Below are 144,179 nucleotides of genomic sequence, written 5' to 3'. Positions count from 1 at the left end.
AAAAGCATCTACTTTCAGAGAGTCACAGATCACAGCAGCGTCAATCAATAAGGCAGAAAATAACGATAGGCTGCTACGCCTTTTATGGGCCGATCAAATCATAAGACGATGATCAGCCCGGCCCAAAAAGTACGTCGACCCACCGGGAAAGTGCCCGGTTTGCCAGATGGCCAGCCCGCCCCTGCGAGTGAGGATTATAGCGCGGTGGCAGCGGCGGCGCGCACTGCCTGCACACAAGGCTTCTACATGTGGGGATTGTTTACATCAAAGTGCGCATCAATTCTGCGCAGCATATACGCAGTGTTTCTTCAAGCGGTTGATGGAAAATAAGCTAAGGCGCGTTCTAAGAATATAAATTCGGATCTATTATTTTTCACGGTATTTTGAAGTGCCCGCGATAACAATATCGTGCATATTCATTACCGTGATTTATCGCATTACCGAATACCGGCACAAGCCTAATATATATATATATATATATATACATATACACATACATACATACATACATACACACAATATACTAATATATATATAGATTTGAATTTAATAAACGACGATTGACTGATTTTAATAAAACATAATTAGCTAATTCCAGGACAGGTTTGAATAAACAACTATTAAATGTTTTTAGTAAGTTACTATTGATTCAAGCTGATTTCAATGAACAACTATTGGCCAATAGTTATTTAAATAAAATATCTACTGACTTATGTCAATAAACGAATACTGGCTTATTTACATTTACCAACTACATGCCAACACAGATTTTAATTAACTATTGGTCAATTTTAATACGCAACTGCTGGCTGCTTTCAATATCAATTTTGATAAACAACAACTGAATGGTCTTAATATGCCAGTAACCCAACACAGATTTTAATTAACATCTATTGTCTGATTTCACCATACAGTTTTTTCCTGATTTTAATAAAGCAATACTGCCAAAGTTTGATACTGATTTTAATAAACAACTATTGGCTGATTCATTAAGCAATTTTAATGAAGAACTTTTGCCAAATACCAATATTCACCACTTGCCTAAATGCAGCTGAACCAGGCCAACAAAGTATTTAATTATCGAAGAAAAACAATGGAATATGTAAAAGACGTTACAATGAATTAATTACATAAATAATTAGTAAGACCAGAGTTTTGCCATGAGTATTTCGTAAAAAAAAAAATCTGCGGATTTATGTGGAATGAATTTGGGAGTATCATAATTCATACCTAAAAACATAATCCATGAAATAAAAAAAATTATTTCTTTTTAACTTTTATTTAATGTTTACAATGCAAATCCCACATTTGTTTACAATGCAAATCCCACTAAATTCCACTTATTTGGTAAACAAAGAAAGTCTCTCATATAATAATATATCTCTATATCTATACTGTATTGTAAATAAATGATATGCACATTTTCATATTAGTCAATAATATTACTGTAATTATTTTCAATACTGAATAATACAAATGTATACACATTTACACAAGTAAATAAATGGACTCAATGATGGGTTAAAAATTTGGGGATTTCTGCACGCTCAGATTCTGTGTGGGTCAACTAAATAGTTCATGAATAACCTATCGGTTTGTTTTAGCCCACATTGCCTGCTATATCTGATATGCTTCAAGGGCATAGAATTGGTGTGAACGGAGGGGATGTGTCCCCACCAATATCCACCGATTACTGAAATGTCCCCACCAATAATTTAATCACCTTCAAAATAAAATAATGCTCCATTAACCCTTTCTAAACACACCAGGACAGTGTAATTGGATGGGCCTTTTTCTGCTGTCAAGTGTCTGACAACTGTAGCTCCGTTAGGATCGAAATTTAGTTTCCATTTTGGTCTCCATGATTATAAAAAACAAAAATCAGGATAAAACTGTTAAATTGTGTCACATGCCTCTCTAAGGCTGCATTTACACTGCATAGTTCAATTGACTCAATTCCGTTTTTTTTCTCCCATGTGGCACAGATGGGATATGGCCCATGCACATGGAATAAAAAATTACATGGATTCTGATTTACTCAAATCAGATTCAGGCATTGTTTATATGTGGAAATGTATCAAATATGAATCATATATGTGCCCTCGTGTCTGCAGTGTAAGCAGGTAAATCAGATTTTCACCTGTCAATGGGAGTCGCGCGGCATTAAAAACCATAGCGAATGACGTCAACTCTGACGCTTTCATTTCAGAACAAACTTCAGCAGAGTCGCAAACCTTAAATCTCATACACAAAAACTAAAAAAGCTGTTATATTGTCATGTAGAACTAATATTTAAGCATGTTAATGAGGGAGAGAGAGAGCAAGAGAGACCAATATCTGCCACACAACCAACCAATATAAACTAATATAAAACTATTGTATACATCACGTGCATAAATCACGCCATGGACATTACATTAAAATTCCTACTGGATTAAAAAGGTCTGGCTTAAAAGAAGATGGCCATATGAGAACTTTTCTGTCATAACTATAGTAAAAGAATTGTAAAAAATGAAACCCTGTGAACAGATTAAATACAGGAATGGAGAAAAGAGCACTCTTATTATCAGCTGTCAGTGTGCGCCTGCTCTTTTTTTCCTGGTCACTGCGCCTTTGCAGTGTACTGTGTAAATGCAGAAAATCAGATATGAGTCAATTTTAAAAGATGATGTAAGCCGGTCATAAAAAAAAAAAATCAGATACAGTCACAAACTCGGAATTGGCCATCAAGATCTGCAGTGTAAATGCAGCCTAAATGTCTCTGCATTCATGCCTCCTCAAAGCCCGATTGCAGTAAAATCATGTAAATTGACTTTTGCAGCATGAGACATGCTTCATTAAAAGTTATTTTGATTATTAAGTGTTTAAAACCTTATATGTATGCGCTCTAGGGATGTATGTCCCCACAAATATCAAGAGCAAATCTATGCCCTATGCTTATGGATTTAACTTCATCAATAATCTCTTCATTATCAATATTGACAGCTGATACATCAGTGAATTTCTAGTTTCTATTGTTTTATTTTAACATTATTCAAGCTAAACCAAGTATTTAGTACTGGCTGCTTATTAGTAAGAATATAATTATCAGCTTATCAGTACCTGTCAGAAATATCAGCACATCCTTAAGCACGGTATGTCCCATTATTAGCAATACTGATTGTTAATTGCATAATTGTTATATTGTACCTTTCATTTATACAATACCATAAACATACAGCTTTTATGATTCAATCTTTTAAAATCATTTCCACACACACACACACACCAAAAAAAATAAACCCGCAAGTACCTCAGACTTTATCTACAACTGGCTTCAGTTTATAACGTTGCAAAACAAGACAGTCAAAATATTTCAGTTCTGCCTTGACAAGGTATCGCATCGCATCCGTGTGTCAGATAAACCCCAGCACTCACATATATCAGGAGATTCATCAGAGCCGTCTGGACAGTCTTTCTCCCCATCACAGCGCCACCCTTTGGAGATGCAGGTTACCTGGTCTTTGCATACAAACTGCTTTGGACTGCACGTCTTCGGGGCTGAAAGAAACAAATGAAAAGAGTGACTTACAGTTCTCAGACCTAACAATCAAGCGATATTCAGTCATTTTGGGGTTTTTATTTACCACATGGATTGGTAATGAATTGAAATTGTATGTAAAATGCCATACCATTGAAGAGTTGAGATTAAAATTTAATTTAAGCACAGATAATAAAACTAGAGTAAAAGTAGAGTAAAAATGCACTTTGAGAAAAGTGCAATAAACTTACCAATAATAATAATAATAATAATTATTATTATTATTATTGTTATTATTATTATTATTATTATTATTATTATTTAGGGCGATTTGGGGAAAATTTCTAATTGCGATTTGTTTGACAGATATTGTGATTTCGATTTGATTTGCGATTTAATTTTGTAGTCAAGCTTTAGCTCATTAATCTGTATTCTAGCTTCTTCCTGTGAAAATGCAGTGAGTGTTATTTAAAAAAAGAACTGAAAATATTTACTTAAACATTTATTCAAATTTGTTTTAAAATATAATTTTTTCTAGAGAAAGCAGTAAACAAGAATAAAATGACCTTGCCTTATGTTCCGCATAGTTCGGTTGCGCAATTCTGATTGGGCAGAACAAAAGTGTGCTCACTCAATTGGCTAGTAAGACTATCACACACAGACGACAGTTACGCATTTGCTCTGCACGGGGGAAATGAAATAATACATTTAGATTTCATATCGCAGCCTCTTGCGATTACCTAATCGCAACGTTTCAAATCGCGATGGCGATTCAATTAATCGCACAGCCCTATTATTATTATTCAAAATTCAGATGCAAAAACCTCTCAGTTCCATCTGAAACTTTCTTCCAAAATTAACATTATTCTCAGGCTCCTATGTCTTGATCCAGTAATTTCACTTTTATGGCAAAGAATAGGTCATTTTCATGGCTTTTAATATGAAATAACTGAGCATAAAATAACAAACATAAGAGGCTAAGGAAAATGCTCATTAGCTATGTTTCCATCCAAAGATGCGAAGTAAATTTATGCGCAAAACTTGAATATTGCATACAAGATTATATTTATTTTCGATACCAATAAAGCAGGGTTTCCATCCAAGTAGTCAAAGAGAACAAAATCGTCACTCCCTGATTAACTGGGGCCAAATATCAAAAGTAAACACGGAATTTACTGTGGTAGGGGAAGCTGCGTCAATCTTATCTTTATTTAATAAATCACTTGCACCTCAGAAGACAAATGCCGACATCCAATGAACAAGTGGTGGCGTCTGAAGGCATCAGACATGGAGCACAGGGGTTTTAGAATGACCAAAACAACATTTCAGATGTTTTAGTGTGCTCAGCCTGCTGGTTTGTCTATTCACACACGTCATCATCACATGATATCTCATAACAAAATCACAAGACTTTTTTTAATGCGCATACTGGAATTTGTTCGGTAAAAATGTTTACATCGTCGTTTATTCGCATCTTTTCTTATCAAATAAAAAGTTTATCCTACTCCGTTATCAAAACCATTTCCAAAATTTATGCGCTTCTTGGCGTTTCCATTAGCAGTTCCAAAATGCGCATAAAAATAGGTGAATGGAAACGGAGCTAATGCAGAAGAAAATTCCAGATGGCACTTAAAGGTTTTTGCATCAGAACTCTTCCTGTTTTCAAAGATCTGAAAGAAAGAAACTATTAGTGTTGCGATATACTGGTAATAGAAAATCTGGTCATTTTTTAAACCTGAACAGAAAAAAAAACTACAACCTACTATCAACGTTTTGAAAATGCTGTTATAAAGAAATGTTACAACAAAAAGTGAAAAAAGTAGATGTTATTTCAAGCATAACTCTAGACCCTACTATATATAAAATGAGCAAAAAAATCTGTCATCGTCCAGTCTCCTGTCTACATATCTGCCACTGAACAACCGACATTGGTCAACCACTAAATGCTTCAGCAATACTAAGTCATATTTTTGTTGAGGAGAACATCTAGATTTATGAAATACGCAAATACCTCAATTATTTAGACACCTCGACTCTGACAGCACAAAACTTTTAGAAGAAAACCCTTGTGGATGCGGTCGCAAGCTTTTCTGAATCTATCATTCCTCGTGCCAACGATAGCTGGTTTTCAACACAGCTGGGTCATACAAAGTTCACAGAAAACTCATTTTGCTGTAATATTAACCCAGCATAGGTGCTTTTATGTTTGTTTATTTCCCAAGTGCTGCCCGCAAACAGTGGTTTTCTTTTGCCCTCTATAACCTGTGAGATGTTTTCTCTCAATGTACGGACAGAGGTCTTTTCATTACCGGCGGCAGGGTAAAGTAAGTGTCAGTTTCTGTGTAACCTCGGCAATCTGAAGGGTATTTTTGCTCAGTCAGTTTGATGAGATTGTTGAGGTAAACCGCAGAAGTGCCTCAGGACTCTGGGTAATGTGGCCCTGCCCCACTGCTGACACTGGTCCGCTCAGCCAGAAGTCAGAAATCCTCGGTGAAACCGCTGCTGTAATTAAACCATTCTGAGTCTGTCCATCCCTGCAGTAAAACACACATGCAGCTCCAATACCTCCTGTGGGTGCGGCTCAAGAACATATACAACTGACTACAGGCCTGTCCAAATACAATACACTAACTGCACTGACAAATCCAAAGTTTGCAGCCTATCATTTATTCATTCATTCATTCATTCATTTATTCATTCATTCATTCATTTTCCTTCGGCTAAGTCCCTTTATTCATCAGAGGTCGCCACAGCGGATTGAACCGCCAACTTATCCAGCATGTTTTACACAGCGGATGCAATTTTAGTTTATTCAATTCATCTATAGCATATGTCTTCGGACTGTTAGGGAAATCAGAGCACCCGGAGGAAACTCACACGAACACAGGGAAAACATACAAACAGAAATGCCAACTGACCCAGTGACCTTCTTGCAGTGATGCGACAGTGCTAACCACTGAGCCACCGTGATGCCCACGCAGACTATCATATGATTTTATAAAAGATGGATTTAAGAAAAACAGCAGCTATATAAAAGAATAAAACAGGAAATGTAGGGAATATTTTGTTTCCATAAAGATTCTCTTATAATGTCTAAGACAGTTTGTGCAAAGATTAAAATTTCCTCACCATTTACTCACACTAAAGTGGTTCTAAACTTATTCGTTTCTTTCTTTTCTTGAAAACACAACAAGATATTCTGAAGAATGTTGGAAAAAGCAGCCATTGGCATCCATACTACTAATACTAGGAAAAAAAATACTGCAGTAGTGTTATCCCATTCCAAATGTCATTCCAAATCTCATTACAAAGTACAATGGTGAACTATTGATCTAGGTTAAAATATTAGTTGTGTGTAAAATAAAAAGTTATATTCCAGATCGGAAAAGATGTAGGAAAATAGCAATAGATATTGCATCTTTTCCGATCTGGAATATTACTTTTTCTATTACTTTATATTAATATGACTTTTTTTACTTCCCTAAATTAATGTTGTAAATCTCAATACATTTGTTTGAAATTAAAAATTGAGAATCCAATTAACATTTTACATATAAATAACATTAGCCACACATAGCCTTAAATAGTAAACTCACACAGTAAAATCCAACAGTCAACTTTAATCAAATAAAATGAGTGAAGTTAACAATTTACTGAAATTATTCTACTCATTTGAAGAGTGTTGAACTCTAATGCGTTAATTAAATACTTCATTACTTCAACTTAAATGGAGTAAGTTTACAGTACTCATATAGATTCGTTTTTAACTCAAAATGTTTGTAGCAATCAGCTTCCTCAAACAGTTTGAGTTGCCTTAACTTATTGGGTTTTACAATATTTAGTTGGTTTGAGTTCTTCTCAATTATTGGGATTTACTGTGCTCAAATTGCTTCTTTTACTCAAATGGCTTAAGTTCACAGAATTCATTACGGTTAGTTTTTGAGCTTAAATGGTTTGTTGTAATCGGTTTCCTCAAATGGTTTGAGTTACCTTAACTTTTTGGGTTTTACAGAGCAGGGATTTTTGACAGTGGTCTATTAAGTTTTTTTCGTTGGCAACCTCCTTTGCATGATTGATCATGATTAATTGAAGTTGCTGTCAAATTAAGCACACACCATTAATCTTGTTTAACACTTTTTGTCATCAATTGCTATACCCACTAAAGTCAACCATCAGACAGAAAGATGATTCTCACAAAACCGTATTTCTTTTCATTGATGGTAAGTTTAGGTATGTGCTTCCAAAAATAAATAAATACATAAATCAAAAGCTAAACTTCTCAGAACTCATTGAATATAGTGTACATTTCAATAGCAAACAGCTTTTACAGTTTGTTTTCATTCCAGACAAGTTAAGTTACAATAGAGAACAGAACAACATATATGATCACAAAATACATTAAGGTACAAGACTTTTCAAACTTATAGATACCACAGACCCTCAAAATCCCACTATATAGAGGGATATCATGACTTATGGGGACATACTTTTCTACTGTAATTGATCAATGCATTACCAAAACCCTACAGTGTCCACTGTATCTGAAGTATCAGTTAAGTAGAGAAGAGCCCAGCGGTAAGCATCTGATTGTGATTCTCTGCAGGACTTCTCCTCTTCGACACGTACCTCTCTCCACATTTGGCAGGAGGAGAGGTGTTTTGGGAAAAAGAGAACCAGGGGAAAAGCTGCGAGGGGGAGAGGATGTGACTGCAATCACAAGAGAGAAGGGAGTAGTGCACAGCTTCAGGCACGTTTCTGTACATTATCAAAATGCTGAGAAAGCTAAACCTTCGCCTCCATTCTCAGACTGTCACTTCTCGAGCTGTCTGTGTGGAGAACGACGATCTCCTCATGGAGACCACCGAGAATAATGAAGACAAAGTGGATGAAATTATGAAGGGCATTTAGTTAACTAGTGAAATGAAGAGCCTTGACTTTGCTTCCATAAATGCTTAGCTATCTTGTAAGAGTGTTTTCTAATGTAGAAATGTCTGATTAAACTAAGAAAATTCTAAATGAATTTGAGACTCACTCGTGTCTTTCCAAATTAAACTTTTTTTTTCACAAACCAGAAATTCAAATCGTTTCCTAGTCGACAGTTAAAGGTTGCCTAATTTTGAAAAATTACCAAACTACCAGTACCAGGTAATACTGGTCATAAATACAACTGCATTGACCATCAGGTGGTGTCATAATTCTTTACAAAGAACAATTGTGCGATTTACATAGCACAATTCAAAATAAAGTAATCCAAAGTTGGTGCCTGATAGCTCCTACCCTTTTGTCTGCTCCACAATAAGAAGCTAGCATTTTGCCATACTAACAAAATGGCACTGTAACATGCTACCAAATTTGACTTGCTTTGTACATTAGGATGTACAGAAAAATATGCTTAAACATGGCATGTACATACATACTTCCGAACACACATATTTACATGTGCACATACATATATATACACATATATGTATAAAAACCTGTACACATAAGAAAATACAAACACATTCTACAATATATGATGATAATCTGTAAAGCATCTATTGAAAAACTGTTTTATTAATAATTTTTAATAATTTGTTAAATTATTTGAGTGTTGTTGAGATGTTTTAATGAGTCATGTGACCGTAGTACTCAAGAGAGACTCTAGATGCACCTGATCGCTGTTACCCTGATGAAGGCAGATCCTTGCTGAACCGCGTAGGTTTTTGAAGATTTAGCCATGTGAATAAAGGCTTTTTAAATTTTCCACATTTTCCGAGTGCCTTGGACTAATTTCTGTTGTTGTTTTGATGAATCCCTTACACAAAGAGCACCGACCAAATATTTGAGTTACCCCTGAGTGCTTTTTGTTTGTCTTTCTCAAATAATTCTTTATATTTGTAACCAATACATAAAATAATCAATATAAAACAATTCATACAAATCTTGATATGATTTTTCTGAGTCTCATTACAAAAACATAAGAAAAATAGAACTAATATCTAACATAATGGACGAAAACACGAAATATCTAAATCTTTTACACAAATTCATTTACAAACTGCAATTCTGAAGTCATGGTCAAAAACTCACACCTAGTCTTTTAGAAGAAGCAAAAACTTTTCTAAAATGCACATCTGCTGCCACATAATGAGCAAAGAACAAACAAAAACTCACGACAAACAGGACATTTCTAAAGTAAATCCATAATTTATATACACTCAAATCTTTAGCACATATTTTAATTATAACATTGAAAACTATTTATTGGCCAATACAGATTTTGCAACTGATATACCAGGCATTCCATTAAAAAAAAAGGATAAAAAAGGGCCTAAAGAAGAGTTCCAACACAAGGGGACCTTCAATTTAACTATACTAACAACCACATACAGGAAAGTCCTCAAAACCCTTTGATACTTTCTTCAGGACTTCTCTTGGGATCATATAAACACAATGCGTGTCAACATCTAGGACATTTATCTCTTCCCAAACAAGCTCACAGAACCAGGCTTTGTTCCAGTGCGCCAGATGAGTTCTCAGAGATCAGGTCAGCAGCATTAGGAGGAGGATGGATACAAAGTGGAAAGTGCATAAAACTTTATAAGCCACAAACAGAGGCTGTAGGGTGGAGGAGGACTGTAAAAGAGATAGTTTCAAGTATGCAAAACAGCTGGTGATGAGACCAGCAATTCCAGCATATGTACTTACTTTCATCATTGCCAAATATTTACAAGCAGTGTTACTGTTGTTAATGAAAAAACATGTGCTGAGTTACCTTTACATTACATTGTTTGTCACTTTGACACTTCTGTACACAAAACTGAGTTCTCAAATACTTGTTATCCCATTGAAAATTTCTTGAACTCTTCTGACATTCTGGGCATTGTGAATGTGTGTAAAACAGAGGTGTGAACCTACACTGGTCTCACGGTTCAGTTACAATTATCATGCCATCGATTCAGTTCAATTCGATTTCTTTGTGCAGCACGGTGCATTCACCTTGCTTTCCATACACAATTTTATATTTTACTTCACAGCATATGAAAAATTTATAAATTTATTTACTATTTGGAATACAATTTTGTCCTTTAATACAAGCAGTCTTATATATATATAACTGTATATAAGGTACAGGTATAACTGTACCTTTAAAAACTCAAGTACATGCACAGAACAACATGAGCATTTATAGCAAATAAACAAATGTAAATATCCTGCTCGCTTTCTGAGCCTTGTCAAGCGAGTTCTTACATTCCTATGATTGGTCACGCACTCAGCAGAAAGGGCTGCGATTGGCTCTAACGCTGTTCACCGATGATAAACACTGATAAACGGGTGATCACATTAGATACATGATAGACGCCATGGAGAAAACTCGCTCTGCAGACACGCTCGTGTCTGTATCCAAAAGTATTGCTGTAACAGCCTAGAGGAGAGGAAAAACCACGCCAACAGGTCAGAGGTCAACAGTAAGAGAGAGAGAGACAGAGAGAGAGAGAGAGAGAGAGAGAGAAATGGAGTTTACTTTCATTTTCTCAGTCGCAGTGAAATAGGGGCTTCTGCTGTAAGTGCACAGAAGTAACAATTAATTTTGACACCCCCAGTGTAAAGTAATTCTGTTATGTTATGCTTTTGGTTCAGGTCAGCAGTCGACATTCAATTTCTTGGTTAACAGCTGCTGAAACTTCTTATATAAGGAGCTCAGTTATTCTGAAAGGTATTATCTCTTATTATAAAAGTTAGAGTTTAGCCCAATATTGCTGTTATCTGCAAAAAAATAAAATCTAACCGATTTTTTGGTTAACTGCACTGATTCTCAACAAGGTCAAAGTGACCTAATATTCATGACACAAAATTTTTGTTTAAGCTTATTCCTTTGGTAAATTGTTAAGGCATCGGCTAATAAAACAGCTTCACCCCTATTTAATCCTGATGATAGGTTCTATTTCTTGAACACACTAAATGCGATCACGGTATAAACAGTATTATATAATCCTACACACATTTAAAAATATATTTGTAGAAATACACCGACATACCGACCAACCCTTTATTTCAATATCAGCCAATATCACTTCTAATAATACAAAAAAGACCATTTTTAAAATGGTACAAATTCAAAATAAATCTAACCCTAAATGTCTTGTAGGGCTGGGTGATATGGCAAAAATGCAATCTCGATAATTATTTTCCACATTTAATGATACATATACATTAATGAAACAAATTTTATGATGATATAATATCCTTTATCAGCCTAGCACTAATGGCTTGTCTATAACACTGTTACTAACTTTGCATTCCTAAGGTCTTTATCTCTCAACCAGACTACTGCATTCTCAACTCTCAGGCCACCAATTGCACATAAAAAGCAACAATAAAAAACGTTCAGCATCTAAATTTAACGCATGATCACATAGAAGCAGCAGCATAGAGGAGAGCCTGCGACTCTAATTGGAGGTTTTGGGGATGATGAGGGGAACCAAATACACAAGCAACATTTCCCACAGAGCTTGCCTTCATTCAAAGTGCACAAATATTTCAGACAGAGATGTGGATTGTTAATTCAGAGCCTTTTTTTCCAAATGCACAGCCAAACTACTGACAGGTTTTTGAAGGTGCAAATCAAGAGGGACTGTTAATCATTTCAGAGCTTCTGAGTCTATGGTGGTGGTGAATGAAGAAGGCCTTTATTTGTCCCTCTGGGCCTGCACCCAACTGCAAAACATCAGGAGCATCACAAAAAGGTGCACCAGCCAGGACTCCCAACATCCCACTCCAGTCCTTCTAAATACCACAGTCCCATTATAGCCAATGCGGTTTCCACACAAGGTGGCCAATGCTGAGGAAACTTCCGTCTCATTCATTTACGCTTTGTCTTTGTTTTACATCCAGTCATCAGGTTAAAAAACATTGGTCTTTTCTCTGAATTCTGGCTGAGGATTTACAAGTTTGTCCTCTGATGTTAATTTTCTAGGACAACTCTTGGTTGCAGAATGAGGCCAGTTTCTAATGAGGTGAAATTCCAAAAGACATGAGCCTAAAACCAATCATTCATACATTGATGATGTCATTAAATGTTCACTAAAACTAACAGTCATTTTTCATAACACCTACAGACTGCATTGATAGCAAAAAAATTAATGACTGGAAAAAGAAGAGCTTAATCAACTGGCAGCATGTTGCTGGTTGAGGGTTGTGATAAGGATTTCAGCCTGTTTTATCCCAAAACAACACTGACATTTAAGACCTAAAGCGAAATTCATATCATTGTTTATCTCTTGTTGTGTCCATATAGGCTTGCGCCTAGTTAAGAGATCATGTGATATCGAAAACAAACAAATATTGCCTTGATAAATGTCAATTTTTGTCCAATTACCTAGATGCATGAAATATGGGAGCACCTTCACTTGTTTGCTGGAAAGTATTTTCAGATTGTGAAAAGAAAACGTCCTACAATTTCAGCAACATCAAAAAAAAAAGACCTTTGCTCTTTATGGTTTGTTTGGAAATCTCAAGCTGACTTTCTTGTGCCAAATCAACAGCAGCAATTACAGTGCATTTTTGCCATGACAAGGCAACAAGAGTGCAATGATTTAAAGAAAAATGTGTGAAATAAAGTGCTCATTTAAAAAAAAAAATAATAATTGACTAAATGATAATCCACCTCAATTTACAGAAAAATCCCTTGGTGATTAGTATAAATGATTACATTTGTTCAAAATCTGAGATACCGAAATCATAAGTGCAAAGGGAAATTTACTATCTCATGACAATTTGTAACTGTTTTACACTGTGGCAAATTAGTGGCCAATTATAAATGTGTAAAATCTCATCCATATTTCGCTCATGCCCAAGTGACTAATATTCCAAGGCAGGCATTCAAAAATAGTATATTTTTGTATAAATGAGAACATACAAGTTCATAACATTTAACAACTCTTTGAATTTACTTAAATTTTCATAAATATTGCTGCACCTTTTTTGACATGGAATCCTTATTCTTGCAAATAGCATTTTACAGCAACCCACACACCATATACAATCTTATCTAGCTCCTACAAAACAATGCCCTAATAGTCAGAGGGGTCCAATGGACGGAGTGGACCAATTTCACTGCATGTAACAGTGTTCGACAAATAAAATGTTTTCATCATCATAAAACAAACTTTATCTGAAAAAAAGAAATAAATAAAATAAAAAGGGACAAATAATAACTATGCCTTCACTCAATCCACATCTAAGGTTTTTAAATCAATAAAAAAATGCAATAAATTTAATTTGAAAAATTTAAATAAAACATTCTAATTTTCAAAAAACTAATTTTGCAACTTTTATTTATATATATATATATACCCAGGCCACTATAATTTTACTACAATTCTGCTACAAATACTGTGATATACTGTACAAAACAAATAAATTCACTCATTTCATTCTTTTTCTTTTCGGCTTATCCCTTTATTGATTCAGCGGAATGAGCCGCCAAATTATCCAGAACGTTTTTACGCATGCAGCAGATGCCCTTCCATCTAACACAGGGAAACACCCATACACTCTTGCCATCACACTCATACAATACAGGCAATTTAGCTTATTCAATTGACCTATACCACATGCCTTGGGACTCTGCGGGGAAACTGGAGCACCCGGAGGAAACCCACGCCAACTCAGGGAGAACATGCAAACTCCACAAAGAAATGCCAACTGACCCAGCCAAAGCTCGAAACAGCGACGTTTTTGCAGTGAGGCAATTGTGCTACCCACTGCGCCACCAGGACACCCCAAAATAAGTAAATTGTAAATTAAACACATATGTAAAAATATGCTTTATCTAGCCTGTTTTTTTAATTATGTGACCAAAAAGTGGTTGCATAATCCAAAAACCAGCCTAGAAACACAGACTTTCTTGAACATTAAAATTAAATCAAATTTTGCTCTTCCGCTTGGCGGACAAAGTGAGGCACACACCATCACAGGCAGTCTACACTGTAAAAAAATGCTGGGTTACACACAATTGATTTGTGTTGAGACATCATGTAGGAATTAAGTTAACTTAATAGATTTTACAAAAATTCAAGTGGATTGAACATAAAACAATTAAGTTGTCCCCCAAAAAACTCAAGAATTGTGTTGTTTCAGCTTATTTTAAATAAGCAGTTTGCAGTTATGTAGTTACTCATGCACAATTATAGGTTTTATTACAAAAACATTATTGTATTTTTAGGATAATGACTTTAAAACATTTGACAACAGATATTCAAAGCTTAATTCAAAAATCTCAATAGAAGCTTCGAGTGTACATTTGAATTGATAAAAAGTCAATTCAGTAGTCTTATATGAATGGTCAGAATCACCACTATGGCCATTCTATTAGTTATGGACTTTTACACATTCGCAGTCAGAAGTTTGCTAATCGAAAATCTGGAAGAAAGACAACACTGAGTTGTGGGTGGCGAGTGATACAAAGGGCAGGAAACTACAGTAGACACAGACAGGAAAAGGCAGAAGGACCTTCTGGGCTCGTCTCATCTGGAGTTCCCTATTCTCAACAGCTGCTGTAACCTTTCTATGTGGTGGCAGCAGTGAGGCCAGCTGTGAGAAGGGTGACCCACTTTCAGCCCCTCAGTCTCAGCTTCCCCCCATACAGCGCACCGCCCATCCAAATCAGATCCAGGCCTCGGCCACACATTCCAGCACCTTTTAATTGATTTCATCTGCACATTCGTCCTCAGTGAGGATATGGGCTTGTAAAAGACGGGTTCTTGGGTTTAACTTGGGTCTTTGGAGCCCACAATGGAATTTTGGAACAGAAAGTTGAGATTTCTGAGTTCTTAATGACAAGTACATCACGGTTGTTTCTATTACAGTGTAGAAAATTTCTGGAGGTTTCTCCAAAGACTGCTACATAACTCTTTAAACTCTTGTGTTTTCTACATTCTCAGGGACATTCCAGAAGGTCCTGTTTGTAATTAGAAGCTGTAGCCTAAAATACAGAGAAAACATGCAAAGAGTGAGAGGGGGGGGGGGAGAATGACAAAGACCAAAAGAAAAGGAGAGATCAGAAGCAAGGCTGGTTCTCATCAAGCTTTCACTGCTCTCCTCCCTTTAGGAATGTCCGCCTGCCTCACAGACCTGCAGGTGACAGTGGAAGCTAAACACACAGTGTAAATCACACCATCCGAGCCCAATATTAGAGTAAAATCAAGCTCAGCTATTTTTTAGAAGAATCATTCGTCATCTTAATTCAACAATTTAACAAGTTACCTTTAGACTTTCTGCAAACAACTGTAAGGCTTTTTTGCATTTTGCTAGTTCATTTACAAGACAATGTCATTTTTGAGACTGAAAATGTCTACATTTGTTTCGAAGAGGATTTTTTTTTTTTAAATGATGCCATGTCGCTTCTAACAAACATTCTCAACAATATCGGAGTACGTGGTTGTTTTTTTTTGCTCTGGTATTTTCTAACACTTCATCATCAAAGTCTGGATTCACTTCACATAACAACGTATGGCAAATTACACACAGACATAAGCGTCGTCGACACCTTCAATGGCCAAAAAAACCGAGCACTTGGAACAAAGAAAAAAAAGATACTCCAATGCGAAAGGTTTAAAAAAAGCCCGCTATGACGGGATATGGGTTAGCCCGAGGGTGAAGGGAAGTGCAGTTAGGTTATATTCTGTGTTCAGAGAGCTGGATTTCTGTGTCCAGTGCCAAACTTAGTCCAGTCACCTATTTAAGGCACATCACACTGAGCAGGTTGAGGGTCCACCTCTTTTGAAACAGAGAAAATAACCTTGAAAAACACACTAGTGTCCATACAAACTCAAACATGTGAGCACACACAACAGCACGATGAGGCGAGGAAACATAACTATTGTACATTTAGTCAGTTTAGTGGTTAATTCATACAAGTTCAGTAATAATTGTGCAAATTTTAAAAGGAGGCATGGCGCAAAACCCCAGCCCTAAACCCAAACATCATTGTGATGAAAGGCAAATCAAACTAAAGTGTGTGAATTCATATGAATTAGCCACTAAATCAAAATGTTACAAATTGCCATGAAATAGTGTTGAGACCATGTACTGGATTGCTGCTCACACATAATGTCACCAGATCTTCTGAACAGTTATTCTGAATGTTTAGTGAATTCAAACAGCTCATAAAATGCCTATGAAGTGGAACGATACGTATTAAAATATTTCTTCAAAAGCAGATTGTGAAACATTGTAATCAGACACGATCATAAATAATCTGAGTAATATCACACATAAACATTTATCGCTTATCTTGGGATGCACAGAAATGAAAATTATTGTCTGAAACCAAAAATTCTGAATACACAAGGCAGAAAACCAAAACAATCCAATAAAATAACCACATTTGTGACCCTGGAGCACAGCAGCTATAAACACAATGTGTGGGTCAAAATGATCGATTCTTCGTTTATGCAAAGCAGCATTTGAATTTTAAAGTAAAGAAGATAATTTTCCATGAAGATACTGTAATTTTTTTTTTTACAAAAATATATCAAAACTCAATCTTCGATTGGTAATATGCATTGCTAAACATTTCATTTAGACAGCTTTGTCTTCAGATTTTTTTTTAACTGATTGCAGATGTTCAGATCGTTTTTTCCCGACCAAATATTGTACAAATTGTTGCCTTTGCGCAGTTCTTTCTGTGTCCGCAGTATCTACAGCTGGAAGGAGAGTAAAACCAGTGCTCCGGACAGTGCAGCACAGCATATCCATAAACATAAACAGACAAAATTGTGATGCACCACTAATCTATCATTTTTAAAATTATTATTATTGTTTGTTTGTTTGTTTGTTTGAGACAACATTGCACAACATTCCCTTAATATCGTGCATATTTGTGCATCTTTTTTGCAAAGACATTTAACAAATCAATCACTTTAACGGGTAAACGTTCATTAACCCGATGGTTTTAATAACCATTCAAGAATGTAACAACAATCATGTTGTAGTTAGGCTTCAAGTCCACTAATTAAATATAAAAGACATAGTAATAATTATATTGTAATGTTCAATGGAAAAGAGATTATTGGCCTATTGCCCAACCCTTCTGCTTATATTCATTTTAAAATAAAAATAAAAACTTAGTAAAATATAAATGAAAGGTCACTGAAATATAAGCGAAGGACCTCTTTTGCTTGGGGTATGTATAATATCTTGGGGGCGATGGACTGTTATTTATAACCTCTTAATTTAAACAAACACACAAAGCAAATTTTGTGTACGTTTGCAAAGTTAAAGGTAAAGAGCATGCATATCCATTGCTATCCTTGTCTACCCAGTGCCATTTGAGTTTCAGAAAACTATATTATACTTTTTTTTTTACTCCTTTGTACTCAAATAATCCATTCATAAAAGGTCTCTCCCTGTTCCTCGTTGTGTTGATCAACTGATTTCCCTTATTATTATTATTATTATAACATGTTATTACTATTTGCCTAGACTTCCTTTCAGTTAATATCCGTTATACTTCATTTATGCCTATTCACTAAACACACAAAAGTCACAAAGTGCTTCTAGCCATAATACATTTATATGCAACACGCAGAGCTACAAACAGGATTTACAGAGATTGGAGGAGCTGCCCAAGCATGTTCCCACATGTAAAGCACCCATAGAACTATTAAAGGGCAGCTATGATGTTCACGCAACACCTGTTTCTTTCCTAATACCGGTCATTTCATATAAACAACACAATGGCTGATTACAAGTCAGCCCAGAGCACAATAAAGGCCCGAGACACTTTCATGACCATCAAATGCATTGCTGGTAAACTGCCGTTCTCCTCCAGGATGAGTAACTGCACTGAATTCTTCACAGCTCTGGGTGTGCTGCAGACCGGCTTTTAGCACCAAAGATTTGGATAGAAATGGCTTTGAGAAGTTTCTGTGATGTCCTGATGCTAGAGCAATAATGTTAAAACAATTGACAGAAGTTTCAGCAGGTTGAGTTCATCTGGGTTATTATAGAAAGAATACAGGAGAATTGACTATTGAAAAAAAAGGTCACCCGAAAATAGGCTTGGGCGGTAATTCAATTATATTGTATACTGCGGTACCTAAAAATAACAACAGTATCAGTTTCAATACCATTTTGCAGTCATAATACATTGCACTTATATAGGAGACAAGGATAAAATATAATTTATTTAATGTCTGAAAATGCGCATGCATGGTTGACATCACGAGACAGTGTAGAGGAGAAAGAAATCACAACTTTGCAGTTTGGCAGTATTACAGGTTTCAACCGAACGAGAAGGGAGAGGTGGTAAACAAAAAGATGACAGCGACAGATGAAAATATCTTGAACCTAAGGTTGCATATACGAAACTACTATCCACTAACTGCTGCGAGGAAGGACCCGAGTTTGATTGACTAAACATCTAGGTCCAACTGCAAGGACACAGCCAATAATAATAAGGGCCTTCGGTAAAACAACAAAATACAAAAGGGACAGTCTGCATTGGAAATCCTGTACTGTTGCAGTGACAAAATACTTGTGGAAATGGTCTCTTTTCACACATTGTAAAAAAAAAAAAAAGTCCTTTAAGGATGTGGTACATTAATTGATTTGTGTGCGAGCCTCAGTGCAAAAACTGTTCACAAACAACGACAATAACTCGCAGCTGAACTATCATAGTACGACGCGTCAGTTGGGAAAAGAACAATGTAGTGACGAGTCTTTCCCAAAACCCGTAGTTTCTCTGTTGCAGATCCATAATGTGAAGCCCGTTAGTTATAATGTAAAATGCCCACAATGATGCTCTAAACGGGGTGGTAACAACTTCTTCAGCGAAAAAAAACATCATTTTATGTGCAAATTATATTGTTTGACACGAACACACATTTAAATAAAAAAATCCAATATAAGTTTTAGAAAAAACAGGCACTCGTTTCCAATATTAATTGAAATATATTTATAAACGGCACATATAGGACCTATTTATGTTTCCTTTACAAATATTATTAAGAATAGACCTATTTCATATAAAACCACTAAGCTAACACGTATTCTAATCTCATATATAAATCATATAAATTGTTAATGGTTGTTGACCTAATTTACAGTAGGCTATTTATTAAGAAATGGGAAAAAAATCCTACTTAATATCATTACTATTAATAATATTATTATTTAGATAGGATATTGTTTATATATTTTTTTATTTATTTTATTTTTTTGAAAAGTCTTTTACAATTGACACATTCAAACCACTGCAGAAATGTTCAAAACAACAGGCCCATGTCCTATACAGTACAGATATTCAATAAATAACCTACTATAAATTTAAATGAGTAACGTATGCTGTGTTTTTTGTTTAGACAAGCTTTGGAGACCGACGTAATGTAAATTCCACTTTTAAAATAACAGGTCACCTATATAGCTTTCATCATGAGCCATGGCTGTGTTCAAAATGACATCAATGTTTTGAAAGTGCACTGTGAAGGGAGTGCAATTGTAAGCATGAAGATCGCTAAAACTGAACTGTAAAAATACTTGGAAAGCAAATTACACCTAAGAGTGATGATTTTAACGCTTTTTTTTTTTAATCATTTAATCCACCAATTTTAAATGTTAGAATTTTCTAAACGAATAGGGCATAGGGGGATAACTGAGAATAGAACACAGCCAGGAACTTTGTTTCTAACTACAGCTCCAGAGGTGTAGTTGCAAGCATAGACGTTTGCGACGCAGTTTGCGAATGTTTGTTGGAACAATGGATTTGGGAAATGCCAAATCAACAACTATGTTTGTAACAACACAGCTTACAACCTTAGTTGGCAAACGATTGTTTTCAGAAACGCACCCCTGGATGTTTACGTTAATCTAATTCAGTTTGATTGTTATGTTTGCTCTTTTTTTATAAACTGCTATTTATTGCTAATAAAAGTTGTTAATACTGTTGTGCATGTTATTTTGTTATTGTTTCAGTATTAGTGTTTGGTATTCAGTTTCTGAACAGTTTAGGCACAAGCCAATGGTTTGGTGAAGCTGTCACATCATAATTTTTTTTATTATTCACGATAATACCGTACCGAGGTAAAATAAGGAGGGGGTTTGACGGTATAAAAATTTGCATACCGCCCAAGCCTACCTGAAAAAACAATTTCTGTTAATAAATTTATATTTATTTATTTAGATGAATCTTTTATCGAAAACCATTCACAAGTGAGCCAAATAAAGCGACATTTTTACTAAACCCCTACACATATATAAACATTTATCATTTTTGTTCACGGAGCACTTTTTAAAGGTTTTATTAGTAGTTTGCATTTGTTTTTCCTATTTATCTTGTGCTTTCGTTTTAATTTTAAGTAACATTTTGGTAATGTTGTTGTGCTTTTTTACATTTGTGTATGCATGTTTGTGTGTGTGTGTGTGTGTGTGTGTGTGTGTGTGTGTGTGTGTGTGTGTGTTTGTGTGTGTGTGTGTGTTTATGTAGTTTTTAATCAAATAAATTTCAAATAATTGAAAATTAAAAATATTTACTTGGCATCAAACAGAAATACCTCAAGTTTCTTGAAGTTTACCTCAAATTATTTAGTTTTATTTTTTTGTTGACACTTATTTTAATTCCGAAAAATTGTTTTAGTTTTAGTCAAGTAAAACAACACAGTGAATATAAAATGAGTTAATTTGAAGAATGTTCTCCCTAATTTTAGTTTTATTCAATTCACTTAATAAATGGGTCGAGGAATTAAACCAAACAAATATTAATAATAATAGCTTATCAGTTTAAAAACATCAAAATTCTCAGATCTGCATACAAGTTATTTGCTTTTCTTATAAAATAATTTGATGGTGATTTCTGTCATTTCTTTTTACTTTCTAAAGAGTATGTCCCAGCAGCTGAAAGAAGAACTTGCTAACCGCTCGCTGATGTTAGCTGTCACTGGCACTTCAACAGCAGCGTCTTCTTCTGTTTTGCTACATGCAGTCTCTTTCTCTTGGGTGCAGCAGTGGTAGACATTAATGCCCAAGCCCAAAACACCAATTACAACACACTCAACTCACTACCATCAACAATGTCCTTTCATCCATAGCTTCCAACCACTCACACAAGGAGGAGCATCCTAGTCGGTTATGCAAATCCGGATTTATCCTTCAGTCGCAGAGGAGTCTACAGTGCTTCCCGGGCAGAGGGAAGGTCAAAAGACAGAGATTAGAGCCTCCACAGGCCCTGGGTGGTAAGACTCCAGCTGAGCAATCTAATGCTATTACATTGTGCTTTTCTGATTTCAGGAGGCAATTCTTATATGGCGACAAATAATTCAGATTTTTATTTTGTCAAAGCTGTGAAGAATCAATAAAAGGAACAATAGGGATATAATAAATGTAGAGGACAACATCTTTATTTCAAGCATCTAAAAGATGAAACGTGAAGATTATTTTTTGTCATTAGAAGTTTTTAGAGCCCTAAAATTACTGTAATCCTGAAAGCCCAAACAAAATTATGGAATCACCTAATAAAGATTATATTTACAATTTTTCAAGCACGTGGTAAATTTTGAAAGGATAAATCAATGATTGTACACAATCAAGTCAGTGTAGGCTGAATATTTTCAAGAAAGAAAAGTCACTTCACAAGCATTTTATTTTGAATCATATTAGCAAAAAAATTGAAAGCAACCTTTTTTAAACCACACGGAAACTGGAAAGATCTGATGAGCAGAATCTGAATTGCATTATTTTAAATGGAGTTAAAGGAGTTCGCCCAAAAATTCAAAATATACTACTCACTTACTAACCCTCAAAATTGTACCACACTATTATATGTTTTTTATTCTGCTGAACACAAAAGAATTTTAAAGTTTAAAGTTAAAAACAATGGCTGTTGACATCAATTTGAGGGGAAAATATGGCTAGTATACACTGAAAAAAGTGTTGCATGCAAAACTGTTGAAAACAATTTATTTGTGTTGAATTTCAACAAACAAATAAAATTTAATACTGTTCAACCTAATTTGTTTGTTTAAATTCAGCCCAAATAAATTGTTCACAACCACTTAACGTAAAAAAATTTAGTAAATCCAAGTAATCATCTTTGAATAATTTTTTAAGTGTATGTTAATATTATTCAATGTATATTTCTGTTCAACAAAAGAAAGAGGTTCAAATATATTTGGAACAAGTGGAGGAGTAGATAATAATCTAGAGAATGATGACAGAATTTTCCGTTTCGTGCTTCTACCATGACGTCACACAGCTTTTTTTGAGTTTCGTTTTACCTGGTTTCTGGAATCGTCCTTCACCGGACTCGAACGATGCTCCGCTTCACATCCCAAGTCTGAAACTATTCGTGGTGAACTACCGAGGAAATCTGTCAGGACTACAAATGTCCAGGTTATCCATACCTCCATACTGTACCTCTCCGTAGAATTTGTTTTACACAAAAAACTCAGCCATATATATATATATATATATACCCACAAACACATTTTTCTCGGTTCTCAAAAATGTATCCCAGAGCACATCAATGAGCCTGTGTTGGATGAATGCAATTTTTAATGTTTTCCTTTTAGGTCCGATAACAAACATATCTTTAAGCTGCTAAATTAGGTCGTATTTCTGTATTTTATGGTGTATTTCACTGGTATTTTGATTTTGGTTAATATTCAGTGAGTTGGTTGCTTTATATTTTTGTTTATTTTTGCCGGGCAAAAAAACAAACCAATATCTGTTATATAAAAGAAAGTTGGCCATAAAAATTTATAATTGATTAATAAAGTTCATAAAGATCAGTTAAAACTTTTCTAAAGTTAAGCTTTAAAATAAAATCTGTTGTTCACTGTGAGTGTTTGGATTGTGTTTCTCAGAAATCAAGCAGAAAATACGTATATTTACAAAAAGACTGGATATCGGCCTCCAAATTTATAGCGCTATTGGTCAAAAATTCTATGTTGGTTTCAGCAATTAGGTGAAGTAATTTGTCTAGGTTGATCAAATGTCTTTTTCCAGTATATAAAAAAACAGATATGCAATCAAGCATTTCATGATATCACAATCATCACCTCTCGGCATGGGACGATAACTGTGTTCAAGGTATACCGCGGTTTGGAAAAGTCAAGGTATTAAAACAGTCAAAATTTTCTGCTATACCGTTCGTAACATAGGAGTAAGATTTTTTATTTACATTTTTTTTGTTTTTGTTTTTTAGGACAACAGTGTCTCCAGAAGAAAAGATATCCAAAGATGTTGTTTTAAATTGTACAATAAACTGTGCTTTTGAAATAAATGAAGACAGCAGAAGTCAATAATTCATTTGAACAATTTAGCTTGACACGTTTACTGTTCCAAAATATTTAAAATGTTTGCCAAAATAAAATATATTGTGTTCAAAGGGGAAAGTTTTTTAACCCAGACATTTAAAAAGAATATATTTTATAGCAGTGATCACAATACCGTGATATTTATTTGCAAGGTTATCATACCGTCAAAATCTTATTTCGCCCCATGCCTAATCACCTCAGACGGTTGAGGAAACCAATAGGGTATAATGTTTTCTTTTAGTTTTTTAACATTGAGTATTACTTTAAGTGGTCACAACTGAATATCTGCTGAGCAGCATTTACACAAAATAAAGATTACATAAGAGACTTTGCCATTGCGAAGCTCTTCAACGAACAACAACAAAAGAAATCCCAGCCTGAATGAGACTGTCAGAGAGAGGGTTATAATGTAGCTCTATTCATTCATCAAACGGAGTGGGAGAAACCAATGGCTGAATGAACACTGAATGTATGAACACATGTATTAATGTATGAATGTGGGAGGATTCGTGGACTTATTCAGATTAGAAGAGGATTGAAGAAACCTCCGGAGTATCTGAGCCTCAAAGACAGATGTGGACATCAGATGCTGCGTTGATCAAGCCGAAGACAAAAAGACTGGTTGGTTACGATCAGTGTTAATGCTGCGAAAAATTTACAGCGGAAACTAGATGAAGATTACAATGGAAATTAATTTAAATGATTTCAAATCTGATAAACATTAAACAACAGAAAATACTTTTTAAAAAAGATTTTTAATGTATACCGTCTTTGTTAAATACATAAATGCTTTTTACCTCCTTAACTGTCACCACACTTTTTGAGTACAGACTTGAAAGATACAATATATACAATGTGATGTAGTATCGCTTCAAGTTCAAGTTTAGACCAAAACCTTAAATATGTACTGAAGAATTTACCACCTACAAATCAAGGGGTTAAGTAACTTGATGTACAATTTGTTGATCTGTATTGTTTGTGTTCTTTGCATGCCTTTAAAAAAAACACAGTTAAGATAAACTGATTTGTATGAGTAGCGTTATTTGTTTTTGCTATTCTCTCTGTGTTCAATTATAGATGGCAGGAGTAGCTTGGTGTTTTAAGGCAATTGGTTTGCATATATTTATAATGAGCAAATCAGTTGAAGCTCATACAATTGAGATATGTTAAGTTTAAATGTACAGTAAAGGTTACATTAGCTTAACTGTGTCGTTTGGGATATACAAATACAAGTATGGTTAACTTGTGAATTAGTTGTGAAAACTATAAAGTAAAGTTTCAGTAGTGTGAAAGTTTTTAAAATATCCACATTGTGAAGGTTTCCACATTAACTTCAGCAATCCTAAAATCAGTTTTGCTAACTAAAATGAAGCTGAAGGTACCCTACAAAAGACTCTAGGTATACCTAGGCAGTAATAAGAGTTTGTATAGGTCTGCACTGGAAATATTTAACTTTGTGATATTTTTTTATTTTGCGATATACAATGTGATACAAATACAATTTCACCAGATGACTTATCTCTATTCAGAAAGAAAATATAATGTTAGATGGATTGGGATAATTCTGCAGTGGGAGTGCATCTCCATAAAATCTAATAAACAGTCTTTTAAATTTTTGGGTTCTCCGACACATTTTGTTGTGGTCTGTGCTATTTGCAATGCATTTGTGTATTTGCATGTGTTTTGAGTATTTTAATGCAAAACTATCTGTTAAAACAATTAAGAAAAAGAAAAGAAAACAATTTAAATAAAGTGTTTTATCTTTTCCCGAGTGTATTCAAAGTCATTTTCGAAGAATGGAAAATATAGATGTTGCAAAATGAAGCCAACTTGTTAATTCGAGGCCTAGAAGTCCTGGTGCTGTCATAAAAAAATCACGGAGGCCATACAAACTAGATAAAGTAGTTTTTGATGTGGGGTATACTCATTTTTGCATCACCCTTATTTAAGTAAAACTAAAAAAAATCTTAATTTATTTTGTTAACCTTACTTTCATATTATAAGTTAAACAGATAATATATTAAAATTAGACTTGTTAACATTTTAGAAATTGTTTTCTTTTCATTGAAATGTTTTTTTTTATGTTTTCTTTAGTGGGGGTGTATCAATATATAATATTTTAACTCATATTTAACTTAATATTTTAATTAATTCTGTCTAGAGTTAGTTGTCCGTGCTGTTGTTCTACGGGAATTTTCATTCCAAAATGGCTGCTGAGTGACACTAGCGGCATCCGCGTGACACTAGTGGCTGTTTACTAAACAGCAACAGAGTGTCAACACTTGGTGATTCTATGCTCTTTGATATGTCGAATGAAGTCCCACCTTCTAGTACAGGAGCCAATCAGCAATCGCTTTAGACTGATGAGTCTCCTGGGGCGGAGATGGAACTGGACTTAAATTTCTGCCGATTTTGTCTGATTCAAACGTTCGGAAATAAAACTAAAGAGACAGTTGTTGTTTAATGTTATTGTTGATTCCTAATATGAACTTTAGCTTGGCAAGCAATTTTGGAGAACTTGATGTTTCACCATTCAAACAGAATGCCAGAGCATAGACTAAAGAGGTGTTTCAAAGATGGCCGCCGCCAAGTGAAATGACTTGCCTCAAAGGGACTTTGATGAATCAGCTGGTTTACAACTGGTCAGATCACAAAATGTACGATTTACATACATTTATTCAGCGCCACCCTGAAGAGAAGCTACTAAAATTCAGTTCAGTCTTTAATGAAATCTACTCAACCCCATAAAGAAAGATTGATCTTCGAAAATAAAAACAGATATTTTTAATGAAATCTGAGAGTTTTTGGTCTCTCCATTGAAGGTCTGTTCACTTTCATTCACAAATAAGCATATGTTAATTTGTAAAAGTTAGTATATAAAAGCATCAAATTAAATCTGTCCGTCTTGTTAAGCAATCCTGTCTTTTCAGAAGACTTGGATTAAACCCATCGATTCGCATGGATATATTTTATGATCTCTGCATGAATGTTTTGATTGTTTGAGTGTTTTGGGCAAATAAGAAATCTCTCAGATTTGATTTTAAACATCTTCACTTGTGTTCATTAGATAAACAAATTTCGTATCGAATTTGCAACAACATAATAGTGAGTAAATGATGAGAGAAACAAACAAATCCTCTAAACAGTGATAGAAAAAATATTACACACAAACAAAAAAAAATAATACACATTCCTGCCTGGTCCAAAGCAGAAAAACATCTGCTAAGCTCTACTCGGACAAAGAAATAGCAAGAGTTTCCCTGCTCCAATAATGATCCACATGAAGCCACAAAGTTTCTGCTGAAGTCACTGACAGTAAGTGCAGCATTTCCAGCTCAGGCCCACTCACTCACCCACCTACGCCTGAACTACTGCAAGGGTCACTCCACAATCTATGAAGCCAATGCAAGCATGTACATTAAACATCAACACTCAGCTTTACATGTGATAAAACAGTGAAGCAATGCCTCTGTAGACATACTTTGGATCCTATAGGGCTGTCTCAAAAGGTCTGCTTTCCCAATCCTCCCCTCAACTTATAAACATAATGTCTAGGCTGATGGCTCTCCTTTATCCAAATGTTCCAGAAAAGGCGAAGATGGAGCAAGATAACAACGCAAGAACCTCCAGATCATTTCCATACAAATTTCCAGATCAGCCGTCTATCAGAAAACCTACATCACTCCCATTACACTCCAAGAAATTCTTGTCTCCTTACTTACGAAAGTGTGCAATGATGAGTTGTGTTCAAATACAGAGTATTTGTTTATGATGGCTATCTTTATTTTCCAGTATAATAAAAATACCCACATCCCTAAGGCACCAAATCCTGTCTAGACAAGATAAAGGTTCATTTGAGGTCTGCCGAGGTTCGCTTGCTTCTTTTTTTGTGGCCTGAACTAAACGTATTATCAGAGCTCGGCAGAGGTGACTCATTTGCGACAGTCAAAATCATCTGACAGGCCGTCTGAAGAAAGACATGTGGGTCAAATATGCAAAACCATTCAAACATATGGTTGACAACATAACTGTTCAGAACTCACTGTTCATCTTGGAAGCTGAAAAGACTCAAAAGTGTCTTAAAAGTTATAGATTAGGGCTGCACAATATAGCATTTCAGCATCGAATCGCAATGTGCACATCCGAAATAGTCACATTGTAGATATGCAGCAATGTTAAGTCTGAATTATAGTTGACCAGAAGCTATAGGAATGTATTTAATCACTGTATTTATACAGAATTTATACAATTAATGCAAAAAAATCTTGTCTTTGTTTCTAGTCCAAATATCTACATTTCAAAGTGAACTTACTCCATTGGCAGACAATTTTGCTTGTCCTAAGGAAAAACTCTTAATTTTGACTTATTTCATCAGAATTTTAAAACAAAACAATATTTTTACTGGATCTAGGCAAGGATGCACTGATATGGATTTTTTTGGCCGATATCTATAACCAATAACTCTTAAGATTTGGAAGTAGATAACCGATATATTAGCCAATAAATATAAATATTTTTAAATGTTGTATTTTTATACAGTAATAAACTGATTTTATTTTAAAAACTTCATAAAATTTTTTAAATGATCTTATGGACCTAATAGCCTACTCCAAGCAAAAAAGCAATCATTTCAAAATTGCTAGATGATTATATAGACATATTCACGATTTCACATAAATGCAAAAAAATTAATTATTTCCTTTTCTTCATAGCAAATTAACATGCAACTTGACAGCCATTTAAAGCAAAATACAAAATGACACTCTATCAAACATGTCTACAATGATAAGGAACATGGTTACTTAATTGTATGGTTATTAACGCACAGCAATACGACAAAGAAAGGACAGACTTTGAAGAAATAAACAGTGACAACGTTTACATGGACATCAGTAATCGAATTATTTGCCTTAATCTGAATAAGACAATAATATGATTAAGGTGTTTACATGAGATCCTTTTTGAATGTTCCTTTCATGATCCCGTTTTAAATGTTATAGCACATAATTCGTTTGACGTCATTGTGTCACCGTGCTATCTGCATTTTCTCCTAAGTTTCATGTAATTTTGGGTGTTTCATTTTTAATTTGTTGTTTTTACTTTAACTGCGGTTTGGCACTTTCCCTTTCATTCGGGAACATTTCATGCATGCCCCCATGACAAACGAGATATTGGATGCAACTATGAACTGCTGGAAGAGTGTACTTTTAATGGAACTTCATACTGCATGCTGAATGGAAGAAAACAAAAACCTCCGCACTTCACGATGCAGGTGTCTGTGGTCTTCACTGACTCTGTAGGTGCAAAGAGTGCGTGGGTGTGTGTGTGTGTGTGGACTCATCCTGTCCCAAAACGCGTCCCAAAACATGACGGTAATAGTTCGATTCAGGTGTTTACATGTCTGTACTGTGCTTCAATACTGCGACTAAGAATCGGCATACTCCACATGTCCTAAATCGATTTCTCTTTAGTTCGATTATGACCTTAATCGGAATAAATTAATCTAAAATCGCTGTTTACATGGTAGACTCTTAATCAGAGTATTGTCTTAATCACATTAAAATCCAATTATTGGTGTCCATGTAAGCGTAATCAATGTGAGGAAGACTCTGTTAGAAGACTCCGCTATCAAGCAGCAAGTTAATAGTGAGAATTGATACCTAAAGTGTTACCTAATGTATTTATTTTTGATTGATTGGGATGGTCAAGTAGGGGAGTGAATCATGCATAAAGTTTAATAAATTACAAGTATAATTAAATACAAATATAAATATAAATACTTTGTGATTATTCTTTATTAAACTTGCAAAAAACATGCAAATTATACAATTCAACTCCATTAAGGTTAAACTCTGCAATAACTCCACAAATCTTGTAACTCTGTATGATAAACACATATCTCATGCAACTAATGCTAATGCATACATTGCGATATCAAGGCGGAAACTATATAAATGCAGCACTAATGTGAATGGCTTCAAAATAACATATTTGTTGTTCAACATAAAAAAGAAATAAAAAAGATTTGAGAGGTTGAGTAAATGGTATGCAGGTTTTCAGTATTGGATTCATTATTGGATATACTTTTAAACTATCAATTTAAAAGTGAAAGTCAAGACTTTAAATGGATATTTTCTTTCGTTTAAATAGTGTTTGTCAGCAAAAATAAAGACAAGATTTTATTATTTAGATATCTACCATAGATATTTCACAGAAGACATGAAATTGGAATGACATGATGGCAGAATGTTCCATTTTATGTCTGAAGTGACTTAAAAATTCACCAAAGTCTTATAATCAGGCCTAAATTATGCACTTATTTCTCTGGCATGAGCATTACATTTAGATCTGCATAATTCAAAATGTGGGCCATTTGTAGTTCAGTTTTCTAAGCCATACTCAAAGGACTGTTGTATAATTTATTCATATGTCACAGAAAACTATGTGGATTATTCATTTAAAAGGCATTTGGGCTGCTTTGTAGGCACAATTTTCCTGTCATATATTTGGATTTTTAACATCACATATTACAAAACAACTCCAATAATATTAACACCTGGGTTAGTTATTTGTGCTTTATTTATCACACGTGTCGTGAATACTTAAAAAATACCTTTGGAAGAATCTAATGCATCAAGACTGTACTATGATCTACCCTAATGGCTTCTCGATTGATCACAATCCAAAATGAGTGACAGATCACTTGAATACGGGACAGGTAAAACAGAATGCTGAATGCTAAGATTAAACTGAAGCTAAACTTAAAAATGTTTTTGGTACACTTTTCTTCAGAAGGTCTTGATAGTCAATATACTAAATGTCATTGATGTACACGTAAGTAATAGCGGCAAAATGACAAATTTTCACCTGATATTTTGAGCCAAATTACCAAAGGATAAAAATGACTTCAGAAAGATGGCAGCAGAATCATGTTATTTTTACAAAGAGACTGGAAGCTCTGTTAGTAAAATCTGCTGACTTCAGCAATCTTTGCTGTTTTTAACATCAATCTTGACAGCTAAAAATAAACTTTTTATTTTCACCCTCGAAAGTTTCACCATGACACTCAGGAAGAATTTAGGATATCATAATATTTTTACTTTTTTGTATTTATACATTTTACTTTTCTAATTTGGCTCCAAATTTCCATCATTAATTTTGATCAGTAAATAAAAGAGCCACAAACCAAACATTAAAGGAAAGCTTACTTAATCAGCGTTCAGGTGATGTATAAACCTCAATTAAAAAACAAAAACGGACTCTTATGACTGTTTTTGTGGTCTAGGATTACAGATGCTTGAGCCTGAGATGTGTCAAACAACACTATGATCTTCTTTAGTGGCTCTCAATTTGTTGATCACAAACCAAAAATGGATCACACACACACGTATGTCCTGATCATGAACAGGGAAAACATATTTCTAAAATTATAAACCATAAGTACAGTGAAGTAGAGGTTTGACAATTTGTAAAAATGGAGGAAAAAATGTTTCCTGTAAGTTTTGTTTGGCATTAAAATCTGGAGAAAAAGATTCAGATGTGTCAAACGTCTACGGCCCCGTTAACACTGTCAGTTAAAATATCACCCAATTCTGATTTTTTGCTCATATGTGACACAAAACGGATCTGTTCTATGACCATGTAAACACAAAAAAAAACGCATGAATTCGGATATTCAGACATCGGTTTCAGGCCTTCTTTATAAATCAGAAATAAATCAGATAAGTGACAATGCGACTATCATGTAAACAGGCAGATCAGATTTATTGAGGCATTCGATTTTGTATGTTAAACTTGTGACAATGTGGTACTTCTCTGTGGTTTAATGACGTAGAAGGAGGAACGTGTGTGTGCTCATCCTAAAATTTCGGACCCACCGCTCCTCTTTAAAGCCCGCCACAATTTGCTCCCACCAGACCTCTCTCATATCCACAAATTCCTCTGAATGGTGGAGGACACCATATATAAACCATTGGCGCAAGCTGCGACGACGGCCCTTACCCTCCACCTCAAAATCATTTTAAAGTTGGGCAAACTTCACATATTTCGCAGAGCTAAAAGCAAGACAATTTCTTCCATCATGGCTAGTGTGGCGCATATTCTAGAACCCGCCTTTACACATGCGCAACTTTGTAAATTGTATGGCAAGTGCAAACACATGAATCGGATATGGGTCACAAATAAAAGAACGTGTAAACGGACAAGCAAAAAAAATCAGATATAGACCATTTCAGTGTGGTGATGTTGTTGGTCTATGAACATTTCCTGCTTGTAATCAAACTACTTCATTAATGTAACAAGAGGCAATTCAATCATATCTTAATGTTAAAACAGCTATCATAACATTATTTATCAATATGTGGCTCTTTTTGGATTCTTAGAAGCTATAGAAATTTAAAAATGTAAAACAGAAAATGCGTTAGGGCCGTTGTTTTTGTTTACATACCTCCAAATAGTCTATAGGCAACAAATCGGAATTGGGCATCAAGACCTCACAGTGTAAACGTGGCCTATAATAACCCTTAAAAGGGATACTTCAACAACAAATAAAAATTGACTCAAAAATTACACACCCTACTGGTTTCAAACCTTGTTTTTTTCTGCTGAACACAAAAGAAAAAGAGAAAAAATGTTGTAAACCAATAACCACTGACAACCATAGCAGTCAACAACATTCTTCAAAATATCTTTTCTAGTGTTCAACAGAAACAACCTCAAGCTGATTTGTGACAAGTAATGAATGAGTACTTGACGATTTTCATTTTTGGGTGAACTGTCCCTTTAATTGCTCTCAATTGGTGGGTTGCAATGCAAAAATGGGTCACAGATCTGTTCTGATTATGAGACAGGGGAAAACAATGATGAATCCATATATTCCGAAACAACTAAAGTGTGGGGCCTTGACAGCTTCTCAAAAACCATTGTATGACATCAAAATTTGTATCATTACCAAATAAATTGTACTAAGAAATAGTAAAGGCTACTATTTAAAGAGGAAGTCTGGCTACATTAAATGCAGCTTCGTTCGCTGGCACATTATGGCACATTTGCTGTGACATTAATTATTTTCTACTAACCTAAATACATAAGACAATTCTCCTTTTTTTGTTCTATAAACAAAGAAGCCTCTTTGAATTTAAATATAAAAACTAAACTATTTGAGCAAACTTAATTACTGAATTCTGAGTAAAATAACCTCAAATAAGAATGTTTATTGGTACATGTCAAGCAATACCATAATCTACTTCTCAATTTTGTAAATCACCACACAAAAATGGGTCACAAATTTGTCTTGATCATTATATAGGGGGAAAACCAAATCGCTTATAGAAATGTTACAATGTAACTAAAATGCTTGACAACTTGTAAAAGGGAGGAAAATGCTTCCCGTAAATTTTGTTTGTAATCTAAATTTGAAGAAAATTGTACAATCTTGCCAGATTAATTTGTGCAATTCAGAATTTCCTTAGAAAATAAATACAGCAGTCAACATTTGAAGTGGATCGAAAAAAGTTTTTTTTTTTTAATTGGCCTAAGACAAGTATGGGTGGGCCGGCGCGTAGCAACTGGGGGGGAAGGGGGGGATCAGTCCCCCTCACTTTTAGAGATGGACCATTTAGAAACAGGTGATTAATAATTATATTAACATATGATCTCATACAGCCCCTGTGGGTGGGTGATGTTCAACAGATATAGGACAACTTTAATTATAGTCTCAGACCCACTTCAAATGTTGATTACTGTAACAATGCTTAATTTTGTTAAATACTCAGAAGTGCCACCTGATTTTCAATGTATAAATCAGGCTCCTGAAGCAAAGCTAATTAAGAAACACGAACATAGTATGAGAGCTCAGGTAACTTCTACCCAAACTATTTAAACAAACTTGTGCCAAGTAATGGATCTGATTCAAGATTACTGGATTTGGAGTAAAACAACCTCAAATAAGGATGTTTACTGGTACGTGTCAGGCAATGCTATAATCTACTTCTCAGATTGTGAATCACAAGCCATAATGTGTGAATCACATGTTTGTAACATATCGCTTATACAAATATTGAAATGTAACTAAGAGGCTTGACAACTTGTAAAAGGGGGGGAAAATGGTTCCCATAAGTTTTGTTTGTCATCAAAATCTGAAGAAAATATACTTACTTGTAGGACAAACAATTTGTGCAATTTGTAATATTTGTAGAAACTAAATTATATTTAAAAATTTAAGAATAAAATGCCTAATTTTGTTAAATAAACAGAAATGTCACTTGATTTTTCAATGACTAAATCAGGCTCCTGAAGCAAAGCTATTTAAGAAACATAAACATCGAGAGCTCAGGTCACTTCAACTCAAACTATTTGAGCAAACTTGTGCCAAGTAATGGAACTGATTCAGGATTACTCAAATAAGGACGTTTACCGGAACGTCAAGCAAAACAAAAACTAAAGAACCGACAAGACATGTTTTGTGGGCGAGCATGAAGCGCCAGCAGAGGATGTGCTTCCCTCTCCGTGCACTTGAATAGACCGCCGAGAATATGCGGGAATATGGAGCATGTCCACCGCATGCAAAACAGACCTGCGGCGAGCTCGGCTTCCACTCACACCGAAACAATTCATTCACGCAGCAGAACATCATCTGACAGACGTTTGCCTCCATAAACGACTCAGGCGAGCACACAGACAGGCCTGCAAAGCTGTTATGAAATAACTCAACTCCCACATTACCAATCTGACCCCACAAAAACAAACGCGTCGTTTAAAACGCGGCTTCAACGCACAAGCGCCGAAAACGCGAATGATTCATGATCATAAATAAACAGCGCGATTCTGGATGAGGACAGCGAACACAGGTGATAACAAAACTGCGCAAATGCCCTTTTCGGCGTGCTTCTTTATACAAAATCGATCCTGCAAACCTGAAACAATCATATATCGAGCGGGTGTCGAGAGTAGGAGCCCACAAGTGCGTTACTGTAAGCTTTGGCTACTATTACCAGGCCATGTCTGAAAACTTTACGCACTGTCTCTTCAATGCATGCATGGAGAAAATAACACGTTTGATCGCGGTTACTCACCTTCAATGGCTCTGGTGGGATCCACAACCTCCAGTGCAAGAACTAATCCCAGGTAGAGCAATCCAACAGCCAGCATGTTTGCATTGCAAGATGGCATTGCCTATGGAAATCTCAACAATTGTTCACGTAAGGCTGGATTCAAACACCTCATCCAAACCCCACGATTGTCCGCCGTGGTCTGTTGTTTCTTGCGCCCCCCGACACACGCTAGCAAATGTAGCTGAGCAGTAGAGAATGTGTCATTAAAAAAATAGATGTAAAAAAAGAGGCTTCTCCAGCCTAAACAGGCGAGGTGTTGTAAAATGGCACGCTCATGTATATTGCTTACTGAACACCAGCATGCAAACAGGGGTTGGTTAAAAATGCACTAAAAATCAAAGCGGTTTCTTCTGTGACCAAATTATTCCTTTTGTGAGATCTGGATGCTAAAAGAAGATCGTTTAATTGGCGGTCCCCGCTGCAAATAAACAAAACAATATAAATCTTTTAGAAAGTGTCCTCTGTTGTGTGCCCCACCGCTTCTGATCTTCTGATGCTGGTGGTTACAATTTGAGTGAGGGGGGAAAAGTGGAGCCTCTGCTGGACTGCTGCATGACGTCACCCCGCCTCGACAGGAGTCCAAAAAACCGAAAGCTCTACGCGGCACTGCGTTTCTGCGCATGTTCCTCTCAGCTTACGGTTGACCGTTTGTTTTCCCATCATTCGGAGGAAACTGAACCCGCTAGGCAGCCATCTTGGCTCTTTCGTAGTAAGTGTGTGCAGTGACTAGCCTTTATTTTATAAAGTAGTGGTTTCTGTTACATAACGGAACAGACGAGGTTTTCAATTTAAATTGTGTTTTGTGTTTTTTGTTTTGTATAGATGTGTTTTGTTAGAATCAGTATAATAGCATGATAGATAAAGCTGACGAATGTGGACAAAATTAACTAATTATAATATGGTAAATTAGTTTTATAATCATTAAACATAATAATAATAATATAAATAATACATTTCTGTGTTTATAATTTTTTAATAAAATACTTTATTGTTATCATCATTTTATTATATTACATTATTATTGTTATTTTTAGTATCCTCAATATTATTGTCGTGATGTATTAATACCAGCTTTAGAAATAGGTTTATGTGGCTGAGCCTGTCCATACGATGTTTTAATGCATATAAAACAAAATAAAACATGGTTGTTGTAGTTAAATCAAAGTAACCGCACATTTTTGAGCTTTGCTTCACTAACCATAGTTTAATCATTGCATTTGTAGTACATTTGTGATCATAACTAATCAATTGGCCAAAAAAAGGGGTTATTGGCTACCCTTTTGCTATAATAAAGACGTCCTTAATCTTCGCAAGTCTTCTTGCAATAATTGTCTTTATGCATATTATATAATATATACTTTTTGGATGCTGATAGTAGCGTATTAAAGCATAAACTGTAATTGAATCCATAGAGTAAATATGGTTTGTTAGGGATTTCTTTGTTCATCTTCAGGTACCATTTCTTTTGTCTCTTTTCTTGCACAAATTGAATGGCTCTATCTAGTGGTCGGAAAAGGTCATTGCAAAACTGTCAAGGCGTCAAAAACAATCGTTACTAAGACAAATAAAAAAATCACAAATAATGATTATAATAAAGATCTTTGCCTTAATGCGTCATTTGTATTTGTTTGCAGTCTTAAATCCACATTTTTTTCATCCAGGAAGAAGCATATTGGAGTACAGAGTGTAGATAAATAAATCTCTGCACAACCTGGAATGATCTGAAGCTGAGAAAATTCAGGAAAGAGTGATGTTGAACACAGTGCAGATAATACATCTCTTCTGTACAATTTATATGTGATTATATTCTTAAAGATGCCTGTTCTTTTATACACTTAGTGACTTAGTAGGTGACACAGTGGCTCAGTGGTTAGCACTGTCGCCTCACAGCAAGAAGGTCGCTGGGTCGAGTCCCGGCTGGGTCAGTTGGCATTTCTGTGTGGAGTTTGCATGTTCTCCCTGTGTTCGCGTGGGTTTTCTCCGGGTGCTCTGGTTTCCCCTACAGTCCAAAGATATGCGCTATAGGTGAATTGAATAAGCTAAATTGGCCGTAGTGTATGTGCGTGATTGAGTGTGTATGGATGTTTCCCAGTACTGGGTTGCAGCTGGAACGGCCTCCACTGTGTAAAACATAAGCTGGATAAGTTGGCGGTTCATTCCACTGTGGCGACCCCTGATGAATAAAGGGACTAAACTAAAGTGGTTTGTTCAAACCGTGTTACAGAAATGTTATTATTAATGTTATTATTTGATAAAATCGTGTTACAAAAATTAAAATATCTGTTATTGAGAGAGGCACAGAGAGAATCACCTGCAAGCTCATGGATCAGTTCATACAGGGTTTAAACCAAACTACTATATTATATACCACATTAAAGGGTTCACCAAAACAATTCCTCAGCATTTATTCACACTCAAGTGGTTTTAAACAAGTGGTACGCAGTTATTTCTTCTGTTGAACACTAAAGAAGATATTCAGAAAAATGTTGGGTCACTGATATCCAAAGAAGGAACAAAAATACTATAAAAGTCAATGGCTGCATTCGTCAAAGTATCTTCTTTTGTGTTCAGCAGGAAAAAAAAGCTCACACATGTTTGTAACATGTAAGGAAAGAGTAAATAATGACAGACTATTCAGATTGGGTGAACTATGCTTTTGATCTACAAAGCAGTTGCATAATAATACATTTTGAAATGGCTATGTATGTAAATAGGTGATACAAAGTGTGCATTAATATATGTGTGTGCATATATTTAAATAAATAAATTATATATTTATATAATTAGACATTTTCTGTGACATTAAATTGTATTAATTTAACATGTTCTTTAACTAAATTAGGTAAATTCCTTTTTACAACAATGATGTAAAATTATTAAACTTCACTTTTAATAAAAAATAATAATAAACTAACAGATAGATGAATATATCATTGAATGATTTATTATGTTTAATCCAGTAAATCTTTCATTAAGAGCGTCCCTTCCCTCCTATCTTGCAAAAATATTTTCCGCTTTATTTGCCCATGTTGCTCCCAAGTTAGTGTTGTTATTATATAAAACTAAAACTATTTAAAAACAATTTATAAAGCTGATATCTGATCAAATGTATATTAAATTGAAAATATAAAAATGTAAAAAATAATATATTGTTATTATTATTATTATTATTATTATTATTATTATTATTATTATTATTATTATTATTATTATTATTATTATTATATACTGGTACAAGAAGCAAGACCAAGAATATCAAATCATTACATTTAAATTAAAATAAACGTTGGATTAATTCTGTAAGTATTCTGTCCTCTGGGGGGCACTAAACACTAGCCTAAAAACTCTTCTCTACAGCATCCTCAAGAAAGAAGTGCACGTTTTCTACTTCTCATTCAGTGCGTTTTGATCCACCGCTCTCTCTAATAAATCCCACGGTTGTAGTAAATTAAACAAAACACCACACAGTTCTTGAAGATTTGACAGCTTCCACCCAAGCGAAGTCCAAGCCCCTGTAAGTGTGTCCACTGTTAGTTATAAAGTTCACATTCACAGCCAAGAAAGTATGAGGCATCTAATACCGCCCGGACTTATTTTAAAATGATCTAATAGATCAGATGAGTCAGCGTTTAATGAACATGCCAGTGACATTTGATAGCTAGTTTAGAACAGAATTTGCGAGACCCCGATAGCAAAATACATTCTTTTCCCATGCATTGTTAATATTTTGGTAGTTGGGGCTTTTAAAAAATAGTTTTTAGTCTATTATAAATGTGTTATAGCTTTGGTATGGAAAAATACCAAATGACCCGTTTTTTTCACAATACATAAAAAGAGCGATAATAAAAATAAACATACCAGAGGTAATAAATAAATAAACAAATAAATAAATAAATAAAAAGTGTGGTCCCTTTACAGGCGATCTGTAAACAGATGGAATACTTTGGAAATTCGACGTGGCCTAATATTTATACACACACATTTGTGAATTAAAATGTATTTGCCTTTTTTATTATTTTCCTTTTAATTTTTGTACAGTATTTTATTTTAGAACTTATTTAAAATGTTTCGTTTTCTGTTTAAAAAATGTTGGGGTGGGAAACTATATTCTGAAATAGCATAGAATTTAATAATCTGTACTGTTTTTAAAACAAACTCTAAATTAATATATATCTTATTTTTATCTATGTAGCAGTTTTCTGAGCGACAGTATAAATGTTCAAAACCAATTTTATAGTTTTATTCATATCCTGTAGAATTTACAGAGAGATCCGTTCATACATAATTTGTCTGATTAAACAACATTTTATTCAGCAAAATATATACAGTGCTCAGCATAAATGAGTACACCTCATTTTGAAAATGAACATTTATTTATATTTCTCAGTGAATATGGGTAATATATATTGGTGTATTTGAACAAAACAGATATATTAAATAGATATATTTATTAAAAATAATATTTTGGTCACATAACATCTTTAGAAATGGAAAGAAACTACATTTAAATTCATGAAAAAATATTGCAATAAAAAATTAATATATTTTAAGTTTCTCTAGATTTTTGCCATTTTTTAAATTTGTATTTAATATTTTTCTATAACATTAATTGGGCTACTAATTTTTGAACCATTATTGTAAGTTATTTTGTTAGATTAGCTCCAGATTTGGCTTTAGTACTGACTAATCTAATGTATATGCACAAATATAATATTGTAAAGCATCCTATAGAAAATATACATTTAAATGAGAGAGTCAGGGATGTACTTATATATGCCGATCAAAAGTTTAGGGTCAGTTTTTTTTTTTAAAGAAAATTATTATGTTCATCAAGCTGGCATTTTTAAAATGTAAATAATTGTTAAATATTTATTAAAAATGCATCTTAACATCACTGTAATAAATTATTACATTAAAGGATAAACTACCTTTGAACAGTTATTTTATTGTGCAATAACATTTGACAATTTTATAGTGCAATACCATTTGACAATTTTACAATTTTTACTGTATTTTTGATGAATAAATGCAACCTTGGTGAGTAGGAGAAGCTTATTTTAAACCATTTATAAATCATATTGACTTCAAACTTTTGACCAGTAGTATATATATATATATATATATATATATATATATATATATGGAGTCGCCACAGCGGAATGAACCGCCAATTTATCCAGCACATGTTTAACGCAGTGGATGCCCTTCCAGCTGCAACTAAACACCTGAGAAGCAACCATACATACTCAATCACACATACACTATGGCCAATTTAGCTTACCAAATTCACCTGTATCACACAGAAATGCCAATTGACCCAGGCAAGGATCAAACCAGCGACCTTCGTGGTGTGAGGCGATTGTGCTACCCACTGCATCAATGATGTTTAACAGAGCAGGGAAATTTTCACAGTATGTCTGAATATTTTTTTTCTGGAGAAAGTCTCATTTGTTTTATTTTGGCTAAAGTAAAAGCAATTTAAATTTTTTTTAAAACCATCTAAGGTCAAAATTATTAGCTATATATATATATATGTAAAAATCTTTCTTTTCCCTGGTTATTCACAGTATTGAATTATGGACTGATTGCAAATAAAAGGAAACTAACTTCATCCAGAGTTCAGATTTTGTGCTTTAAATATATGCAAATTAGCTCATATTTAATTATAAAGAGCCTCTTTTGTGCATTTTAACAACGTTTTAGAAAACTTAAACTTTTTAAATATATATTGATGAATATTGCTTGTTTTTTTACCCTAATCACCTACAGTGTCTTAAACTGCTGCTTTAAGGTTTGATTAAACATCAGCTGCTTTCATCACTGGAGTAACAACTAAATAGAAAGGATTCTTGATCTGAATGACATCTGCAACCCATAGAGAGGTCAAGACGAGTCAGTGTGTGATGTGGGGACATCCATTCCTGTCAAGCCTTTTGGGAATCAGTGCAGCCGGCAGATGTTGCAGACGGAGAACAGTATTCCGGCTATGTGGAGCATCTGGGAGCAGCATAGCAGGGATGTCTGTCCGTCCACGTGCCTCGACATGTATCTTCCCTCATTCCCCCATGCTTCACTGGGAGAAAAGGCTTGGGGGTGGTGATAAAGCTCATTGTACATTGGGGTATAAATCCAACAAGCTCTTCTTCTGACACAGCATGACAACCATGCATGCTTAATGACCTCCTTCCCCCCCAGGCATCTGTGACAATCTGTGCATTCGACTGTCTCCGTCTGAAACCCACCCCGCGCAAAAAGCTTTGGCCGCCAATTTGGGTAAAGCAGACTCCTTTCTTTTTTTCAGTTCCATTAGATTTGTCATCTCGAATCTGTGGGTTATTATGCCATCCTACATCAAAACATGTGATCTCATCCAAGAGTTGCACTGAAGGGAAGGTTTATGCAAAAAGAAAAATCTGCCTTCGTTTAGCCATCATCATCATCATCATCATCATCATCATCTTTTTATAAACTTGATTTTCATCCATATAGAGAGAAAAAGATATTAAGTAGACTGTTCATGCTGCTTTTTTTTCTACATCAGTCATTAAATGAGGACCAGACTGATTCAGATCTGAAACAAAATTCATTATTTCTTTCTTCTCACATTAAGGCAAAGGGTTGTCAGAAATTGAAGTAGTTTTTCTCTATATTGTAACTCTGAAAACACAGTTGTGAGATTTGAATATGCAGATTTGAATATTAAAATGTGACAAAGTAATTCAATCATGCCACATAGTCATTTGATGTTACACATTTTGATGTGGCATATTTGAATATATGTAGGATTGTCTTTCTGTAAATGAAAACAAAAGTGAAAGTCACTATCAAGTTTCATAGAAGGAAAAGTGCAGGGTGAACATGCTGCTGAATGTCTCTTTCTGAGTATCATATAGAAGATAATAAATCTAAGGAGCTTTTCAGTAGATTATACCAGTATTTCAATATTATACATTTAAATTTCAAATCTTTCATGCAAAATTTAAAATTATGTTATTAATTACTCACCCTCATGTCCTTCTAACCTTCCTGCTGTTCGTAAATCCACCAGAGGCCGCTGTCGACTGACTGACCGATCGACTGACCCATCCTCCTCCTTCTCTAAACCCATGGCCTAATTTGTGCCGGAACAAGCCATGTCCGGATCTGGCACCTCTGAAGTATGACCCGGCACCTTATTTTACCAATCCCTCTCCTCCACCTTCTTCACTTTGTTCCGCGACGCCCCAACCCTCTCCATTTTCGTCCGCAACACCCAAACCAGCCAACCCCCACCCCCCCACACCAAACCCTGCTCTTCACTTTCGTCCGCGACAACCCCAACCTCCTCTGGTAACATGCAGGATCTGTTAACGCAATCTGTTCTGAGACCTCGCAATTTACAGATTAAGCACTGCCTAAACCCAACTAATAATGTTTTCAAAAGCACTGATTGACTCGGCCAATCCCCTAAACCCATCCGACAGTTTTAAAAAGCATTCCAGAAAAAGAAAAGCCCTCGTCTGATTTTTATCACGTTTTCAGATTTTACCACATTCTCACCCTGTTATTTACTTGTTTATTTTATTTTTTGGCTTGTCTTACCCGCTTTCTGGAACTGTTCTTCACCAAACTCGAACCCCGTCTTCGTGGTCAACTCCTCTCTGCGTCTCAAGTCCGCCAACGTACATGGCGAGCTACTGGACAAACTGGTAACAGCGGTAAAGCCGTTCATATGGAGGTAAGTAGTCAGCTGGTAAGTGCGAAAAGGAACGCCGTCATACCGCTCTGTAGCGTGCGTTTTAAAGACAAAATGCAGACAGACGTACTTCTGGCTACATAATTCGTGACCTCCAGAAACGTATATAGGGCTACATTTTCAAAATGAGTCTGTGTTGGTTTCTTCTGTTCAGTGTCAGTATAGGACGCATGTTCACGAGAGCACTGAGCACTTTATCTTTACCGCGGATGCGCCTGTGCTTTATTTCAGGCAGAGGAAATCAAGCACAGGCATCTGGGGTAAACAGCAGTGCACTCATAAACGATCAGCCTATTTTCATTTTTGGGTGTACTAACCTTTTAATATTAAAGAGTGTAAAAATGATGGTTCATGGAGACACTCTTTAAAAGTAAAACTTCCTAAAGCTTGTATTGTTCAGTGATGCCATAGAGGAACAATTTTCCAGTGTAAAAGAATAGATGTTCAGAACTGGTCACTGAAAGAAAACAAAAAAAGGCTCTTCTATAACACTGCTGCGAAAGCCCCCATCTGGAACGATCATTTATTACAATTAAGTCTAAAATTATTCATACCCCTAGCCAATTCTGACATAAAGTTACTTTAATTCAACCAGCAAGTTTTGTTTTAGTTTCAAATGAATCCAAATGAATTATGTATGGATATGAATTATCTCGTAACCTTTTCTTACTTTCAAAAGCTTGACGCAGACCGTGATGATTTCTTAAAAGAACCACAGTGTGAAAACATTCTAAGAATGAAAAGAATCCATTTTTCTCTCTCTAAAGAATCTTTTTGCGCAATCAAAAAGTTCCATGAATGTTAAAGCTTCTTTATTGAATCAAAGATGCCAATAAAGAAACTTTATGTTTAAGAGTGTTAAAGGCTCTGGTCTCAATTCTCACTTTTAATAAACCATTAATTAATAAACTCTTAATTTACTGCTTGTTAATAGTTATTAAAGGGCACCCATTTTACAGCTTTTTCAAGATTTAAGATTAGTCTGTTGTGTCTCTAGAATGTGTCTGTAAAGTTTCCGCTCAAAACACTCATCAGATAATTTATTATACCTTTCAAAACATTAGAATCCTCTGCTTTGAACACAATGTAGCAGTTTTTGTGGCCTGTGCCTTTAATGCTGGTTCTCTTCGCCCACGGTTCCCACGTACCTGTCAGTGTGTGTCTCAATCTCCGCCTCGGCTGCGTCAGATAAACAGCACAGTGACAGACATGAAGGAAGCAGATCTCATGTAATGCTTCTGAGAAATACAACATAACTTTATTTCAGGATACATGTTAATATCCACTGCTGTAGGGATATTTGTTATGTTAATGCACAAAATAAACGTGATTTAACGTCCACAAACTGGGATTGAAGCGTCTTCTTTTATAATTGTGCTGACACGCGACTGTGGTAATAAAGGCAGTAAAATCGCTGTACTTCATTACACACATGCACTGTTTTAAAATCGTCTTAAACTTGTAAAACTCATTCTTGATCATATATGATGATAATGGATGATCACAGCGAGCTGAACAGATCTTTTAATCCCAGTTGCTTTTCGCACGTCCTGGCTTGTTGATACATGATAATACGCGGCTGTCAATCAATTCGGTAGGTAGCAAAACCGAACTCTTACGTCACGTTGCGGTGGGCCTCAAAATGGGAGGGATTTAGATCCTATTTTAACGTCAGGAAATTTAAAAAAGAGACTTATTGTGTTTCTATCACCCCAATATGACTGTGGACACTCTATACCTACACACAGTTCTTTCCAAACAGCTTATAAAAGATGATTTTCATCATAGGTGCCCTTTAAGGTAATAGTTGGGTTTAGGTATTTGGCAGGATTAGTGATGTAGAATAAAATCATGCAAAATATGTGCTTTATGAGTACTTATAAACAGCCAATACCTTAATAATAGGAAGGTAATAAGCCACTAGTTAATTGTGAGAACTGGTACGCATAAACTAAAGTGTTACCCAGATTCTTTAGTTAGATTTTTGAAACATTCTTCATATTCTTCAGTGTTTTCCTTTTTTACCATTTACCCACAATAAATAAAGTTTCCAAACAGTGCTTTTTTTTGGAAATCCCATGTTTGGGGTTCCACTCAGAGATCCTTTCAACAAACAAAGAGCAAAAAAGAGCAATTAACCTATGTAGACTAAAAGCTTTTGTTGCATCTGAATGGTTTATGCACGTTAAAGCTCTTTCATTGAACCACAGATGCCAATAAAAGAGTCAGCAACAACACCTCGATGAATAATTACCGATGAGATTTGTAGCACACATATACACAAAATAGATTTTTACGCCAACTTTGGCCAAATTAGGTCATCGCTTAAATTCGTTTGGTTTATTTCAGGCATTGGATGCTCCTCACGCTCAACAATCGACATGAAGATTGATGTGGATCAGTTAGCAGAATGGCTCCTGAGCAGCAGCAGGGGGGAAAAAGATCTGTGTGTGTGTGTGTGTGTGTGGTGTCCTGTGAGGCCTAGCATGTTGTGTGGGGGTTGATTTGAGACAGTGCCAGCGTAAACAGTCCCAGACCACATGTTCTCTCAGGGCAAAGCGCCTGGCCAGTCTCCAAGCACATCTGCACACAATCCCCCGCTTCACCATCCACAGAGCCGGAGACCCAGCCGCTTATAATGGAGGAGGGGAGAGAGAGAGAGAGGGGACTGGACTGCGTTCCCAGACTCCACCAACCTGCCGCAGACAGTCACGAGCACGAGAGGCCAAATTACAAAAACTAATGATATACCGAATCAATTCACTCCCTCGTGTTTTTATTTTTTTCCCATGCATGCATCGTTTTATGTACAGTGGCCAGCATTATTGAGAACACCCTAACATATTACTCAGAAAAAAAACTTGCTTTTAAATTATACTCTTTCTTACGATGGGATGTTTGTGCAAATCTGGTTTGTTTGTTTATAAGATTAGGCTGAAATTGAATCACTCACTCATTTACGATCGGCTTAGTCCTTTATTTATCAGTGGTAGCCACAGAGGAATGAACCGTCAATTACTCTGGCATATGTTTTATGCAGTGGATGCCCTTCCAGCCAGAAAATTTAAACTGTTTATACCAAATTATTATGTTACACTGTAATTTCTTTTTTTTTTTGTTGAACACAAAAGAGGTTATTTTGAAAAAAGCTGAAAATCTGTAATCATTGACCTTCATATTAGTTTTTCCTACTATGGAAGTAAATGGTTTCAGATTTTTCTAAATAAAAATTTTTTCTAAATAAAATCTTTTGTGTTCAATACAAAAAAAGAAACTCATAAAGCTTGAAACAACTTGATGGTACGTTAGTAAATTGGACTTTAAACTAACTTTGATTTTTAAACAAGTTGATTTTACTTTAAAAAAGTGAGTAAACCCATTGTAACTCGGAACTGTTAAGTTATTTTAACTTTTTATAATTATGCACACAGTTAATTTACTTAATAATTTTAAGGCAATGGGTTTACTCATTTTTTAAAAGTAAAGTCAACTAATCACTCTTTTACACCGTAAGAAATAAACAGAAAAGAAATCAAGGAGGTAATCTAAAATATTAAATTTGGTTTATTTATTTATTGTGTAGGCTGCCGTTATTTTTACAGCTCATCATTTGAATTAAAACATATTATTTTAAAAAGATGTTAGATTCTAGACTCTTATGTTATAACAGTATGAATCTGTATCTGTTAAAACTGTATAAACTGTAAAAATGAATCAATATTGCGGTGACCGAGGGAGCTTTACGTGCTGCAATTTAAGAAAACGCATGCAATTACAAAAAATGCCAGAAACTTAAGAAAAGATCTTTATATATTTGACTGCACACATGCTCCAAATCCTCACAACACAAACACATTTTTAAAAATTGCATTGCAGAAAATACCGTGCAGTTTATTAATTAGTTTTGGTTGTGTGAAAAAAAACGCGCTGCATTTTCTAACAACACAAACAAATTTACGAAAACACACTCCATTTTCTTACAACGCAAACAATTTACGAAAACACACTCCATTTTTTTTACAACACAAACAGTTTACTAAAACACACTACATTTTCTTACAACGCAATTTACGAAAACACACTGCATTTTCTTACAATGCAAACAGTTTACGAAAACACACTGCATTTTCTTACAATGCAAACAATTTACGAAAACACACTGCATTTTCTTACAATGCAAACAATTTACGAAAACACGCTGCAGTTTCTTACAATGCAAACAATTTATAAAAACGCGCTGCATTTTCTTACAATGCAAACAAAAACGCACTCCATTTTCTTGCAATGCAAACAATTTACAAAAACGCGCTGCATTTTCTTACAACACAAACAAATTTACAAAAATGCGCTGCATTTTCATACAATGCAAACAATTTACAAAAACACACTGCATTTTCTTACAACACAAACAAATTTACAAAAACGCGCTGCATTTTCTTACAACACAAACAAATTTACAAAAACACACTGCATTTTCTTACAACACAAACAAATTTACAAAACGCGCTGCATTTTCTTACAACACAAATAAATTTACAAAAACACACTGCATTTTCTTACAACACAAACAAATTTACAAAAACACACTGCATTTTCTTACAATGCAAACAGTTTACGAAAACACACTGCATTTTCTTACAACACAAACAAATTTACAAAAACGCACTGCATTTTCTTACAACACAAACAAATTTACAAAAACGCACTGCATTTTCTTACAACACAAACAAATTTACAAAAATGCGCTGCATTTTTTTACAACGCAAACAATTTACAAAAACGCACTGCATTTTCTTACAATGCAAACAGTTTACGAAAACACACTGCATTTTCTTACAACACAAACAATTTACAAAAATGTGCTGCATTTTCTTGGAATGCAAAAATTTATGAAAACACACTGCATTTTTAACAACGCAAACAATTTACAAAAATGCACTGCATTTTCTTACAACACTTTCAAACAGCCCAGAACACAACAGAAATGTTTTAAGAGGACCTTAAAACAAGACAGATCCAGCTATTGAGATTATGGTTATATAGGCTAATAAAATACTAAAGAAGGGAATCAGGATGTTACAATAAACAAACAAAAAAGATCACCTACAACTTCCCTGAGCAATAGACACGGTACAGTGGCGCCCGTCATGTTTTAGGGTCCACTTGAAACGTTTCCGTTGTGTTCCGTTCTTTTTGCAAGTATTGTAAGAAAATGCAGCGCATTTTTGTAAATTGTTGTGTTGTGAGAAAATGCAGCGCGTTTTATTAATTTGTTTGCATTGTGAGGATTTAAAGCACGAGTGCTGTCAAATGGATGAAGATCTTTTCATAATTTGCTGGTGTTTTTTGTAATTGCATGTGTTTTCTTAAATAGCAGCACATTAAGCTCTCTCGTCCACACTTTACAGTGCAATACTGTATGCTACTGTCCACATTCACTGAAAAAGGGATTCAAATCTTTATATTAAAAGGAGGCCAATGTATGTATGCATGTAAGTCTGTATGTACATATGTATATATGCAATTACTTTCTGACAAGCCAATGAAGGCACAAATATGATGTCTCAGTAATAGATTGTATTGCTTTCGGTTACCTTTGAGCATCACCCATATATGTGTGAGCCACTATGAATAATTGGCAGCAGCCGAGACCTTTTCTCTAGTGTGCGTCCGTGTTTGTGTATGCGTGTGAACATTGGGTAAATTACATCACACATCTTGGACTGTGGGACGTCTGCTAGGCCAACATTACTCCTCTGGCCCTCAGCCTTGAGCGAAGATGGATAGTTGCATAAATCAGGTCTGCGAATCTCCCGGCCCTGCACTGCAGATGTCACTGAGCTCAGAATGTGATTGCCTTCGCCAAAATTGACACTGGAAAGATGGCGACGCCGTGTCCCATTAAGGGTAAACAAAGTGTTTGCAACAAAATACAAAAATTCTAAGACAAAAACTGAATGTACATTGTAAAAAAATGCTGCGTTCCACATAATCAATTTGTGTTGGGACAACGTGAAGCAATTAAGTTAACTTTTTAACAGGTTTTTACAATTTTAAGTTGACTGAACATAAAACAATTGAGTTGCCAACCCCCCCCCCCCCCCCCCCATATCATTTTTTTGAGTGTATATGCAACCCAGTGTTACCAATGCATAATGTTTCTGTCCAGAAAAGGTATTTCCTTCAAAGGAGGATGTCCTAAATAGCGGGTTAGGAAGTGAGGAAGGCTTTCATGGGGCGATAATTACGGCAATGGCCATGCTGACAACACCTGAAGAATTCAAGGTATGTGCAAACACCAGAGGAATTTCCAACCCCCATCGATCCCTCTGCAACATACAGTATCTCGACAACCTTTCAGACTTAGCTGGGCTAAATGTGAAAAACAAGCAAACTGTGTATTAAATGAAATGCTTTACATTGGCATCAATTTTTATTTTGTTGTCACTGTTGTTATAAATACACTGAATATGTGTGTACAAACTTTGAATATGGCTTGATCACTATACATTTTCTTATAGTTGTTCAGAAAAAAATATGTATAGTGTAGAGTGGTGGCTATTCGATCAGGGGTTCCCAAACTTTTCAGCCCACAACCCCCAAAATAACAATGCCAGTGACTCGCGACCCCCAATATCCTCTGAGGTGGTTATAAATATAGAAATCTTGCATGCAACGACACGCACACGCCAAAGTATGTGCGTTTTAATGTATGTGAGTGCTTTAAATGTGCCAGAAAGTTTAACCTAGTGCCATAAAATCAATCTGCTGCATCTGATACTATTGCTGTGTCTTTAATATAATGCAATCACCCCAAGGGTCGCAATCCAATAGAAAAAAAAAAGGCTGTAACTATAAACTACTATTTTTATCTTCACTAGATTATGGATAAAATAGGGTGTCATAGTGGCGCAGTGAGTAGCACGATCGCCTTACAGCAAAAAGGTCGCTGACTCGAGTCTCGGTTGAGTCAGTAATGCATTTCTGTGTGGAGTTTACATGTTCTCCCCGTGATCGCGTGGGTTTCCTCCGGGTGCTCCGGTTTCCCCCACAGTCCAAAGACATGTAGCAGGTGATTTGGGTAAGTTAAATTGTCCTTAGTGTATGTGTGTGTGAATGAGTGTGTATGGGTGTTAGCATACACATGGGTGAAGGGCATACACTGCATAAAACATATGCTGGATAAGTTGGCGGTTCATTCCGCTGTGGCGACCCCAGATTAATAAAGGGACTAAGCCGAAGAGAAAATGAATGAATGAGATTATGGATAAAATATGTAATTCTAATGTTTTAATAAAATAATTAGATTTTTGGAAATCAGCAAGCAACCCCTCTTCATTGTCCCGTGACCCCCCAGGGGGGTCCTGACCCCCATTTTGGGAACCACTGCATTTTATGTATAGTGAAAAGAAATAATAATAATTACAATAATACCCACAAAAACAAGAATAATTAATAATCGTGATATTTATAATACTCAGTAAAAAATAAATACATACAACTATATTGTTGCATGTCTGTCCAAGTATATAAATAATAATTTTGTTTTATATAAATAATAATTTTCCAAGTATTAACATCAGCACTATTATTATTAATAATAATAGCATTCTTTTATTCATTTTCTTTTCGGCTTAGTCCCTTCATAATCAGGAGATGCCACAGCGGAATGAACCGCCAACTCATCCAACATGTGTTTTAAGCAGCGGATGCCCTTCCAGCAACAAACCCAACACTAGGAAACACCCATACACACTTGCATTCACACTCATACACTACGGCCAATTTAGTTTATTCAATTCACCTATGGCACAAGTCTTTGGACTTTGAGGGAAACCAGAGCACCCGGAGAGAACCCACGCCAACACGGGGAGAACATGCAAACTCTACACAGAAATGCCCATAATAATAACAATACGATAATAATATATTTTTAAAATGTTGTACAAAATATTTAAGGGTATTTAAACACATAAACAATAATTTCGATATATTTATATAAATAAATGATGATAGGATGGGATTTGTTTTAAATACATGATTTTTACATTTTCTTTCAAGTTTAAAATTAATACATTTTACTATTACTATTATTAATATTCAAATAATATCTATAACTATTTATAATATACAAACAAATGTATAATATACAAAACATTGTATATTTTTTTCTTGGGTATATACAGTGCTCAGCAAATCTATCTTTTAAATTCATATTTTAATAGGAAGCTATACAACATTATATTTGTGCATATATGCAGTATTAGATTAGTCAGTACTGAAGCCAAATCTGGAGCTTATCTAGCAAAATAACTTATGATAACGGTCCAAAAACTAGTACACCCAAATGTATGTTATAGAAAAATATTAAATACAAATAAAAAAAAAAGGAAAAATCAAGAGAAGCAAAAAATTTGAAAAATTGAGGTCAAATTTTGTGGCTTGTCATTTTTTTTTTTTTGCAATTTTTTGCTTGAATTTAATTATCTTTCTATCTCTAAATATGTTTGGTGACTAAAATATTATTTTATCTGTTTAATAAATCTGTTTTGTTCAAATGCACCAAAATCCATTGTCTATATTCACTGAGATATGGATAAAAATACTCATTTTCAAATGGGGTGTACTCAATTATGCAGAGCACTGTACATTCAAACTTACAGTTGAAGACAGAATTATTAGCCCCCCTTTGATTTTTTTTTTTCTTTTTTGAATATTTACCAAATTATGTTTAACAGAGCAAGGAAAATTTCACAGTATGTCTGATAATATTGTTTCTTCTGGAGAAAGTCTTATTTGTTTTGTTTCAGCTAGAATAAAAGCAGATTTTTATTTTTTTTTTTAAACAATTTTAATGTCAAAATTATTAGCCCTTTAAGCTAATTTTTTTTTCGATAGTCTAAAGAACAAAACATCATTACAATAACTTGCCTAATTACCCTAACTTGCATAGTTAACCTAATTAACCTAGTTAAGCCTTTAGAAGTGTCATTTTAATGTCACTTTAAGCTGTATAGAAGTGTCTTGAAAAATATCTAGTCAAATATTATTTACTGTCATCATGGCAAAGACAAAATAAATCAGTTAATAGAAATAAGTTATTAAAACTATTATGTTTAGGAATATGTTGAAAAAAATCTCTCCGTAAAACAGAAATTGGGGGAAAAAATAAACAGGGGGGCTAATAATTCCGACTTCAACTGTACGTATTTATTAATTTCTGAAGGATCACTTGAGAATACAGACTGGAACAATGGCAGCTTTACCATCACATGAATAATTTACATTTTAAAACATAATAGATTTTTTTAGGGGGGACATAATGCCTTTCTAATGCTGGATTTCCACTGCTGAAGGCCAAACTGTTTATCTCCTTGTATACATATGCAAATCAATAGCTCAGTGACCTTCATTTGTCCAAAAAAGCTCACAGGCTCTGCAAACTCTCATTATTCTCCCTAAAACCCAATTTTCTGATATTACCAAGCTCAAATCAACTGCAAGACTGAACCCAAATGAACTCTTGCCACATCATAAATCATTCCCGAAAACGGAGATATACATTTCCAGTGCTGTTTTGATTCGAGAGATTTCTTTGAGAACACCCAGCATGGCTTTAATCATTAAAATACACAAAACGTGTAAATACGTCTCGACGTATTAAACGCTGTGCCAACACTATTGGAATGTGGCACGTAATGCTTATCCAAACATAAACAAGAGCAAATGCCAAAGACCTGCAGACAGAAAACTGGAAGCGACGCAGTGGTCAAACAAAGAAACCAGAGTTTTAAACATCTCTCCTCCCACATTTAGACACTCATCTGAACTGAGATAAACAGTGTCAGTGATGCTGGAGGAGATCAGATGACTTACTGCTGGATGACTGGCTTCTGACTCACCATCCCAAGTGTCTTCTGGCCTTCGTCGGCTACACGTTGTTCCTTTGCCTACACTGTAATGAGCAAATAGTTAAATGGCAGGTGTGGTTAAGAATGTATACTCGTAAAAAATTTGGTGACGGTGTTTCAGGCCACAGCCACAACCACCACAGACATCAGCTGTGTCCTAAATGACGCGATGTGTACACAAGTGTCTGGTGTAGCCAGTTTATGAGGCTATTTTGTAAGCCCCGCCCACTCTAGTAAGAACGCAATCAAAGCAGTCGCAGTTCTATCATAACACACTCTGTTTTTTTCAGTTAATTAAATAAATCATCACGGCATTTGATGTGCTGTCTGGAAATTTTCATAATACTCAACAGTATACAAAAAAGCATAGAATATATGCTAACTGGGACATACCTATTGCCTCAGTGGTCTAGTACAGTGGCTGAGATAGCCCAAATGCGCTGCAAGATAAAAAAACACATGCTAAAATAAAAATTGTAACAAACTGAGATCTTCATCAGTTTGACTACACACATGTACCCAAATTTATATACCCAAACACATCCACAACATAAACACACAAATACCCAAACACATCCAAATACAGAAATGCACTGTAAGTAGCGCAGACCACAACAGAAATGTGAACAACCCCCAAAAGTGAATCTCGACAGCTTCATGTTAAGGCTGAGGCCTTGTTTACGCTAATACATTTCAGTTTTAACACAGCGTTTTAGTATGAAAACGATCCACGTCCACACTGGCGTTTCCATCTACCGTTTCTGAAAAGATCTCTGTCCACACTACACCGCTGAAAACGCACATCACGTGACCCCACACACATTCTGGCATGCGCTGCAGCGTATGTGCACGTCTGAGCTCCAGGCAGTCAGTGGGTGCTTTGAGCACACCCCCCCAGGTGAGAGTAGCGCAGGTCGGACAGCTCATCAAGGATCTTCCGCTGGATTTCATCTTACTATAGCTGTTAAATGTGTTATCTAATTCATCTTGTCTCGATCTAATGGTCTTTTGAATCTATTACTTGCTCTCAGATAACATGTTTTGGCTGAGCAAAGATAAGTTAATATATTCATGTAACCACACTGATTCTGCTCATTTGACTGATTGCTTGCATTTATTTCCTATATTGTATAAACTTATTGTACGTTATACTTTTATAATGGCCATTATTGATTATTAAAATTGATATCCAGCAAAACAGAGGGTATGTTTCGTATATTTCAATGAAAATGAAAAGAGGCATATATGTTATATGCTCTGTTTTGTTATAAATATTCATACAGTGAAGATGACGGTCATATAAATATGTAGCTACACGATGCCACAACATTTTAGTGTCTGTTAAGTTAATATTAAAATGAAAATAGGCAGTTCCTCAAATCATGTTTTCATTTTATTGTTAAGAAAGTTGAAACAACGTAGCCAGAATGATGTGAATGTTATAAAGTACACTGTTTTTACCTGACGTGTCCTCGGGAGTTTGTTTTCCGTATCAAACTTGTGAAGTTTGAACTTAAGGAAAGGATGCAAGACTGAAATTTGTGCATTTAATATTGAGGAAAAAGCCTCAATCAGGCGAATGTCTGCAGCCAAATCTCCGTTTTCAGATGTCTCCATTTTCCCCATCCACACTGACACGGAGCAGCAGCATTTTAAAACAAAAACGACCTCTTCAGCGTTTTCAAAAAAGCTCAGTTTTCAGGGCTCAAAAACTCTGAGGTAGTGTGGACAGAAGGCGTAACAGTAGCAAAACCTATGCTTTTTAAAACTAAAACGTATTAGTGTAAACGTGGCCTGAGTTTTTTGTTTATTTTAACATACTGTTAAACTTTAACCTTATTATTTGTATAAACAAAGCAGTCTGGTTTGTCACTTTTTAAGGTCCCTCGAAAATTTTTCATTGCATTTTTCACTATTTGCAACATAATTCCTAATTTTCATGAGTTGTGAAAATTTGCTTGTGCAAGTGTCGGAGATGTTTTCTCAGTTTGTTAGTGTTTTTCTATTTGCAGGTGTTTTCTTAAGCTGCGTATTTGAGCTCTCTTGACCACCGTAGTCTGGTCATGTTTGTCATGCAAGTGCAAGTTTTTCTTCCACAACACATTGTATATTATCCCATTATGACTACTTTAACTGTTTACTACCTTTGATGTGTTATTTTAGTATCATTGAGAGAAACTATTGAAGTTTTAGTTAGCATTTTTTATTATTAGTTCACATTTTTGTTATCATCTGTAGTGCTTTAATTATAGCCCAACAGACACACAACATCATAAGACATTAATATTAGGTTTGATTTAGTTCGATGTCAGGTGACCAAAATTCACTGTCTAGTCAGCATCTAAGGACAATATTATTTTGATGTCCAATAATGACGTCAAATGACGTTGATATTTGGTTGATTTTAGATTGTGTTGGAAAGTGACCAAAATCCAATGTCGAGCCAACATCTTATTGACAACAAATACTGACATTTATTCATCAGGTATGACAAACAAAATCCAATGCCTGATAGATGTCATAGTGGTAACATCCACACAACATCATTAGATGTGGATATTTGGTTGATTTTAGGTTGGATGTTGGACATTTTTGTCGACCTGACGTTGGGTCCTGACATCAACATGATTTTCATAAGCAAACAAAATGCAACATCCTCACGACTTTGAGGTGCAACTTCAATCAGATATTATGTTGAGGTCTGGTGCCTGCTGGGTGTTTAAGGCCTTTTCGGTCATCATGCAGTAAACATCCGTCATCTCATCTGTGACATGCATCTAAACACTGGGTCTCTGAGTCAATGCGTGTTAAGATTTTGGATATCTTCTTGGACACTTTTAATGCTTGTAAACAGTTTGCTGCAATTAAAAAGCGCACATGTCTTGAGGTAGTTCATTATGATGCGAATTACCTCTTTACTTCAATGTGCGAATTGATTGGACAGGAATCACAGGACTGATTTTTCTAATCCCCATAGACAAGAAAAAATAAAGTAATGACTGCGCGCTGAAGAAAAATAGTGGAGCAAAAGTACCGATACTGCACTAAAAATGTACTCATGGGAGAGTAAAAGTACACATTATTTAAAACTACTTAGTAAATTACAATTCCTGAGAAAAACTACTCAATTACAGTAATTTGAGTATTTGTAATTAGTTACTTTACACCACTGCATATTTTATCATAATATACTATTGTATATGTGATTGTAAAATAATAATGTTTAGTAATTAATATATTTAGGGCGACACAGTGGCGCAGTGGGTAGCGCAATCGCATCATAGCAAGAAGGTAGCTGGTTTGAGCTCCGGCTCAGTTGGAATTTCTGTGTTGAGTTTGCATGTTCTCCTCGTGTTGGCGTGGGTTTCCTCTGGGTACTCCGGTTTGTGCTATAGGTGAATTGAATAAGCTAAATTGGCCATAGTGAATGTGATTGCAAGAGTGTATGGGTGTTTCCCAGTGCTGGGGTGCGGTTGGAAGGGACGCTAAGTAAAATATGCTGGATAAGTTGCCGGTTCATTCCGCTGTGGCGACCCCTGATTAATAAAGGCACTAAGCCGAAAATATCAAAAGCATCTGCTAAATGACTAAATGTAAGTTAAATCTATGCGTAAGAACATACACAGTAACATGATGGAGAGATTATTAATTAGTTAAAATTTTCCATTTTCATTAGAAGTTTCCATTCATTGATTTTTCATCAGCTTATTCCCTTTATTCATCAGGGGTCGCCACAGCGGAATGACCCACCATCTTATCCAGCATGTTTTACACAGTGGATGCCCTTCCAGCTGCAACACAGTACTAGGAAACACTAATATACTACAGCCAATTTAGTTAATTCAATTCACCTATAGCGCATGTCTTTGGACTGTGGGGGAAACTGGAGCACCCGGAGAAAATAATAGAATCTGGATGCAGCCTTTATGATGCAAGCTGAGATTGCATCTCTCAGAGGAAACACACGCCAACACGAGGAGAACATGCAAACTCCACACAGAAATGCCAACTGGGCCAGCCGGGACCCAAACCAGCAACCTTCTTGCTGTGAGACGACAGTGCTAACCACTGAGCCACCTTGTCGCATATTACAAAGTATTGTGTTAGCAAACTATAATCGTCATGAGATGTGGTGGACCAATCATGCACACTTGTAATTCTTTAACCGAGAGTCTCAATACAGAATACATGTGAATTTATGCTCTCACATAAATCCCAGCTGTTCCCATAGGTGCACATGTGACTAGTAAATATCATATTTAATGCTAGTGTTTATACAGCTGGGAGAATTCAGCATAAAATATCAACCGAGTTCATAAAAGGGTCTTTCAGCTGATGGCCTTGTTTTTAAAAAGAAAAAAGTTTATATGAAACTCGTATAATACTGAAAGAGTATTATAGCTTTCAATAGCCTAACCTTTTCCCCCCAGTGTGCTAATGAAGAGCAGTGTGTGCGCGCGTGTGTTGTATAGAACGGCTCAATCTCTTCCACAGACTCCAGGCTGAATGTCCCCGGTGACGTCAGCTGACTGTTTTGGCTGTACGAGGCGCTCCGGACACACAGCGCGCTGCTGCTGCTGCTGCTGTAAAAATGCTGCTCTCGGTGCCGCCAAGGACAGGAATCAACCCGTATAACGGCTACACCAGCAGAACCAGTAAAAAGGTAAAAGCTCTATTCGTGCGCGTTGCCGTCAGCTGTTCTGGCCGGCGGAAAACGCAAATTTCCGAGCCTTATCTCTGTTGTGTGTGTAATTGCATGAGTGCGAGCTGCAGTGTCCTTGAAAGTGGAAGCGTGAAAATATTGAAGTGTATGATCGCGCGATCGTGCCGGATAAAGCGGCGATGTGAACGCGAGCGTGTATTTAAAGTGTTCATCTGAATGTAGATCTATCTGTGAAGTCGGAGACTGTACATAGTGAACTTGCGGTCCGAAATGTTCGCGGATAGATACTTATTTATGGGAAAGCTGTCGCTTGAGGATACGTTGCAGTAAATCGGGACCATCATTTGGCATTTGCTAGGAAAATTGGTCTTGAAGGGGGGGAAAAGAGAATTAGTTCAAGCAAGTTTTACGTTGAGTCATTTGCCCCACCCCTATAAATCCCACTACTATGACGGGAAACATTTAGCTTTCGGATTGACTTTGCAGACACAGAAAGTCAATGAAGCCGACATAGGATGCCTTTGAATTATCGACTATTTATTTTCGGAGAGACAAAGGTTAAAATAATAAGGCGAAATTAGCTTTTAGTTCATTTGTTTGTGGAAATGAACGCTTGTCCGATGTGTTTGGTGAAAGGTTACGTGCAATGAATTATTCAGTATTGAAAAACTCATATTATCAATAGATATTGTTATGAGGGGTGTAGTTATGATTGTTTTTAGGTTTAAGTGTCAAATAACCTACACATAATAAAAAAGTAGCTTGGTTTGTTTGAACACAAATTGACTAGGTTATAAATGATGCTAATAACATAACACGACACGTAGCCTTTTCTGAATATGTTATAATACTGTTTATAATACAATAATAACCTGTGTGCGAATGGTACATTGCTGATCGGGGGAGGTCAAGTTTTTCGGTTGTAAATTCTTCAGTGAATCAAATTTATGAATATATTTAAATTACGTATCATTTATTAATAAAATGAATACACCTCAGTTATTTAGTGACTATTTTAGAGGTTACTGTAGGTCAAACTTTACAATTAAATGTGTCTAATTTGTCTTTTTTAGGCTACATGCAGATACAAACACCTAATTTAAAAGAAACGTGTTTTGTGAATACTTAAGATGTCTGTTGGTGCTCTAGAACTGCCAGTTTCAGACTGCTGAATGATATTTTTCCTAACATTGATTGGCACGACTATGCATTTACAATGGTATGAACCGTTATGGTGGGTAAAATGTATATTTATATTATACATTTGAAATTATTAATATTTAAGATATAGATCACAGATCAAAGAAAGCTATTTCTTACTATTTAAGGGCTGACCCCCTATACATCTTGTTTTGAAGTCCTTCAGTGGGGATCAAGCATTAATTAGAGGGGTCATTCCCCCCCAAACCCCCCTGTAATTCATACCCTGATAATAACATAACTTAGAGATATTTCGTCGTTAAACTCAATTAACAATATTTATAACTCAAGAACAAATGAACTTTTTGAGCTTGTGCATGCAAATTTATGCAAATAATACAAAGTTACTTCACCTCTTAACATGGTTGTATCCAAACACAGTGATATATATTACATTAGCGTTGTTATGCTGCATTTTTATGATACATTTCTATTTGGGCTGCTCAATTTTTCTTTTCAACATCAATATTGCATGACTTGTGGAGTATTGCAAAGTTTAATTGTAAAGTTACTGAAATGTTTGTCATTTGCAATTGTTTTTTAAGAGCTTGTGACTGTGTGAACATTTAAAGCCTTGTAAAGTATTCAGGCACAATAAATTATACTGTTTGTAATTATAAAAAAAAGATTAATTGTAATTGTGTTGGCAACACTGTTGGCAACAGTGGGTAGCGCTGTCGCCTCACAGCAAGAAGGTTGCTGGTTTGAGCCCTGGCTGGGTCAGTTTGCATTTTTGTGTGGAGTTTGTTATTTCTATAACACACGGGGAAAATAATGTTTCAAATAACTTTTTTGAAGATGTCAAAATATAGTTAAAAGAATATTCCACAGTCATTTAGCATAACATACATATTTATGCAAAATTTAACTGTATACTTATTCTGAACTGTACTTATTAAATATATAAAACAAAAGATGATCATACAAATTGATTGTATTTTAAATAATTAAAAATCTATTGCTTACAAAAGGGCAAGACATATTTTGTAGAATTAATTTAATGTAAAATATTTAAAATTTTATTTCAAATTTACTATCAAATTCTTGTTCTAAATACAATATAGGCTCATTCTAAAAATGTAGCTCTATAAGTTTCTGGAGATCATGAATTATGTACCCAGAAGTATGTATGGCTGCATTTCGTCTTTAAAAAAAACGCTACAAGGCGGTGTGATGCCACTCCTTTTCGCGCTTGCCTTACATGACTTTTTTAGTATGAAAACCAGTTACAAAGAAACTTAGTGGTCTTTTGTAAATCCAATTAAAAAAATCTATGTTGTTTTTTCAGATTCTGGCAAAATGTACTTATTTTTCAAGTTCAAAATGAATAAAGAATCTCAAACCGAACACATTCTAATGTACTGAGATTATTTTTTGCTGTTGTTACATTTTTGAAAACCTTTTTCATCTTTTATATCTAGCTAAAGTTGCCCACTATTTAAATCATGAACGAATCAGGTGCGCTTCAATGAAAATTCTCCATCTGTATCATCTGCCATCTTCATTGCCCTTACAAGGTCATCATCATAGATACGACAATTACTGTACAACCTGAAGCAAAAACTATTAACGTGTTGATCATTTTATGAATAACTGGCCGATAACGTTTAACCAGGGAGAACAGATGAATAAGAAGCAATCTCTGACAACGATGGTCTATCTACTCATTAACAGTTTCATAAGCCTACACACTGTGATCTGATCCAGCTTGGCTCTCTAAATGTTATTTCAGCTTCACGCCCATGATCACGGCAGAATCCAAGAGCAACGCATAGATGCAAGTGGTTGTCAGGTCACTGATTTCATACGACCTTGCAGTTTATGAAGACATAAGAGAAGATCGCTGGTATTGGGAATCACGGTCGCATGTTTAACCACAAATCCCCATTGTCCTTTTGTTGTAGAGGTAGATTTAAATTTTTTTAAGCAAAGACATGTTGTGCTTATAAAGTGTTGCTCTAGAAACATTGAAATGACTGATAGCAGTGCTTCCTCCAGCCGAGCCGCTGAGCAGGCAGGTGCCCGAGCCCATGGTGCATCTCTTCTCAATAACTTGCACAGCGGGGCGAGTTGCTGGAGGTGGAAGTGTAGGTAGTAGCTGAGGAAGTCAGGCGTGTTGGGCAGGTGGGCTCCATATCCCTCGGCCATGAAGAAGACATGTTTGTCATCTTCAAAAGGTCGTATGTTGCCAATGGAATGTGGATATTATGCTATCAATCACTCCAGGGATGCCGGTGAAGGGGTAGACTGTGTTTGTGGAAGTCATTTTGGACCGAATTGAATTCAGGGCATCTGTTTGTAATGAAAAATAGCCTGGTGATGTCAGGTTGCACTTCACCTGCTGGAATGGGCCGGATGAACGAGTATTTATTGGGTTTGAGTAGAGGTTGTAGGCCAAAAGCCTGGAGGCGGCTGTATCAGCTGAGTAGGTTATCAGGGCTCCAGACTGTGAGTAAATGGATGCATGGCTGTTTTTTCTCGCCAGTGCTACAAAGTTTTTGTTAGAGATGCTGGTAACAGCTGAAACATTGTGATCATGAAAGATCAGTTTACAATTCTTTGCATTACACAAATTCCGACTATTCCCATTGATATTCTGTAGTAAAAATAACAGAATAAATGTGGGATATTACACAAATACACTTCATTAAGCATGTATTTTACACATAGACAACTCCTTTTTCGTACACTATATACACAAAAGTCTTGTCGCCTATCCAAGTTTAAGGAACAACAAATAATAACGACTTATAGGTTATTTGGTATCAGAACTGGCTTATATATTGTAAAGATTACCAAAATAAAATATGATCATGCCTTGATTTTTAATTGTTTAATTAGGACAGTAAGTTCTGACTTCAGAAAAGTCTTGTCACTTAACAGAAATAATGTGCAGTATAGAATATAAAGTCATGGTGCAGTGGAAAACGAATTAATATTGTGTATGACTCCCGTGAGCTTGGACGACTGCATCCATACATCTCTGCAATGACTCAAATAACTTATTAATAAAGTCATCTGGAATGACAAAGAAAGCCTTCTTGCAGGACTTCATCAAGATTCTTTGGATTCATCTTCAATGCCTCCTCTTTCATCTTACCCCAGACATGCTCAATAATGTTCATATCTGGTGACTGGGTTGGCCAATCCTGGAGCACCCTGACCTTCTTTGCTTTCAGGAACTTTGGTATGAGAAGGAGCACTATCCTGCTGAAGACTTTGCCCTCTCCTGTGGTTTGTAATGTAACGGGCAGCACAAATGTCTTGATATCTCAGGCTGTTGATGTTGCCATGATTTTTCCTTCACCAAACCATTGAGAATATTGGGTCCATGCGAGTTTCAATAGGTCTTCTGCAGTATTTGTGATGATTGGGATGCAGTTCAACAGATGATTCATTGGAAAAAAAATCAACCTTCTGCCACTTTTCCAAATGATCAACTAGAAGTCAAGTTATTATTTGTTGCTCTTACAACTGGGATCGACAACAAAACTTCTGTCAGGCAGTGTACTATATAATTGCAGTTTAACTATGTTATACTTTCATACTTAACTTATGTTAACTTACATATGTTAACTTATATACTTTCCACCCTACACACAACTCCTTAACTTTTCTAATTTAACTGTAAAGTAGTAATAATGTGCTCCTTTTGTAATGCTGCTTTGGGACAATAATTCTTGTGAAAAGCATTATACAAATACATTTTGAACTGTACTATAATGTATTAAAACTGTGCTTTATTAAGTCGTATTAGTTTCGCATTTGTTTGGAATGAGACTTGAGGGTTTTTTCATTAGAGGTGTCTTCAAAACCACGATGTTTAGCTAATTTTTGTAGTGTGGTTGTTGTGCTTGTGGTTATTGGGATTTACAAAAGTATAAAAGATGGGTTGTTTTTTTAGGATGTTACTGTTTTACTAAACAAAGATCTTTTCACATCAGGATCTAAATCGAAATGTGCATTTTTATAAGACAAAACCTAATAATAATGTAATGATTTACTCTCTTCACTGGCTCCCTGTTAAGTTTAGAACTGATTTTAAACTACTTTTGTTTGTTTTTAATGCAGTTAATGGTCTTGCACCTTCATATTTATGTGAGATTTTAAAGGTTCATAAACCGAACAGGGCCTTACGATCAGCAGTTCAGTTGTTGCTGTAGGTTCCCAGACTATGGAACACCCTGCCTTTAGAACTTCGCATAATTTAAAGCACTATTTAAAGCTAAACTCAAAACCTATTTATTTATACTTGCTTTTGATATTCGTTAGTACAAAATGCTGTTTTATTGACACTTGTTCTTATCATTTTATGTGTTTTAATGTTTAATTCTTGTTTTTAAGACTGTAAAGAACTTTGGGCAGCCTCCTGGTTGTAATGAGGTGCTATATAAAATTTGATTGATTGATTCATAATAATTACATTAACTTAATAATTATGAAATCAAATGATTACATGTGCAGCACTACCCTATCAGGTGTTGGTGCCACCATCTGTAGAACTGATTGCTCTCAAATGTTAGCTTGTGTTCATTGGAGATGTCAGGATTATTTGTTTCTATAGTGCATTGCAATGCAGATGAGGACGATTCAGTATTGGTTTAGTAACAGCCCGTAACAGGTTAAGGTGTACTGATCATTTTTGGAGGCAAGGAAAGCGGGACATGAGTAGCAAACTACGGTGAGGGGGGTGAGACACGTGTGCAAGTAATTAAAATGCTCCAACTATTTTAAAAGCCTACATCTGGGTACATTTAGCTGCTTTTGAGTTTGTTTGTTGAGTCAATCTTTCACTGACACTGTGAAGGTACAGTAGAACCCAAGATCCCCTATAGTTCATTGTCAAACTGTGGAAAAACTTCATCTCCACCACTCACTGAGCAGCAGAACACAATGCCAAGCAAGTCGTTATTGCTTATTTGATGTTTGATGCATTCAAGAAGTGTTTTTCCTTTGAGCAGGTGAAATTAAAGGTTCGGTTCATATATCTAACTGCTTGTAAAACTGGATACATGAATTAAAACTCAAAATTGAGGATGCATTGAATTGTCAATGCATCATGATACTGAATTGAATAAATTCAATAACATAACTGAACAAAACCATGAGACCAATGTTGGTACACACGCCTAGTGTTCATGTCGTGTGCATGTATGATGGATGCAGTTTTTTTTAAATTGAGAACTTGTGGGGAGATTATGAAATGTGTACAAGAGTCAAACCAGCACCAGGGATTCCTCTATTACACACACATACTGCTCCAAGGGAATGCATCTCTGACAGCTGCATTGAACTGTAACACAAGTATTATGGGAAAACATGTATGCTGTAGCATTCTTTCCTCTATATGGTCATTTTTTTGTGATATATACTGTGCATGTTCAGATGGCAGCATTACATTAATTCAACTAAACCCCACAAACAAGAATCATATCCTTTTATTATGTCCATTTTATTCAAACCAAATCTGCACCTATACTTGGTGTTTGTTGATTGTTTTGCTTTGTTCTGAAGTGGGAATTACAACTATTATTATTATTATTATTATTAAGATTTCTTCTTGGATTGGTTCTCATTATAGGGGCAACAAATGCAAACGGATCAAAAACGTCTTACATCCAAGTCTCCTCTCATTGGTCAGGGCACATCTGTTATTATTCTGTGATTCAGCTCATATGTTTTGTGCTTTGTGTTTCTTTGTAGCTGTTGTTGTATTACTGAGAGAGAATCAAGACATTTCACTTCGTCTTTCCTCCAGATTAACTCACAATTCTTTTCAAGAGGCATTAGCAAAGTAAATGTGGATGTGAGCGCAGTTGCAGTGTTCTCATATGTCTAAACAAATCGAACTAACTGAGAAATTAGGCCAGGATCTAATATAAATACATTCAACATAGGCTCATTCTGAAAATGTAGCCCTATAAACATTTCTGGAGATCGCAAATTATGTAGCCAGAAGTACGTATGGCTGCATTTCATCTTTAAAATGAACGCTAAGGGGTGATATGATGACGTTTCTTTTTGCGCTTAGCAGCTGACCGTTTACCTCTGTATGGACGGCTTGCCCGCTGTTTTCATTTTGTCCATTGGCTCTTTGTGAACGTTGGAGGATTTGAGACGCAGAGCGGAGTTGACCGTGAAAACAGGGTTCGAGTTTAGGGAAGAATGGTTCCAGAATACAAATAAGACAAAAACAGAATCCAACAATTAAAATAAACAAGTAAATAACAGGGGGAGAATGTGCTAAACTCTGAAAATGTGGTAAAAATCAGGCTGCCGCAAGGGCTTTACTTTATTTGGATTGCTGTTGAAAACACTGTCGATTGGGTTTAGGGAAGTGGGTGTTTACTGCTCAACTTTAAAACATTATTGGTTAGGTTTAGGGAAGAAGAAGGATAGGTCAGTTGATCGGACAGTCAGTCAGTCATTTAGTCAGTCAGTCGACAGTGGCCTGTGGTGGATTTACGTGAGAAGAACAGGCGCGAATGGCACTCGAGAGAAATTTGAGATCTTTTAAAAGGGTACACAGCGGCCTCTGGTGGATTCGCAAAAACAAAAACTGCAAAAAGACGTAGCTCTTGGGTGTATTTGGCACTGTCCAGAAATGTAAATAGGGGTACGCAATCAGCATGAGTGTGGGTTGAATATATTGGACTGCCATATATTCTCCAAAGTGTTAACATTTATTTTTTGGCATTTTGCTTTTATTTGACAGGACAGTAGAATGACAGGTAGTCAAGAGAGAGACAGAAGGCCACAAGCCGGGATTTGAACTTAGGACGCCTGGTGCACTGCTGCGCTATATGTCGGCACACTAACCACTGGACTAAGACTGAACCGGGCAATTGTTTCACAGTCAGAATAGTAACTAAAAACAAGGAGCTGCAATAAATATACTTAAGTGAGGGGATAATATAATAACCACAACTCAATATTAAACAAGTGCAAAGACATCTTTATGTCTCATAACCTTTGGAGAGAACAATTACAGACTGAAAAAGGACAAATATTTCAAGTGTGCATGTGTCGTTTGCTTGTGTTTCGCACACTGTCAGATGGAGTATATACTTTGAAAGTTTGTGTGTTCAACTAAAAATTGAAGTAGACTTTGGGCTTGAGCCAGAAAGGTGGATGATAAAGTTTAAAGTCCCACTTGGAATATGTTTTAAGAGTCTTGGTCATAGTTTTGTAAAGCTAAAGAAAGCCTGTATATTGATTTTTAGTTGCTGTGGCTTTGTAGAAACGCAGAGCGAGAATGTCAAGCATGGGTAAAACTACCAAGCAGTGTTTCTGCAGTCATACTGCAGCTCTCATTGAGTCTGGTCATTGAGAGGCCTGTTGATACTGATACTGAAGCTAACCAAAAAGCGCTGTTAGTCTTTGCACTATTGCAATATTATTCAGTTGGCTCAATTTTATTTCTTTTTATGTTCTTTTTGGAACTTGCTGTGACTTTTTCACATTTTTCCCACTGATTATTCTTGCACATTGTGTTTGCAATGTGCATGGTAACACTTTGAATACAAGCACCAGCTCTGGCTAACTAGTGGCTTATTGCCCCCCTATTATTAAAATGTTTGCTGTTTATTAGTACTTATAAAGTACATATTCTCCATGATCATATTACTTCTACATGCCTAATTGTACCCAATACCTAAACCCAACTACTACCTCAATAACTATTAATAAGCAGCAAATTAGGAGTTTATTAAGGCAAAAGTCATAGTTAATTGTTTATTAAGAGCCAGAATTGCACCTTTAAAAATGTGTAAGCGCAAATTTTATTATTATTATTATGATTTCAGGTCAGTTTGTCCTATACCCATATATTTTTTAATCAAATTTAAAAATAATAAAATAATTCAGGCAAACTGCAACTCCACATGCTTTCATTCATTCTGAAAGTTTAATGTGAATCTTCATCCTTGGTGTGGAAAAGCTCTACTTTCACAGCTCTTGTGCTTACGAGTTATCAGGGGACATACATTTTTGCTGAATTTTTGGGTTGTGAGAGCATGCAGCCACTGGTCTCTAATTTGTTCCTTAAGTGGCCCAAACTCAGATAGGCCTGGTAAGCCCTGCAGGTCTGCTATAAGCGCTCCTGTCAGCTCTGCCTGAATGAAACCCACAGGAGAATCACACTCTGTGGGGTGGCAAAATGAGGCAAATCAATTTACAGAGTATGAATATTTCAAGCTCATTAGAGTCTCCCAAATATTCGGTGACCTTTCAGGTAATGGTGAGATTATATTCAGTGTAATGTAATGTGGAGTTTACAGCTTTGAGATTTCTGTAACATTGATATAACACATTATAATGTGTTCTATGGTCTTCAGTGGCATTGATTTGTCTGGTGTATACTCTTTGTTATTCTTCTCAGCATTACTTAGTCTAAAACATCTATAAAAACAGCTATAAAACCCATGTAGCTTATATGAACAGTTGCAAAACATTCGCTGTGTGAGTTTCAAAAATAAAGTAAGTTGGTTGCAACACAAGCTCATTCTAAAAATGCAGCCCTATATACATTTCTGGAGATCGCGAATTATGTAGCCAGAAGCCATTTCGTCTTTAAACTGCTACAGGGTGGTATGACGCCACTCCTTTTCACGCTTACCTCCGCATGGACGGTTTTACTGCTGTTACCACTTTGTCCAGTTAGCTTGTCAGGCACGTTGGTGGACTAGAGATGCAGAGAGGAGTTGACCACGATGAAGGGGTTTGAGTCCAGGCGAAGAACAGTTCTAGAAAGCGGGTAAGACAAAAACATTAATACAGTAAACAGTAAATAACAGTAAATAACAGGGTAAGAATGTGGTAAAATTTGAAAACATGGTAAAAATCAGGCAAGAGCTTTTCTTTTTCTGGGTTGCTTTTTAAAACTGTTAGTTAGGTTTAGGGAAATGGGTGGGCGGGTGTATTGGTGCTTTTGAAAATACTATTGGCTGGGGTTAGGGAAGGAGGAGGGTGGGTCAGTCGATCGGCAGGTAAGTCAGACATTCAGTCGGTCAGTCAACATCGGCTTCTGGTGTATTTATGTGAGAAGAGCAGGCTTGAATGGCACTCACAAGAGAAATTTGAGATCTCAAAAAGCGTACACAGCGGCCTCTGGTGGACTTGCGAAAACAAAAACTGCAGAAAAACATACCTCCTGGGATGTATTTGTAGCTCTCCAGAAATGTATATAGCGGTACGTTTTCAGAATGAGCCTGAGTTAGGTTTTTTGGGTGGTTAAGTAATTTTTTACTTTGCTTATAACATTTTTACTTGTTCCACCACAAAATATTACATCAAAATAAATCATGTATTATATATGTATTATATATGAAATATTATAGTATACAGCTATGTAGTATCTTAATTAAAAGATTTTTTAAAAACTATGAATACATTTAAAACAATATTAAAAGAAAATACTATAATAAACACACTATGCAAAATTCTGTGTTGTTTCATGCCAAATTAGGGTCAAATTATATGGAGAAATCCAATTATCTAAAACCCAACTGATAAAAACTATATAAAGTCGTTAAAAAAGACAGTTTTAACAAAGACACAACTTTACATTTAAAATGAAAAGATAAATAAATAATGAAAGCAATACAGAAGTTTCTCAGTGAATAAACACTTAGTTACAATACTTTATACTGTAACATTTGTACATTTACTCATATAGTTAGTGATTTTAAAGAGCTATTTGAATCAGTCAGGAGTACGTGCTGTAGACTCCTGAACACAGACTCTGTTTCTGTTGGTAGCGCCTCAGAAATGTGTGTTCGCTCTCACAGAAATCCTCCTTCACGGGACGGATGACTGCTGAAAGACACAGCTCTGAAAAGCAAGCAGCCTCATAGGAGAATCGTTCCCCTCCTTCCTGCACTCTTGGCAGAGATGCAGATTTCTCAGATAAATGACCTGGAATTCCTGGAATTCCCTTCTCAAACATTGTGCTTGCATCTGTGGCAAAGACTGTTTTTCAAATTCTTTCTACTCGAAGTGATTTTCTGACACTGTTGATCAGCCAAACGATATATACAGACAGAGAGGCTGAGAAAAAGCCTGACAAGATGTGATCCTGATTTGTGAGTGTAACATGTAAAGGGTGGAGAAGTGAAAAATTGTGTTTTTTTTGTCTCCTTGTTTAATCCAGTGAGCCGTGTTTGGGGGGAAAGTAGCATATCTCACAAGAATCTCCATATATATACATGATTTAGACACCAGGGCTCTTCTCATTTCTCTGGGAATAGGAATGAAGAGCAAAAAAGCAGTATTTTAAAGTATGTTTTATGCCTGGGTTAGGGTATACAGTCTCAAATATAAATCAAATATATTTAATTTATATATGATAATAAAAATTTCCTTGTTCTGTTAAACATAATTTGGCAAATATTCAAAAAAGAAAAAAAATCAAAGGGGGGCTAATAATTTGGACATCGACACAATTCGAACATTTTTGGCTCTATACACCAACACAATGGATTTGAAATGAAATGAAGATGTGCTTTACGTCTAGACTGTCAGCTTTAATTAATCAGCTTTATTTAAGGGTTTTTACATCCAAATCAAGAAAACACTGTAGGAATTACAACAGTTTGCATATGTGCTTCCCACTTGTTAAGGGTCCAAAGGTAATTGGACAATTGGCTTCAAAAAGCTGTTCCATGGCCAGGTGTGTGTTATTCCCTCATTATCCTAATTACAAAATATATTTATGGACCTAACTGTATATTGCAATAATTAAAATTTCTCACAATACTGTGACTGTAAATAAAATAAAAATAACTGTATACAAAATACATTATTTATTTAATATTTTAAGGCTAGGAATAAATATGTTGTTACATTTTCACAATAAATAACTGAAGCCTAATAATTTTGGCCACGACTGTGTATACAATGGCGGCCAAAAATCAGGTTTCAGTTGTTTTTGTTGGATTGGCCTTTACAATTCCCAAGAAAACTATCAATTCCTTACAGAGCCATTTCTATCAAAGGCTATAGAGTATACAAGACATGTCACTTGTATAGTTTTGAATGGGGAAATCTGTAACAGTTAATATGGCGAGTGAAGCCCCGCCTGTCATTGATCGCTATAGACTTACGTTTGGAGAAGCTTGGACTAGACGTGTGCTTTTACGACAGCACTGGAATTTGTATGAAACAAATGCAAGGTACAGTCCATCCTGTCAAACGCACATCACATGACAGCAACTACTCAAACAAACTTCCCCACAAGAAAAGAGTTGCTGTCATTTCTGGAGAAGATTTGCCATCAAGACCAAGTTGTGAATTACTTCTGAAGACCAGCACGATCTGATGAAGCATTACTCATCATAGGATAATAATGTGTAACACTGCCATAAATGAGGTTGGTGTTGTAATCTCGTTCTTTTCGAGTGCGCATACGCATTAGCTTGGACAACCTAACAATAAATGCAGATTTTGTTTGATTTTTATGTTTAGAAAAAAAACTTATGAGATAGTTGTTGTTTAATTTTATTGGTGATTCCAAATATGTAATGTAATCGTAAGCTTGGCAAACAGTTTTGGAGAATAGAATGTTTCCTCATTCAGACAGAATGCCAGAGGTGTTTCAAAGATGGCCTCCGAGTGAAATGACTTGCCTTAAAGGGACTTTGTCTTTAAGCTACATATTTAAACCATAGAATGGGCCATCACAAGGAGATGTATGTAATTTTTCCTTCCAAAAAAACAAGCTAGACCTATTTCACTGTTAATGTCACACAATCACGTTTTTGACAGAATTCAAAGGAAAGTCTTTGGCATGAGTTTCAGGAGACATGAGATAAAGGTGGACATTCCATATATGCACATATCTGCATGTATCATAAACATCTTGCAAAAGGGCAGCATTTTAAGATCTGTCAGGTGTTCTGATTATTTTGACTACTGTATTTTAAAGATTCTCAGTAAAATAAATAAAAAGGCACATAAAAAAATTTAACATAACAAAACCTTTTGCATAATGTACTGTATCAGTAGGTGGACACACTTTTAAATGGCTATTTTTAATAAAAAATTTGAATATAATCATAATTTTCGAATTAACAAGTTATTTGAATTAACTATGTTGACATTTTTTTGTTGTATATCATCCTCAAATAGTATTTTTACGGTGTACAAAAAGAAAAAATCACAACAATACTACATCGTGACCTAAATAGCTTCATTTTACATATTTTATTTCCTTACTCACTATCCTTTGACTTAGTCCCTGATTTATCCGCCACAGCAGAATGAACTGCCAATTACTCAGGCATTATTTTCTATTTTAGTAAACTATAACCTAATCAAAAATGCACATTTTACTTTTATCTTATTCAACATTACCTCTACAAACAATAAACCCGACCACAGTCGCCGCCTTGCCACTCATTTCTACCAGTACCCATATATGAAATCTATGTGCAAGTTACTTCTGCATGCAACATCAGTCTGCAATATGCCGCAGTGTGTGCTGGCAGGTCATTAAATGTCCATATTCCACAGCAAAACCCGAAGCACAGCTCACGATACTGCAAGCTATGCGGGTTGGAGCATTTATTTCTATTCACAGTCACACCTGGTCCCAGCCCTTTAGAGGCAGATCCCCTGCTAACCCTCCGCTGCCTCCCGTGACCTCTATTTCTGCAAACCTTCCCAAGAGCCTGCCCTAGTGCCACTGCAATGGAGTAATCAAGAGAGGTGCAAACCCCGTGCACGCTCTCATTACCACACTGCGCATATCTATGGAAATGAAGAAGCCGCTTCCACTGCAGTGCTGCTGTCCTCAAGTGCAAATAAGGGGAGGCTCTCGACTTTCATTATCCACCTTTTTCCTCATGGCCCAAGATGCTTTGCGTTAATAACAGGGCTGCACGTTATTGAAAAAACAAAACATTGCAATATTTATTTTTCTGCAATATATATAGTATAATATGCCATAATTTCACCAGATGACTTGAATAACCCTATTACAAATAATTCAGTTTTAGATTGATTGGGATGTTGTAGGGGAGTGCATCTAATATAATAAACTAATTAGCAGAATAGCATTGAATAAAAAAAACTGTGCTTTTTTGTTTTCTGGGGAGTCTTAACAGTATTCAGGAACAGAAATTGAACAATAATCTTCAATATATAAATATTTAAGGGTTGTATGATGTGTTTGTTTATGCATTTTAAGGCTTAAAAACACATTTTCCACTTGCCTTTTTGAAATAGTTAAAAATAAAAAGAGCAATGTGCTCTTATTGGCCAGCCATAGCATGCACTGTAAAAAAAATCTGTAGTTTTACTTTTTTTTTTCGGCAGCTGGGGTACCAGCAAAAAACGTAAAGTAACGGCCATTAAATTACAAAAATGACCCGTAGAATAACGGATGTTAAATTACAGTAACAAATGTTTAACGTCCGTTATTTTACGTTTTTTTCTGACACTCCAGCTGCCTAAAAAAAACTTTAAAAATAACAGCCATTAAGTTAAAGAAATTTACCATAAAATAACGGATGTTAAATTACAGTAACAACTGTTTAACGTCCGTTATTTTACGTTTTGTCTGACACTCCTGCTGCCGAAAAAAACCCTAAAAATTAACAGCCATTAAGTTAAAGAAATTTACCATAAAATAACGGATGTTAAATTACAGAAACATCTGTTTAACATCTGTTATTTACTTTTTTTTTCAAGACTCCAGCTGTTGGAAATAACTGATGTTAAATTTCAGAAATGTCTGTTTAACGTCTGTTATTTTACGTTTTTTTTTCCCCGACACCCCAGCTGCAGGAAAAAAAAACATCAAATAATGGCATTAAATTACAGAAATTTACCATAAAATAACGGATGTTAAATTACAGCAACGTCTGTTTATCGTCCATTATTTTACGTTTTTTTCCCGACACTGCAGCTGCTGGAAAAAACACATAAAATAACAGAGGTTGAATTACAGAAATTTACTGTAATATAATAGATGTTAAATTACAGAAATATCTGTGTAAGGTCCATTATTTTATTTTTTGCGACACTCCAGCTGCCGGAAAAAAACCCAATAAATTAATAGACCTTAAATTACAGAAATTTTCCGTAGTTCAAAAATACGTTTTTTGTAATTTTTGTTTAATATGTTTAATTTTTGTTAAATTTTACAGTAGATTTTTCTGTATTTTCTTGAGATTATAATATTTTAAATGAAACTGTACATAAATATTGTGGAGACATAAGATTCATAAAATTATACATTTTAAACAATGCTATAATTCAAATGTTCAGTCACCAATGCAAAACAGTGTTTTAATAATTTATTTACCAAAAATGAGCATGACTGCCACAAAATTGAACTAGAAAAGTAAAGTTCGTAGACAAACTTTATGGTGGCTTGAGAAAGACTAGTCTGAAAGTTGGAAGCTGTTTTAAAGTTAAATAATTGAAGTATTTTTTAAGAAGTTTAAAACAGTTGGCATAGATAGCTACAGGGTTCATACACATTTTTACTACTAAAATTCCATGACTTTTCCAAGACTTTCAAGTAAATTTTCATGACCTAATGTTTCATGCAATGTCTACATGTACGTGGTACAGTTCACCATCCTGATAGTGGGATGCTTAAGTTTATATCACTATATTGCAATTAAATCCTAATCTAATCATGACAAATTATATATCGTTGAAACATCTAACTCTTCTGAATACATATTTTACTGTCGTTTATACTGTCTTAAATTATTATTTAGGAGGATTATAGAGTAATAGATCAAATTTCATTTGCTGTCACCCTTCAACCTGTGAGACCATTTGCGGTTACATATTTAAACTGTAATATTATAGTCTAAACATAAAGCAATCATGACAATATCATTTGAAAGGTTAATTGAAAGCTGATTTTTGATAGATATTACTGAGCAACAGTTATTTATTCATTTGTGACAAGGATGCTCATCAGTGTTGTAAAACATTACTTTGCTAAAGCAATCTACATTTTTTTAAATATTTTTGGAAGGTAAATTTAAATCAAATAACACCAAACTGCCCATAATACTTTAGAATTTGATGCCTACTTTACTAATTTTGTCAAAAGTATTTTTGTCAAATTTGGGATAAAATTGGTTTTGTAAAATGCATATTGTATGAAATGTAATAAACTATACATTTATTACTTTATTATTTTTATAAACTTAAAAGGCATGTAACATTTAGTTTTTTTGTTGAACTTTTTGAACATTTTTTTACTTTAGCTATAGTTCTACAAGTGTCTTCTTTAAAATGAGACCAAGGTTAAATCTATGCACCAAAGCTTTAAGAATTGGCAATCATTTTAATTGAACATATCATTTTCATGTCTATGTTCAATAAGTGTGGGCGGCAGTTAAGGAATTCAACTGTAAACAATCAATGAAGAGTTTTTAAAACTGGGTATAGGTCATTATTCTCCTCACAGTTCAACCATCAATTAATAAAAGGCCACTTATTAGTACTTTTCAGTCGTCTATGAATAATCCCAAAAACTCGAATCAAGTCTTTCTGCAGCAATATTTCAGTTGAATGTTAATGAAATGTAGGAAAAACTAAGAGAATAATCTGGAGGAACTAAACCCAGTCGTCTGAAAAGAGCTTTGGATATGCTTGTGATACTAATGTCACGTTAAAATACCAAAATACATTATTTTTGAGATGGATCAAATAAAACACAAAGCCAATCATGCCTTACTCGATTTTCACTGTGTATTGATTGTTTGTAGCGCAGCCTTGTTATTGAACATGATTTACTTCAGTTCTTTTGAATAGAGGTTCTCAGTTCAATGTATAATTTGAAATGCTGTAGTCACGTGTGGAAAATGTGGACAGTGAAACTGAGATGTTCAAGGGCAGCTTTGCTGGTATTGATTAGTTGTTGACAAGGGTTTGCTCTGCATTCAGGTACACTAAAGCAAACAGGGCAGATGGAGCATGTGAGGACGGTCGCGATGCATGAATCACTGTCAGGACTCGGAGGAATGTCTAGACCTAATATATCACATGCTTTGCATGTACTGGAATTATAGCTGTAGGTTTACCAGATGTACATAAATGGGAGTTGTTTGTGTGCAGTTCATATGAGAAGTCATGAGAGCAATATAAAGATTTAGTTTAAAGGCGTTTAAAATGCATTGCTGGCTTCCTTAGAATGCAAATACAGTTTAGTATAGGTTGGAGACATAATTTTTAATAGATATTCTATAATATATATTCTATAAAAAGGCAGCATTTTCAGCTATTCCAGTCTTCCCTTAATTTATCTTTCTGAAATGCTGATTTGCCCATAAAAAAAAAAGATTCCTTATTGTCAATGTTAGAAACATCTAAATATGTTAATGAAAACAATAATAAACTGCTTTTTCAGGTTCATTCCAATGTACAGAAAGTTCAAAAGGACATATATTGGATATATATATATATATATATATATATATATATATATATATATATATATATATATATATATATATATATATATACATATATATATATATATATATACATATACATATATACATATATATATATATATATATATATATATATATATATATATATATATATATATATATATATATATATATATTTTTTTTTTTATAAATGTCTTTGCTGTCCTTTTTGATCAGTTGAACAATTTATTTAGCATCATTGTTTGATAAATGATAAATCTGCCATAAAAACAAAAGAAACTATAACAAAAAGACTCTTTAGATCTAGACAGTTTCTCTCAGTTTCTTTAGATGTACTGAATATACTAGGTAAGTGTTTGAGAAATGGCGAAGCAGTGGCGCAGTAGGTAGTGCCTCACAGCAAGAAGGTCGCTGGGTCGTTGGTTCGAGCCTTGGCTCAGTTGACGTTTCTGTGGTTTCCTCCGGGTGCTCCGGTTTCCCCCACAGTCCGAAGACATGCAGTACAGGTGAATTGGATAGGCTAAATGGTCCGTATTGTATGTGTGTATGTGTTTCCCAGTGATGGGTTGTGGCTGGAAGGGCATCCGCTGCGTAAAACAGATGCTGGATGAGTTGGCGGTTCATTCCGCTGTTTTCGACCCCGGATTAATAAAGGGACTAAGCCGAAAAGAAAATGAATGAATGAATGAATGCTAGAGAAATGATTTGACCAATTGTCATTTTATGGTCTAAATAACAACATTTTTATTTTAAATTCTGAAAAAAATGTTATGAGAACATGTCATTTGCAGAATAAAATATTGTACTCAAACACAAAAACTATGAACTGTAAATGTACAGCGTTCTCTTAATTTTGAGTAGTTTGAAGTATAGTGGCAAAGTATAAATATTTAAAAAGTTATCATGTTTAAATATTTCTAAAATCAATTAATTAATATTTTGAAGCTGCACTGTGGTCCTGAAATAGTCTTTTAATATGCCATCAAATAATTCTTACTCTAATAAATGCCAAACAAGATGGAAACTACATGTACAATTACATTTTTGTGAAAATATTTTTAAATCATGGTAAAAATTAAAAGCAGCTATTTGCTCAGAAAGAAATAAAATTCAACACAAGACATACTTATGTATACAAAGCAATGTATTTGATGAGAAGAAGTAGTTTTTCATGTGTAGGGTTATAATGTGGTAATTATATACAAAAACACTGATTATATTTTTTGATAAAATTGCTAAATAATATGCTTTGATTTGCACAACACATCTCTCTGGATTGTTGTCATTAGGGGGTGTTGTTATTTTTAGCCTGTAGTGTTTGTGTGAGGAAGACTGGTGTTGTTAGGTGTGCAGCAGCGCTCAACCTTGAACAGCGTTGCAGGGCAGATGGGCTTAGCGGGGGGCAGTGGTTCAGTCATCTGTTTCCCATGCAGAGGCAGAGTTAGCCGAGTCGAGCAGTCCTAATGAGACAGCGCTTTCTGACTGCACACAGCACATGAGAGGGATTAGCGCTCAACGCTAACAAGCTCAAATCTCAATTAGACAGGCTTCTATAACTAAGTTCAACCGGCTCAAGAGGAGAGAGCAAAAGACAAGAGTCCTATATGACATGACGTTTGTGCGGGCACTTCTGGATGTGCCCCTCTTTCTTTTCTTCCAACAATCTCAGCCAAGCCAGTGAACTTGTGGCATGTATTAAACTGGCCTATTGTTCCCTGTCTGAGATTGGGTTTCACAGGCTTGACTAATGAAATACTTCATCCTTGCCTGCCCCTCTGACTGATGAGGAGTTAATTAGAAAACTAACACAACCTCTCAGGAGAGGGAAAGCCCCTGGCTTTGGACACAACAACAATCGGAGATGTGTTCTTTAGCAGAACCCGCTTGTTTTTGTAAACCACATCACATATGGAATGGAGAGTTGATCAAAATATTTCAATTCTGTCACTGTTTACTCATCATCCTGTTGCGAACCTGTACAGTGCGAAACTGAATCACTGAATAAGCAAGAAATGGATCTATCAGATGCCATTTAATCATTCTTTTGAGACACCGGCGGTGTCAAAAAGCTGAAAAATGCCTTCATGCAAAGGTAGGAGGACAAGAAAGCGCGTCTAAATCAAACGATTGTCACATCCTGTTCAGTGAGTTAATGTTTGCTGCAGTATTTAATGTCGCTCTGTAACACGTAACACTGTTTAATCCTGCACTACAACAACCTATTTGGTCCTTTTATGAGGAAGAAACAAGTTACATATCGCACCATTATCTGCAATACTGAAGTTTATATGTGAAAGCCTCTATTTTTACGACCTATAGTAACATTTTAAAGTGAAGTGCCATTTAGCAGGTGCAAAAATATTGACACTAGTGACTCGTGTTGCATGCGTCATCATGAAAATCCGCATAAAAGGCAATACCAATCAAAATGCTGGTATTTTAAATGCATTGCGTGGACTTTTTGATTGTCACTTAACTTCTATTTTTGTGACTATAAGTCTACATTAAAGTTTAAAACTACTTTTGTGAAGGCAAAACGTTTTAACATGTTTAAAAACTTATTATATTAGCATAACACAGATATAACAACACTTAGGCCAAATTCCAATTCTATTTTTACTCCCTACCCCTTCCTCTCGGCCCTTGAAACAGAGTGTGAAAGAATAGGGCTTCAAATTTTACCCCTAAGAGATGGGAAAGCACTAGAACACCTGCACACGTCACCATATGTCATCGCGATCTCTTACTTCATATGAAACCGTCAATGGGGACTGCTGTAGTTATTCCAGTTGCGTTATTTTTTGGTATTTATCTTCAGGAAATCACAGAAGGCAATGATACCACGTTATCATAACAATTTAATGTGGGAATAAGCTTGTTGCTTACTGTACTGTGTATTTACACAGTGGCCATCTAAACACATGAAAACAACATTAACATTATAGCAGACACTGTAAAAAGCTCATTCCCAGCCACTAGACATTTCTGATAGGGTATTTGAGTGTCCTTGAGTGACAGATGTAAAAGTATGTTGTGGGACTGCTATACAGGAGTTATTATGGAGTATATATAGCGAAATTTTGCATTTTTTTAAGTATGACGGTAAATCACAAACGCTTTTATGAATGTATTAAAAACATATGCTCTTTTGTTGTAAAATTCGTAATAATGAAATAAAAATAATAATTTGTGCATCTCCTGACTTCCATGTGCAGCCATGTTGCTGTTGTAGAGTTCTTACCTCTTACCCCATCTTATCCCTTGGTTTTAAGTATGGTCCTGAAAAATCTACTGTTTCAAGGGCTATCTTGCCCTACGCCATTAAGCTAAACAGAAGTAGGACACCCCTACCCCTTCACTTGAACGTGCAAAACGAGGGGTAAGGGTAAGGGCTAAGGGGTAGAATTTGGATTGGCCCTTACTCTGGCATTTAAATATATACTGTATATATAGTCTGAATGCTGCAGCTGGTGTTTAGTTTGAGTAAATGTACATTTATGACCAACATTTTACATCTTTGGATGTCATTTCTATCAAGAAATTAGTACTAGGATTTTTTTTGTTATTAAATATTTGCCAAGTTTTCACCAAAGCTTTTTCTGTTTCCTGACACATCATGGCATATTTTCACCTGGTAATAGGATATGTTTTCAGTGATCTGATCACAAGTGTTCTGCTAAGACGCGTCACCCTTTTTACTGGGTATGAACCGCATCTCTAAAATGTATCTCTATTAGGGCTTCACAATATATTGTTTCAGCATCGATATCGCTATGTGATAATTCGCAATAGTCACATCGCGAGTATTTGCAATTTTGAGTCTTGATTATAATTCATCATTTGCATGTGTCTTTGATGCCTGTGGTTGTATAATGACCTTAAAAGCATTCAGGCATAATAAATTGTACCATTTGTAACTTTAACAATGATTAATTTTATTGAAATATTTGTATTTTTATCATTAATTTATTGTACTTGAGTACTGTTTGACTCGGAAAACGCTAAAACACTTTTTCAATTGTGTCTTTTTCTTGATTGTATTTATAGATTGTTATGCATGAAAATACTCACAACACATGCAAATAAAGAAATGCACTGCAAATAGCACACCACATCGAAAATGTGTTGGGGGACCCCAAAAAGTTTTTAAATTGTTTATTAGATTTTATGGAGATGCACAACCACTGCAGAATCATCCCAATCGATTTAGCAATATAAATTCTTTTCAAATAAAGATATTAAGTCATCAGATGAAACTGTATTCATATCAATATCGTCCAGCCCTAATCTCTACGATTTTTTTTCAAGTGCTTTCCCTTATTATAAACACTATTGTATAGCTCATAATGATCACATGTTCAGTCAGCAGGGAGAGTAGATTATTTTTGTTAATGTTCAAATGTATTCGACCAAATAAGCCTTTACATCACAAAGCAGTCCAGTCAAATGCATTTTCTTTGGAAGTGGCAGAAGTGGACAAGCTCAAAATGCTTAAGACCCCATTTACACCTTTATTTTGCATCGATCACATGCATCCTATTTGTCATTATGAAGAATTATATCATGGAAACGTATTGAATTGCAGTGTGCAAAAAAATAACAGCATATGGGTTTGAAATGACACGAGGCTGACTAATAATGACAGAATTTACAATTACTTCTTTAACGGTTAAGTGCGTGTGAAATTTCTTGTTTATCTATATCATCACTTGGTTGTTGCAGGGTTTTGCTCTGCATGTGGCAAGACTCCAAGTTAGAAATGATTCACTCCTTCCTTAAAATTCGCAGAGGACATTTTAAAGGAAAGACCTTTGGGATTTGAATCTAATAGAGTTGAATCTTGTCTTATCTCTGTTTTTACAGCAGGCGTATGCATCCTCCACCCAACAGATGGCGCCGCCCAGTCCCAACACCACCACCACCAGCAGCAGTAATGGAAGCAGCAGCGGTGGAGACCAGCTGAGCAAAACCAACCTGTACATCCGTGGACTCCATCCCGGAACCACAGACCAGGATCTGGTCAAACTCTGTCAACCGTAAGTGTCCTTGTTTCATGACTTTAGGATTGGAGGAGGCAAGTGAGGTCAGGTTCATAATCAGCAGTTGGAAAAGAACTCAGGGTGTATAATATGACCAGAGATGCATTAAAAAAACAGAAGGCGTGTGTGGGAGAGAAAAACACAGACTCTGAGCGTCCTGACTTGACCCTTCATGAGGAGGTTAGAAATGTCTTGCTGGCAGATCGTGTTGAAATGAATGCAAATGACTTAAAGTGTTTTTGGATGGGCCCATGCAGCATCTAGATTTAGTAGACGTTGTGTAAATCGCACATTTCTATTCATAAAGCGTTTTCTGATATTTTTGTAACATTTCGGTGCAGTGCCTGGGGGACGCTCGTTCTTCATCCTGCCATTGGATCTCTGTCCGTGTGTTTTTGTTAGTAGATAGGGAATTGGTCTCGTATCGCTTTGTCACTATCAGATCTGTGCTTTCATGTTAGAGGACATTTTGCTGGAATGTAGCGACACAAACTCAACAGAGGCTTGGGTTTCAAACAAAACTCTCTTTTTTTGGGTGACCGACTGCAGTGTTTCCAAGAACTAGGCTTGACGTTCCCACTCCTCGCCTCTTTCCCTGCCTGCACCTCACTTCCTTTTAGGGATGATAAAAGTTATGGAGGGTTTTAAAGAGGTATCATTGCTTTTGCTTCTCCTGTGCATCTACAGGTTCCAAAGTGTACACAAAATTAATTTAATCCATTTATGCCCTTGCAAAAGTTTGTCATTATATATTTTAATTAGTTGCTTTAGAGGTTTGATTTGATTTGTCTTCAACAGTAAGACAACCAAAATGGTCTAATAGGTGCATTGACCAAAAAAAAAAATCCAAAAAGAACAAAATAACTGAAGAAAACCTTTAATTGTTTGCAATGTAGCATTGCAACTGTAAACTGCAACTGAATAAAATGTCATTAAAAACTTTTCACAAATTCTGTAATAGTTTTTAAATAACGCTACCTCAAGACTAACTGCAACTCTAAATATATTGTCCTGTTTATTAAGGTATTAAGTATTAAAGTACATTTCCACTGAGTTGGCAAAACCAGAGTCTAAAACAACTTAAGCCTGTCCACTTTTGAGCACTTTCATGCAAGTCAACACACTTTGTTGACCCAATAAAAGTATATTCATACTCTATCTGTTTGTTCACACCGAAAGCGGCGAGAGCGTCAAAGTAGCCGGAAGTCATCAATTTTCAATGGGAGCCGGAGACGATAAGTGGCAGGGAGCAGGACGGCGTGTCTTCGCCGGTGTGGGCGTCGGGGAGAGTTAAAATCAAGTCAACTTTATGGTAATGAGCTATGACGCGGTTCGGCGGCAAGCAATCAGAATGTAGAAGTCCACCGCTTGAGAGGAGTGCAACTGTTCCCAAGGGTTTGATTATTGTGGTCGCCGGATTTCCAATTATTTGCAATGTTTTTTTACAGGAACATACATTAAAAAATTTACTGGCGAGTTACTGATGTGTATTAATGCTATATATATATATATATATACATACAGTTGAAGTCAGAATTATTAGCCCCCCTGTTTATTTTTTTCCCCAATTTCTGTTTGACGGAGAGAAGATTTTTTTTTAACACATTTCTAAACATAATAGTTTTAATAACTCATTTCTTATAACTGGTTAATTTTGTCTTTGCCATGATGACAGAACATAAAATTTTAATAGATGTTTTTCAACACACTTCTAAACAGCTTAAAGTGACATTTAAAGCCTTAACTAGATTAACTAGGCAGGTTAGGGTAATTAGGCAAGTTATTGTATAACGATTGTTTGTTCTGTAGACTGTTGAAAAAAATCTAGCTTAAACGGGCTAATAATTTTGACCTTAAAATAAAAAAAAAAGCTGCTTTTACTCTAGCCAAAATAAAACCAATAAGACTATCTCCAGAAGAAAAAATATTATCAGACATACTGTGAAAATTTCCTTTCCTTTCCCTACATCATTTGGGAAATATTTAAAAAAGAAAAGAAAATTCAAAGGGGGGCTAATGATTCTGACTAATAATTTATTTTATTTATTTATTTTTTTAAAGCGGGAATCTAATGCGACAAAACAAAACAGTATTGCTGCTTTAGGATATTTCAGACATATGGACACATTGGATAATTAAGTGGAGCAAAGCCACACCACATGCAACTTGATCTTCCTTTGTTGAATGAATTTAATAAAAGGTGCGCAACATTTTCACGCTAGAAAGCATGTTTTATGCAGGAATGTAACTGATATGATATGCTGCAACGGCCCTATTAAATACGAGATCAATGTTTGATGCTCTCGCCGCCGGAGCTGAAGGCAGACAGCGTTGTTGCCAAGGCGGCCAGAGCAACCTTTGACGTTCTCACCGCCTTCGGTGTGAACGGACAGTAAAGGTTGTTGCACACTGAATTCGAAATTTTCGTTCATAATTTTTGAACGTTAAAAAATAAATTTGATCTCATGTTGGGTGAATCATACTGACACACTGCCTCCAAAACTTTCGTCCAACATAAAAAACAAAACATTTCACATCTGAAAAAAGAGCTTTAAGGGGTGTTTTGACAGTTTAGAGCCACCGTACAGCATACTGGTTGGGGTGTGTGTGTCCATACATTTGATGTACTGCCCACAGACATTATAATAGAAAGCATGGTCCGCTATCACAGGGGTTCCCAAACTTTTCAGCTCGTGACCCCCAAAATAACAATTCCAGAGACTCGCGACCCCCATTATCCTTGTAGGTGGTTATAAACACAACAGTGCACACACAACTATATAAACAAGCTTATTGATAACACAAGAAAAGTGCAACAGTCTAACAAACATATAATTTTCATAGTCATTATTCATTTGGTAAATTTTATATTAATCTCACTTAATGAAAATGGTGAGTACACCGTTTACAGCACAAGACTGTTATTGGTTTACAAGTGCCGTAAAGGTGTCAAAATTTAACATTATGCTTTAAAATCAACTTGTTGCAACTAACACTATCGCTGTGTCATTAATCTAGCGTAATAACCCCAGGGCTCGCAATCCAATGGAAAAAGAATTCAAAGGCAGCTTTTTATTTGCATGTTGTTTTTCATGACACTATTAAATACTATTTTTATCTACTGTAGGTTATGCATAAAATATGGTAATTCTAATAGTTTAATAACATATATGATATTTTTGGAAATCACCAAGCGACTGCACAGGGGGTCCTGACCCCCACTTTGGGAACCACTGCGCTATCGGTCCATTGCTTTGATACATCAATGCAGCCGCACTGCCATCTATTATAATGTCTATAGTTACTACCAGTCTCTGTTCACGATTTGTTTACGTACGTAAATGTGTGAAGTGTCACAAGCAATGTATTAAAATTCCACAGATTCCTGAAATAAACACAATATGTGGCATATTCCTCTTTCTTTTTCTACTTTAGAGAAGAAAGAAGAACAAAGTATCACTACTTGAATGAACTGTAGTTAAATGCTTTGCGTTTGGCAGCACGATGGCGCAGTGGATAGCTTAATTGCCTCACAGCAAGAAGGTTGCTGGTTCGAGCCCCGGCTGGATCAGTTGGCATTTCTGTGTGGAGTTTACATGTTCTCCCCATGTTCACGTGGGTTTCCTCCGGGTGCTCCGGTTTCCCTCACAAGTCCAAAGACATGTTGTATAGGTGAATTGGGTAAGCTAAAATTGTCCATAGTGTATGTGTGAATGAGTGTGTATGGATGTTTCCCAGTGATGGGTTGCAGCTGGAAGGGCATCCACTGTGTAAAACACATGATGGATAAGTTGGCGGTTCATTCTGCTGTGGCGACCCCAGATTAATAAAGGGACTAGGCTGAAAAGAAAATGAATGAATGTTTTGCGTGTTTTCGTAATGGATTAATTAATACGCATCGGACTCAGTGTGCAAGGTTTAGGTATGTGACCAATTTTTCGGATAGGAATTAGAAAATATTGCATACTTCAGTGTGCGAAGACCTTAATTCTTTTATGCTCCTATATTTGCCAATCACGATATTGAAAAGAGTAATTGTGTGAATGGAAGTTGCAGATTTAGCATTTTGTAGAGGTAGAACATTTCAGATTCTAAAGAGCATTTGATTGGTCAGAAGATCTGATGACAAGCTAAAGTGCAGAGTGATGTCATCAACATCGTTGATCCATATTAGTGTGAGTAACTGCAAGTTTTTTAGACAATGTGTTAACGTTATATTTCAATTTTAATGATGTTATTAAAGTTTCAGTTTCATGTTATAGTAATATTCTTAAAAACATTATTTAAAAATGTCATTAGGTCATTCCATTCACATTATAATAACATTTTTTGTCTATCAATGTTACAACACTGTAACAAATGCTGGGTTCCACATAATTGCTTCATGTTGTCTCAACACAAATCGATTAAGTGAACATATGGTTTTAACAAATTGGAGTGGATTGAACATAAAACAATTAAAATGTCCCAAAAACTCAAAAGTTTAGTTGTTTCAGCTCATTTTAAATCAGTAGTTTAATCGAGCAGCAAAAATCTTGCTGAAGAATGTTCCAAAAGCATTACTTTAATAATGTTATGTGCTTTCAAGGAATGTTACAGAATGTTTTGAGAACATTCCCTGCCTATTAAATTTTTTGTAGAACTGCACATAAATTATAGCTGGGGTAGAAAGAAAGTGCAGCGAATTGAAAAAGTATAGTACTGGAGAAGGAGGCCCTCTCATTCTGAGCATTCTGGAAGAAGTGGCTGAGATGAAGCTGCCCAGCCCTACAGGAAACTCTGAGCCCAGGGGAAAAGGGAAAGACAAACAAGGGCAACAGCTGGGAGGGAGAGGAGACCAAAAGTTGTTGGCGATGGGGGCGGGGAGAGAGAAACAGAGATTTGGGGAGTGTGAGAAAGAAAGAGAGAGAGAGAGAGAGAGAGAGAGAGAGAGAGAGAGAGAGAGAGAGAGAGAGAGAGAGATAAGAGTTAGTCAAATATATCAGGTGTTCCTTAGCAAAGAAGCTGTTGGCAGAGGGGATGTTTGGTCAGGTAATTCCTGTTACCTTTATAGAAAGCGAGAGAGCAGAACACTAGAGCTTGATTTATGAGGTGAATGCTGTGGATATCACAATCAAGAACATTGAGAACTAGTACAGCCGCATATATAAATATACACCTTATATTTAACTCTCTTAATACTTTTAAAAACTATTTGCATCTTTTGCATTTTTAGGTCAGTTTTTATCTGAAGAAAGACTGTGATCAACAGCCTCACTCTTGCAGACTCTTTCCCTTTTCAAATGAAGACTGTTTGGTTCTTGGGCTGTAATTTATTGGATATCACTGAGGCCAGACAGAATCTGCGGACATTTTTTGCTATTTCTGCTGAGAATTTTGTAAAAAATCTGTGGATTTATGCAGAATTATTTTGGGAGTATAGTGACTAAAAACTTTTATTTTTTATTTCATTTATTAAGTTTTTAGTCACTATACTCCCAAAATAATTCTGCATAAATCCACAGATTTTTTACAAAATTCTCAGCAGAAATAGCAAAAAATCTGTGGATCTATGCAGAATTATTTATTATTTATTTAATGTTTACAATGCAAATCCATCTAGATCCACTTATTTGCTTAACAAAGCAAGTCTATCATATAATCTATCTACTAAAATACAGAAAACATAACTTTACAAACTGTATTGTAAATAAATGAAAACATATCATATTATTGTTACTGAAATTAATAAAAAAATGTACACACATTTACACAAGTAAATAAATAGGCTTAAAAATAGCCTAAAAATCTGCGGATTTCTGCGCGCACAGACTCCGTGTGGGCCTAGATATCACTTAATAATTATGTTAGTTGCATTGGGTTGCCATTTGTATGTGTGTGATTTTATGATAACATACACTTGACATATTTATTTGATGACAGCAAATATTTTGCGAAATTTTAAACTCGAAAAAAATGTATTAAAAAATATCAGTTAAAGTTATAGATATCATTTACTCACCCTCATGTGGAATTAAACATTTATGTGAGTTCTATCACATGGGTTTCTTTCTTTAGTTGACCACAGATGTTTTGAAGAATGCTGGATCCCAGTGCTTCACACACAGAGACTTTACTTGGGCGGGCGGCCTAGGTATATCAACGGCCGCCCAAGTATATTTTGTGACACAATTGTTTTACTATTATATCATCCTTTTACATTTTTCTATCTGCCCAATATAACCAAACATTGATTAAGTAGAGAAAAATTCTCACGTTTACTTGTTTCATACTGTGTGCGTGTGAACTGTCGACACTCCCATAGGTAATCTCACATGCTCTGCAGACCCACAGAGATGTGCCTTTTAGGGACTTAAAAAATGTCATCCGGCCGAGGTTTCTAAAGCTCCTAAAATGTCTGGAATTTGTCTTTTGTTTTCGCTTTCTAAAGCTGTCATTGTGTGTTTTTGCATGACCTTTTTTCTTAAGCATACTTGCGATTGGTTTTGCAGCTGACCGTGCACACAGTCGCGAGAGAAACATTAATTCAATCTAAACGACTTTACTATATACTTGAAGAAAACGACATGACTGGTCCAAACTGGCTGCAAAATATGAGTACACCATTAGTATTGGTTAATCAACGCATTTGCCTTATTTAAATGATCTACACATTTTAATCCTGTATTATAATTTTTAGAGATATTGCCTGTTTTTATTCCTTTTTCTATCCTTTACTTGTCATATGCTGTATATTTTATTAATTTTATCAATAGTTAATTTATTAGATATTTTACGTGCATATCTAAAATGCTTTGGCATTCAAGTTTGCTTTGAACTTGAGAGATAGAAGCAGATTACCTGTCAGTGGGTGCACATGGCTCCTGAATAACATAAAAGAAAGAGAAATAGTGGATTTCTTTTTTATTTCAAGTCTTTTTTACTTTAACCCATTGAAAATAACATTGTATAACAGGAGCTATGTTTCCGTCCAAAAATACGAATGAACTTTATGCTCAAAACTGGATTATCGCATTAAATACGTGCGAATAAAGCAGCGTCCAACGAGTCAAAGCGAACAAAATTTTCACTTCCTGATTAACTGGCGCCAAATATCAACAGTAAAAACTGAATTTTCTGCGGTAGGAGAAGCTGCGTCAATCTTTTCTTCATCTAATAAATGACTTGCGCCTCAGAAGGCAATCCTGACACGCAGTGAATGTGCGGTGGCGTTTGAAGGTGTCAGACGCGGAGCACAGACGCTCTTGATTCTGGAGGTCATTAATAATATAATAGCACTAATACTTAAACGGTTAAGGCATGTTAGAATGACCAAAACAACAGTTCAGATGGTTTACAGTGTGCTCAGCCTGCTGGTTTGTCCATTTACGCACATGTTCATCATCACATGATCTCTTGTAACCTAAATCACATGACCTTTTTTAATGCGCATACTGAAATGTGTGCGGTAAAAGTGTTTCCATCGTAGTTTCTGCACATCTTTTCTTATCGAGTAAATAGTTTATCCTACTCAGTTATGCGCATTTTCATAATTCATGCACATCATGGCGTTTACATCAACCGTTTTTTATGCGTATATGCAAAATGTGCATAAAAATAGGTGGATGGAAACATAGCTAGTGTCATATTAAACAGAGTTATTGTTAAAAATGAAATTATGTTTTGTTTGTCGCATATAGTTAACTATTTATTTAATGTGGGCAAAATGTGTGTTTCAGTGGGAAGTACTGTGGGACCCATCGACTTCCATAATAGGAAAAAAAATCACTATGGAATTCAATGCAACCAGCATTTTTCAAAGTATCTTATTTTGAGTTCAACAGAAAAAAAAAACTTAAATTGTTTTTAAACAAGCGAAGGTTGAGTTACTGATGACTGAGTTTTCATTTTTGGGAGAACTATCTCTTCAACAATATTTAAACGAGTACTTAATCCCAAAATAAGGTTTGTCTGTTCATTTACTACAATGTAGCACTAGAAGATATATTTTTGTGGAACAATAAAGTCGTTTTTTTATATAACTATCATATGCAGCAGGAGTTTTGCTTCTTTTTTTATAAAATAAAAACTTTTTTTAATGATCTGCTGAAAATAGTGACCTACATCTTGGGGTTTAAGGTTTGTATGGTGAAATAATAATTAAAAACTGTTTAAATACTGCTCTCATATGATCTGCATCTACACCACAACTACTGTACATTTATCTAGATTTAGTTCAGAATCCGTTTTGAGAAAGAAGCTGTAGGTTGTATTGTAGGTTGATTGTTGTGGTGGATCCCAGCCAAAGCTGTACAGGGCAGACAAGGAGAACTCTCAGGTTACACTGCAAGCACATGCCTGGAGAAAGAACACCTACCCCCCACCTCGTCCCTCCAACAACCACAAGCCTCCAGTAATCCATAGAAACCTACCGCTGCTATATACCTATATCACGCTGCGCCAATTCCTCTCCCCAAGTTATGCAAAGCAGCGTGAACATGGTATGGAATCCATTATTCAAAGTGCATTACCATTTGATCAGGGCTTCTCCACCACGTCGGCACCCTCATGAAGATTTCATGCAAATGATTTTTGGATATGAAGCCCATTGAGTGGTGCATTGTGAATGGAGCGGCGCTGGTGCCCTGCGTTTATGGGTTTTTGTGCCCCTGCTGCTCGGCTGTTTCCAGGCTTAGATTACTTTGGCTCTTCCAAACTGTGCTTGACCTTATAAAAGATCAGATTCACATCAGCAAGTCTTATGAGTTTGGTCATTTTTGTTATTATTAAGCTGTTAAATGCTGTTTAAGGTGTTTAGCCGCACATTTAAACCAAATGTTTCTTGTTGTTCTTGTTTTGTAACGCACAGCTATGGAAAAATAGTGTCAACTAAGGCCATACTTGACAAGACCACCAACAAGTGTAAAGGTAAGATGTGCTGAATTTATTCATCTTTAAAGGAATACACTGTAAAAAGGTGGTAACCTGCAATTCATACTTTAGAGTAGAGCTGCACAATATATTGTTTCAGGAATGTGCACATCTGTAATAGTAACATTGCAGGTTCTTCAATGTCAATAAGGATTATTCTTGTCCAGGAACTTGTAGATTAATGGCAAATTTGAACCATTGTGGATTTAAGTTCATATTTCACATTTGTTTTTTGTTGTTTTCTGTCAAACGTATCGAGCGAGAAACAATAGCATTTGTAGCTTTAAGATTGATTAAATAACTTTTTACAGTGAAGACTGCCATTTTACATTAGATTTTTAAATATATGTGTCCAACTGCCAGTAAGACTTAACTGACAAATATAAAGCACTTTTTTTTCTCTTATTTGTTTGCCCTCCCCACAAAAAGAGTTCTTCACAAATAGAATTATTCAATACATATGGTGAAATATATTTCATATCGCAATGTATATCGCTGAAGCATATAATATTGGAATGTAGGGTTGTCACGATACTGGAATTCGGCAATAATCGATACTTAAACTTTAAAAACGTCCACTTCCTGCGAACATTTGAGCGCGTTCTTAAACGCCGCTGATTTGCTGCTTGTGTTCACGTGCTCAACAGAAATGACTGTGATTGGCTGTGAAGGTCATCAGTTCACCAAACTCACCACTGTTTACAGAGTGTACATATAGATACAGGGACACTGGGGTGTTTTAAATCAGTCAATAAACTGACATAGGAGCGATCTGCTGATGAATCGTGGCTTTAAAGCACTCCAGTGTCCCTGTATCGGTGGGTACACTCAGTAAACATCGGTGAATTCGGTGAACTGATGACCTTCATGGCCAACTACAGTCATTTCTGTTGAGCATGTGAACACAATAGCAAATCAGCAGTGTTTAGGAATGCGCTCAACAGCGCTCAAATGTTAGCGGGAAATGGACATTTTAAAAATGAGAGAATCAATTGGTACCAAATTCCAGTATCGCGACAAACCTATTGCAATGCCATTTTTTCAAAACCCTTAAAGGACAGTTTTTAAAACCATTTTTAGACCAGAAAAATTATTTTGAATGTATGAATTAAATTGATTCAGAGGCATAAATGTTGTTTTTATTTGCATAAAATAAAATAAAACTCATTCAATTCCAAGAATTATGAATTCCAGCATCTGAGAAAAAAAGAAAACACATCAGAATCAAGACAAACTCAAAATTTTAAGTTATTAACTTGGATTTGCAATCTTACAGTTTTGCTTTCATCCCTCAGAATTGCAACTTTATGTCTTGCAATACAGGTTTATAGCTATCTAGCCATTTATACTTTGCAAATCTAAGTTTATATCTGTTCGTTCAGATTTGTTTTCCTTTGAATTGAGAGATCTAAATGTACAATTGCAAGTTTATGTCAATATAAATAATAATAATAATAATAATAATAATAATATAAATAACCTTAATTTGATGTATTCATGTTGTAATATGGAACTTCTATCTAGTTTATTTGTTAGCTTTTTGTGTAGTTCCCTCCAAAATTAAAAGGTCTAATTTTGTTAAAACCTGTACGACATTCTTTCACACAAAAAAAGACATAACAAGCCGTTCTATTTCTTAACATAAGAGCTGGCAACTTCCAAAAATGCTTTTAAAAAGCCACATATGTGATCCATATGACTAGGGCCAGACAGAATCTGCGCACAACTTTTGCTATTTCTGCGCAGAATTTTGTAAAAAAGCAGATTATGCTGAATGATTTTTGGAGGTTTTGGAGATTTTTGTGACTAAAAATTAAATAAAATATTAAATAAAAAGAATATATTTTTTACTTTTATTTAATGTTTACAACGCAAATCCAATTAGATCCACTTATTTGGTAAACAAAGCAAGTCTTATAATATATCTACTAAAAGCCATAAAATATTACTTTATAAACTGTATTGTAAATAAATCATATAAACACTTTCATATTAGTCAATATTATTACTAAAATTAATTTAAAAACTGAATAAATATAAATTTGCACACCTTTACACAAGTAAATAAATAGACTCAACGATGTGCTTAAAATCTGCGTAAATTCTGCACACACAGATTTTGTGTGGGCCTATATATGACCAAGTCACTGACAATAGCTTCAACAAGAAACAAACTGAGATATCAGGCATCATTAGCACAAAATCCTGCTTGGAAGCTGTGGTTGCTTTTCACTTCCATTGGATTCAGCTTGAACAATCTTTGTGTGTGTGTGTGTGTGTGTGTGTATTCCACGTATAAAAGAAAGTCATATAAAAAAACATATTTAAAACAAATTAAATTACTTTAGGTTAACTTCAGCTTGTGGGAGTGTTTTAAATATATCTATTTTATCTCTAGCAAATGCGTGCTGATGTAACAGCAATGAGATTGGTATTGCATAACCCTGCATCTGTCAAGTAGACCAATGCTATTACATTCATGTGTTAGTGCATCTGTGCATGTGTGTCTGTCTGTCTGTGTGTGTGTTTGTGTGTGTGCACGACTATATAGTTAAATTGGTATGATAGCTCCTTTCTCGAGTGGTACAGAGAGATTACCAGTGTGAGCTAAGGTGCAGAGGAGTGATAGGGAACGCTATTGGCTTAACAACTAAACTCTAAGCAGTGATCACTGATCCTCTGTGTGTGTGTGTGTGTGTGTTCAGGCTATGGCTTTGTGGATTTCGACAGCCCGGCCTCTGCACAGAAAGCAGTAACAGCGCTAAAGGCCAGTGGAGTTCAGGCTCAGATGGCAAAGGTAAGAAAACAGTGGCAGTAAAACACCCTGCTCATACTTACTACAAATCTGCTGAAACACTTTGAAACACAAGAACACCACTATTATAATAATTGTCATACTTAGGTTTGGAATTTGAACAAACCCATAGGCTAAAGAATTCAACTTTGGCACAAAACTTGTCACGTACCATTTGTGGTACACACGTGAACGTCTCAACTCATGAAGACTGATGAGGAAGCGTGTTATTATATTTCTTAACAGCTTGTTGGCTTTGTTTACAATGGAGGGGGGACTGGAGCTACGTAGAATGACTAGAATTTCATCTGTCAGGTCAAACTTACACTAAAATCTGCTTATACATTGTGGTGCGATTATCTTTTCAACAGTATTCTGTTCTGATCTACTCCAGTTGTGTCAAAAATGGCTTTTCCACTCATGCCGATGTTCTACAGACCATTGTCTTTATATATATAAATATATATCAGGGGTACCCAAACTCTGTCATGGAGGGCTAATGTCCTGAAGAGATTAGTTCTTAGAACTAGCTTCAACACACCTGCCAGGACATTTCTATTATACCTAGAAAGAGGTATAGCTAGTTCTGGTGTGTCTAATTGGAGTTGCAGCTGAAATCTGCAGGACATTGGCACTCCAGGATTAAATTTTGGGCACCCCTTATATAGAGTACAGTGAAAATGTTTTAGGTCAATATTTAATCTGTTGTTTTACTGATGGTGTAATGGACATATGTGACTCAACCACAAAACCAGTCATAAGTGCACATTTGCTGTCATTTTTTTAATTAAAATTTATGAGGGTGAATAAATGATCTTTCAGTTGACAAGTGGTTTATTAGGAGTTCGTTTAGGTTAGAGTTTGAATTATTTTGGTTTAATTGTTTAAGAAATGTGAAAAGACTATGTTGAAGAGAGACTGTTTGTCCTGGTTTGAGCTATATTTCTACCAGTGTTGTTAGCAATATTGTCTGAATTGAGATTTGTGAATGTTGAACAGTAAAGATTTAATCCATTATGCCATTCCTTCTGGAAAGGACTTCAGTGGTAATAGTTTTCATTTTCAAAATGATAATGATCCACTAATTGACGTGAAATCCTATTTGGAGAAAGAAAACAGCTGATGAAACACAACACAGACAGTCATGAAATGGCCTCCACATGGTCCAGACCTGAAAATTATAGAGGCTGTATGAGATCACTTGGACAGAAAAAGAAATACACGGCACTCTAAACCTAAAGAAGAACTCTTTTAAGAACTGCTAAAAGAAGCCTGATATTACACAGCACAGTATTTCAGAAAATGTCAGGACAATTAGAACATAACATTTCAAGCTGTGCTTGGTGCCAAGGGAAGCACATTAAACATAGCCTTTTGCTTGAAGAGGAAATGTTGTGCTGTTGTTGTTTTTTGGACATATTTCCTATATTTACTGTTTGTTTTTAATAAAGAGACTGATTGATGATAATATATTGTAAAAAAAAAAGTCTTGTATAGTGCTTAGGACGTTTGCACAGTACACATTGTTTTTTCACTGATGTTTGATAAGACAGAGGAGAGGGAAACAGGAATGAATGGGGAGCAGAGAGAGGGGAAAGATTGGCAAAGGACTTTGAGGTGGTAATCAAACTCGGGTACACATGAGCACCTCAGTCCTACATGTCAGTACACTTAACCACTAGGATATTGGCATCAACTACAAACCATTCTCGGCCCATAATTCTAGGCACATGTGCATGTGACTTCACCATTCTATTGGCAGGCTGCCAGTTTCTTCAAACCTGCTAAACGAAAGCATGCTATTTCTTTTTTCTGTTATTTAATTAGGTAAATATAAGACGTTCACAATGTAGGTTCAAGAGGAGTCTAATCATTCAGGCATGTCAATCAATATCACATGGCTATATAAGCAGCAACCACTGCACTGTGATAGCTGAAATCTTTTGTCCGGCATCCCACCACTTTCCACCTCCTCCTAATCAGTCTTTCTCTTTAGAAGTACACTCAAAGGACGGTTTTAATGCATAGCTTAATTCGAGCCTCAGGATGGTCAAGCCTTTTTTGAGGAAAGTTCGTTATACCATTCCGGCGAACTCATGAACAGAAAAAAGGAGGCCCCAAAGCAGAAATATCTGATTATTGTCCATAGCACTGTTTACAGTACATTTGTGTTAACATGGTTAATGGTTATGGCCAAGTAAAGAGAACTGTTTAGGCCAATAAAGTGTAAAAGCAGCTAAAGCTTTCTATTTACGACAATCTTTTTATTTTTCATTAAATTTACGCTTTTGGCAGACACTTTCATTCTAAGCAAATGGATTGAAGGTACAGATTTGATTAGTTCTTGTTTTCCTGGAGAATCAAACCAACAACCTTGGCGTTGCTAGTGACATGCTCTGCTATTTTGGAAGCGTAGCACTGTAGCCAGTCACAGACGAGTCATGACCAATCAGAAACAATTAAATAAGACCATGACACAAAATAAATCAGCATAGTGACACTCAAAACATGTTTTCTTTAGCCTCAACTCACTGAGCACTCTCACAAATACTTATTTTAATAAGTTACTTATTTTAGTAAGATACATATATGATGTGTGTACGGATAACCACATTTGTCAAAAAAAAAAAGTGTGGTTGGTACATTTTTTATGTTTTTTTTTAAAGAAGTGCTCACTAAGGCTTCATTTATTTGACCAAAGGAAAAACAATAATATTGTGAAAGTAATTGTAAAAGTAACTGTAAAAAATGTTATAATTTTAATTATTCCTGTAGCATCAGTCTTCAGTGACACATAATTGTTCATAAATAATTCCAATGTGCAGATGTTCTGTATCTAGTGTAACTACTGTGTTGTATTTTCGTGGAAACATTCATTCATTCCTGTAAAAAAGATCTTGAATCTTTGGAAAAAAATGTGTTATTGGTCATAGTCTATTTTTAATTACATTCTACAGATATGCACTCATATTTGTGTAACTTTATTTTTCGTTTTGGTTATTCTCACTAATAACACAATATTATCTGATTTAAGAGGACGCTAATCAACGTTGAAAGTAAATACCGGCGCTCACTTTAGCGTAGGCCGGCATGATTATTTCAGCACACTTGACCTGTCTGTGGGTGTTGAGCCATGAAAATGGAGCTGGTGTCCCCATTAGGCTCACGCAGATCTGCCATTGAGAGCGGTTCAAAGCAAGTGCCTGAGGAGTGTTTGTCCCGTTTCTGCTCCTGCGTGGAGCTCCGGCTCTACAAAGAGGTTGTGTGTTCTGTCTTTCACCCATGGCTGAGTCACTGTCTGAGCAGCTTGGCTGGTAGAGCCGCACTCCCTCCATAGAGGACCGGGTCCTGCAGGCCAGCGCCAAACACTCACACTCAGACCCTCTCATTATTTTACCTACTTTTTATGGGCTTATTGAAGCTTATGTAGACCCGTTGGGGGAATCACACAAAAAAACATGTCCAGATCATACACTCTTAAAAATAAAGGGTTTTTCGTAGCTATGCAATAGATGAACTATTTATGGTTCCCTAAAGAACCATTTAGCACACATTTCTTGAAATAATCCTTAGTTTAACATGCAAAATGTGTAAGATGTAAACAACCATTGGAGGAACTGAAAGGTTCCATGGATGCACAAGGTTCTTTATGGAACCATTAATGTCAATAAAGAAACTTTTTATTTATTTATTTATTTTTTTATGTATTTCACAGCAAAATTAAAAGAAAATGATCAACATTTTAATATGAATAATATAAATGTTATATTTCTTATATTATTATTTTTTTTATTGTAATAATATTTTAATGATCATTATCTTTTTATTAACCAACCATGGTTTCTGCAGGTTTCAAAAAGGCTAATATTAAGACCTTTTTAAAACCATGAAGAATGGAATTTCAGACTTATTGGGGGCTAAATGCTAAGGATTTGTTTATGGCCCAGCAAGAAAAAATGTACTTGCCCCATCAAAAAACTAATTCTAATTAGCTATTTCTTAGCCACACATTTTGAATAATGTGTCAAAACAAGCAGACCCTAGTTGTATTCAGAATTTTTTTTCAACGTAACAAAAAAACTCTTTAAAAACTAAATGTATGGACAACAGACTAAGTTGGACAACAACAAAGTTATATTGAGATGTATTGTTGTAATTGGATGTGTGTTGGATCGATTGGGTAGCTTTGCATAAACAAGGGGAAATTAAGAACTGTTTAAAATGATTTAAGACCTACAAGACAATATTTCAGTGAATTTAAGATTTGTTTAAGACCCTGCTAGCAGTTGACTTTTCAATTAAAGTTTTATCCCCTTCCCAAGTATGAAATATTTTTTGTAGTTTTTTTTATTTAATATGATTTTAATTTTGTTTATTGGAAACATAACACAATTGCAATAATTGCAATAAATATTAAATAGTGTAATAATACTAAAAACAGTGAGTACATTTACATAGACGCCAATAAGCTGATTATAATACGTTTGAGACAATACTCCGATTAAGAGTCTACCATGTAAACAGTGATTCTCTACACCTACCGAGTCAGTGAAGGACCACAGACACTTGCATCGTGAAATGCGAAGGTCTTTTTTTCCATTTGGCATGTGGTATCAAATTCCATTAAAACTACACACTTCCAGCAGTTCATACTTTCATCTAATATCTCATTTGTCACGAAAGGGCATGCATGAAACATTCCTGAATGAAAGTGAAAGTGCCAAACTGCAGTTAAAGTTGACAAATTAAAAATGAAACGCTCAAAATTACATGAAACTCCAGAGAAAATGTAAATAGCGTGGTGACAATGACGTTAATCGAATTATGTGCTATAACATGTAAAAAGGGATCATGAAAGGAACATTTAAAAAGCAGCTCATGTAAACATGTTAATCATATTATTGTCTTATTCAGATTAAGGCAAATAATTTGATTACTGATGTCCATGTAAACAGTCTATGTAATACAGACAAAAAATCTAATCAAATTAAAGAGGGTACCACAAATATACGCATAATTTAAACATTAAAATCTTTCAACGAAAATTAATTACTGAAATAATGAGAAACGTGAACAGTTGATTGTGCTCAAAATAATTTTGCAATACAAGAATGCCAAAAAAATTCAATTCTGAGAGAAAGATTTTGTGAGATTCCCCCATTTAATCTGTAGATCAGCGTTAAAAGGGCAACCTCTTCACACAAGAGCATCACCGAGCACCCGTCTTAATTACAGCCATTTTCGAGTCTTTTAGTGACCTGACCTATTTAAGAGTCTGTTGAGGCAATTGCCGTGGGTTTTCCTCCTCCTATTCACTCTGTGGAAGAAGGCACCGTCTCGCGGCACGATTAGATCAGTGCAAAAATCACCTTCATCGCAGGTCACTGCAATTAGACATTTATTATTCATGGTGGCGAGATGAACTGCTAATGCATTTACAGCTCACATTTTAATCTCATCTGCACACCAAAGCAATGAATATGCAAATCAGCAGCGGGGTGAGCTGGAGGTTTGCTGTCTTGCAGGTATCTTTACTGTCTTAGTGACTTGTTTAGACAAGAAACTCACAGCTCAGGCTTCAATGATAATGAGCTAAATTAATTTGAGATGCATAATATGATTAAGGGGGTTCCTAAAGTTAAAAAAACTCATGCAGGAACTGGGTAATCTGCAGTAGACATGCAAGCACAAGCTTTTTTGCATCTGTTAATTTAAAGTTGGAAAGGTGTGATTTTTACTGTATGCATATTTGCTGTCATGCCTGCAGCTTCAAATGAAGCTAATTGGGTGTTTATATGATAATGAGTTGACTCTGTGCTGGCCTTGAAAACAGTTGGGTTTGACGCTTTTTCTTGAAAAACAATTTGATGTCTAAAAGGTCTGAGTAATTGTGCAAAGCTAAGAGACAAATAAAGAAATGCCGTCTTTTTTTACTGTTCTTTTAATATTTTCTATGAATGTATTTTTGGAAAGAAAAATGCAAGGTTAATATTGGAATGTCTTGTTTGCACAAATTAATCAAATGTAAAAGGTTAATTGTTACCTATTTTACAAGTAGTTTTTCTTGTATTTAAATTAAGTCGATTCAGACTTTATTCCACAAAGTATATACTGTATTTCCAACGCAATCTCACGGCAATTCATAACTTTTTGATTTAGTGGATAATCTGTATGAATTCATATGATCTAATCTATACAATTTAGTACGATTTGCTCATCACCCAATGACGGTTGGGTTTAGGGGCGGGGTTGGGTGCCACACCTCCTTTTTAAAATCGTACATTTTCGTATTCATATGAATTTGTATGAATTAGCCACTAAACTGACAAAATGTAAAATACTTATAATAGTTTATCCAAATTTGGATTTGGATTTTCCAAGAGTCAAAATTCTGACTTTCCATTTTCTTTATGGATCTGTGTTTAAACGTTGTGGTTCTGACCATGTCTTCTGAGTTTAAATCTCACAATCTCAAAATGTTTTTCTGTCAAATCTTCAGACTTTCTTGCAATTCTATTATTATTATTATTATTTTTTAGTTTAAATCTTGCCATTTTTACTCACGAAATTATGCGCAAATCTTACTATTTCTCACAATTTTGAGTTTTCTTTATTTAACAGAATCTAACTTTATCTAAAAAATTCAGATTAAAATTAAGAATAATTTTTTTATCACTATTGAGTTTATATCTCAAAAATTTAATTTATTTGTTTTCAGAATAAATAATTTAAATAATATTTTAAATAGCGATTTTAAACATACAGTGAATGCAGAATTATTAGCCCCCCCTGTTTATTTTTTCCCCCAATTTCTGTTTAATGGAGAGAAGCTTTTTTCAACACATTTCTAAACATAATAGTTTTAATAACTGATTTCTAATAACTGATTTATTTTATCTTTGCCATGATGACAGTGAATAATATTTGACTAGATATTTTTCAAGACACTTCTCTACAGCTTAAAGTTACATTTAAAGGCTTAACCAGGTTAATTAGTTTAACTAGGCAGGTTAGGGTAATTAGGCAAGTCATTGTATAACGATGGTTTGTTCTGCAAACTATCGAAAAAAAAATAGCATAAAGGGGCTAATAATTTTGACCTTAAAATGAATTTTTTAAAAATGAATAACTGCTTTTAGTCTAGCCAAAATAAAACAAATAAGACTTTCTCCAGAAGAAAAAATATTATCAGACATACTGTGAAAATTTCCTTTCTCTGTTAAACATCATTTGGGAAATATTTTAAAAAGAAAAGAACAGTAAAGGGGGGCTAATAATTCTGACTTCAACTGTATGTTTCCCAGAATGGGAGGGAAACCTTAGAGAAATTATTTGGAGGCAGAAATAAGCCTCCATACTAAAATGACATGTTTAGTTGACCTTTCACAAAATAAGCTCCATATTTCACAGTTGAATTCATGAGCAGGAGTCGGCAGGAGCTGAACAAGTCTTATCTCTCCAATCTCACACACAAACGTACCACATCAGTGCACACGGCTGCTGGATCAGCAGTTTGTCCTACCTGTAAACATGAACTCACTCACAGTCTTCTTTTTGACTGTCAGTATATTTTAAATATGCAGTTTTTGGAATATTAGGGCCATTCCCAATGATTAATGTTCATGTATGAGGTATTTTTGGTTTGTGGTGTACTGTTGATTACCACACACACAAAATAATAGGAATTATTCCGACACTATAAATGCTGGTTAATTGTATCCTGGTATCTGTATGTGAGCAAGCTGGGAAGGGTCATGGAAAGGATGTGACATAACTATCTGTAAAGCAGCCAGTGTTCAGTGCTGTTCTGCTTTGTGTCTAAAAGGCTGATAAGGCCCTAACCTCACCTTCCTATAATCCTGACCTTACTGAGCCTGTAAGACTGATCAATTCATCAGAAACAAAGCAGGGCACCTACAGGAAGTACGTCACTTACACCTCACCAGAGGTGAATGAGGACTGCAGGCCTTATCCAAAATAACTAAAAAATAATGGGCTGTTCACACAAAGTAGGTTTTTGCATCCCAATGCACTTCTTTTCTATTGTTTTCTGTGTGAGCTGGACAGAAGTTTAACCATTGTGCTCACTACCATCTTTTGATATTGCATACAACTTGTTTTAATAATGCTTTTCTAGACTTTGATTTTATTTCATTCCCCAACTCCACATGTGAATAATTCCTAAAACAATCATAATATCAACCAAAATGACTGATACACTATTTTATCAACACAGTCCTATAGCTTTTAGGGAAAAAAACGATTGAAATGTATAAGTTTCTGTTCATGCATTCTGTTTCTGCATTTGTAATGTCTTTTTTGTTACTTTTTTGTTTTTATGTTATTACTTTTAGCCTTATGATAGGTTTAATTGTATGTTTCGGTTTACTAAAATGATCACAGAATTTCCAATTTTCTATAATTTTATCAAGCCATCTTTTTTTGTATTATTTATATTTCATTATTGTATTTATAAAAATCTTTGAATCAGGTTTTTTGTTTTGTTTCTTGTATTTTTTTGTAATCAAAGCAAATTTTGTAATGTGCTTTGAATAGTTTTAGGTTGCATTTTTTTTAAATGCGTCTTTAATTCAATCAGCCTAGCCCCTTGTATTTTATTATTATTATTTGTAAACTAGTATGTATATACGAATATCATTTACACTACTGGTCAAAAGTTTGGGGTCAGTAAAAAATTTAAATAACTGTTTTTTTATTGTATGTAGTTTCAAATGAAATTATTACTTCAGTCATTATTGCTTTTATTACTATTACCATTAATAATAATAATATTAATATTTAATATTAGAGTGGTGACACGGTGGCGCAGTGGGTAGCACGATCGCCTCACAACAAGAAGGTTGCTGGATCGAGCCTCGGCTGGGTCACTTGACATTTGTGTGGGGTTTGCATGTTCTCCTCGTGTTTGCGTGGGTTTCCTCCAGGTGCTCCAGTTTCCCCACAGTCCAAAGACATGCGCTCATTCCACTGTGGTAACCCCAGATTAATAAAGGGGCTAAGCTGAAATTAAAATGTGAATTTTTTAACAATTATTTGCATTTCACAATTGTACAATTTGTACTGTATTTTTGATGAATTAAATGCAGCCTTGGTGAGCAAGATAGGCTTATTTTAAAACATTTAAAAATCCTACTGACCCCAAACTATATAGTGTATGTACTAATATACTAAGTTTTTCTTTTTAGTTTATTAGTAATTTTGCTATAATTGGCGGTTCATTCCACTGTGGCAACCCCTAATAAAGCAGAGATTAAACTGAAGGAAAGCATGCGAGTCATTTTGTTATGTGCTTTTATAGTTTTAGTACTTCAGATAGTTGAAAATAACCCAGAATAGCTCTTCAATTTAGTAATGGTCGTTTTACTATTATTAAAATATTATTATAACATTTCTTAATTTTTACATTTCTTAATTCGGTTTGTAAAGCTTATTTTTTTGTTTACTATTTATTTATTTATTTATTTATTTATTTATTTAAGTACTTTAAAAATATATATATTTGATTTTACACAGCTAGAGATTAAAGGGACATACCAATAGATTAGGGCTGCACAATATGTTTTAGCATCTAATTCTTTTGCAAGTTTTTTTTGAGGCCTGTGACTGTGTGAGGGTTTTAAAAGCATTCAGGCCTATGAAATTGTACCATTTGTAACTTTGACAAATTAATACTGTTTCAGTATTATTTTACATTTGGTTATTCAATTACTGTATACCTGAATACAGTTTGACTCCTCGGAAAACAATAAAACGATTTGTATTTAATTAAGTATCTTTTTCTTTATTGAACTTATCGATGCTAGATTGTGTCAATATCATGCAGCCCTACTATAGATGATTTCTAACTGATCTCTTATCTTTTTGTTCTTTGCAGCAACAGGAACAGGACCCCACCAATCTGTACATCTCCAATCTGCCTCTGTCTATGGACGAGCAGGAGTTAGAGAGCATGCTCAAGCCCTTCAGCCAGGTCATCTCCACACGCATCTTAAGGGACGCAAGCGGCACCAGCCGTGGAGTGGGTTTCGCCAGGTATAAGCCTGACTCTCACACTCATAACCTGACATTTTCATCATTAATATACCATTAATAATGCATTTGCAATTACTCTCTGTTAGGATGGAATCGACTGAAAAATGTGAAGCCATCATTCAACATTTTAATGGCAAATACATCAAGACTCCTCCTGGAGTAGCAGGTACTATATATCGGTAAAGATGATTGTATAATTAATCATTATTATAACAGATAAATAATAACGACTGACATGTTTTTGTCAAGTGCCTGCAGAACCATTGTTGTGTAAATTTGCTGACGGAGGACAGAAGAAACGCCAGAATCAGGGGAAATATCACCAGAATGGACGGCAGTGGTCGAGAGAGGGTGAAAATGTACGAGTTTCTGTTTTTTTTTTCAGTTATTTTCTAGTCTCCAAGTGTTAACTCAGCTTGTCTTCTATTTGCACGCATACAGGGCGGGATGACGTTAACATATGACCCTACTCCTGCTTTACAGAATGGGTGGGTTCAGAAATGGCTACTAAAGAATTGTTGCACTTTCGTTTTGACACAGCATGGTTAAAGCTGTTTTTTTTTTACTTTTAAAAACGTGTGTGTGTGTGTGTGTTTGTCGCCCCCTGCAGGTTTTACTCTCCTTCCTACAGCATCGCTCCGAACAGAATTATTGCTCAGACTTCTATTTCTCCCTACATGCACTCGCCTGTATCCACATACCAGGTACACTTTCTTCATGTGTTCCTTTACCTAATGTGTAGATTTAAACAGTTCATACAAAATTGAAACTCATTTATTATTATTTTACCTTATGTCATCACAGACAGAACAAGTTACAAAAAAAGAAAAAAGTAATTACCAGAAATTTAGTCCATATAACTCCATATAACTTCTTCTTAAAGCGACAGTTCACTAAAATTCTGCAATCTTTTACTTTTAAACTGGTTTGAGTTTGTTGAACACGAAAGAAGATGTTTTGAAGAATGTTGGAAACCTGTAACCACTGACATTGATACACTGTATAAAAAAAAGAATTTTTAAATCTTGCCACCTCAAATTTTCTAGTTTAATCAAACGAAATTTTGCTAGTCATCTTAACTTACATCAGTCAAACAGACTAAAAATATTAAGTTGAAACCTGATTAACTGATTAAAATTAGGGCTGAGCGATTAATCGAAAACGTAATCAATATCGACATTCAGAACCTAAAATTGATCAAAATTTTCCAGGTCAATTTTTTTCAATTACTTTGCTTACCGTGTGTGGAGTCACGTGACCATGCTCTCTTAAGGCTGATTTATACTTTTGCGTTCAATGCACAGGTATGGTCTGGTGCAGCCTTCATGTGGTCGCATACCTGCGCATATCTCAAAAAATGTAACTACATGTAGCACGTTTGCACTACTATATATTGACGAGGATTGGAAGCTGTGCCAGAGATGCCTTAAAACAGCATATTTTCCATTAAAATTGTTGTTTACAAACGATGCAAGAAATGCAGTTAAAAAATTATTTTATTTAGAAGAGATATGTGCTTATTTTTTTATTTAAATATAAAAAAACTTTGAAAATAATTTATTTATTTTTTATTTGTTTGTTTGTATGTTTGTTTCCAAAAGTGCAGGTTATTTATTTTCACTTTTTATAAGAAAAAAAGTGACTGTTGGTTTTAGACAATGTGTGTTTAAATTTCAGCTGTTCAACGTTGATGTTCAATAAATAATCATAGATATATAGTGCGCGATTCCTTCAATTATTTTAAAATCAATAATGCATCCTTCATTCAAACATCTCTCACTTGTAATATGTGAGCATATTTACTGTCCAAAACTTGTCAGTGAGCTATGAGGGTAAAAAAATTAAATAAAATGAATAAAATAATCCTTCATTAATCGTAATCGAGTTAAAATGTTCAATTAATCGAGATTTTGATTTTAGGCCAAATCGCCCAGCCCTAATTAAAATGGCTTAAAAACATTTAGTCATATTCTTTTAGTGTAGTAGCAAAAAAAAAAATACTATGGATGTCAATGGTTACAGGTTTTCAGAATTGTGCAAAAAAGCTTCAATCATGTTTTCATGACCAAATATATTTAAACTACAAGATCAAATATATTTAAATCTGAATGATATATAATACAGCTTAAAGTATTTGGTTTTTTATGCATATGCAAAGTTATGCAAAACATGTACGCACAAACATAGCACACATAGGTTTCGGAGTGAAATGTGCAGACATTTGATGAGAATGAATCGTTCTATCTTTTTGTTTTTGCACAAGCTTGGATACAAAATGTATTCTTTGGTCTTAATCAAGTGTCTCCTCTGGATTTTAGGTACACAATCCCTCCTGGATACATCACCAGTCTTACCTCATGCAGCCTACAGTAAGTTGCTGTTTAACTGTTGCTCCATTTCTTAAAGTGCCCGAGTTATTCTTTTGATATTGTCATTTATTTTTGCAGGGTACCGTCCTCACGCCCTCGGTCGACCACACCATGACCATCCAGCCCACTGCCATAATAGGGCCTCTCACACAGCAGCTTAGCCATCTGACCCTGGGCACTACAGGCACGGTACGTCCAACACACATTTTATTCCAAATGTCAACAAGTGGAAAATATTTTAGACTATTTAAATATGTCTGGCAGAAAATTACTGGACTGATTATTTTTTACAAATGTTTTTTTATTATGTTTTTATGTCGGTTTTTGAGTTTGACTTAGATTTTTTTTTTCATTGTCAATTTTAGTTTTTAAGAGTTTTCTAGTATCAGATAAGATTTAGTTCAAAGATGCCCAAACTAGGGCCCGCGGGCCAAAGTTGGCTCTTGGTAATCTTTAATTTGTCCCGCCATCCAATCTAAAAAGTGATGTAGATTTTTGTAGTTAAATGTTTCAATTCATTGTTGTAAATGATTAGACTTAAAAAATACACTGTCACTGATGGACAGAAGACAACGCAGAAGACATCTGCAGAGTCAGGTGCAGCTTTACAAGTGTATTCAATTCGATTCAATTCATCTTATCTCTATGGCACGTTTACAATGTAGATTGTCAAAGCAGCTTCACATAGAAGATTATAGTAAATTGAAACAGTGTCAGTCCAGTTTTCAGTGTTGAAGTTCAGTTTAGTTCAGTTCAGTGTGGTTAAATATTCACTGCTGAGAGTTCAAACACTGAAGAGCAAATCCATCGAAGCGGCATTGATCCATTGTGTTAAAAAAGGAATTGCGTTTTTATTGTAATAAGTTCAATAAAAATTCTATTGCATCATTTTATATGATTAAATCTATTTATTTATTAATAATATAAAATAAATTAAGAAATTAACCATGGCAACTTTAATGTTATAAACACTCAAAAAATATTTTGCTGCTTGTTCAACCTACTTATGTAAAATGAACTCATACAACACTATTCTTGAGATTTTTTTGGGGACAACTTAATTGTTTTATGTTTAATTCACTTAAATGTGTTAACTTAATCGATTTGTGTTGGAGCAACCTGAATGAATTGTGTAAAACCCTACATTTTTTACAGTGCAGTTTGGTATATTTATCTTCGGCCCACAACCCTCAATCAAGTTTGGTTTTTGGCTCTTTTTAAGAAAAAGTTTGGGCACCCCTGATTTTGTTATTTCCACTAGTATTTATATTTTAGTATATATATTTAACAAGGTTTCTCAGGAAATGTAGTATAATATATATCTGCAAAAAGTCATTGTTGCCATTTGCTCTCCATTTTAATTCTTAGATCAAGAAGATTTAGATATTTAGTTAATCAAAGATTATTATAAATAACATTTAGATTCCAAAATACATTTATTTTTTAGAAATCTGCTAAAAAATACTTTTTTTATTGTGCAATAGTAATATTCAGTATACTTGTTTTTTAATATTCATAGTTTACTATATGCTATAGTCACATTAAATATGTCAAAAACTGTGGAAATGTGTCCTATGACAATTATTTTTAAATGGAAAAAGATTGTTCACTTTGTAGCTTGATTTGGGTCTTGTGAAGTTTAATCCAAAATTGTACAGCCCTAGGAAAAGATTTACATGTCATCCAGGCAAAACATCACTTTTAAAAATCAATAAAAAGCATGTAGATGCAAAAATATTCCTGGAAAATCATCCCAAATCAGTCCAAAAAAGTTTTTCTTTTAAGAAAATTATATTATATTATATTATATTATATTATATTATATTATATTATATTATATTATATTATATTTACTCGCAAGGCCATTTATATTGAAACTGATATTTAGCCGCACCACACTGGTGTTTCGTAACATCAAATTTTTATGAGGTGGGTCGTAAAACCCAATGTAGAAGACCAGGAAATAAACTATGGAAAATTTTGCCTACTTAATTCACCTATAGCGCATGTCTTTGGACTTGTTATTATATTATATTATATTATATTATATTATATTATATTATATTATACATTTAACTTATTTGTTTTTTAAGATAGTTTTAAAGGTATACATTTCAATCAAGTCCATTCATGACAAAGTCTAGTAATCAAGTAAATCCTGAAATTACAGAATCACAGAAATTATGCACAACCATATGACCAAGAAGTTCATCTGCCAAATAAAATATTCCTCTAATGTGTACAGTCTGTTTATCACCCATTTGTCAACATGTGTCCATCTGTCCTCAGTATATGCCTGCAAACACAGCTATGCAAGGGACCTACATACCACAATATGCCCAAGTGCCTCCTTCAAGCATTACAGCCGAGGTAGGAAACGCTAACGTGCTGAATTATGTTTTCAAGCCTGAATCCCTGCAATGCATTATCGGTAATGTAACCTGATGCCACTGCAGGAAAACAGCGTGCAGCAGCAGCAGGTTGGCATAGAGACGCCCACAGACCACACAACATACTCCTACCAGCATGGCAAATGAAGAGGAGGTGAGCTGCTGCACTTCCTGTGGCTTTCGAAATGGTGTGATCTGTAATGGAATGAGAGAGTGAAAACAATGACTATCCATTAAATAATTAGTTGAAGCAATGCACTTACATACACAGTAGTACACATGGTCCAAAACATCATTTTTTAACATCTATTTCCCTTTCAGCTTTGTTAATCAGTGTTGCCAACTTAGCGACTTTGTCACTACATTTAGCGACAAATTTTCAAAAAAGCGACTAGCGTCAAATCTTGTCACTTTTTTTGGGTGTTACTGGAGATTTTTATAGCTCCTTGTGTGTCCGTACTATACCATTCCTTCTCGGCCCCTCCCCCACCTCAGAGCACTTACTAGTGACCCAGTCCTCGTACAGCAGTCTCTCCCACCTGCAGCCTGAGAGCAGATCACTCCTCTGTGAACAGACGGCAAATGATTTAGCACCGTGAGTGTGGGGTATTTCCTTTGTACAGTCAAACCGATCTGCTTCTCCTTTGTTTTATGTTTAACAATTTAATATGACCATTTACTCCTTTCTTGTTTACAATCACAGAGATTTTAGTGACAGTTTTGGAACTTGTCTGAATTTATTATGCCTGAGAGATTACTGCAAATTCACTACTGTATTCAAACAGCTATAAATTTAGTAAGTTGACAAGCAAACATAAAGCGTTTGCACAAATATAAAAAAACCTTTATTAACCATAGGCTGTTAAACAAATAGAAACGGTTGAACATGATGACAGCAGTAATATGCAAATTGACATATGACATAATCTAGTGACATTTAGTGACTTTTCGGGCAGAGCTTAGCACCTTTTCATTTAAAATAGTTGGCAACACTTTTATTAATTATAAATTTTTAAGAAAATCCGCCTGTGAAACCATATTATGATTATGAATCAAATATTAAGGTTATATTTGATCTATTCGGGGTTTTAGTAAATGTCAGTAAAACCATTGTTTTTCATTCTGCTTTAAGGGCAGCAGTGGTATCACAATATGCACATTCATAGTCACATCACAAGATATGCAATGTTGAGTATGAATTAATTTGCTGGTCAATAGTTGACTCGGAGCTACAGAATTGTAATTATTGAATTTATACAGAATTTATACGATTTATGCAATATATATATATATATATATATATATATATATATATATAAATATATATATATATATATATAATTTTTGTATTGTTTCTAGTGCAAAAATCAACATTTCAAAGTAAAAACAAGATTTTTACTTACCCCACTGGTAGATATTAGAAAACTGTCAAATAGAGCTATTCAATCTATCTTGTGAAACTGTATTCATATTGCAATATTTATCTCAGAGAAAGAAAATATCGCAATATCACATTTTTCCAATATCGTGCAGCCCTACTTTTGACCACATGCAGCAAGATCTGTACATAACCAGCTACATTAAGATAACTTTTAACAACAAATTCAAATTAAGGATGTGCATTGAGCTTTTTTTGGATGGTAAAAAATGGTTTACATAGATCCCGGATTGTTTAAAAACCTTAACTTCTCTCTGACTGAACAAATAAAGTCTTTAAAGCATGAGGGTAAGTAAATATTAAGGAAATTATAATCTTGGCATACAGTGCTCAGTATATATGAGTACACCCCTCACAAATCTCTCATTTAAATTATTTTCTATAGGATGCTTTACAATCTTTTATTTCAATTCACCTATATTTGTATAAAAACATGTATACAATTTTGTTGAAATGTTGAGTTTATATATATATATATAGCATAATTGTGCTATTATCTTTCCATTTCTAAAGATGTTCTGTGACAAAAATGTCTGTTTAATAAATCTGTTATGTTCAAATGCACCAATTTATATTACCCATATTCACTGTGAAATTAATAAAAATATTCATTTTCAAAATGAGATGTATTCAATTATGCTGAGCACTGTATCTACTAAACCTTAACTTATTCTAAAATGACTAGTCGTAAGAGTAGCTCATGTTTCATCTTTACATAAGCTTCAATTCTGATTGAATGATGTTTCATTTCTCTTATTTTAGTACATTCATAGGAATGATGGAGGACTTGGATTTTGAACCTGAAATAAAAAGAAATGGACATTGGAAAAGGAACTGGGAAGCACGCCTCTTTCCAATTTGAAGAAAGCAGACTTTTTTTTCTTGGAGAAGACCAACCGATAATGAAGCTAAAGCTATTTCAGTAAGCGAAAGACTTGGATGGAGAAAGCTATGACTTTAAGATGTTCACAAAAAGCAAAGTAAGCTTTTTTTTTAACACAAAGACTCACATACATGCGCGCGCATACACACACACACACACAAACACACACCAACCCACCTTGAGAAATATTTTTCTGCAACTTTATTTTCTAAAACATTCTGCGAAGCCAGAATGAATCAACTACGATGTTACAGCACCATGTGTCATTTTAATTTGAATTATTGTTTTTTGTAAAATTCTTTCAAGATTTTGTTGACTGCTTTTGAACTGTCTGCTGCAAACGGAGGAATTTTGTACATAAAACTGTTTTTTGCAAAGATCTTGCTGCATTTTTCTTGAATATCAATTTAAGGAAATCCGGAGGAACCTGCTTAAACCTGAAGTTAAGTCGTTTTGATAGACAAATGTGCTGTAATGAAGAGTGTTGTAAATGCCCTCATTGTTTCAAGCAAGCTTGTCCAGCGAGAAGAGACTGAATTCTGAAACCAAGACCTCATATTCCTTCACAACAACTACAAAACATAATTTTTCTTCCAAAATGCTGCTTTTACTTGTAAGTTAGGTTATGCTCTGTTTAAATGTTGAGATTTATTTTTGTATTTGAAGATCATTTTTAAAAAAAAGTAAATTTCAAAGAGAAGCTATTTGGATGATAAACTTTTTATGGCTTTGTTTTCATGTCAATTGTTCTGTCCTGCTTCTTCATACACCTTGGTTGTCTTTTCTGTCATGCACTGTAAGGAGTTATCCACCAATGTTGTAATGTAGGCCTGTAAATGACTTTTTCTTGCCTTGGTGAACTTTAATAGCGAGGAGTGTGTTCTTTGGGCTGTGTCCCCTGAGATATAAAAATGGCAATATAATGAAATCAGAGTTCTTCCCTTATTAGTGGAACACTCCCTCAGTTTGTTTCCTTCAGAGTTACAAGATTATGAGACAGGAATAGTGATTGTTTGTGTTGTGCTCTGTGAGAAGAACATATAAAGTCAAGATGCTGAAATGTACATTTAAATTTGCTGAACATGGTAACAGTTCAGTGATGTATGAAATCAAATGCTGCAAATCTGAATATATTAGCATAAAAAGAGGCTTGACACTCTTGTGAACCTAAATTAGCATTATTATTTAATTAACTTTGTTGCTTCAAGAACATAATTGATAAAATACCATATACACATTTCAAATATTCACAAATTGAGTTTCCCTGACAAGATATATAGCCTACATAAGAAGATAAAGACGTGTCAAGCATATTCCAAAGTGGGAATTTTGGGTAAGGTGTGAATTTACAGCCTTTAGATCTGTCCGAGTTTTAGCGTCACTTGTAGGTTTCAAATAAGACTGAATGGCTTTTAATCAGTTTAATCAGGTGTGTTTAATTAGGGTTAAACCTCAACTGTGCAGAGCTGCTGTCTTCTCAGCAAAAACGAGGTAGTTTCAGTAACGTTAACGGAAGCCTTCGCTTGATGACAACGTTAATACAAATCAAATTTTACTCGAGTTTGTAATTTAAAAAAAATAAATCAGTAAACTCACCATGTACCTTGACATAACATCTACAAACGTCTTTCTGGGAAGTCGTTCTCTCTGGAGTCGAGTAATTCAAACCGTTGTAATTTACGTCAAGATGACGTAGGGGAGAGTGGGGTAAAGTGAGTGAGACATTTTTAACATTTGCTCCCCTGTAAGCAAGCTAAAATTATATATCGGTAAAATTACACATTTCTCATTAATTTTTCAAGCAATGGAATTTATCAGATTGTATTTAGGATAAAGGAAAGTGAAAATATGACTGTTTCAAAAAAAGTTGTCTTGTGTCTCACTTTACCCCAGCTTTGGGGTAAACTGAGACAGACCAAAAAAATCAAAGGGGTAAAGTTAACCAGCCGGGGGTAAACTGATCCACTTACTTTTTCCACATTAAAACTACCATAACGCATGTTGTAAAAGTCTGAATCCTGACAGCTAGCTTGACAACCACACATTTCAGAACTAATGTCGAACAGGTCAATTATGGACTGGTAAATTAAGTAGGCTACATTTGTTTTTCTAAACACTTGAAACTAACTCTGAACAAAAGCAAATACAACAATCGACTTCAAACTATTTGAATTTACATTCTAATGACAGATAGAACCAGTTAGATTAGAACTCAATCCGGGGTTCAGGACACAGGAGCCTTAGAGCCAGCTATAGTGTCTGTGGGTCAGAGGAAAGGACAATCAAAACTGTATTGAACAGCTTAGGACTCAGAACACAGGACTAGACCCACCTGGATTAGAACATCAGCCTACTGTCATACTCTACAACTCCCACTCTTTTGTGTTTCCCTGGACTCTTCTTAGAAATTGTGCATGAACCTCGTCGCCAATCTAATTTCATCCACGTTCCTGGATTAACATCTTTGTTGATCCTCGAACAACATTCCAATCAGCCAATCAAAATTAGGGTTACGTTTACCGTTTATGTTCAGTTTAGGTTTATGCACTTCTACATGATTGTTATCCAACTATTATTCCCCTCTGATTTTGGGAGTAATTTACAGTTATGGCTGGGTTTTGGGGTATGGAATAGGTGATTACATTTTCCAACAAAACTATGTTCCAGGATAAACATAGATGTTAATCTAGGATCAGATCATATTTGGCAAAACCATGATGTGTGTATTTCGTCATCGTCAACTTTCTTTACCATGCCAGTGTAATAAACGCTTGTGTTTTTTGTTGCAAAGTTAACTATGACAATGTCTCCCACAGACAGATCTGTGTTTCTTGGACCACTATTCTCATCCTTAGACCTCTCTTCATCAGACACATTATCAACTGAGACAGACATCACTTTTCTCAGAGCTGCTAACTATGATTTCCTTTTGGATTGCTTTCTTTTTTGGGGAGATTTTTCCTTTTACTTGCTATTCTTTTGCTTTTTCTCTGCTAGTTTTTTTGTCTTTCTTTAGAAGCCTTTTCAATTGTCACACGGTTTCATTTGGATTGTGTTTTGGGATGACATTTGAGAGTAGTAGCATTTTTTGAGACAACACATATCCAGGTTGGCTGGAAACACATGGCACATCCATGTTGACTATGAGCAATGAATGGATTGGCAGCAGTGAGTAAACTATCTGCAGGGGATAGATCATCCAAATCTTCTGTAGTGGCAGGCTGGAGGGAGCTCAGGATTTGTCCAGTCTGACACCATGAATAGTGCAAATGCTTTATTAAGGAAAATTTCTCAGTTATATGGGAAAAATTGCAGCGCACCTAAATCCAGAAGTGATGTTGCATGGTGTCACTGTTGAATTAAAGGCCTCATTCACAAGTCCTAAAGTCTGGTAGACTCAATTTTACTTGTGCCTTATGTCTCACTTTACCCCACTGCCACATTTTAGAAAAAAAAAGTATCTTTTTTAGCAAATCAGGCTGATCTTCAGCTAGCAGCATCACATGGTTTTATATGTTGATAATTCATCAACATGTATAATATAAGTTTTTCTACTTGAATCAATTTGCTTGGCACAACAGTTAAGTTAGAAACATTTTTGCAAAAAAAAAACATGCTTTCCACAGCACCGGGAATTCCTAAACTTCATGGTAGAGGGGAGATGGAAGGGGCTTGAAAACAAAATTGTTATAAAGTGATATATAAAATCTGTTGCCTAGATACAGGGGGTGTCTTGTAATCAGAGTAAACGAATCAAAATTTAGCTCAAACGAACTGAACACATTTCAGCTATTTTATTGCAGATAGTTATAGCTTCACCCCCAAAATTATAATCTAATATGGGCTGTTCATCTACCCAATCCTGTGTCTTAATTTATTATTTAATATTTGCGTGAATCGATTGGACTTTGTCATTTAGCCAACTCATAAAATCAATTCGCTTGAAATAGTGCAATTTGTCATCTGATACACACAACCTCAGGAATTTATTTCCAGAAAGATCTGTTCCACATACAAAAACAGATAATAAAAGGTACAAAATGAGTATTAAATATGTCTTCAACTTTACCGTATAGTCACTGTATATACAATAATTGTCAATATCTTGCAAGAACTAAAACAAAACCTAGAAACAGTTGCCAAAAATAGTTTTCTCTTAAAAGGAAGAACAGAGTAACCTCAAACAAGAAAAAAAAAATGCAAGATGACAACGCTGGTCTGTAAAGAATATGCCACCAAAACAACCAAACAAAAAGTAAGTGCAGCCTGTCTTTGCGAGGACCAAACATGAAAGACTCCTCAAGTAATTGAAGAGCCACTAAATACTGATAAACTGAAATATGACTGTGATGGCACAACTCAATCCAAAAACATACTGAAGTCAAAAGCATTGCAGTACGAGAGCATGATCCCCTTAAAAAGAAGAACCACAAATCTCACATATCTGAAAAATATTGAATCCACAAATAAAGATCATCTTCTTCAATTTTTTTCACCTGGACAGCATCCATATTAAAAAATACAGGTAGCAAAATGTCACAAATATTAAGTAAAGGATGCTTTCCATTACAAATATACTGAGTGAGTTTGTGATTGTCAATTCCATCTGTTTTACAAGTACTGGTGTAAAAAGATATCAGCATTAAAAATCAGTAATCATATTACTGTAACATTTAAGACTTCAGATGATTGGAAATTAAGTCCTGCCAAACAACAGTAATCATTTACGGTCGTCTTAAGACAGGCCTCAAATTGACAGAGAATGGAAATGAATGGCAGGACAAGAAAAGATTAAAAATATGAAAAGAGCATCCTTCCATTGTCAGTCAAACAACATTTGCTGGCTGAGCAAATGCACGTCAAGTTATAAGGAAATATAAAGGAGCATAATAGCACAGCCCTGACTCAAAGACTGAAAGTGTCCTTTAGGTTTATGAGAATTTCATTCAGATAGCATAGAAATGACCAGTGAATGAGTGCACCTCATATGTGTCTTGGGTATCCCTCATATCCATACAACACAAAAAATGTTCTGTACAAAAAAAATAAAATAATAATAAATCCTATCGCAACAGTTTCCTGTTCAGGATCTCCCATACCATTCGCCTTCTGAAATAGGGCATGTGTTTCTGTTTAAAGAAAAAAAAATTAAGTCAGTAAAAAAATTTGACCAGTAATATATCAAGACAAAAATGGCAATACTGGAGGCTCACCTGTGTGAATGTGATTGGCCGGTCTTTGGTGATGTATTCAGCATATTTGCATGTGAACATGCCACAGTCACTTCCATTCATTTGCTGAGGGATCTCCTAAAGATTTAGAGAAAAAAAACAATAGCCCCTTTCACACAGTGATACCGGTAAATATCTGAATATTTTTCAGAAAACTTTACAGGTAAGCTATAAAAAGCGCTGTTCACGAAAGCAAGGATGTTCCAAAACTTTTCCAGAAAAGACCATTCACACAGCCATTCCAAAATACAGGTAAATTCTGATATCACTAGCAAAAAATGGCCTCTAAACGGCTGAGCTTGTATTTATAAACATAGTAGAGGTCAGACTTTTGTTGATGGTTTCACTTTTTAAAGCTTCAGCATTCAGGCAGCTGCGTTTGTCCTAGAGACACCCAAAGACAGAAGCATGAACCGCAGCTAAATGTTTACACATTTGATAACATATCAAATTCTGTGGATGGATAAGTATTGCGAACAACTTCGATGACAACATATGGAGGAACACTTTCGCATGTCAAGATGTGCATAATATGCGTGTTTGCTAGCGCTCACCAAAGCACTCCATGTGCACACACGTCAAGCAACCAAAGCAGTGCTTGAAGGTAAACAAACAGCGGTTTATCATAAGCATTTTGTCAAAAAAAATGTACACAGTTGGCATTAAGAAGGAATTTAGAAACGTTATCTGACTAACATCTAGCCGCTAAATGTGTCTGGATATTAAAAATATTTAAAGGCTTTTTCTTTTCATAAGCAGCATGGATGTGAATGCAACTGAATGTTCTTATTTGTTGGAGTAGATGTCTCGCGTCAGCACGTTCTAAGCGTAAACGTGCTCTTTCTGGCAATGTTCCTTCTGCGTTCACACAGAGCAGCATTCCGGCAAATTACCAGTAATGTTACAACTTCTCTTTCTGAAAACCTGCCAGAACGAATTTACAGGTATTTTCAAAAAGGGCCTGTTCACACATACAGACCTTTCCGGAAAATTGCCAGTCCATATGCGTGAAAAGGGCCAATCTCTAAGAAGATCATGGAGCTTTTTTAGTCTAGACAAAAAAAAAAAAAAAAGAAAGAAACTTACGTTGGGTCTTTTGCTTTTTAAGCTCCATTCTGAGGTTTCTATTTTCTGTCCTTTTTTGTCTTCACTTTCTTGTTTCAAATAATTTCTGTAACACAGAATCACAATTAAGATACTTCTTGTGCATAATTCAAGCAGTTAGTTTCGCAATGGGTTATCATGGGACTCATTTTGAAAAGGCACTTCTTGCAGACACGTTTCACCATCTAATTCTCAGGCTGCACTCACAATAAAATCCTGCAGGCCTCATCGTTGTTTCCTCCCATGGAATCAAAGTAAGTGATGCTTTTGTTACGGAAGTCCACCACCTTCAAAAGATGAAGAAAAAAAAAAGAGAGAGAGAGAGAAACAGCTACATTAGGAAGAAGTCTACTCTAACTTCACAGCAAACTTAAATTATCAATGGATTCATTTAATTATAAAGCACTACACTACAATTAATCTAATTGTACTATTAATTCTAAATTGTAAACGTTGAAACACAATGCATCTTTTTAATGTACGTGTCCTTAATGTGACCTTGGTGCTGGTTTTCAACTTACAGACAAGCACCAGTGCACCCCCAGGTGGACAGGCACTAGAATGATGTCTACAGAAAAAATATCCACTTTCTTGGTCCAGCGGCGGACAGCAGAGTAACCAGAGCTCCGCAGCTTGGGAAAGAAGAAGGTGTTGAAGGTATAAGTGGATGGCAGGTCGGGCTGTTTACTCCGCTCCACAAGCAAGTTCATGTAGAAATTAATAACCTGTAGAGAAGAAAATATTTCACTTAAAATATCATTCACATAATCACATATGCAGAGATCTCACTGGCCACAGAAAAACAGTTTTGGTTATTGCCAAAGGCTCTTTTTAACAGAAACCATTTTAGAGTGCCCCATTGTGTAGTGTGTAACAGAGCTGAACCAATCAGAGCAGGCTCTCATAATGGAGGAGTTTAGAGAGTTGAACACATTTCTGACACAAAAAAAGGGTAATGGTCTAATGTAGTAGTACACTTATGGTAGAAGTAATTATTGAATTTAGTAATAGCATTATATGGGCACTTTAAATGCACTGTATCGTTGTGGTTCAGCACTGACCTCATCATTGAGCCAGTTGAGATGGCTGAGCGTCTGCAGATCTTTCCTGGTGATGGTGAGTCGGAAGCCTTCACTGAGAACCTCGTCCTGACTACCACCTCTCAGAGCTCTGCTCACATCGTTCTCCATGTCCTGTGAACAACACAGCACTCAGTACAGTCCGGCAATGCACAGTTTCCCAGGGAACTGAGGGGGGTAATGCTTTTTTTTTTTTTTTAATGGCACCACATTATAGACTCAAATTTTATGATTCAAACAAGATCTCTCAGAGAATCAGTTTCCCCCCACTAAACTGAAAAAATAATCAGGGTTTCTGCAGGTTTCTTCAAATCAAATGTAAGACTTTTAAGAGTATTATGACTGGATTTTTAGATTTATACAGGACTAAACACTAAGGATTTTTTCTAATGGCCCGGTTACTTCTGAAAATAGTTTTTGTATTAATAGAAGATCATGTAAAGGCAGTTGCTTTAGTTTTCTTTCCCTGATTAGGGAATTTATTAGAAAAATTAGCTGTAAAAGGTCTAACAGCTGTTGTGAATTGTTTCTCTTTGCAATAAAAAAACTTAAATATATATATATTAAAAAGTTTTGAGATGGATTATTGGTGATTGGATGTCATGTTATAGTTAAATACCGTTCAGTGATTCACTGTAACGTTAACTTACATTATGCTCACTATCCTCGGCCCGTTCTTAATTTTGATTCTGTAAAATGTCCACGAAACACAGCGAAAATGGACCTCATTAAGTCTCACTTTTATTACAGCTCATGACGGACATTTCTCAAAGAGGGAACAACAAAAATCTTAACTGAGAGAGACGGTGTGTGGGCTCGAGTGCCCAGCAAGCGCACCATTGTGATCGATGGCTCTCGCTTGTTTATCAATGCCTGTGACAGCGGTGACGTAATTTTGACAGTGGAGTGTCGCTGTGTGATTCGTACTCGTAATCAGGACTTCTTGTCCGAGGTGAAACTGTATTTCGTGTTTGTAAAGTACACCCATCGTAAATTTATCATAGCTTTAAAATGTCGTATCTGTGTCTATTCTGATCGCAGATTTAGGAATTGTACCCTCGTGAAATTGCGAGTACATTCCGTTTTCATTTAAGATAGTATAATTACGGATGCGTGAATTTTATTTACGCACAAAATATTTATGACAGTGATTTTATACCCTGATAATTCTGTAATTAAAAAAGTGAGGTACCAATATTTTACTGTATTGTATTTGTATTAAAAATATATAATTTGATACAATACGATTTTTTAAATATTAGATGTTAATTGAATATATGAGACAAACACCACTGTGCATAAAATCGGATTTTTTTAGGTCGACAAACATGCAACATTTTCAATAACACTCTTTGACTTAGACATGTCAATTCTACTAAAACTAGTAAAAATTTAATAATACTAGTTATAATACTTGTTGAACTTCAAGCAAAAGTGAACAATGACAATCGTTCCAGACATTTATGACTGACTTTCTAGTGTAAAACAGCAGACTGTTTTACGCGAAATAAGCGGTCACCAAAACTGTCTGCTTATCGTTACTCAAAATGTCTACTTTTGCATCCTGCCAGTTTAAAAAGTCAAGATGACAGAATTGTCTTTATATAAAAATTTTGGATTATCCCTTTATCACTGACCTCTGTTAACTCTGGGAATTCAGGCTCCTCTTTAATTGGCTGAGGTTTTTTGATAACAGCTGCAATAGGAACCTCCTTTTCTAGTGGGACCCGAACTTTCAGCTCAACACTTGCAGGTGCAGCTCGACCTTCTCCAGAGAGGCGCTGACAATACAAATGACACCATGAATGGGCTGGTCACAGAAAAACAACGTGTCCTTAAAAAAATAAAATAAAATAAATAAATAAATAAATAAAAAACTGACCTGGCGTAGGAGCTGAGAGGCCAGAGCCTCCTGTTCTTCAATCAACCTCCGTCTCTCCCGAGCTCGAGAGTCATAGAGGCTTGTCCTGAAAACACACAGCCCTTTCAGAAGCTACTTACTTTAAGAAACTAAAGGATAGATAAAAAGAGAAGTACTACTCACAATTCTTTGATCCACAATTCAGCCTGGAAGCATGGCACACTGGAAAGTGTAATAAAGGGTTATGAAAAAGAACAAAGAAACAGATGGTGGGGGGTGGGGGGGACAAAATGTTGAGATGAACGGGAAACAAAATGTTCTCCTACCTTGAGCTCTCTGGCTTCTTTCCCTGCTGCTCGTTCACGAAAATGACTGAATCTCCATCATGAGCTAAAGAAAATGAAAGAACACATCAACCCCAACCTTTGAGACTGAATTACATTACAAGCATTAAAAAGCAGAGTAAATGTGCCTCACCTGAAGACTGAGTGTCCTGAGAAGAGGTATCCTGAAGAGCCGCTGGTGAAGGAGCAAAGGGAACATCTGGTCCTTTAGCACTGGGTTCAAGGTCACGGGCCCAAATCGGAGGCTCTGCAAGGCTGGAGGCTGCACCAGGACTGGGCAGAGCACTGGAGGTCTGGCTGGAGCCTGGCTGGGGACTCGGTGGTAGACTGGAAAACCCATAGGATGAAACACCAGCACCAGAGCCTGCTGGAGAGGCACAATGAAGGAGACTTCGACTGGACGACAGAAAGCTGGAGCTGAAACAGGACCAAATTTTTTGCTGTAAGTGAGGGAATCAATCTGAAAGCATCTCACTCAAATTGCAATTCCGTCATCATTTGCTCACTCATGTAAGCCTAAGCACATAAGACTTTTGTTTCTAATTACAAATATCTCTCCCACCACTGAAGTCAAATTTCAAAAACTTTTAGAATTCTTCCATAATTGTTCATGATGACACCAGCTATGTTCCCATTCAAAGATGCGAATTAGACTTACGCACAAAACTAATATCACAAAACATTTGTAAAAAAGCACTGTTTCCATCCAATGAGTCAAAGAGAACCAACTCGTCACTTCCTGATAAACTGGTGCCAAATATCAAAAACAAAAATGGAATTTTCAGCAGAAGCCACTGTTGGCATTATTCTTACATTTCTTAATTTTTGGAAAAGTGCAGCCGATCAAGATAGTTCTGTCAGGTAATAATCCCAAAGCACTTTAAATGACGAATTTTGGCTAATACATTTTAGAATGAACTAAAACATTTCAAATATTTTAAAATCTGGTTTGCCCATTTATGCTGTCCCATCTTGCCCATTTTTGTAACTACATGATCTGTTAAACAATGACTTTGATTGATGCACATGCTGGAATTTATTCAGTATAGAATAAATTATATTATACACGGATAGAAAGTTCATCCTACTCAGTTGTTCGCAGAAGTCTATGTACATTTTTTTTTTAATTTATGCGCATCGTAGGGTTTCCATTAAGCATTTTGTATGCAATATTCCAAAATACGCAAAAAAAACTGGTGGATGGTAACATAGTTATGGACCCTTTTCACAAGACTTATGGTGCATTTCATTGTCATCATAATCTTAAATTCTTTAAAGTTTTTAATATTTAGATTTTTTTTAAAACATATGAACATTTATTTGCATTTAGGCATGTATTATATCATCTTTGCATGAAATTACAAAAACGAATTACAGCTTATGCAGCGTCTATTTGGCTAAGAGTAAATTTGACGTTTTTTTCTCCTCTGGTTGCCGTCATCAGTCTCACATTATTTTCCCTCTTTTTCTGAAAGTCCCCACCATTGTGACATTTTTCTTTTATCATTTCAGCAAATTTATTTCTTGTACTCTCCCATTCACTATGCTCTAAGTTTACCCAACTATGATGACGTCCGCTGCTGAGAAATCCGGAAATGTGAAAAGGGTCTATTGCAGGCATGGGCAAACTCGATCCTTGAGGGCCGGTGTCCCTGCAGAGTTTTGCTCCAACACTAATCAAACACACCTGAACACCTTAATTAGTGTCTTCAAGATCACTAGAAAGCTACAAGGAGGTGTGTTTGATTAGGGTTGGTGCAAAACTATGCAGGGACACCGGCCCTCCAGGATCGAATTTGCCCATCCCTGGTCTATTGTAAAATTAAGCTTATGAATCAAGCAGATTCCATGGTATATATTTGATAAGCTCTATGGATGTTAACTAAAGTTTTATATTTGAATAAAAACTTAGAATAATCTATTTTAAATATATCAACTTATTTCTTAAACATTCATTTAAAAGCAACTGATTTATATGGATTACTATTTTGAAATGTCTTCACAATCTTTTAAATAAGTGAACTGTGTTTAAAGTGAGTTTTAAATCAACACGAGAGTGTGTAAAATGACAATTTTCATTTTAGGCTGAACTGTACAATATAAGCAGATCAGGTTTAAACCGAGACAACACGTTTTTAAGACCGTTACACAACACAGATACTCACAAATCTCGATGCGAGCGAATGCTGGAGTGAGAACTTCCATCATGAAGGAAGGAAGACTGGCCTTCAGACACCACGACTAGCAGTTGCCTGTAAACCTCCTTTTCCTCCTCACGAACTGACTTTAAATACCAAAGACACACAAACAGTTAAAGCAAAGTCTAATTAGAGCTTCATTACCAATATATTTGTGTAAGCACAAGCCCTGCTTCACTTTGGCCCTGTTCATACCGGGTAAAAATTTTTTGCAGTCACAATTGAATTACATAAAATATTACTGATCCAACATGTAATCAATAAGACTTATTGTGAAAAAGCACACAAATACAGTCTCTCTGTTAATACCAGATGGAAAAAGGGCCTCTGAAACAAGCAGACCATACATTTATCTAATTAAACCACCATACTAAAGCTATAGTTTATTCTGATATTCTGCAGCATTAATTCCAATACTAATTTGACTAGTAAGTTAGCCTTATTAAAATATAAAATATTCAGCGTATTAAGGAAAAATTAATGTCTGACCTCTTGTGCTGTAGAGCGGGCTCTGGTCCGGAGAAGACGGTTTGAGCTGCCAGGTGAAGAACTCTGGACCACTCGAATGGGAAAGGTCTTCTCATACAGGCTGGTGTACGTGGCTTTTCCTGAACTGGTTTCAGGAGATGACAGCATGCTACGACAAAAACAAACTCGTTCAACTCCACATGCTTGCATTTATTTCTGAAAGTGGAATTTTTTATTTTTTTTTTTACAACAATACGTTTTACAACAAATACATTTATATAACTATACCAATTATTAACAAAAAGTGATGGTGTAGTCAGTTTATTTATGGTGAATATTTTTAACTCAACCTTTGTGGTCGGTGATAAAGGGACCTGCCCAAGCGTGGAGATGGTTTTGGGGTGGATGAAGATGGTAAATTTACAGAGTGTCCATTAGCTTTGCACATCTCATTGGGTGGATGGTCCATACAAACTTGTCTTCTGCTTGTTTTTGATATAGTCACTGAGTGCTCAGTCCGTAAGGAGTCTGTCAAATAACAAAAGGCTTATATTGCCAATATATGCAACTTCAAAAAAGAAAAACAAAGCAGACAAGTAAATAGTTTTTTCCATACCAGATTTTGTGACTGTCCTCCACTCAACTGAACTAGATGGAGCCACAAATGTGTCCTCAAGTCTGTCATGTGGCTGATCCCCAAACGTAAAAGAAATAGAAAAGAATTAGAATACACATTAAAATGTACTGTTATACCTGGTGTCAAATATTTGACAAAAGAAAAAAAAAAAGGGATCTTGATGAGCAAAAAGCACCTTGTCTTCTGTCCACAAAGATGCAGATGCAGCAGAATTGGCTGCAGGTCCTGATGGTATTCCTGTCTGAGGTGGACCTGGTGATGTCGGCAGCATGTTCCTCGAATTAGCACTTACACTGTTCTTAACCCAAAATGCAACATTCGAACCATGGGTCTTCACTCCTTCAGCTGCATTTTTCACCGTATCCATAATATCTCCTAAAAAACACAAGAGATCAATGTTTTCATGATTGACTTGTGGCTTCTTGACATGATGATAAATGTTTGTTCACACCATGAACAACATCTTTAAAAATAACTAAATTAAGTTCACCAAAATAGCCAAACCATTTCTAAATCTTTTGTGTAGGCTTGTATTTTACAGAACTGTAAAAATACTCAAATGTCTGTGTCAGTGTTTTCAAACAAATATGTTTGATTTACCAAAGTCACACAAGTGCCAATTTCACATCTGTCACATACATAAGGGAGAGATGTCACATCTATAACGCAACTTTTACCTCAAAAATGTAAATCAATCATTTTTGTAAGTGAACCAACTCTTATCCTTTTGATTAGCATTGTTTCTTTTGGGTTGTGCAGTTTAATTCACAGAATTTCTACAAAGTATGTTGTATACTGTAAACTCTGTGAAGTTATGTTTTGAGTTTTTACTGTGAATGTCATCCATAAGGCTGAAAATGCTCAGCCTCCACACCAATGCACAATAACATTAGTTGTTATAGGTGCACAATGAATTTTGGTCATCTGTCGTGCTTTAAATGCTCAAGCACTTCAAAGCAGTACAGATTCTGACTATCAAACTTATTTGATATTACTACTATTAGATGGAAAAGTGTTGAAGCTAATAAATGCTCTACATAGAATGAATGAAATTCAGGCATACTAAATGTGCAATATTGTGCTGTCATGTGACCTACCAATCTGCATTGCTTCACTGGCACTCATAAGTAATTCCCTGTACTCTCATGGAACACAACAGTTTTCACTGAACGCATATTCAGAATGTCAGCAGTAGTAGCAGGTAATCCAGGAAGTGAATTCTGACATGCTTTTCTTTTGCAATATTGTTTTTCATACCTTTCAGTTTCAAACCCACCAAAATTGTGTGGGCACGTATGTACTTTTTATAGTTTTATTTTTCTCAGGGTTTTAGAATAGACTAACTTACCCATTCTGAATTTCTTCACCACTCTCTCCTCCTCCTGGTCTCCATCATTCAAACTATGTGGGAAAACAGAATCATTAAGAGATAAACATCATACTTTATTTCTTCAAACATTCAACAAACAATTATTTGCACCTAAATCGAAACAGAACTGCACCCAGAATATTAACATTATAGTCCAGAATCAGTTTACTGCCAAGTACACTTAAAAATAAAAAGTAGTGATTTACAAATTACTAACATAAAAATACTGTAAGATAAGTGCAAAAAAAACAAAAAAAAAAACAAACACACAACAGTTTAGACAAGAAAACAGCACGAATTGTAACGTTACGTTTGCGTACAATGAGTAAACGTGAGGCAGTGTAAATGTTCCCAGATAGAAACAACATTTTATTTACTTAAGTAACTTTAACAAAAACACACAAATTCGTGAATTTAAGCAAACTTGAAGGAAAGTTAGAGAGAGAAAAAATCAGAAAAGGTATATTTTCCGGTGTTCCTGGCGTCATCCTATCAGAGCAGTTCGCGGTTAAATGGCCGAACCAAAACACCATTTATGACCGAACCAAAACACTAATACATGTGACTAAAAACAAACATTTAAAGACCCGAACTTTAACTGTATGGCCCGATAACACATAAACATACCAATTATTACACATATAAGCGTTTTACCATGCTTTGCACACGTAAGTTAAACAATCTCTCACCAGTTTATGGATCTTTTTCTCCGTGACGTCCCGTCCTGGTCCACTCTCGCGGAATCAGCATGGACGGCACCGGCTGGAGCTCCGTTTCTGAGACTGGCGAAGCCGGTTCCGAACCATTCGTAGATCTTATTAAACATGTTTAAAGCCTCGATTATGAGCGGGATAAATCCTCAGGGCTGTCAGCGCAGTCCCAAACGCGGGCTCCCCCTGCCCTTCATCCGCACGCCACTGCTAACCAGCTTTGTTGAGATAAAAGTAGCGGAATCCTCTAGTTGAACACGACTAAACCAGTCCAGATAAACCCACAGCGCTGATCTTTAGCTCAACCAGCTAACCAACTGCTAACACGCGAGAAAACAGCTCAGCTTTAAATATAACTGTGCTTAACGAGCTAAGGCAGGCTGCCCGCGCGTGTTAGTATCAATTGTGGATATCTTTTTCTAACGGACTCGACTTTCTCAGAAACAGCAGGTGATTCCGTGAATGAGATGTTGAGTACACAAAGTTTCATTAACGCCTCCCGCTTCTTCCTTATTTAAAAGAAGAACATGGCCGAAGCCCACATGTAAAGACCGAGCTTTCCCATTGGATGAGGGGAGCGGAATCGCGTCATCACTGCGCAGTGTTTTGAGACGAGAATGGTGGGATCAAGTGCACTGTGTGTCTGTGGTTTACATACGCTCTCACTTCAGATTCTCTTTTGTAGTGCTAGGAATTAATTAATCTTAGTCACTCTATTTATTTGAACCGTTTATGCAGTCGTTCTGTGTCTCTTTCTGCAGGTTACATTATGGTTATACCAGCAGGTAACTTTAGTTATAAATATTTTGTGTGTTATTGAATAATTTTAAAGTTTTATTCTATCGTATGCAAAAAATGTGCATTGATGTTTTTTTTTTGTATCCGGAAGAACTTTTAAACATTTTAGTAATTTTCCTGATAAATAATAATAACAAAACTATTTCTTATCGTTTATTTCTTTGATGTAACAACTGAAAGTCTCTTTCTCTCAAAACAACACACTTCTGTTGATCTGTTTTATCACACACACACACACACACACTTACACACTTAATTTTTCATTCATTCATTTTCTTTTCGGCTTAGTCCCTTTATTAAAAGAGGGGCGCCACAGCAGAATGAACCGCCAACTTATCCAGCATATGTTCTATGCAACAAATGCCCTTCCAGCTGCAACCGGAAACTGGGAAACATCCATACACTCTCATTCACACACATACACTACAGACAATTTAGCTTACCCAATTCACCTGTACCGCAGGTCTTTAGACTTGGGGAAACCGGAGCACCCGGAGGAAGCACACGAACACGGGGAGAACATGCAAACTCCACACTGAAATCCCCACTGACCCAGTCGAGGCTCGAACCAGCAACCTTCTTGCTGTGAGGTGACAGCACTACCTACTGCGCCACCGTGTCACTATAAATTATATATATATATATGTCTGTGTATATTTATACAACAGTTCTGGCTGGTTCTCGAATCTGATAGGCTGATAACTGTGCAATATTCCGCAATATCAGCCCTCGTACAGCCTCCTCACCCTTCTTGACTTCATATTCAATTCTAAAAGCGACAAACAGGAAAAAATACATTTATTTTAAATCAGCTACAGTGATTTTGCATTATTTTAGTCAATCTGCTAAGCTTACTGACTTAAGATACATCCAAAATCATTCCCAACTCATTTTCTTCAAAATATTCATTCATTCATTTCCTTTTCGGCTTAGTCCCTTTATTAATCTGGGGTTGCCACAGCTGAATGAAGCGCCAGCAACTTCCCAGAATATGTTTTATGCAGCGGATGCCCTTCCAGCTGCAACCCATCGCTGGGGAACACCCATACACTCTCATTCACACACTACAGACAATGTAGCTTACTCAATTCACCTATACCGCATGTCTGGGGGAAACCAGAGCACCCGGAGGAAACCCACGCAAACTCGGGAAAACATGCAAACTCCACACTGAAACGCCAACTGACCCAGCGGAGGCTCGAACCAGCGACCTTCTTGCTGTTAGGCGACAGCACTACTGCGCCACTGCGTCATCCTTCCTTCAAAATATATAAAATTTCGTATTACATGGAATAATATGCAATATCTGAAATAAAAAAGATTTGAGATTACACAGTAGGCCTAAACAAAAAAAGCATATCTCAATCAAGTCAATGACTTTAAAAGGCCAGTCAACAAAATCAATGAATAGAAAATTTCTTGAAAATATTCTGGTGAATAAAAACTGTTTATTAAATTCATCTTTTTTTTTTAGCAGATCAACTCACAACTAAATTTAAATATCGTCAAGGCAAACTTTTGAGACAGAAAGCTTAAAGTAGTTTACAGTTCAAATAATTGCAGTAGTTTTAAGCTTGAAAGTGTTTGCATAGACAGATAAGTATAGGTTAGTATATTTTAGCATGGATTGGCATATTTCTTGCTTGCTTTAACAGGCTGTTAGCATGTTGCTAGCATGCTTCTATGAAATAGCATGTTGTTAGCATGATTTAAGTATGAACTAGCATGTTTCTTGTATGATTTTAGTATGAATTAGAATTTTAATAGTTTATAGTGTGGATTATAGTATATTGTTAGTATGGATAGGTGTATTGTTAGTATGTTTCTTGTGTGATTCTTGTATGGATTGGTATTTTGCTAGCATGTTTCAAGTATGGTAGTCTGAGTTAAATGAGCCCAGACTTATGTCTGTATGACATACTGGTGCAGAGTTATGAGGTAACAAACTTTTGTCCAATGTAAAGTCAATACATTTCTCTGGAAGTCTATAGAACAATTGCTAGAGTCCTGCAATTGGTTGCTAGGGTGTGGTTAGTAAGTTGAAAGTTCATCAGTGATTGGCAGATTGGCAGTCGGAGTTAAATGAGCCCAGTCTTAAGTCATTATGATAGTCTGTAGCAAAGTTATAAGGTCACAATAGTTGGTCCAATGTTCAGTCAATGGGACTTTTCTGAATTTTTCAGGTCAGTTTTCATAAAACTGTGAGTCAGATCAGTTGGAAAAGATACAGCAACTTAATTCAGAATAGTTTGGAGTTAGTTTGGTGGTTGTAGTATGAAGAGTATAGTAGGTGATGCGTTCCTAAAATATGATATGCGCTTCTCAGATCTCTGTCCATCTCAATATAGTGATTTTCTAGAATGACATCATCATGCTGCGAATTCACAAACGAATAAAGGACATACATTTTACTACAGTTTCACTGCCATGTAATGTTTCTGTTCTGACCAAATATTTCATGCACTTTCACTGCTATCATATTTTGATCAGTTTTTATGACACCATTTGCAAAACTAGATAGATGCTGTTCATCTTAACCAGTGTATGTATACCATGTATACGCAAGACCTCCTCCTCGTCACCAAATAAACAAGCGTTGCATATGGTAAAAGTCTTTAAAAAAAAAAAAAAGAGGTGAATCACAACGTTTTGCTCTGAAGATCCATATCTTGCTGAAAGAACAAGATCACTCACATCCGAGAGAGACACTCAGGAGAGCTGCAAGAGCTTCAGGATCAACAATTACTCTCTTCAGGAGTTCAAACAGCTGGAGAAAAAAAAAAGATGTAAACAATGTCCAGATAAATCCTGAGAGAGGCGAAGATGTATGTATTCCTCGGGGCTTATGGTGTATCCCTCACTTCCCATCAGCATCTGTGTGTCAAATACCAGGAATTAAAAGACAAATAAAAAAGACATAAAAATAATAAGACGGCAACGACAATATAATTTCCAAACACTGTAATAATGTTGTGTCTATGTACTAAACACCGTGTTTTATTTTGTGAGACACATTACACATATTGATCATATTCTAGTTTTTCATTTTTCTACAACTTGTCAAATTAAATTTATTAGAATTTTGTACATTTTTAAAGTCGAGTGAGCAAAAACTTTAAATATATCATTACAAAAATTAAATAATATTTAACTAATATATGATCCTTTTGTTGTGTGATTTAAAGCTGCTGTCACTCTAAAGTCAGCGTTTATTTCAGTTTATTTAAAATGTCCATTTAATTTATTTCAGATTGTTGAGGTATATTTTCAACTGAAACTCTCAGTAAACTGTTGGAGGGGCGTGGCTTAGCATATTTCATTCAAGCTGTCAAACTGACATCATCAGAGAAGGACTGCTGAGCAACAGCAAATGATTAAAGATGACCAAATCACTAGATGAATTGTTCACTTTAAGACCAATATGTGCGTTAGCAAAATAAAGATTGCAAATATAGATTGCATGCAGACTTTTAAGAACTAATATACTTACCCCATGTACCAATGAGTTCTCATTTTAAACAAAAAAATGTCTGTGAAAACAACAATAAAAAAGGTAAAGCAGCAACAGTAAAAGACTATTTAAACCAATATTTATTACTGTGTTATATACAGTAAATCACTGTAATTTAAGAAACAATACATAAACTAAATTTTTACTCTCTTGATATGAATAAATACAAATTGTTACAGTGAAAAAATAAATTTGTGGTGAAACAAAATAAAAAAATACTGTAATTTCTCGAGGCTGCACGGTGGCGCAGTGGGTAGCACGATCACCTCACAGCCAGATGATCATTGGTTTGAGGCTCGGCTGGGTCAGTTGGCGTTTCTGTATGAAGTTTGCATGTTCTTCCCGTGTTCGTGTGGGTTTCCTCTGGGTGCTCCGGTTCCCCTACAATCCAAATTGGGTAAGCTGAATTGTTCATAGTGTATGTGTGTGAATGAGTGTATGGGTGTTTCCCAGTGATGGGTTGCAGCTGGAAGGGCATCCACTGCGTAAAACATATGTTGGATAAGTTGGCAGATTATTCTGCTCTGGCGACACCATATTAATAAAGGGACTAAGCTGAAAAGAAAATAAATTAATATAATTTCTCAAACAAGTAGTGTCCCTAAAAATTGTTGATGTACTATAAAAGGTAGAACATAAAACCTTCAAAAATTTAACAAACACATACTTTAATATCTAAAGTAACAGGATGTAAATGCTGTATGTTTGTTAAATAATTGGATTTTAAATGTATAGTTCACCCAAAATGAAAATTCCAAATATGTAACATCTTCAGTCATATTCGGTTTATGGTTCGGTCTAACAAATGCTTGGTAGATTCCAGCATAACACTCATTGTGTTAGTTCGTCATATTAGTGGACAACAACTAATTAACAATACCACTAGGTTATTATAATACTATATTGGTATAATGCAATCAACAAATGGTTCACCTAAAAATGAATAATCTGTCATGAATAACTTATGTTCATGTAGTAGCAAGACATAAGAACTAATTTAAATATTGTGGATTTAGTTTAAGAGCTTTCTTATCCAACTTTAGATAACAAAAGCTATTATGTGTTTAAAGTCCAGAAATGAACCAAAGCCACTGTCAAATAGGTCCATGTGACATCAGTGGGTCAATCAGAATGTTATGATGCAACAAGAATTAGTCTTTTTTCCCCTCTTCTCTGCTGCTATCACACACTGCTGATGTATAACATGGTAATGCCTCGGTGTGCCACTTTATACGTCAGCACTCTCATGATGGAAGAGAAGAAAATGTTAAAAAGCATTATTATTATTATATATTTTTTTGCCCCAATAGTATTCTCATTGCATCAGGTAAGGGCCATTGCTGTCTATAGGATCAAAAAGCCCCTAAATTAACAATCAACTATGCCTTGAATTTTAATAATGGCTTAAAATAATGGTTTGGACTAAGAAAAGACTGTAACACGGGTGTCAGTGACAGAGTCAACTGAAGTTCGGATCCACTTGCAGGTTTATTCGAAGTCAGGCAAGCAATGGTCAACACAGGTGCAAACAGATGTATAAAGGCAGTCCAGAATCGTAGTCAAATGTATCAGGCGAGAGGTCAAAAGGCAGGCGGCAGACAGGGACAATAAGATAAACTAGGCTAAGGTCAAAACATGGGAAAACGCGTTGAATTGTCACTATACAGAAAACAAGACTCGGCCAGTAAGTTAGTGTGTGTGTGGCATGACTGAATATGTAGTCCATAAGTTGTAGTCCATGTGAATGTGAGATCCAGCGATCTTGGGAGTATGATCGCTGGTGATCGTGACAAAGACTCTCTGAAGAGAACGTCTTTCAGAAATGTTTGTGTACTCTCGAAAAAATTTTTTACATTTTTTTTACCGGCATCCAGCGTGGCACAAAGTGTAAATATTTTAACATTTTAATGATAATTTAATCATTATCATTTTAATTGGATTAGCATATATCATCTTATGTTTTATAAGAAACAATGACTAGGATTGAATCTGATGATTTACAGCATTTTTTTTTCAGTCTTTTATTTATTATCAAAGTTGCCTGCAAACTTCCAGGGTGTTGCTTGCTTGTGTGTAGTTCATTGGTAATCAATTTACCGAAAGAAGACTGAGTTTGTCAGTTTAAGCCTATTGCTCATGAACTAACTAGTCTTGTGTCTTCTACAGAGAGATCATGCCAGTCCACATTGAAATAGTGACTGCATGCAAGTCTTCAAATTTACACATTTCATTTACACATTTACTACATTTCAAGTATCTGAAACTGACTCAATCACAAACACATATTTGTGAGTACACTTGTCAAGGTTTTGGATCAGCTCAAACTGTTTTATCCAGCCGGATCTCACGAGGAAACGTAAGCATTTTACGTTTTTGTCAATTTAATTCATATACGAGTTCAGTCATACAAAAATGTATGATTTTTAAAAGTAGGCATGGCACCAAATCCCAGCCCTAAACCCAACTGTCTTTGGGGGATGAACAAATCACACAAAATTGTACGAAAAGATCATATGTTTTCATAAGAATTCGACACCAAATCCACTTGTGTTTTACCATTTTTTGTATGATAAAGTTCTGGCAATTACAGTTGCTGGTAATTTTCTGTAAAACTGAACAAAAAAAAGGTAACACTTTATTTTGATGGTCCATTTGAGTATAAGTAGACCGTCTGCTAAATATCTGTTGATACTGCTCCTTCAACAGACATTTAAGTGACTATAAGAAACTTTGCAAGTAATGTCAACTTACACTCAACCATAACCCTAACCCTCACCCCAATCTAACAGTCTACTTATAATCTATTGAGAATTAGTTGGCATGTAGATGCAATGTAACTTCAATTCAACAATTGGACCATTAAAATAAAGTGTGACCAAAACACTACTATGTGTCATACAGTTGTATTATGTTTATTACAGAAATAGGATGTAGTTCGGTTGACAGTAGGGTTTAAAAAAATTACTATAAACCTGTTTACAATATGTTTGATTTGTTAGAGTTATATACTGTAAACAAACCTCAGTTGTTAACTGTAAAATTAACAGATTATCAAAAAGTATCGGGTAAAGTGTTGCTCATTGAAACCTTATATTTTACGGTGAACTTCTGGCAACCACAGCTGCCGGTATTTTATTGTATATTACACCCGTTGTTTTTTACAAAACATAATCCTCACCAATATGTGTTTGGACATAATTTGTGTGAATTTGTTCATCCAAGCCCAAGATGCAGCAAAAGAGAACTCACTTCAGTGTTATGTGTGTGTGTGTGTGTGTGTGTGTGTGTGTGTGTGTGTGTGTGTGTGTGTGTGTGTGTGTGTGTGTGTGTGTGTGTGTGTGTGTGTGTGTGTGTGTGTTTGTCCCTTCAGTAATCAGTAATCCAAAAAATCTTCAAGCATTGTTGATTTTACATGGCTGAAATTCATCAGTGCATTTTTAATATTGATCTGAGAAATTGTTTTCTAGTTACATACCATGGTAAACAATACTGCTCCTGAAGAAGCATAAATAGGATGCCAAATTAGCTGTAGAGGAGAAATATTAGTGAAAATGTATTCTCATTTCTTTGAATATTAAAGATAAAATGTAAAATTAAAATTATTCCTGAAATGATAAATAGTTCAAATGTACTTACAAAATGTATATGAGGGAATAACGCTACAAGTCCAATACCAAACACCACTAAGCAGACGACAAAAATCAAACTTTGGCATGGAGTCATGTTGATCTGAAAAATGAGAAACATTTAGTATGATTTGAATCTAGATGGAAAGTTATTGCATTCATCAAATTAAAAACACAGTTACATACTAACCATCCTTTTAATCCAAACCTGTCTGAATGTTTTTCTTCTATTGAACCACTTGAGTAAAATGAATGTAAAGTTTCATCTTTGGCTGAACCATCCACTTGCTAAATAAATACTTACGTTGGTTTGGACGCTACAGGTGGCAACAACAAACTGCACCAGCTCAGTAATAGCCAGCAAGCAGATGACTTCTGCATTATAATAGGCATAGCTATAAAGATAAAGGGAAGATGTTTAATATACATTGAAACTGCTTAAAGTTTGTTGTCAGCATACAGAAGCAAAACACTTGAGACTGTACCTGGTCACCGTTCCTGTAATGTAAGAAAAAGATAGGGTCTGGAAAAAAGAGAGATTACATATTTAAATAAAAGTAGACTTTCATAACACGCAGGCTTGTTTCTGAGTATTAGCCTGCTGTTGTTCTAATATTCAAATATTAGCATCCGAGGTGACCAAAAAGACTCAAATCATTCTGATTGTTTTAATATCCAGCAGCTAGCTCTCTGCAACTCTCACATGGTCGCCCACTGAAGCCAACCTGGTCAGTACCTGGATGGGAGGCCACATGGGAAAGCTAGGGTGCTGCGGAAAGTGGTGTTAGTGAGACCAGCAGGGGGCGATCAACCTGCGGTCTGTGTGGGTACTATTGCCCCAGTATATTGATGGGCACTTTGTACTGCTAAGTGAGCGCCGTCTTTTGGATGAGACGTTAAACCGAGGTCCTGACTCACTGTAGTCATTAGAAAATCCTAGAATGTCCTTCTAAAAAGAGAAAGGGTTTAACCGGGCATCCTGGCCAAATTTGCCCACTGGCCTCTGTCCCCATATCATAATTGGCTTCATCACATTGTGTCCTCTCCACCAATCAAGTTGGTGTGTGGTGTGACGTCTAGCGCAATATGGCTGCCGTCGCATCATCCAGGTGGATGCTGCACACTGGTAGTGGATGATGATATTCCCCCCAAAAATGTGTAAAGTATTTTGAGAGTCCAGAAAAGCGCTATATAAATGTAAGGAATTATCATTATTATTATTTATATTATTATTAATACTCACAAAGATTGTGAAGACAATAAGATTCCAAGGGAACCGCCTCCTGAAGAGAAGTAGAGAAGCTTTTTTGAGATTTGGGTTGTTGAAAAATTGTAACATATCATAAATAAAAGATTTATATTATATTATCACAGAGCTTCACGGCAGAAGTATGAGATCAGACATATAACACAAAACACTACACTATTGAGAGAAAAAAGACAATCAAAACAATTCATATTAGAAATAGTTGACAATGCATTACAACATATAAAGATTAATCAACTTAATTTTAACATTAAATACTAACATGCTAAATTCTACAGTATTTGACATTCTTTAAATATTGAATTGTACTTACTATGTTGCCCAGAACAAGTCATAGTTGGTCTGAACAAATTCTTTAACAGGTTCACTATAAAATAGACTAGACAAATTTGTTGCTAAACTTAAATAAAAACATTATAAAAGTTTGTTAAACACGCACACACGCATGCTCTCTCTCTCTCTCTCTCTCACTCACCAGTAAATGCAAACAACCACGAAGGAAACTGTGACAGAAAGCTGGATCATCAAGGAAATGTACATCTAAAGAAAAACTGTTTTATTATTCAATTCCTCCATTTTGTTCACACTACAGTTTCTAAAGTAGGATCACTAATGATACTAACGCAACAATACCTTTAGGATAAAGATTCTCCTGATGTTTTGGTCATCGGAGCTGATTTCTGTAGGCATCTCACCATCTCCAGGTGGATCAACTCCACCGTAACTAGGCCTTCCACCTTCTAAACAAATGAAAATATTTAACATGTTGATTTGAGGAGCTTTAAAACTTTTAGACCCCCAAATCTTCCAAATCTCAACAGGTATTTTAACACACTTTGTGCATATCAGTAAGCTTTTAAAATAAAGGAATAGTTCGCCTAAAACTGACAATTATGTCATCATTTACTCACCCTTCACTTGTCACAAACCTGTTTGAGTTTCTTTCTTCTGTTGAACACAAAGAACGCTATTTTGAAAAAGGTTGGAAACTGGTCCCATTTGACTTCCAGTATTTGACTATAGACTACAGCGAGAGAACGAGGTGTATATTTATAGATAAATTGTTATAACACCTGCTTATTTGCAGTTCAATGATATAGATAACCTTGTGTAACCTGTATGTCACAGAGGAGCAGTCAGGTTTTCTCGGCGTTCACCTCATCAGCACAGCTGTTTCCTCCAGCAAATAATGTAAGTCCTAATGAACATTTCGCTATTTTTATTTCAAAATGAACTACAGATATAAAACACTTTACAGTTTGTGTGGCATTAACTATACCATACAGTCTTGCACAGAAAGGATTAAACACAGTGACAGAGAAAGAAACATCAAGTGTTGTCTAGTATTAAAAAAAAATACGTCTTATTTATTATTATTATTATTATTATTCAGATCGTGAAATATGTGAATTAGCCAGCAAGTTTAAAATATATTTGTATGTCATTTAATTACAAAAATGGCATTTTATTTATTTAATACATGGAAACAAAAATGCACTCGAATATAGAAAGTGTTTTTTACTACAGTAAACAGGTGGGTTGAGCCTATTTGGCTTATTTGGAATACTAGTATACAACCCATTTTAAACAAACATTTTTTGTTTTACTATTAAATTATAAATGTATTATTAAGCATATATATATATATATATATATATATATATATATATATATTTTTTTTTTTTACTTATAAGGAGCTGAGCCCCCTAAAATGAAAATCCTAAAATTGCCCCTGGGTGTAACAACAGTAACTAAGGAGGGTGGGGATTAGCGAAGTGTCAATTGTCAATACGAACACCAGACGATTCATATTCTCAACTCTTGAGTCAACTCTATTTTGAGAATCAGTAGTTTTAAACACGGTGGACTTTCAGATTTAAACCTGATGTTTTCATTCACTTACAGGTGTCACACTGCATGGAAGGTCATTTTTAAAAACCCAACAGGGACTCTTTAATAATGATTTTTTTCACGTAAAATAAAAATCAATCATATTGAACTCCTACAATGTATTGTTTACTATTCCTACAAAAGTACACATGGTTTTGTGGACCAGGGTCACATACGTCTACATCAGGAATTCGTCATGGACATCTGACAACATAATGGCATCCAAAAGTGTGTGCTACGTAACTTGGGAGAGGGAGTAATTCATCTGGCCGTTACATATCAAGCACTGACTTACTGTAACTAGAGAGTTTACTGAATGTAAATGACATCACAAGCCACTTTAAAAGATGAAAACAAATGTGCAATTTATTTTAGTGGATTAATTTGTAAAAGATTATGATGGAAGCTGTAAAATATGGTAGCATAAAAACATGCGCATAAAACATGACAAAGCCTTACTTTACTTACTAGCCTTGATAGATAAAGTAATTATAGTTAATTAGATAAACAATTGCATTAAACAGATAAAACCAGAAGGGTGAAGAGAGCATATTTAAGAACTTACAGTCATTCATATCAAGCACAGACAACAAAAACTATTGCTTCTACTTAATCAGCAATTATGATAAATATAAGTGATCAAATCATAAAACACAATAAAGAAATATATTAATAAAAAAAAAACACTTACCTTTCCCTGAGTCATGGTCACAGTTCTGAACGAAACTCTTCTTGAGAAAATATTGGGTGTCTGTTACGTGCTGTACAGTACAAGAGTCTGTGTATAGCATATCTGGGATGCTAAACATAGACGGTGATGATGCTGTACTGCGGAAATGAAGCTCAAAGCCCCTCCCTCACTCTAAAAGGCACACTCTAGCAACATGCAGGTTTTAAAACGCCATTGACTGAGGCTTGGACTGTACCAATTAAACTGGTTGAAGGAGGGGGGGTGGGGGGGGGTGGTAGACTATCCCGATATGATGAGCATTACGTTGTGCATCAATCGTGCAACTTTTGTCCAGACACCAGAGACATCCAGAGGTTTTCTTAAGCACTAAAACACAATGTTGAAAATGTAGCCGACTTACTCCCAACAGAAAATGAAGAAAGTGGTTAAGTTATTAATATTTTATGAATAAATGTAAAAAGTAGTACCTCTCTCTCTCTTTCTCTCTCTCTCAACTTTAAATAAAAATATGCATTTTGTATTTATATGTTATAATAATAACTTAACGATTGATAATGTCAAAAACTGAATTTGTTATATTTTAAATGATTGCAAAAGTGCTTACAAAACCTGTCTGGTATGCAATACAGCTAATATAACAGATTTATAAAAAACGTATTAGTATTTTGGTGCTGCATTGTGATTCTTAAACATTTTTTTTTAATTTGTCATCAAAATCTGCTTTATAATTTATTGTTACATTGAGTGTCATCCGCTGCATAAATCATATGCCAGAGTAAACGGTGGTTCAATCCACTGTGGTGATCCTTTAAAAGTTGGGGGCTAAGCTGAAGAATAGTGAGTGAGTGTTACACCAAGTGGTATTATTGTCTTCTCTAAAATAAAGCACATTTTCAGGAATAAGCAGGGCACAGTCAAATGTACAAAAACTTCTGTTTGAGTTTACTTTTATTAATACTTAATGAAAAATTGAATAGATAAAAAAAATCTATGTATGCAAGTTTAATTTATAAAAATTTGTTTACTTGTAATACACTTGAAAACTGAATTTTACAGTTATTAGCCTCCTCTTGTTGGTCTCCCTACAGTTTGTCACATCAAATTATTATATTTTAATAATTATTATATAATAGTTATTACATTCCAATAATTATATTAAATCAATCTTGACGACTAGTGTTAAATATAAAATAAAATGATCTGTAATGTTACACAATAGCAATATTTTATTTGAAAACTTTTTAAAGGTCAGCGCAATAGCCTAGTGGTTAGTGTGCTGACATGTGGTGCAGTAGCACCTCAGGGTGTCCTGAGTTCGAATCCCGGCTCGAGAACATTTCCCATCCCTACCCCCTCTCCCCCACTTTGCTTTCTGTCTGAAATATTGTCCCATCAACTAAATGAAGGCAAAATGGCTAAAAACAAATCTTTAAAAAAACATTTTAAAGCATTTAACCAGAAAAATTGCAACAAGATGTTTACCCAAATAATGCAGCTCTATTAAAAGTAGATAAAACGCAGATCAAAATGTTTCCTTTTAAGCTATTTATTCACTATAATGATTTAAATACAAATAACAGTGATGTGCAGTTACAATAACAGGAACTCTGTGTCATCATATTCAGCTGAAATTAACACAATATCATGTTGATACTTGTTTTCTTTGGAATACTAATGGATTACAACAAGCACAATTACAATGTTAATCACCAAAATAATGCTTTAATTGAGATGAATGAAATGACTAATGGATGTGCCCTCCGCAACCAGCATGTTTGGTTTTTCAGAACTCATTTACATCTGAATTGTTCCTCGAACCCATAAGAATAACTTAAATGGATAAATCACCCAAAACCATCAAATTACCTCATCATTAACTCTCCCTCATCTGGTTATAAAACGTTCAGAGATTCTTTCTTCTGTAGAACACAAAAGATATTTAGTAGAATGCTGAAACACATGGACTTCCATAGAAGTAATTATGTAAGTCAATGGGTATCAGCATTTTTAAAATATCTTCTTTTGTGTTCTACGAGGTCCAAAAAGGTTTTAAATATGTTTTGGGTGAACTACCCCTTTAAATGCAGCCAAATATTTATCATAATGTATCACCAAAACTACAACCCAGTCTTATAATATTACATATTAGACGAAACTTTTAAATTCCACTTAAAGGTGGTGTCAGTTTTCCTGTGGAAAAACTGAACAGACATTTATCTGTGAATGCCTAATTTAACAATGGCACAACAGTTTGGCATTCAGACTGAACACATTAAATGGTCCACAGTGCAAGTACAGACTACAGAGCCTAACAACTCAAACGGTTTAAAATCAATAAATAGCCCAATTATAAATATGTAAAATATCAGTGTCTTTCAAAAAAAAAGGCAGCTCAGCTGATGATTTTATATGTTTACTAAAGCTAGCAGCAGACAAATTTTTAAGCTAAATGTACTGTCAGGTAATTATTAGCTCTGTTTAAAGCCACAAAACTTCAGAAGGTTTAGATGTGACCTCTCAGATTACAGATTGTCATTTTAGAAACACCAGCTGCCTACCGCTTCACTTATAGACCTAACAAAACAAAACAAAGCTGAAATGTGTAGCTTGTTGTAGTGCGCTTGTTTAGTTTTCATACTAAGTATGTTGTTTCGGCTGTGGAGGGAGACCTGGAGAAAAAAGCTTCAGATACCAAACCTTATAGGTCACGTACCATCCCAATAGCCCACAAGAAGTCCCTAGAATCTTGTCAATAATATCGTGGAAATACACTGACGTGCATCCGAACATCCATATCCAGATGACCACAATCACATTAAGAGCTAGATAAAGACAATCAAGAAGAGTGTTTCTGTAAACAGGCTGTATGTGTAACATGGGCACCATTTCCTCCATGATAACAAGTGAAGAGTAGCTCAAGATGAACGAGTGTCCTGATATGTCAAAACCGTCCCAGAAGAAGCCAGCTTTCCTGCATGCCGCCTTTGTGTCAAATTCACCACGAATAACTACCATGGTTTTGGACTCATAGCATGAACCTGTAATGTCTTCAATGTAGAAAAAGGTCTCAGTGCAGATGTACCAAACGAGGGTTGCCACCAGTAGTGACATCAGCCGCCTCAAAGCAAACATGTGGCTTTTGATGTAAAAGTTGGAGTAAGCTATGAAAGGCAGAAGCAAAACAATGGTCCATCCCCAAGAAACCTTCACAAAATAACTGAAAGTAAAAAAAAAGAAAAGAAGTAAAAACATGAAAGGACTTTTGAGTCAAACATCAATGTCATAAGTAGTTGTCAATGACATTTTAGATTGTATTACTAAGTATTATTACACATTTATATAGAACACATTTATATAACACATTTTTACTAAAATAATTTAGTTTTACATAATAATTAGTCAGTTCTAGCTAGGTATTAGACTTGTACTCACAGATTTAAAACATTTCTACTGTCACTGAAGTAGCTCTCCGGCACGAGCTGCGCATTTTTCAAAACCGAGCCTGCTAACGAAATACAAAAGAATAAATGTGGTAAATAAGTACGGGTATAAGGCTGTCTCCAAAGACAAACCAAATTGTCCACTAAGCTGCCTACAACAGCAGCAGCCATGTTGTTCTGTGTGCTGTGTTGTGAGTGTGTAAATATGAATGCGGAAACAGAAACCACGACGCTCAATTCTTCAATGGTGGCACGTTGTTTAATATTCATGAGCAAACCTTCGCCATTGGAGAATATTCAAGCAACGTCAGCGTCCTCTTATTATTATTAATGAGCAAAACCTTCGCCCTAGTATTAACAGTAGACTAGTATGAGTTGCGTAATATTTCACAATCGAGAATCAGGTGAGTTGTTGCTTTGGGGTCGCCATCACAAATAGGAGTGTGTATTCAAATCTTTGTATCACAAAACGAGCATAATAAACGACAACAAGATAAAATATTGGTTAAATCAAATGTGAAAGAATATGTTTAAAAGTTTTATGATATCAAATACAAATTTAAAAACACAAGATACGTTTTGTTAACATTAATTTTTATGTGGATTTCCAGAGATTCTAACAGTTTTTTAAAATATATATTTTAACTATCCAATAGGTGGCACTATAACACAGTCACGAAAATCTTTTTAATAATTGCCTGGATGCATTTAGGAATCGAGTCTGAGAAATATTAAAGATAAGACTTTTATGAACTGCAGGTAATCTTGGAAACATTTTTTTAGTTGAATGTGTCTAAATATTAAAAATCCAAGGACAACCTTTACCAAATATAATTCATTTCTAAAACTGATTGCATGGATAGTTACGTCATGTACCCAACTGAAAAATGAATGCACAATTTTTATGCATTTTTCAGAGAGACTTTATTGACATCATTTGTTTTTCCTGAATAAAGCAACTTACCACATATATACTGAACATTAATTATATAAGTACATTTACCCCACACAAAACATTTAGGCTATATATTCATTCATTTTCTTTTTAGCTTAGCTCCTTTATTAATCTGGGGTCGCCACAGAGGAATGAACCGCCAACTTATCCAGCATATGTTTGTACACATGCCCTTCAAATTTTGCTTACCCAAATCACCTGTAGCACGTCTTTGTACATTTGGGGGGAAGGGAGGAGGGTTACCCAGAGCACCCGGAGGAAACCCATGCCAACACGGGGAGAACATGCAAACTCCACACAGAAATAGTCACCTTAGAATTCTATCTGCATTCTGAATGATTCTGAGATATTGAGCTTCAAAGTTTTTGCATTCTATAGAAAACAGTATGTGCAAAATTTAAAAATAAAAAGTCTTAAATTGTAAACAACTTATAAAAAAACATCCCATAATGTAAATAAGTTGTCATTTAAGAAGAATATGTCAATAACTCAATTTCGACAGAAATGTCAGATAGAACCTTATAATTCTAAGGTGACGAAATGCCAACTGACCCAGCTGAGGCTCGAATCAGAGACCTTCTTGCTGTGAGGCGATCGTGTTACCCACTGTGCCACCGTGACACCCAGGCTTTAAATTATCTGATATATTTTTTATGATTTTACTTGAGACTAATTTTAATATTTTTAAAAGCCATATAGAATGATAAAACTGTAAATTACTAATACAAAGGCAGATATGAAGTACAACAGAGGAACATTCACACTGTGAGCCCATAAAATAGTTTTAAATAAAACACATTACACCCACTGTCCACTATATAAGGTACACCTGTTTAACTGCATGTCAGACATTTTTTGTTTGAGTATTTCAGAAGCTGAAGAGTGAAAAAAGTTTGCATATACCAGTGAATCACATTTTACTTGACAACATGAGTAGGTCTGAATTTGGCATACACCACATAAAAGCATGCATTCATTCTGCATTATGTCTTTGAATTTTTGATGCTGCTGGTGTACTTGTGTGGACGATGTTTTCTTGGCAGACTTTAGTACTAAGTTACAAAGTGAGAATCTTTAAATACCACAGTCGGTTACCTACTATGTCCATTCCTTTATTAACAAAGTACACCTATCTTATGATGTTACTTCCAATCTTTTTTTTTATATAATTATATTTTAGGGGTTTTCACCTTTTTTTTGACAGGACAGTAGAGAGAATTGACAGGAAAGTGTGGGGAGCAGAGAGAGGGGAAGGATCAGCATAGGACCTTAAGGCAGGAATCAAACCCGGGTCACAGCAAACACCAGATTGCATGTGTCGGTGCACTTTCTACTACACCATAGGCACAGAATACTTCCAATCTTTTAAAGGGCACCTATTTTACCCCTCAGATAAACTGCACAGTGACAGGCATATAGGAAGCATCATTCATTCATTTTCTTTTCAGCTTAGTCCCCTTATTAATCTGGGGTCACCACAGCGGAATGAACCACCAACTTATCCAGCATATGTTTAACACAGCAGAAGCTCTTCCAGCTGCAACCCATCTCTGGGAAACATCCATACACACTCATTCACACTCATACACTACAATTTAGCCTACCCAATTCACCTGTACCGCATGTCTTTGGATGTGGGAAAAACCGGAGCACCCGGAGGAAACCCACGCGAACACAGGGAGAACATGCAAACTCCTCACAGAAACACCAACTGACCCAGCCGAGGCTCAAACCAGCGACCTTCTTGCTGTGAGGCAACAGCACTACCTACTGCGCCACTGCATCGCCCATATAGGAAGCAGATCTCACGTAACGTTTGTGAGAAATACTACAGTAACAACTTTCCCAATTATTATTATCTAATGTATCTGTTGTGGAGTTGCAACGATGAGGCGTTACAAAATTCACGCAGGCACAGATACACAGTGGACACACACACAAGGCGTGTGCGTTTATCTTTGCGCTGTTTTTCCAAGTAAATGTGACAGGATACATCTTAATATCCATTGCTGAATGGATATCCATTATGTTAATGTACAAAATAAACCTGATTTAACGTCCACAAACCAGGATTGCAGCATGTTCTTTTATAATTGTACTGACACACGGTTGTGGTGATAAAGACTATAAAATCGCTGTAATTCATAATAAACATGCACTGTTTTAAAAAACTTGTAAAACTCATTCTTGATCACATTTATTGCTGATTGATGATCACAGAGAGTTGAACAGATCTATTAATCCCAGTTGCTTTGCGCACGTCCTGTCTTGTTGATATGATTATACGTGTTACTACAGAGACATGTTAATACGCAGCTGTCAATCAATTCCATGGGTCGGGGAAACCGCACTCCCACATCACGTTGCGGTCGGCCTCAAAATGAGAGGGATTTGAATTCTATTTTAATGTCAAGAAATTTTCAAAAAAAGTGACTTATTGTGTTTATATCCCTCCAATATGACTGTGAACACACTATAGCCAGCAGCTAGCTCTCTGCAACTCTCACATGGTCACACACTGAAGCTAAGCAGGGCTGCGCCCGGTCAGTACCTACATGGGAAAGCTAGGTTGCTGTCGGAAGTGGTGTTAGTGAGGCCAGCAGGGGGTGCCCAACCTGCGGTCTGTGTGGGTCCTAATGTCTTCAGTGAGCGCTGTCTTTCAGATGAGACGTTAAACCAAGGTCCTGACTCTCTGTGGTCATTAAAAATCCCAGGATGTCCTTCAAAAATGAGTTGGGGTTTAACCCTGGCCAAATTTGCCCACTGGCCTCTGTTCATCAAGACCTCCTAACCATCCCCAAATCACAATTGGTTTCATCACTCTGTCTTCTCTCTGCCAATCAGCTGGTGTGTGGTGTGCGGTCTGGCGCAATATGGCTGCTGTCGCATCATTCAGGTGGATGCCGCACACTGGTGGTGGATGAGGAGATTCCTCCCAATGTGTAAAGGGCTTTGAGTGCCCAGAAAAGCACTATATAAATGTAAGAAATTATTATTATTATACCTGTACGGTGCCCTTTAAAAAGATAAAAACAGTAGGTTCCATCTTACCATGGATCTTTTCAACGTTTACAAGAACATCAGTTCCAGAAAGCGTGTAAGAAAAAAACTGAAGCCAAAAAATGAACATGTAAATAACAGCGTGAGAATGTGGTAAAATCAGAAAACGTGGTGAAAATCAGACGAGAGCTTTTCTTTTTCTGGTCGGTTGGGTTTACGGAAGGCGGCAGGGGGGTCAATCGATGCTTTTAAAAAAACCCTATTGGTTGGATTTAAGGAAGGAGGAGGGTGGGTCAGTCGATCGGTCGGACAGTCAAGCAGCCTCTGGTGGATTTACACAAGAACAGCAGGTGCGATTGGCATTAGCGGGAGAAATTTTAGATCTCAAAAAGCGCACACAGAGGCCTCTGGTGGATTCGTGAAAACAAAAACTACCAAATAAGCATACCTCCTGGGAAGTATTTGGTGCTGTCCAGAAATTTATATAGCGGTTCGCTTTCAAAATGAGCCTGGGTTGCTTTAACATCATTGGTGTTAATTGGTGCATGTAAACATTGTAAAATCATAGTAAGCTTTTCACGGATGTGTAGCTTTTATACCATTTACAATGATATTGCATTTAATTGTATTCTATAAACAATGTATTTCCTTAAAATGATTTAGCTTTGCAGTGTATTTACTGAGTTCTAGCTAGGTAACATAGAACTCATATAGTCTTGTACTCACAGATTTAAAACATTTCTACTGTCACTGAAGTAGCTCTCCGGCACAAGGTCATAAATACAAAATACAAAAGAATAAATGTGGTACTGTAAATAAGTACGGGTATAAGACTGTCTCCAAAGACAAGCCAAATTGTCCACTAAGCTGCCTACAACAGCAGCAGCCATGTTGTTCTGTGTGTGCGTTTGAATGTGAAAGAGAAACCAACTATGAATCTAACTTTTTTGACACATTGTTAATTATTATTCATGAGCAACATTGCTATTGGAACAGTTCATTCCCATAACCTAGTTAATATTTAAGAGTAAAACATCTACCATAGGAGGATTGGTAAATCAGACCAGTACTATCTGATTAATATTTATGAGCAAAACCTTTGATCTATAGTGTCAAAGATAAATATTGTTCAGTTTCTTCCACAGACAGAGGCCTTCAACTTATACATCAAAAGCCATGTTTTGTCTATATATGGTTTTAATTATTACTGTTTTGATTTGTTTGTTAGACTATTAAAAAGCTATTAGCCATTGGCTTGCATTTAAT

The 144,179-nt window shown here is 35.4% G+C and overlaps 5 protein-coding genes across 8 annotated transcripts; 1 reads left to right on the top strand and 4 right to left on the bottom strand.

Annotated features, from left to right (window-relative positions):
* Window positions 1-3,316: 3,316 nt before the first annotated feature.
* On the bottom strand, window positions 3,317-35,532 carry LOC130217157 (very low-density lipoprotein receptor-like). The gene is made up of 2 exons (XM_056449203.1): window positions 34,890-35,532; window positions 3,317-3,540 (listed from the first exon to the last, which is right to left on the bottom strand). Exons 1-2 carry the CDS (start codon window positions 34,984-34,986, stop codon window positions 3,356-3,358), a joined length of 282 nt encoding a protein of 93 aa, XP_056305178.1. The 5' UTR covers window positions 34,987-35,532; the 3' UTR covers window positions 3,317-3,355.
* A 21,548-nt stretch (window positions 35,533-57,080) lies between these two features.
* rbms2b (RNA binding motif, single stranded interacting protein 2b) lies at window positions 57,081-109,662 on the top strand. 2 transcript variants are annotated; one of them, XM_056449196.1, is made up of 14 exons: window positions 57,081-57,237; window positions 79,722-79,894; window positions 88,746-88,804; window positions 91,513-91,604; window positions 101,497-101,654; window positions 101,741-101,820; window positions 101,904-102,013; window positions 102,096-102,142; window positions 102,265-102,358; window positions 103,973-104,023; window positions 104,102-104,212; window positions 106,313-106,393; window positions 106,480-106,567; window positions 108,625-109,662. In XM_056449196.1, exons 1-13 carry the CDS (start codon window positions 57,166-57,168, stop codon window positions 106,558-106,560), a joined length of 1,209 nt encoding a protein of 402 aa, XP_056305171.1. In that variant the 5' UTR covers window positions 57,081-57,165; the 3' UTR covers window positions 106,561-106,567; window positions 108,625-109,662. The 2 variants fall into 2 exon arrangements, with proteins under 2 accessions (XP_056305171.1, XP_056305170.1); XM_056449195.1 differs by having other exon boundaries at window positions 57,082-57,237; window positions 108,614-109,662.
* A 3,027-nt stretch (window positions 109,663-112,689) lies between these two features.
* Window positions 112,690-124,260, bottom strand: senp1 (SUMO specific peptidase 1). Its single transcript, XM_056449191.1, has 18 exons — window positions 123,715-124,260; window positions 123,005-123,057; window positions 121,832-122,031; window positions 121,636-121,708; window positions 121,370-121,547; window positions 121,041-121,188; window positions 120,519-120,637; window positions 118,487-118,770; window positions 118,336-118,399; window positions 118,193-118,231; window positions 118,031-118,115; window positions 117,786-117,929; window positions 116,131-116,262; window positions 115,591-115,794; window positions 115,277-115,356; window positions 115,052-115,136; window positions 113,948-114,043; window positions 112,690-113,863 (listed from the first exon to the last, which is right to left on the bottom strand). Exons 1-18 carry the CDS (start codon window positions 123,849-123,851, stop codon window positions 113,798-113,800), a joined length of 2,187 nt encoding a protein of 728 aa, XP_056305166.1. The 5' UTR covers window positions 123,852-124,260; the 3' UTR covers window positions 112,690-113,797.
* A 1,743-nt stretch (window positions 124,261-126,003) lies between these two features.
* Window positions 126,004-135,619, bottom strand: LOC130217156 (protein lifeguard 2-like). 3 transcript variants are annotated; one of them, XR_008835857.1, is made up of 11 exons: window positions 135,519-135,619; window positions 133,571-133,677; window positions 133,413-133,477; window positions 132,914-132,953; window positions 132,156-132,193; window positions 131,975-132,065; window positions 131,681-131,773; window positions 131,520-131,570; window positions 128,264-128,425; window positions 128,024-128,063; window positions 126,004-127,407 (listed from the first exon to the last, which is right to left on the bottom strand). XR_008835857.1 is itself a non-coding variant. In XM_056449200.1 (11 exons), the coding sequence occupies exons 1-9, from the start codon at window positions 135,616-135,618 to the stop codon at window positions 128,312-128,314; spliced, it is 699 nt and encodes a 232-aa protein (XP_056305175.1). In that variant the 5' UTR covers window position 135,619; the 3' UTR covers window positions 126,004-127,407; window positions 128,024-128,063; window position 128,311. The 3 variants fall into 3 exon arrangements, 2 of the variants coding, with proteins under 2 accessions (XP_056305175.1, XP_056305177.1); XM_056449200.1 differs by having other exon boundaries at window positions 128,311-128,425; XM_056449202.1 differs by lacking the exon at window positions 128,264-128,425.
* A 1,429-nt stretch (window positions 135,620-137,048) lies between these two features.
* On the bottom strand, window positions 137,049-139,181 carry fitm2 (fat storage inducing transmembrane protein 2). Its single transcript, XM_056449199.1, has 2 exons — window positions 138,951-139,181; window positions 137,049-138,735 (listed from the first exon to the last, which is right to left on the bottom strand). Exons 1-2 carry the CDS (start codon window positions 139,127-139,129, stop codon window positions 138,156-138,158), a joined length of 759 nt encoding a protein of 252 aa, XP_056305174.1. The 5' UTR covers window positions 139,130-139,181; the 3' UTR covers window positions 137,049-138,155.
* Between the last annotated feature and the right edge of the window lie 4,998 nt (window positions 139,182-144,179).

The sequence above is a fragment of the Danio aesculapii genome, chromosome 23 (assembly GCF_903798145.1).
Source record: "Danio aesculapii chromosome 23, fDanAes4.1, whole genome shotgun sequence".
Lineage (NCBI taxonomy): Eukaryota > Metazoa > Chordata > Actinopteri > Cypriniformes > Danionidae > Danio > Danio aesculapii.
The sequence above is the reverse complement of the archived record's forward strand: the minus strand, read 5'-3'. Positions and strand labels throughout refer to the sequence as shown.

Bases quoted from the DNA above. Each gene is read 5' to 3' on its own strand.
- LOC130217157 (XM_056449203.1), bottom strand. From the start codon at position 34,986: ATGCCATCTTGCAATGCAAACATGCTGGCTGTTGGATTGCTCTACCTG. The intron at 3,541-34,889 runs GTGAGTAACCGC...TGTTTCTTTCAG, and splicing joins TCCCACCAGAGCCATTGAAG to CCCCGAAGACGTGCAGTCCA.
- rbms2b (XM_056449196.1), top strand. From the start codon at position 57,166: ATGCTGCTCTCGGTGCCGCCAAGGACAGGAATCAACCCGTATAACGGC. The intron at 57,238-79,721 runs GTAAAAGCTCTA...CTGTTTTTACAG, and splicing joins CCAGCAGAACCAGTAAAAAG to CAGGCGTATGCATCCTCCAC. The intron at 102,359-103,972 runs GTACACTTTCTT...TCTGGATTTTAG, and splicing joins CGCCTGTATCCACATACCAG to GTACACAATCCCTCCTGGAT.
- senp1 (XM_056449191.1), bottom strand. From the start codon at position 123,851: ATGTTTAATAAGATCTACGAATGGTTCGGAACCGGCTTCGCCAGTCTC. The intron at 121,548-121,635 runs GTATGGAAAAAA...GTTATTTGACAG, and splicing joins GAGGACAGTCACAAAATCTG to ACTCCTTACGGACTGAGCAC. The intron at 115,137-115,276 runs GTGAGTGCAGCC...TCTGTGTTACAG, and splicing joins GAGGCCTGCAGGATTTTATT to AAATTATTTGAAACAAGAAA.
- LOC130217156 (XM_056449200.1), bottom strand. From the start codon at position 135,618: ATGCTATACACAGACTCTTGTACTGTACAGCACGTAACAGACACCCAA. The intron at 133,678-135,518 runs GTAAGTGTTTTT...TCATTTGTTTAG, and splicing joins TGACCATGACTCAGGGAAAG to AAGGTGGAAGGCCTAGTTAC. The intron at 128,426-131,519 runs GTATGTAACTAG...TTTGGATTGTAG, and splicing joins GAGCAGTATTGTTTACCATG to GGGAACCGGAGCACCCAGAG.
- fitm2 (XM_056449199.1), bottom strand. From the start codon at position 139,129: ATGGCTGCTGCTGTTGTAGGCAGCTTAGTGGACAATTTGGTTTGTCTT. The intron at 138,736-138,950 runs GTGAGTACAAGT...TTTTACTTTCAG, and splicing joins AGTAGAAATGTTTTAAATCT to TTATTTTGTGAAGGTTTCTT.